The sequence below is a fragment of the Mauremys reevesii genome, linkage group 13, assembly GCF_016161935.1.
Source record: "Mauremys reevesii isolate NIE-2019 linkage group 13, ASM1616193v1, whole genome shotgun sequence".
NCBI lineage: Eukaryota > Metazoa > Chordata > Testudines > Geoemydidae > Mauremys > Mauremys reevesii.
This window is the reverse complement of record NC_052635.1, coordinates 48406813-48515342: the sequence shown is the minus strand read 5'-3', so window position 1 is coordinate 48515342 and position 108530 is coordinate 48406813. Positions and strand designations below refer to the sequence as shown.

The 108530-nt window shown below is 58.5% G+C and overlaps 5 protein-coding genes across 9 annotated transcripts; 4 read left to right on the top strand and 1 right to left on the bottom strand.

Moving 5' to 3' along the window:
• Window positions 1–14864: 14864 nt before the first annotated feature.
• WFDC3 (WAP four-disulfide core domain 3) lies at window positions 14865–22948 on the bottom strand. The gene is made up of 5 exons (XM_039498129.1): window positions 22796–22948; window positions 22116–22259; window positions 19996–20139; window positions 17889–18023; window positions 14865–15231 (listed from the first exon to the last, which is right to left on the bottom strand). The coding sequence occupies exons 1-4, from the start codon at window positions 22869–22871 to the stop codon at window positions 17890–17892; spliced, it is 498 nt and encodes a 165-aa protein (XP_039354063.1). The 5' UTR covers window positions 22872–22948; the 3' UTR covers window positions 14865–15231; window position 17889.
• Window positions 22949–31530: 8582 nt separating this feature from the next.
• LOC120380396 (WAP four-disulfide core domain protein 3-like) lies at window positions 31531–44244 on the top strand. 3 transcript variants are annotated; one of them, XM_039498128.1, is made up of 6 exons: window positions 31531–31622; window positions 38017–38157; window positions 39659–39799; window positions 40200–40343; window positions 40506–40676; window positions 44063–44244. In XM_039498128.1, exons 1-6 carry the CDS (start codon window positions 31610–31612, stop codon window positions 44101–44103), a joined length of 651 nt encoding a protein of 216 aa, XP_039354062.1. In that variant the 5' UTR covers window positions 31531–31609; the 3' UTR covers window positions 44104–44244. The 3 variants fall into 3 exon arrangements, with proteins under 3 accessions (XP_039354062.1, XP_039354060.1, XP_039354061.1); XM_039498126.1 differs by lacking the exon at window positions 31531–31622 and adding an exon at window positions 33066–33200; XM_039498127.1 differs by lacking the exon at window positions 31531–31622 and adding an exon at window positions 36776–36827.
• A 2750-nt stretch (window positions 44245–46994) lies between these two features.
• On the top strand, window positions 46995–70117 carry LOC120380393 (papilin-like). Its single transcript, XM_039498122.1, is given in 12 exon segments — window positions 46995–47032; window positions 50364–50499; window positions 50501–50597; window positions 54509–54682; window positions 56513–56686; window positions 58180–58347; window positions 58952–59125; window positions 62613–62786; window positions 66413–66586; window positions 67862–68035; window positions 68965–69096; window positions 69936–70117. Coding segments are annotated over 12 exon segments (1620 nt in total). The 5' UTR covers window positions 46995–47030; the 3' UTR covers window positions 69977–70117.
• A 3268-nt stretch (window positions 70118–73385) lies between these two features.
• LOC120380398 (kunitz-type serine protease inhibitor B1-like) lies at window positions 73386–81771 on the top strand. The gene is made up of 4 exons (XM_039498131.1): window positions 73386–73589; window positions 74022–74195; window positions 75159–75329; window positions 81522–81771. The coding sequence occupies exons 1-4, from the start codon at window positions 73508–73510 to the stop codon at window positions 81560–81562; spliced, it is 468 nt and encodes a 155-aa protein (XP_039354065.1). The 5' UTR covers window positions 73386–73507; the 3' UTR covers window positions 81563–81771.
• A 2415-nt stretch (window positions 81772–84186) lies between these two features.
• LOC120380394 (papilin-like) lies at window positions 84187–98170 on the top strand. Of its 3 annotated transcripts, none has more exons than XM_039498124.1 (8): window positions 84187–84299; window positions 84734–84907; window positions 88764–88877; window positions 90747–90887; window positions 92391–92531; window positions 92932–93075; window positions 93238–93408; window positions 97989–98170. In XM_039498124.1, the coding sequence occupies exons 1-8, from the start codon at window positions 84218–84220 to the stop codon at window positions 98027–98029; spliced, it is 1008 nt and encodes a 335-aa protein (XP_039354058.1). In that variant the 5' UTR covers window positions 84187–84217; the 3' UTR covers window positions 98030–98170. The 3 variants fall into 3 exon arrangements, with proteins under 3 accessions (XP_039354058.1, XP_039354057.1, XP_039354059.1); XM_039498123.1 differs by having other exon boundaries at window positions 88761–88877; XM_039498125.1 differs by lacking the exon at window positions 88764–88877.
• The last annotated feature ends 10360 nt before the right edge of the window (window positions 98171–108530 follow it).

Below are 108530 nucleotides of genomic sequence, written 5' to 3'. Positions count from 1 at the left end.
CTCCCCTCGGCCCTCCAGAGCGGTGGGTCCTGTCAGCTACCGACACGTCGTCTTTACCAGTTTGCCTGGGGTGGCGCATTGCGTCCTGGCGCTTCTCTTCCCTGCGGCCTGGAGGCTTTCCATGCTATGGAGGCAATTAGAGACCCAGCGTTGCTGCTGTTTCTGTTACCACAGTGCCCCAGTGTGCCCGTGCTGTTCAAACACAGGCTGAGCGCCTCCGTATGGGACAGGAGACCATGGCCGGGCCAGCCAGAGCCGGGGAGAGCACAAGGAAACAAGGAGACAACAATGGTTCACGTGGGTGGCACTGGTACCTGATGGGGCCCATGTGCTGCACAGTGGAGCAGAGGCACCGAGGAGGGGTAACGCCTGTGAGTAACGCCTGTTGCTGTTGCAGAGAGGTTTGCCCCGGGCAAATCGGCCCCTCATCACCTCGCCGCACTCAAGCACCCTCAGGCCTGCGATGCCTCCTCCAGGTACGCAGGTTCCTCCACCTTACAAAGCCCATGAGTGTGGAGTAACCTGGACTCATGACTCCAGGCACAGCCAGCTGGAGAGCAGTGCTCTGGGCGTTGTCTGATGGTACTGATGTATCCACAGCAAATCCATCTTCCTCTTCCTGTTACAGGGTTCCCTCTGTTTCCCCTTGTAAGTAAGGGGGACCTTGGTTGTTGGTTCATCTGTTCCGGAGGTGTCAGGCAGAGATCACTGTGCTGACATCAGAGCATATGTACGAGGTACCAGGCTGCTCACAGGGATAAGGGCTGGGTTGGGGATAGCTGAAACCACCCAGGGCGGTAAGGGGAGCCACCCCCAGTTAGCAGCTCTGGACCCAGCTGCTGACGCCCTATGGCTCCTGTTGATGGCTAGCTGGCCTTGGCGGGATGGCGACCCGAACCCACCCAGACCTTTATAACAAGCCATCGTAGGCTCAAGGCAGCCAGGAGCCAGAGACGTGCTCCACGGCAGAAGGTGACAGGTAAACCGGAGAGCAGGCTGCAGTGAGGCCCCTGCTTTCTGTGACCCCTGTGCCGGGAGATGGATTAGCGGCCGGCTGGACAGAACGGCTTCGCTCTCTAGAGCTGTCCTGAGGCACCGATGGAGAATTGGCTGCACCTAGAGACACCAGATAACCTTTCCATTCTCCTGCCCGGCGAGTTGAAGGGGTCGGTTCCCAGCTGGGAGCGCCATTTCCCCCTCACCGTCACCAGAGTCACTGGCAGGTTTGCACCGAGCCCAAGGTTACACCATGACCCCTGGGAGATTAACTGCTGAAAGACCTGTTCTGGTTGGAGCCGCCTGCAGCCAGCCGGCGTGCCTGAGGGGGAATTAACTTGCTGGCATCAGCTCCGAGAAAGGAGCCCGGACTCATGCTTGGATTCGGTTCAGAGCCGTGGCATTTATACCTGGGAGCGGGAAAGAGTCTGACTCTCTTTCTGTGTGTGACATTTCCCAAGAGGCTCACATTCCGCCCGCAGGGCCGGGCGTCACAGCAGGGCCAGGGTGCTTCCTGGTCAGGGTGTTGTCTCCTCTTTCCTGCATCGCTTTGTACATGAGCAGGGCAGGTGGGGAGGCTGCTCCTCAGAAGCCAGGCTGCCAGCCGAGCTCCCCAAGTGCCTGTAGCTCTCCGTGGCCTGGCTCTCACCACGGTGCAGCTCCAGACCCAGCAGCTCTGAGGGGCGCTGGACCCAGGAGCCCAAAGGAGCTTGGTGTCTGCGGACAGCTGGCAGACCCAGTCCCAGCCCGCATGGTGCTCCTGGTGAGATGTTACCGACGGGCACACGCCAGCTCCCATGAGCGCCCGCGGGAGCAGGGCCGGCTCCAGACCCCAGCGCAACAAGCACGCGCGTGGGGCGGCACTTGCTGGCAGGGGCGGCAGATTGGGCCGGCGGACCTGCCGCAGTCACGCCTGCGGGAGGTCCACCGGAGCCCCGGGACGACCGGACCTGCCGCAGGCATGACTGCGGAGGGGGCGCTCCTCCCGCGGCTCCAGTGAACCTCCCGCAGGCATGACTGCGGCAGCTCAACCGGAGCCGCCGGACCAGCGAACAGTCCGCAGCTGCGGGAGGTCCAGCCGAGCGACTAGCAGACCCTCACCAGTCAAGCCCGCGGGAGGTCCGCTGCTCCCGGGGCTCCAGGGCGCCTCCCGCGCATGAGTGCTTGGGGCGGCGGAATATGTAGAGCCGCCCCTGCGCGGGAAGCAGAGGGCTAGCTGGCCCGCTCCTGCCACAAGGGGCTCCCCCCACAGCAGGGCTGGCATGATGACACAGTGAGGTTGTTCGGGCTCCACAGGCCTGGACAGGAGGTGGCCCGTTGCCATCCCTGGGTGCACCCCTGGATTTACGGGGACAGGGCTCTGTAGGCAAGTCTGGTTCCTTGCGAGTAGCAGTGAGGTTAGCCACTGCAACCCCCCCAACACACACACAGCCCCATGTGCGTACACACACACACACACACACACCTGTGCAGGGAGAGCGGTAAATGATTACAAGCTGTGGCTTGTCTAATTGCTACGGCTCCCAGGGAGGTGACCCAAGGCGACCTCTCCCCTGTTCCGCAGCATTTCTCAGCAGTGGGAGGGGGGACGCCCTTAGCTTGTTTTGTTTTGGTTTTTGCTCCCGTCTCTGGTCCTTTCCTTTCACTCTCCCAGCAGGGGCGGCTCCAGGGCCCAGCACGCCAAGTGCGTGCTTGGGGTGGCATGCCGCGGGGGGCGCTCTGCTGGTCGCCGGGAGGGCGGCAGGCGGCTCTGGTGGACCTCCCGCAGGCACGTCTGCAGGAGGTCCACTGGAGCCGCGGGACCGGCGACCGGCAGAGCGCCCCCCGCAGTGTGCCGCCGTGCTTGGGGGCGGCGAAATGGCTAGAGCTGCCCCTGCTCCCAGCAGGGGAGGCTCTGAGATGTGGGGAGAATGGAGGGCCCTGCCCAGAGCCAGATACGCTCCTGGGTGTGGACAGGCTCGACCCCCGCCTTTGACAGAAAGGCCAGCCCCTAGCCCCAGCCCCAAGGCTGCCTGGCGCTGTCCTAGGGCCAGGAAGGGGCTGCTCGCAAACCCCGCTGAGGGGGCCAGCGGGACCGGGGGCTCGTTCAGTGGAGTACTGGGGCTGAAGGGCCGGGGAGCTGCTCCCCATGCTGGGCTTTGCGTTCCGCGCTCCCCCGCCTCAGGGAGACCCCGGCCGCCGCACCGCGTTGCCGATGGCTGCCAGCAGGGCAGCAGGTGGAATCCACGGCTCCACGCCCTGGGTGCCTGGCCACCGCTCTCCACCTGGGGCACCACCACTTCCCTACACCCCCTCGCTAGTTCCTGCCCCCGTCCCCGAGCCCAGTCACCATCACCTGACCCGTCTCCCCGCTGCTCCTGGGCACCCTGGCCCAGCCTCTGTGCTGGGAGCCAGAGGACGGGGGAGTGTCAGACTCAGACACAGCATCACCAGGAAGACAAGAGCGCTGGTCAGGGCAGTGACTCTGCCTGGCTGCAGCAGGGCCAGGCCCCCGCACTCAGGGTATAGCGCTGCCCCCTCATCTGCTCCCAGAGCACTAACCAGTGTGCGCGCCCAGCCCCTCACAGCGACACACACACGGCAGGGAGCCCTGTCACCACCTCCCGCCCTGAGCTCCCAGGGCCAGCCCCGGGCTTCTCTGCCAGGCGTGCGGGTCACAGGGGGAGTGGGCTGGGCTGCTGCTGGCTGCACTCACCCTGGGGCCGGGGCCTGCGTTGTCCAGCCGCAGGCGGCAGCTCGGCCCAGAGGGCCAGGAGCCCCGCGAGGAGGAGGAGGAGGATGGTCCCTGGCTTCATGGTGCCGCTGGTGTGAGTGCCCAGCGCTGAGCCCGGCCGGATTTATACTCGCCGGGGCCCGGCTGGGTGAGCAGGAGGCGTTTGGGGGCTGAGACGTGGCCTTTCATTTCACTGTCGGCCAGAGGCCAGGGCTGGCCCGGCCCGGCCCTGCCCCAGGCAGTGTCATGATCCGAGAAATCATTTACCACGGCACCGTTCCAGCCGCACCAGGGCGTCTGCGGGGGTGCGGGGGGGGGGGGGGGCTGGAGTAACCCAGCCACCCATTCTCGTCAGTAAAGAAACGCGTGTCCGAGCGCTGCCCGAGACAGCCCAGCGCCAGCCCCTGGGAAACGCTGGGGCCCTTTGAGGGAGCCTCACTGGCTCCTCGCTGTCCCAAAGCGCCTGCCCCTCACCAGGTTAACACGGGGGCTGGGCAAGAGCAGAGCCTTGAGCCAGGCTAGTCAGGGAGCCCAGAGCCGCTCAGCGGGCAGTGCCACTACACACTAGTGCTGGCACTCTCTGCTCCTGGCCCAGGCAGCGTCTGAGACTGGGCCGTCGTGTCGCACATGCTCAGGGAGGCTGCCTGGGCCTGGGCCTTGACAGTTTGGGCCCAGAGCCCTGCCCCGGCTTTGCACGCACATTTGCCATGACTGCACGTACAGGCTGGGTGGGTGCAGACACACAGGCTCTTAGCCAGCCATTCTATACAGGCACCACTCCCCCACTTTGTGCATGCTTACTGTGATTGCACGTGCAAATGATGCACACACATTTTTGCATGGGCACCTTGTGAAAATCTGGGTATCTGTGCATATGTTCAGCCAGCTCCTTCTGCCCCCTTGCACCGTTCTGTGGCAGGGCTGCCAGCCACAGGCATGTACAGCCACTGCATCCCCCTAGGGAAGCAGCAACTGTGGGAGGAAATGGAGCCTGGGTGCTCTGGAGATCTGCAGGCACCTGGTGCTGGCGTGGCGTCAGGGGCGGCTCTAGGCACCAGCAAAGCAAGCTGTTGCCTAGGGCGGCCAAATCTAGGGGGCGGCAGGCTGGGCCGGTGGACCTGCCGCAGTCATGCCTGCGGGAGGTCCACCGAGCCGCGACGACGGACCTGCCGCAGGCATGACTGCGGAGGGGGGCTCGTCCCGCGGCTCGGCTGGACCTCCCGCAGGCATGACTGCGGCAGCTCAAGCGGGGCCGCCGGACCCGCGAACCGTCCGCAGCCGTGCCCGCGGGAGGTTCGCTGTTCCCGCGGCTCCGGTGGAGCTCCCGCAGTCATGCCTGCGGCAGGTCCGCTCGTCCCGGGGCTCCGGTGGACCTGCCGCGGGAGCTCAACCGGAGCCGCGGGAAGAGGGGACCCGCCGCGGGACCGAGGAAGGGCGGCGCAGCACACCGCGCTGCCTGGGGCAGCCTAATTTCTAGAGCCGCCCCTGCGTGGCGTGATGGCAGGGGGGTATTCTGCTTGGCCTGAGCGCCCTTGGCTGCCTGGCTGCAGTGGTGTCTGTCCCTGGGCTCTCTCAGGGGATCGTAGGAGGTCCCAGTGGGTGGTGTCTATAGCAGACCTGCACTGAGGCAGCTGGCAGAGGTGGGACGCGTTCTAGCCCTCTGTTATGTAGTAAGTAACAGCATGGTTGATATGTGCTCAGCACCCCCGCCCTCTCCTGGTGGAATCACAGCAGCCCACCTGTGTGTCATGGGCCCAGTACTGCTAGCATGTAGTGGAGAGGCTGCTTCAGCTCAGGTGGCAGGGGGCTGTGCTTGGGAGCAGGAGGCTGGAGTTCGAGCGGAGCTTGGTGAGTGACATGGCAGCCACGCTGCCCAGTTCACCACCTGCCAAGGAAAGAGCCGTGAGCACGATGCTCTCGCACCTACTAGCTTTAAAGGCATCTGTGTCAAGCCCTCTCCCCAGGAGCATCGGCCTGGGTTTGCTGGAGGATGAGGGGCTGTCACGGAGTCCCTGGGCAGCCTCCTCTCCCTCGGAGCAGCCTGTCTCCAGGGCAAGAAGCTCACACGGCTTCACCTCCTGGGTCTCTCCTTGGAGCATTCAGCATCCTCTGCCCCTCCGTGCGCTTCCCACAGCGAGTCCGCCCAGGTGGGGTCCTGGGGAAGCCACAGGGTCCTGCCCCTCCACTGCACAGTCAGACGTGACTCTCAGCCAGCCAGGAACACAGAGGTTTATTCGATGACAGGAACAGGATCTAAAACAGAGCTTGTCGGTACCGCAAACCGGACCCCTCGGCCGGGTCCATTCTGGGGGGCAGTGAGCCAGACCCCCACGTCTGCACTTCACTCCTCGTCCCCAGCCAGCCCCAAACTGAAACCCCCTCCAGCCCCTCCTCTGCTCAGTTCCTTTCCTGGGCCAGGAGGTCACCTGACCTCTTTGTCTCCAACACCTTCAGCCGGCACCTTTGCAGAGGGGGGGCCCAGGCCATCAGTTGCTAGGAGACAGAGTGCCAGGCATTTAGGTGCACTGGCCCCTTCCTCTGCAGCAATCACACCCCCTGATCCCACCACCTAGATATTAAGAACTGCAGAGGGGACACTGAGGCACCAACACCGTATTCAGAGCAAACATTAAGAACATTCCCAGTTCGTCACAGGGGCAGAAAGCATCCGTGGCCAATTGTGCCTGGGCCTTTCTGCTCCAACTGCCAGCAGGGGGCAAATCAGTGCCGAGACGGGGCTGTGTTCTGTCAGGTCGGTTCGTGGGCCACCGGACGGGATCAGCACCGTCCCCGAGCTGGAGCAGTGCACAGGCTTGTGGGTAGGGGCCTGGCGGCTGTGGGTGTGAGTGGCTGTGTGGGTCAGTTCGATTCCTTTTCACCCAGTCTGAGCTGGCTGGAGTCTCTCCGGGAGGCCCCGGGGTGTCTCAGCAGCTCCCCGTGGGGCCATTCGCCCCCCGGATCTGGAGCTACAGCTACCTTCAGATAGTCCAGGTCATGTAAGTTCCCCTGGAGAATCATCACCTGCTGTCCTAGGCTTTTGGTCTCTCTGATCCCCTCTGGAAACCGGCTGTCCCGGCGTAGACGTTAACCAGCCCTGCCAGGCCTTTGAAGAGCTGTCCCAAGCCTCAGGGTTTGGAATCAAGGAACAAGAGCTCCATCAAAGCACCACGCCGCCTGCTCCCCAGCTGGGGGGGGCACCGTCTCTGTGTGCCCCTGCTCACGTGGCAAAGGGCAAAGCTAGATGCAGCACCTTGTGTCCCACGGAGCAGGACGCGGCTTCTGGCGCCTGGCCGGCTCATTTCTCCCTGCAGCGGAGGCGCTCGGCTCAGCTTTTTTGAGGGCTTTGGGGGCAGCACGGTTGCCCTCTCGGGAGGCAGGGAACCACCTCGGGGTGGGGGACACTTTGGACCCCATGGCTGATGGGCTGTTGTGACAAAGTGGGGATATTCTTAATGTTTTCTCTGAGTACTGTGTGGGTGCCTCAGTTTCCCCTGTTTCCCTGCACTTCTTAGGTATCTAGGTGGGGGGATATGGGTGTGTGATTGTTGCAGAGCCCAAGAAGGCCCCTGTGATACTGTCTGCACAGAGAATGGCCGACACTCTGTCTCCTGGCAACTAATGGCCAGCAGGGGCGGCTCTATGTATTTTGCCACCCCAAGCACGGTGGTCAGGCGGCTTTCGGCGGCTTTTCTGCAGGACGTCCTCTAGTAACGCAGATTCGGCGGCACGCCTGCGGGGGGTCTGCTGGTCCCGCGGCTTCGGCGTACCCACTGCCGAATAACCGCCGAAGCCGTGGGACCAGCGGACCTCCCGCGGGCAAGCCAGCGAAAGCTGCCTGACTGCCGCCCTCACAGCAACCAGCAGGCCGCCCCCTGCGGCTTGCCACCCCAGGCACACGCTTGGTGCACTGGTGCCTGGAGCCACCCCTGATGGCCGGGGCCCCTCCTCTGCAAGGTGCCAACTGAAGGTGTTGATGAACAAAGAGATCAGGTGACCCCTGGCCTGGGAAAGAGACAAAGCCCAGAGAGGAGGGGCTGGAGAGTGAGTCAGTTTGGAGGTGGAGTGAGGGCAGACGGGGGTGTCTGGCTCGCTGCCCCCCTCGTCCCCCAGGATGGACCCAGCTGAGGGATCCCGTTCTCTGTACATACAAGCTCTGTTTTAGACCGTGTTCCTGTCATCTAATAAACCTCTGTGTTACTGGCCGGCTGAGAGTCACGTCTGACTGCGAAGTGGGGGGGCAGGACCCTGTGGCTTCCCCAGGACCCCGCCTGGGCGGACTCACTGTGGGAATCGCACGGAGGAGCAGAGGATGCTGAATGCTCCAAGGAGAGACCCAGGGACGCCGTGACAGACGTTTGTCACTGACTCCAGTGGGACCTGGATTTGGCTCCTCTGTCGTGTATGTTGAGAATGGCCACAATCTGACTGCCCCCCCTTGTCCCGCGGCCACCAGCAGCTCAGTGGATATGCCTGAGCAGAGCACACGCCGTCTTGTGCTTTCTGGGACATCTTGACCTCAGTCTGTCTGTCTGTCTGATCCCTGCACTCAGCCCCCATCCTGCAGACACGAAGGCACATTCTGCCCAGTGCACATGGGAGCAGTCACCACCCCAGAACATCTGTCCTGGACAACCCCTGGCTCCCCACCGTGTCACAGAGGGGCAGCTGTTCATCGAGGGGCTATTGCAGCTGATGGAAGCGGGGATGCAGCAGGAGCTGGCCCCACCATTCCCTGGTCTGCGACGTGCTGCTCTGGTCCTGTGGCGATGGGAGAGGTGTGACATTTTGGGGCGAGAGCAAGGATGTTAGCCTGTGGGCTGAATGGGAGGGTCTCTCCGGATCACCCCAGGCACGGCACGGGCTTCCCCTGCAATCCAAGGTGAGGCTGCGGTGGATTTGACAGGCTCCCATCCACTTCCCTGCCTAGGGCGGGCTGTCCTCACACGTCAGCCAGCAAACATGCTTCTCCCTAGCGCCACGGCCCGCCCAGAGCAAGGGGGCCGTTAAACCGAAAAGACAAGAACTGTAACATCCAATGGGCAGGGCGGGCCCCCAGCAAAACAGCCCTGAGTGCGTCGCCCATGACGCAGCCGGATGAACATCCTGCACGGCTGTTGCCCAGTGAGCAGGGTGGGGCGAAGGACTGGGTGCAGCTCAGGCGGGGGCAGGTCTGTGACTCTCCGCTCCCATCTCTAGCCGGGCTCGGCCATGCCGCCAGCGAGCAGGGTCTGCGAGGGGTCATCACTTGCTGTGGTGATTCGAAGCCAGGCGCCCCTGCAGAGATCCCCCCTGGGTTCCCATGCACCAGTCACGTGGGGGAAGGTCCCTGAAAGGCCCAAGTGGCTGGGGGCTTGGGGAGTGAGTGCTGTCGGAAAAGCAGCACCAGAGCCTTCCGGACAGTAATTGGGAGCATCAGAGATGGGGGCACCTCCCGCCCGAGCGAGGGCTCAGCCAGCCTTCCAGGCTCTGCGTGCTAGCGCCAAAGGAGGGCCGGGCGGGACCCACATCTCAGGCAGTAACAGGGGCCATCAGGGAGCTCAGCCAGGCAGGGCCCGAGCACCTTGATGCAGAGGGATTTCCCTGCATGGAGCTGATGGGGAGACTGGGCGCTGCTGAGTGGGAAACTGGTCTGAAGCTGAGATCTGTACCTACAAGCTCTGGTTTAGACCGTGTTCCTGTCACCTAATAAACCTCTGTGTTCCTGGCTGGCTGAGAGTCACGTCTGACTGCGACGTGGGGGTGCAGGACCCTGTGGCCCCCCAGGACCCCACCAGGGCGGACTCGCTGTGGGAAGCGCACGGAGGGGCAGAGGATGCTGAATGCTCCAAGGAGAGACCCAGGAGGTGAAGCCGTGGGAGCTTCTTGCCCTGCAGACAGGCTGCTCCGAGGGAGAAGAGGCTCCCAAAGTCCTGCCTGGCTTGGTGGGGAGCAGCCTGGGGACTCTGTGACAGGGCCCCTCTGCATTTTGACAGGGAGGCTCTGGAGGGAAGGAGGTGTGATGCTGCTCTCCCTGAGCGGCGCCTCCGTGTGTCTGAGAGCATTTCCCTGTGTGATGCGCCAGGCCAGTGCCCAGGCTCGTCCCAGCATGGGCCTGGTCTCCTCGCCAAGTGCCTGAAGCTCAGGTCCATCCTGCTCCTCTCTGCCAAGTGGCAGCCACGTGAAAGTCTCCCTCAGCCTGTGCGAACTGCCCACGCGTGTGCTGGTAAACCGTGGCCAACCCACAGCCTGGGGCCTCTGCTGCAGGATGCAACCGTCTCCATTCTGCAGCATCGCCAAAGGGCTCTCGTCCCTCTGTGCTTTGTTACCAATGGGACAAAGCTGCTCAAGTCAGCTGAGTCCCGGGCAGACTGCGAAGAGCTACAAAAGGATCTCTCAAAACTGGGTGACTGGGCAACAAAATGGCAGATGAAACTCAACGTTGATCAATGCAAAGTAACGCACATTGGCAAACGTCATCCCAACTATACGTATAAAATGATGGGGTCTAGATTAGCTGTTACCACTCCAGAAAGATCTTGGAGTCATTGTGGATAGTTCTCTGAAAACATCCACTCAATGTGCAGCGGCAGTCAAAAAAGCGAACAGAATGTTGGGAATCATTGAGAAAGGGAGAGATCATAAGAGAAAATATCATTGCCTCTCTGTAAATCCATGGAACACCCACATGTTGAATATTGCGTGCAGATGTGGTCGCCCCATCTCAAAAACAGTATATTGGAATTGGAAAAGGTCCAGAAAAGGGCAACAAAAATGATTAGAGGTATGGGACAGCTGCCGAGGAGAGATTAATAAGACTGTTTAGCTTGGAAAAGGGATGACTAAGGGGGGATATGATAGAGGCTATAAAATCACGACTGGTGTAGAGAAAGTAAATAAGGAAGTGTTATTTACTCCTTCTCATAACATAAGAACTAGGGGCCACCAAATGAAATGAATAGGTAGCAGGTTTAAAACAAACAAAAGGAAGTTCTTCTTCACACAGCGCACAGTCACCCTGTGGAACTCCTTGCCAGAGGGTTCAAACAAGAACTCGATCAGTTCATGGAGGACAGGTCCATCAATGGCTATTAGCCAGGCTGGGCAGGGATGGTGCCCCTAACCTCTGTTTGCCAGAAGCTGGGAATGGGCGACAGGGGATGGATCACTTGGTGATTCCCTGTTCTGTTCATTCCCTCTGGGGCACCTGGCACTGGCCACTGACGGCAGACAGGACGCTGGGCTAGACGGACCCTGGGTCTGACCCAGTCCGGCCGCTCTGATGTTTTTATGGGTGAGTTGTCTCTGGCAGGGCTGGCTCGGCAGCACTCGGAGAGGAGGTGGCTGTGCTGGGGTGGGGCAGCATGAAGGGTGGATGCTGAGGCAGGGATGGCCACAGGCTTGGGAGCAGCCCAGTGCTGTGCCAGGACAGTGACTCCTCGTGTTCCAGGCACAGTACATCCCATGAGGAGAGTCACTCTGTACTGAGCCCAGCCACCCCCGCACTCAGATAGCAATGGCTGACCGAGCACAGGCCTCATTAGTATGTAAGCAGAGTCAGGATGAGATCTACCCTGACATCTGGTGGTACATTATGAGGAGTGGGCAAAGGAATTTTAGGAATGTGCATTTGCATTGGTAAACCCACTCCACTTAGCATAACACACAGCAGCCTGGGATGGTTATTTTCACACTGTGGAATCCCCAATTTCTTTGTTATTGGGGCAGAAAGGAAAAAAAGTGCTGTTACCTTAATTATGTGAATGAGGAACTATGAGACTGCTTTATGACAGAAATGACTTGCTAGACAAGGGACAGGGGTTCCAAAACCCAGTGAAGGGAGAGAGGCTGGGGACTGGTGTGTGTACCTGATGGTATGGGCCCCTTTTGAGGGCCTGGAACACCAATTGCACATTCTCCTCTCTCCACTGTTAAAGAGCAGAGCTAATTTTGAATCCTTTAGGAGTTCATCTAGAGGCTGCTGACCTGAATTCACGTTGGGCCAAGGTGGCACTGGGGCTCCTCTACTACAAGTTGAAACCACTAAGAGCTGAAATCACTAAAAGAGCTAAGCTTACTGAGCTGAGATCACTGAGTGGGGGAGCCTGAAGATCGATCGCTAAGCAGCTGGCAGAGCGGAGCAGTCTGCAGCACGTTGGCGCAGCCCGTGGAACAGTGAGCAGTGTGGAGCGGTTCGCGGGGACGGCTGATGCGGTTCACGGGTTGGCTGGAGGAGCGGCACAGCTGATGGAGTGGAGCCAGTCGTGGTGAAGGCTGCAGCAGAACTCCACGGAGAAGTGGGGCAGTTGACCCTGGCCCACGTAAGGTGTCCCTTAACACCCTGTGTGTGCCCCCCGCATTTCCACCCAGGCTGGGGGGTAAAACTCGGCAGATAAACTTTTGAACTCTGGGGTGGCACTGACCAGAGACAGAGACTCTTGGGTTGTTGGACTTTGGGGTGATTGGACTTAAGACCCTAAGGGGGAAAGGACAGTGCCAAATGTACTTGGAGGTGGGTTTTTGCTTATGGTTTGTGTATAGTCCTGTTTGTGGTGTCTCTCCAACATGATGCCGCATTGTTTCCCTCCTTTATTAAAAGGATTTTGCTACACTCGGACTCTGTGCTTGCGAGTGGGGAAGTATTGCCTCCTGGAGGCACCCGGGGGGGTGGTAGGTAATTGTCCCAGGTCACTGGGTGGGGGCTCGAGCCGGTTTTGCATTGTGTTATTGAAACGGAACCCCTGGATACTGAACCCAGCCCTTGTTGCTGCCAACTCAGAGGGGCAGAAGGGTTACAAGTAATTGGCTCTTTTCATGTTCAAAGCTCCTTATGAGCACTAACGAGGAGCTGTGCAACCATTGCCCGGGCAGTCACCCTGGCATGGAATGTTCTCTTGGGGAAACTGAGGCGCTCAGAGGGGAAGGGTCTCGCCCGAGGCCCCTGTGTGAGGCAGGGCAGGACAGAGCAGAGTGGGGAGTAGGATCCAGGCGCGCCAGGCCACCCAGCCCCCTGCTCCACGGGCTCCCGGCCCAGTCCCCTCCAAGCCAGCTGAGTTGTAGTGAGACGCAAACATCTTTATAACCCTTCCCTGCACCGGAGCCACGGTTGGCTCAGGGACCGATGCAGGAGCTCGCCCCCTGCACCGGACTCAGCACATGGCTCCCGTGGCTTGGGAGGGGCCACTCTGACTCTTGCTGGGTTCTGAGGCTGTCAGTCAGGTGAGGGGACGTCTCCTGTAGGCTGATGGGGCTTCTGGGGCCCGGGGGATTTGACCCCACAGCTGGGCTTGCTCACCCCCTCCGGCATTGCCAGGACACTGGGACCTGCTGCGCCTGGGCTGGTTCTTCAGACCAAGCACCGAGCCCTATTTAGCAGCCCCATGCGCAGAACAAGAGGGAAGGTGCTTCTCTGCCAGCTGGGGGATCCTGCAGGGCCGCCTCCAGACCCCAGCACGCCAAGCGCGTGCTTGGGGCAGCATGCCGTGGGGGGCGCTCTGCCGGTCGCCGGGAGGGCGGCAGGCAGCTCCGGTGGACCTCCCGCAGGCGTCCCTGCGGAGGGTCCGCTGGTCCTGCGGCTTTGGTGGAGCATCCGCAGACATGCCTGTGGGAGGTCCACTGGAGCCGCGGGACCGGCGACCAGCAGAGTGCCCCCTGCGGCGTGCCGCCGTGCTTGGGGTGGCAAAATCGCTAGAGCCGCCCCTGGGCTCCTGGCAGCCCCTGGCCTGGTGTTGGGACGGCTGTGGCAATGTCTGTGGCTGCTGAGCATTTGTGCAAAGCCCGTATTGCCTCTCAGGTGGGGCTGTGTCCAGAGGCAGAGAGCAGGCAGGAGGCTGCTGGTTGGGGTGTCTCTGGCTGGGGGAGGGGGAGTCCAACTGGCCGATGCAGGACACCAGCAAATGAGCCTGGACCCATCCGCGAAGGGAACCCTCTGGGCAAGTGCCCTGAGGCTGATACCCCCGCACCGTGCACTCGCCGCCCAGTGCTGCAGGCCGGGTTTGCCCTCCCATTACAGATTTGCCATCAGCGTTATTTTCCCTGGATGCATTAGCTGCATTTGTCCAGGTCCCACCCTCGTTTCCTGCTTCTCTCCTGCTCTCCTCACTGGGGCTTGCAGTGCCCCACGCAGCTCTTAGTGTCAGCTGCCAGTTCACATGCGTGCAATCCCGTCAGTATCCCAGGCAGCCTTGACGGCCATTCTGGGACCCAGGGGAGGCGGCGCTGCTGCAGGCTGCACGGTGGCGGGGTGGGTTGACACAGCGACCGCAGTCCAGTCATGCCCGGCTGGAGGAGTGAGCATGTTGGCACGGAATGGCTTGGTCTTTAGAACGTAGCGTGTGGTTCGCTTAACTGCCAGCTGCTTGCAGGGGGTTCTCCTTGTATGGGCACCCAGATCCCCTGGTGCTGCTTGCCCGTAAGGGGTGCATAACTCTGTCCTGGTCTGGAAGAGCTCAGGTGCTGCTCCCTGGGTGTACTGGTGGGGCGGTTAGGCCTGGCTGCAGCATTTAAAGTTGGAGGGAGGAAGACGCATGGAGCACAGTGAGCTGGCAGCCTGCCTGGAGACAGGGGCTCTGGGGAGCTGGAGCCTGCCTGAGCCCTTGGGCGAGGGGAGGAGCGTGCCAGCCCCTGGGCTGTGGAGCCAGCTGAGGCTAGACAGCTGGGTGGTCTGCAACAGTGGAGGCCCCCTGCGATCAGGTGGTGACCAGCCAAAGGGTTGGTTGTTTCGGCATCTCTGCTGGACTTGGGTAAATAACGCTGTGGCCCTGGACGGGACTGACCCCTATGAAGCGGCCTGGCCAGAGGGCCAGGGACTCTAAGGCTGGATAGGCCAAAGGGCCGTGGGGGAACCTGAGACCGAGTTGCTGCCTGGCTACCTCTGCCGCAAGGGGGCGTGCTGGAGCCCTGGAACGAGCAGGAGGGGGAGAGACACCCTTGTTCTACAAGGGACTGGAGTCGGATTGAGCCCTGGTTAGCTCTGGGGGCCCTGGGGCTGGTCTCAGATCAGGGCCAGCCCCGGAGCACGTTTCTCGCTGAGTGAATTGTCTCCCTTTGAGAGCTGCGGGTCAGCACAGGCCTGGCCTGGCTCAGCCTGGGGGTCTCATGACCGGGGGTCCTGGGAGCTGCGAGAGGTGTGCGGGGCACCGCCACGGCTGCGAGCCGGGGGTGATAAAGCAGAAGTGGGTTAATGCATCACACGTTTATTAAGAGAGAAAAGGTTCTCTGCAAAACACAGCGGCCTGAGCTGAGCTGGCCAGAGAGGAACACACCCCAAGGCTGCAGCAACAGCCCCTGTGTCCCTGGCCAGGGCCCCCAAATTCAGGACACAAAGCAGTCCCTCAGCAGGGCACCCCCCGAAGCAGTTAATGGAGGGCAGGGGGTGCTGGGGGAGTTAGTTACCAGAAGAGAAGAGCGACTGGGGAATGGAGCATCCTCCCCAGCCCTTGTAGCAGATCCGTAGTGGAAGGACTCCTCAGCCCGGCTCCGACGCCAGGCAGGTTGTGAAGCCATGGCATGCAGAGGGGTCCAGGCCTGGGGAGGGAGCGCAAGCCCTGGAGAGACGGAGGGGACATGAGTTAGAGCCCGAGTTCCATAGAATGGTCCCAGCCCCCACGCCGTTCTGCTCCGTTCCACGCCCATTGCTGCGGCATCCGACCATCCAGCAGGTCTGAGTTAGGAGATGTGACACAGTCTGTGTTCAGTGGCATTCCCTGGGGGTTCGCTGCCTGGGCTCCCCAGAAACCCAAACCACGGATTTTCTCCCCAGCTTTTACACGAGACAGTTGTTTTCCTTCTAAATCACATCTAAGAGGCTACGAGACACCGCACACCTGTCTGCCCTTTGAATCAAACTCTCTCTGTAGATTGTCCCTTGTTCTATTGTAAACCCTGAATTGTGAAACCGAATCTGCACTCAGACGGCACCTGGAGAGCCAGGGGCGGCTCTACAAATCACGCTGCCCCAAGCAGCGCGGAGCGCTGCGCCGCCCTTCCCCGGTCCCGCGGCGGGTCCCCTCTTCCCGCGGCTCCGGTTGAGCTCCTGCCGGCAGGTCCACCGGAGCCCGGGACCAGCGGACCTGCCGCAGTCATGCCTGCGGGAGCTCAACTGGAGCCGCGGGAAGACGGGACCCGCCGCAGTCATGCCTGCGGCAGGTCCGCTCGTTCCGGGCTCCGGTGGACCTGCCGCAGGCATGACGGCGGGAGCTCAACCGGAGCCAAATGCCGCCCCCCGGGAAACGGCCGCCCCAAGCGCCTGCTTGGTGCGCTGGTGTCTAGAGCCGCCCCTGTGGAGAGCATCCGCCACATTTAGAAGCCGCTAATGGATTTTGCTTGTTTTCATGGCAGAGGCTGGCTGCACTCTAGAAGCCAGAGGCACTGGATAGCTCGCAAAGGGACCCGAACGATCCAATCACCGAACTAAGGTACAACTTTGAATTATTAAAGGAAATTGCTTAAAAAGGGGGAAATTTTGGTGAATAACATGGGCTAATTCTGAACTACAGCCCCTGAAATGAACCAAACCTCAAAAGCCTCTGCTGAGAAAAGGACTGAAGCAATCTGTTCTACACCAGAGCCATCTCGTGGGTGCGGTGGGAAGCAGCAGAGAATTGGCAAGAGCTGAAATCTGATCACCCAGATGGCAAGTGGGCACTGGACATCAGAGCAGGCCTGGCCTCCCCTCCCCCAACAAGCCCTGCAGTCAGGGTGTGTCAAGCTGAGGTCACCGCTGGGCTCGGGACAGAAACCCTAGTGGGCCCAGCAGCTGCCTGGAGCAGCTGCATGCGAAGGACTTTTCTCCCAGCCCAGGTTAAGAGAGTAAGAGGTGAGACTGAGATTGTGTTTCCCTTATACTCTGTGACATCAGAACTGCGGGTTTCTTGCCAAAGCCTGGGCTACACTCAAAAGTCAGGTCAGCTCCGTGGCGCGGGGTGTGAAAACCCCACACCCTGAGCAGTGTAGCTAAGTGGCCTGATCCCGGTGCAGACAGCGCCAGGTCACTGGGAGAATCCCTCCGGCGACCTAGCTCCGGCCTCTCGGGCCACGGGAGACCCCTCCCCTCGGTGGAGGCAGCTGTGCGGCTGGAGCATTTCACATGCAGACGAGCCCTAGGCCTGTGCTCCCCAGTGAGAGCTCCAGTATCGTGGTGGATGTTGACTAACGCTGTCTGCACGCGCTCCAAGCAAACTGGCCGTGGCGATTTGAACCACAGCTTTAAGCAATTGCTTTCGATATTCTAAACTTGCCCCTTTTGGACCCATTCATTCCATTAGCAGGGGCCTTAAAGACAAGTGCATCCTTAGTCCTTGGAGAAACACTGGCTGGGTGACACATGACTTAGATCCTAACGAACTGGCAGTCGAGTGTCAATGCAATAAGAAATCGCAGTGATTTGAACTGCTCTTTGGTGCACCTGCCGAGCCGCAGGCCCAGGCTGTGACACTTGCTTGCACGACTGTATTTGTGTTGAGCAGAACTTTGTGCCCACACGTGACTGGTGAAGCTGTGATGGCAAACGGCTGCCGGTCTGGGGAAGTAAGAGATTGTCGGGTGGTTCAGAATAACCCAGTGGCCCGGTGTGAGAAATCCTGCTCAAGTTAAACATTGAATTGAAGCTAGTAAGGAAACACTCCCTGGACTCACTCCTACTAGAGCCTGTGCAAATTCTGCCCATCACACGGATCCTATTGGCAAGCCTAGTTTGTTAGATTTCAGCTTTAAAATCTAACCACCCCTCGGAAAACTCCTAACGTGCCCCCCCTTTCATGCTTGTCACTGGAGGTGCTGAGTGACGGGCTCACTGTGCCCGGGAGCTGCTTCTCATCTCTGCGCTGCTGCTGCTCATTAGAGACGCTCTGGATTCCAGGCTCACCACGAGAGAGCGCGAGTGGCTGTGAGCACCTGCTGGCCTGGGGAACCCACAGCTGGTGCAAGCAGAGCCCAGCTGGTCTCACTAGGAACACCCCCATCCACGCTACTGCCTGTAACTGCCCACGGATGGGCCCAGCCAGGAGAGAGGAATCCACTTCTGGCTTGGGCTAAGACACCGAGCCCTGGGCAAATTGGCAGGTCCTGGTTTCTCACCGAATGAGCCTGACTCCTCCCACTATCCATTAGCTCTTGAGGTGGACGTGGGGGTCCTGTGATTGGCACATCCCCAGTGTCCGAGCCTGGGGAAGGGCTCTGAGCACAGCGATTCCCCTAATCTTACCTCAAATTACTCTTGTACAGACGTGGCCACACCCATTGCTGCAGCACTTCTGTCCTGGAGGACAAGAATCGTCCCCCTGGCATAACTCCACACAGATCCCAGGGCCTTGGGGCCTGGGGCAGGCTCCAGGTCGCACTGCAATGCAGAACAGGCACATGGCAGTCAAGCAGTATTGTCCTAAAGCTGCCCTGACTCTGTCCCCGCCTCCCTGCACAGCTTCTGCCTAGGACAGGCCCCTGCCCACTGGCTTCCTGCGCTGCATGTAGAGACCTGGTACCCAGAGCTTCTGTCCACTATGCAGCCTCCGCTCCCTGCTCGTCCCTTCCCCCTGGGCGAGGGCCCCAGCCTGCTGCTGAGCCTGGAACAGGAGGGGAGAACTGCTGGGTTCTCTGGGCCAATCACCCGCATGCTGCATGCAGCCAGCAGAACTCACCTGGCACCACCGAAGAGGTGGGGAGCCCGCTGGCTTTCGGGGAGAGTGTGACGTTATTGATATAATCTGGGACCATATAGAACATGGTTGCAACCAAGGTTCTGTAGTGGCACCAAATCTTATGTAAAGGGGGTCGTATAAGGTGTCTAAGACCAGGTTATGGGTTGCTGGTTATGGTTATGCTGTCTGTGTGTATGTGTCATTTTGTAGTTGAAGTTATGAATATTGGCTCTATAGTGTCTGTATTTTAAATCTGTGCTCTGCTTCTGGGTGACACCCCAGACAAGTTGGTGTTAGCTCTGCCCAGCCTGCTTGATGGCCCATTAAGGACCATCAGCTACACAACTGACCCATGGAGAGGAGGCAGATACACCTTGTAACTCAGCAGGGTGTGCAGGGACTTGCCCATGTGACTCCAGACTCCATTTTGCTGTAATTTTCCACAGTAAGAACAAAGAGGTTCTTACACCTGGAAAAGCCTATATAAGGCTGATGCCTCATCTCCATCTTGTCTTCAGTCCTGCTTCATACCTCTGGAGGGACTTTGCTACAAACTGAAGCTCTGAACAAAGGACTGACTGACCCATCCCAGCGGGGGATGTCCTCCAGAGACTTGATTTGAACCTGCAGTTTATTCTATCACTGCTACAAACCTGAACCAAGACGTTTGCCATTACTGCATGTAATTGATTCCATGTAACCAATTCTAGCTCTCATCTCTTTTACCTTTTATGAATAAATCTTTAGATTTTAGATTCTAAAGGATTGGCAACAGCGTGATTTGTGGGTAAGATCTGATTTGTATATTGACCTGGGTCTGGGGCTTGATTCTTTGGGATTGAGAGAATGGTTTTCATAACCGTTCATCCCCAGGGTGAGTGGCACTGGTGGCAATACTGGGAAACTGGAGTGTCCAAGGAAATTGCTTGTGTGACTTGTGGTTAGCCAGTGGGGTGAGACCCAAGTCCTCTTTGTCTGGTTTGGTTTGCCTTAGAGGTGGAAACCCCCCCGCCTAGGGCTGTAACTGCCCTGTTTAAGCAATTGGTCCTGAATTGGCACTCTCGGCTGGGTCCCGCCAGAACCGCATCGTCACAGAGAGTCACAGAGCCCAATGGCACCTGAGCCCCTCTCCTCCCAGCTGCACTAGCAGGGCCGAGGCCAGGAGTACCAGCTGCTTCCAGGGGAGGCTCCCATCCTACCTACGAACAGAGCAGGGCAGGAGGGGAAGCCACTTGGCCTTGGACAGACACCGGGTCTCCCTGCAGCACAGAACAATCTCCTGGCAGTCACACCCCTTATCTATTACCTGGAGACACCAGCTCAACCCTACCAGCTCCACCTGAGAACGCAGGGTGGGTGTGAGCCAGGCTGTGAGTGGGAGGGAAATGGGCTGGGCTAGGAATGAAGAGACACCCCATGGCCTGGCCCCGGCCTCGTGAGCTGGGAGCTCACCATAGGGGAGAGGAAAGAAACCACCACATCCAGTCTGAGTAGAGACTCTGAGCCCCGGGGGCAGTGGGATCATCCAGGGCTGGTTAATGGGACTGGGGTTCTGCCCCTTCGCTGAGTGACCCCAACCCCTCCTCCCTGCTTGGTTAGGGACACATCCCCCCAAGGTGCCAGGAGGGTCCGAGTCCAGGGCAGAGTCTGACATGACCCTGGGTCTGACCTCACCTCGTGGTCGGGTTACTGGTCTCATGCATTCGTGGCCACACCCATTGCTGCAGCACTTCTGTCCTGGAGGACAAGAATTGTCCCCCCGGCATCTCTCCCAACAGAGCCCCGGGCCTTGGGGCTTGGGGCAGGCTCCAGGTCGCACTGCAATGCAGAACAGGCACATGGCAGTCAAGCAGTATTGTCCTAAAGCTGCCCTGACTCTGTCCCCGCCTCCCTGCACAGCTTCTGCCTAGGACAGGCCCCTGCCCACTGGCTTCCTGCGCCGCACTTAGAGACCTGGTACCCAGAGCTTCTGTCCACTATGCAGACTCCGCTCCCTGCTCGTCCCTTCCCCCTGGGCGAGGGCCCCAGCCTGCTGCTGAGCCTGGAACAGGAGGGGAGAACTGCTGGGTTCTCTGGGCCAATCACCCGCATGCTGCATGCAGCCAGCAGAACTCACCTGGCACCACCGAAGAGGTGGGGAGCCCGCCGGCTTTCAGGGAGAGTGTGACGTTATTGATATAATCTGGGACCATATAGAACATGGTTGCAACCAAGGTCCTGTAGTGGCACCAAATCTTATGTAAAGGGGGTCGTATAAGGTGTCTAAGACCAGGTTATGGGTGGCTGGTTATGGTTATGCTGTCTGTGTGTATGTGTCATTTTGTAGTTGAAGTTATGAATATTGGCTCTATAGTGTCTGTATTTTAAATCTGTGCTCTGCTTCTGGGTGACACCCCAGACAAGTTGGTGTTAGCTCTGCCCAGCCTGCTTGATGGCCCATTAAGGACCATCAGCTACACAACTGACCCATCGAGAGGAGGCAGATACACCTTGTAACTCAGCAGGGTGTGCAGGAACTTGCCCATGTGACTCCAGACTCCATTTTGCTGTAATTTTCCACAGTAAGGACAAAGAGGTTCTTACACCTGGAAAAGCCTATATAAGGCTGATGCCTCATCTCCATCTTGTCTTCAGTCCTGCTTCATACCTCTGGAGGGACTTTGCTACAAACTGAAGCTCTGAACAAAGGACTGACTGACCCATCCCAGCGGGGGATGTCCTCCAGAGACTTGATTTGAACCTGCAGTTTATTCTATCACTGCTACAAACCTGAACCAAGACGTTTGCCATTACTGCATGTAATTGATTCCATGTAACCAATTCTAGCTCTCATCTCTATCTTTTACCTTTTATGAATAAACCTTTAGATTTTAGATTCTAAAGGATTGGCAACAGCGTGATTTGTGGGTAAGATCTGATGCGTATACTGACCTGGGTCTGGGGCTTGATTCTTTGGGAATGAGAGAATGGTTTTCATAACCGTTCATCCCCAGGGTGAGTGGCACTGGTGGCGATACTGGGAAACTGGAGTGTCCAAGGAAATTGCTTGTGTGACTTGTGGTTAGCCAGTGGGGTGAGACCCAAGTCCTCTTTGTCTGGTTTGGTTTGCCTTAGAGGTGGAAAAACCCCCGCCTTGGGCTGTAACTGCCCTGTTTAAGCAATTGGTCCTGAATTGGCACTCTCGGCTGGGTCCCGCCAGAACCGCATCGTCACAGAGAGTCACAGAGCCCAATGGCACCTGAGCCCCTCTCCTCCCAGCTGCACTAGCAGGGCCGAGGCCAGGAGTACCAGCTGCTTCCAGGGGAGGCTCCCATCCTACCTACGAACAGAGCAGGGCAGGAGGGGAAGCCACTTGGCCTTGGACAGACACCGGGTCTCCCTGCAGCACAGAACAATCTCCTGGCAGTCACACCCCTTATCTATTACCTGGAGACACCAGCTCAACCCTACCAGCTCCACCTGAGAACGCAGGGTGGGTGTGAGCCAGGCTGTGAGTGGGAGGGAAATGGGCCGGGCTAGGAATGAAGAGACACCCCATGGCCTGGCCCCGGCCTCGTGAGCTGGGAGCTCACCATAGGGGAGAGGAAAGAAACCACCACATCCAGTCTGAGTAGAGACTCTGAGCCCCGGGGGCAGTGGGATCATCCAGGGCTGGTTAATGGGACTGGGGTTCTGCCCCTTCGCTGAGTGACCCCGACCCCTCCTCCCTGCTTGGTTAGGGACACATCCCCCCAAGGTGCCAGGAGGGTCCGAGTCCAGGGCAGAGTCTGACATGACCCTGGGTCTGACCTCACCTGGTGGTCGTGTTACTGGTCTCATGCAGACGTGGCCACACCCATTGCTGCAGCACTTCCGTCCTGGAGGACAAGAATTGTCCCCCCGGCATCTCTCCACACAGATCCCAGGGCCTTGGGGCCTGGGGCAGGCTCCAGGTCGCACTGCAATGCAGAACAGGCACATGGCAGTCAAGCAGTATTGTCCTAAAGCTGCCCTGACTCTGTCCCCGCCTCCCTGCACAGCTTCTGCCTAGGACAGGCCCCTGCCCACTGGCTTCCTGCGCCGCACTTAGAGACCTGGTACCCAGAGCTTCTGTCTGCTATGCAGACTCCGCTCCCTGCTCGTCCCTTCCCCCTGGGCGAGGGTCCCAGCCTGCTGCTGAGCCTGGAACAGGAGGGGAGAACTGCTGGGTTCTCTGGGCCAATCACCCGCATGCTGCATGCAGCCAGCAGAACTCACCTGGCACCACCGAAGAGGTGGGGAGCCCGCTGGCTTTCAGGGAGAGTCACAGAGCCCAACGGCAGCTGAGCCCGGCCCTGAGCCCCTCTCCTCCCAGCTGCACTAGCAGGGCCGAGGCCAGGAGTACCAGCTGCTTCCAGGGGAGGCTCCTGTCGTACCTACGAACAGCGTAGGGCAGGAGGGGAAGCTGCCACTCTGCCCTGGGCTGGGTTGGCAGGCGGCTGCTCTCTCTACTCACCTTGAGCAGATGCAGGCGGCAGCTGGGCCCAGAGGGCCAGGAGCCCCAGGAAGAGGAAGGTGGCCCCTGACTTCATGGTGCTGCCGGGAGCTGGGTCCAGTGCCCAGCGCTGAGCCGGGCTGGGATTTAAACCCTGGCGCAGGTGGGGCTGGGTGGGGGAGGGAGGGGCTGGCTCACAGTTGAACAACAGGGAAGTAACTTCTTCCTGACGCCATTTCACAACAGAGCTTGTGCCATAGCCCCGGAGGCCTGTCCCTGTCATCTGGGCAGGGCCGGGCTGTTGAGAAAGACCCTGGGAAGGCGGAGAGCCCAGAGCTGTTTGTGCCGTGTGGGATGGGGCTCCCCCAGAGAGGGCGGCAGCTCCATTCATGTGTGGAGCAGCTCAGGGGGGCCCGGCTCACCCCCCAAGCAAGGGTAACTGTCCCTGTAGGTGGGCTGGTGCCTGTGTGGGCAGCTCACAGATCCACAGGCTATGTCTACCCTTGGGGCTTAGGGGGAATTGTCAGCTCTCAGTGAGCTCAGAACTGGTGTGTAGCCGGAGTAGTGGGGCCATGGCGAGTGGCAGCATGAGGCGAACTGCCTCGAGGACGTACCCCTGGGTTCGGGGGCATCCGTACTCGGGATGCCAAACCCATGCCCTGCTTGCCGCTGCCAGTGCTACTCCGGCTGCACTCCATGTGTAGTGCACTCGCTGGATGAGAGCTAGCATGGGAATCATGCCCCCAGCTCCAAGTGTAGACAGAGCCACAGAGTGTCAGGCCAGATGCAGGGCACAGGTGTGACAAAGTGGGACTGTTCTTAATGTTTTCTCTGAGTACTGGGTGGGTGCCTCAGTTTACCCTATGCATTTCTTAGGTATCTAGGTGCAGGGATCAGGGTGTGTGGTTGTTGCAGAGCCCAAGAAGGACCCTGTGATACTGTCTGCACAGAGAATGGCTGACACTCTCTCTCCTGGGAATTGATGGCCTGGGCCCCTCCTCTGCAAGGTGCCACCTGAAGGTGTTGGAGAATAAAGAGATCAGGTGACCTCCTGGCCCAGGAAAGGGATAAAGCCCAGAGGGGAAGGGCTGGAGAGTGAGTCAGTTTGGAGCTGGCTGGGGATGTGGAGTTAGTGCAGATGTGGGGGTCTGGCTCACTGCCCACCCAGGATGGACCTGGCTGAGGGGTCCCGTTCACTGTACCTATACGCTCTGGTTTAGACCCTGTTCCTGTCATCGAATAAACCTCTGTGTTACTGGCTGGCTGAGAGTCACGTCTGCCTGTGAAGTGGGGGTGCAGGACCCTGTGGCTTCCCCAGGACCCCGCCTGGGCGGACTCGCTGTGGGAAGCGCACGGAGGGGCATATGCTGAATGCTCCAAGGAGAGACCCAGGAGGTGAAGCCGTGTGAGCTTCTTGCCCTGAAGACAGTCTGCTCCGAGGGAGAGGAGGCTCCCCAAAGTTCTGACTGGTTTGGTGGGGAGCAGTTCCAGAGCATCGCCTGGGGACTGCGAGACAAAGGGGCTGATCGTCAGCAGAAGGTGTTACACCCTTTCCAAAGGAAAGGTCCATCCAGACCAGACAGACTGTTGGGGGACATTGGAATTTCCCTACGTAGAGTCAACAAGAAGACAAAAGATGTTGGTTGTGCAGTGGACACCTCCCATCAGCTGAGCTTTGTAGCTGCAGGCATGTGGGCAGGAGAGAATGAAAACCACTAACAAGAAGGACTGATGATCTCTATGCGGCTTGGGCTCTGGGGTGGGAAATGTGTTTCTAGGCATAAGCAAGAGTTCCCCCCACCAACCTCCCCCCAGTGTTTAGCCTGGGTTAGCCCTAAAGGACAGAGAGAAGTGTGTCACAGTTACCTTTTGAAATTTAAGATTGTAACTCATTTGTGTTTCTATGTTTACCTGCACTAACCTTGTAAATAACTCTCTGGGTTCCTTTTCCTAGTTAATAAATCTTTAGATAGTTTATTGTAGGATTGGCTAGAGGCCTTCTCTCTGGTGTGAGATCTGAGGTGCGACTGACCTAGGCCAGTGACTGGCCCTTTGGGGCTGGGAGTCAGCTGAATATTGCTGTGATAAGGAACCAGGTATCACAAAGGTGCACTCACCTGGGCAGCGAGACAGACCGGCGTACCCAAGGGGCCTGTCTGGGAGGCCCTGGTTAGGCTGTTATGGTGCCCGAGGAGTTCACGCTTAATAACTGGTTGGTGACACCAAGGTAGAGAACTCACAGCCAGTTTGGGTTTGTGCTCTGGTTCCTAGCAGTGCCCGGAGGCTGGTTCTCACGCTCTGGAGGCACTGCTGGCAGCGGCACGGCCTGCTCAGTTCAGCAAAGCAGCAAACTGTGCCATTACAACCCTGGGATGATCTAGTCTGACCTGCAGGGCACAGGCCTTTCCATTCCTCCCTCCCCAGGATTGAGCCCAGTGATTGGGTTTGGCTAAAGCATTTGACAGAAGGGTTCCAGGCTGGAGCTGGAGCTGAAGCTTCTTGTGATAATTGTGCACAATGCCATGAGTGGCAGTGGTGGGCAGGTTAGAGGGAACACTGGGGGAGTGTCAGTGGCCATGGGGTACCAGGAATCAGGATTCTCTCTGTTCCTGTCACCAGGGCGTCGTTAGGACAGAAGCCCTGGTGATCTCTGGATAGTGTTCCCACCCCGCACCTGCTGTGGGTCTCCACATGGGGTGAGCGCCCTGAGGCAGCAGACAGGTAGGGTTGCCAACCATCCTGGTTTCACCAGGAGTCTCCCGGAATCGGGCTCTATCTCCCAGAGGCTACTGAAGCCAAACTGGGAGATTTTAGGCCACTAAAAGTCTGGTGGTGCAGCCGGGCTATGGCAGGCGCCCTGCCAACCCTGGCCCCATGCTGCTCCAGGAAGCAGCTGGCACGTCACTGTGGCCCGTGCTGGGGGAACCGGGGACTATGTGCGCTTCCCCTGCCCGCAGGCACCGACTCCACAGCTCCCATTGTCTGGGTCTGGCTAGTGTGGGGAATTTTCCTGGCGTATGCACTACCCCGGTGAAATGGGCTAGTGCAGGGGTAGGCAGCCTATGGCACACGTGCCGAAGGCAGCACGCGAGCTGATTTTTGGTGGCACTCACACTGACCGGGTCCTGGCCACCGGTCCAGGGGGCTCTGCATTTTAATTTAATTTTAAATGAAGCTTCTTAACTGTTTGTAAAACCTTATTTACTTTACACACAACAATAGTTTAGTTATATATTATAGACTTCTAGAAAGAGACCTTCTAAAAACGTTAAAATGTATGACTGGTACGCGAAACCTTCAATTAGAGTGAATAAATAAAGACTCCGCACACCGCTTCTGAAAGGTTGCCGACCCCTGGGCTAGTGTAAGGATGTGAGTCCTCACACCCACTCCCTTCACCCACAGGCCGGCACTCCGGGGAGCTGTCTCTGCACCGGATGCTTCGCGGCCCCACTGCTCACCGCAGAGTTCAGAGCAAATACAATTTGTTAACCTGCAACTAATGAGACTACGGGACAGGGGAAGGTGAGAGGGAAACATGTCACCCCAGTCCGTGGGCCTGGGGCACCACACCCGGCCGTCTCGGGGGCGCAGGGACCTTCCCAGCCTGCTCCTCGCAGGGCCCACACCCCTGCCCAGGCCCTGGCTGTGCCGCCATGACATCGGGGCTCGCACCCTGCTCTGGCGGTGCCCACACACCTGCAGGCGCTAGGGGGCAGGGCCCATCCCCCCAGCGTCACTCCCATCGGGGTCATCAGCCCCTCCCAGCCCGGCCTGCAAGGCCTCGTGCCTGGGGCCTCCCTGCGCTGGGCCTGGGGCCCCTGGACTCCCCAGCCGCTCACGCATCCGGCTCCACAAAGCCCCAGCCCCACTCACACCCTGCCTCCATCTCAGCTCCCGGGGCTGCTCCTCTGGCCCCGCTCCCAGCCCATCCAGGCTCCTGCTCTCCCCTTAGCTCTGCCCCTCCGGCCCGGCAGCTCCACCTCACACGGGACTCTGGCCTCCTGACTCCCTCATTGGCCTGCCTGCCCTGTGAATCAGCCTGATCTGGAGCGTTGTTCTCTTCCCATTGGCCCTGGGGACTGTCAGTCTCAGGGTCCTGATTTCTCATTGGCCCATCCCCTTTCCTTTGGCCCTTGCAGAGGGCCACTGAACAACCCCCCCTAGTGTCAGGGAGGGGCCAGAAACCCCCTGAAATATGGGGCAGGAAGCAGCTCCCATGGGCCCTGCCCGGCTCGGGTGGGCCGCTGAGTGCGGGTTGCTGGGTGCTTGGAACGGCTGTTATCATAGCGTCTCTCTCTGGAGCCCGGGTCACAGGGGGAGTGGGACCCAGCCGCTTGTGTGGGGCCAGGCGTGTGAATCCCGGTGGGGGCCAGGTTGGGCTGCTGAGCTGGGGACGGGGAAGAGCTGACTGGCTTGGCCGGGGCACCAAAGGTGTCGTGGGGGTGGCGGAGCAGGGAGATGGTGGGAAGCACGGCTGGCGCCCTGCATGGCGAGACTCTGGCACAGATTCTCCAGTTGGACTGAGATGTGCCTGTCACAGGGCTGGGCAGCAGTAGGGAAAAGGTGGCTTCTTCCATTCCGTATTCCCTGGGACTGCCTGGGGCCTGGGGACACGTCTTAGTGTACAACAAACCGGCTGTATGTGAGCCGCAGCCCTTGCAGTGAACAGGGAATATGGGAGCCCTGGAGCCCCACGGTGCCATAGGGACGGGAGTGCTATCCAAAGCACATGGTTTCATGGACCCTCGATGTTGCCTCAGCTTTTGTCAAAGCCTTATGGAAAAACACCCCCAGGAAGCAGTGAGTGGCTCCATCTGGAACCTGTGGCTGGATCTGGAAGAGCTGAGACATTCTGAGGAACACAGACATGGTAACAAAAACAAGTCCCCATCCCAGCTCCTCCAGCTCACAGTCTATTTCACCCTAGGAGCCTACTGATGTGAGCCAGAACCTCCTGTAAGTGGAGTCTGAATGAACTCTCCCCTGACATCTTGTGATGAGCTGTGGAAAAGGACTTCAGGGGCTGATCTTGTTTGCTGGGCACACCCACCTTGCCTAGGAGCTCAGCATGATGGGATTGCTTGCACAAATGGTCAGGTTTGGCTGGTGTGGGATCCCCAGTCTCCTTGTTATTGGGGCAGGAGTAATAAACGGTTGTTGTCCTTGTTGTGTGACCTGAGGGCAGTAGAACTGTACCTGGCATAGCCTGATGGAGGGACTTACCCTCAACTAAACTAGCCAGGGGAGATGGGTTACAAAGCCGAATGACTTGTGTATATATGGGGCAGGTACCTGGACCTGATAGTGTTAGCCCTGTTGAAGGGTCCCCAGACACCACTGAACTCTTCCTTTCTCCAGTGTGTAATAACAGAGCTCGTTCAGACTGAATTGAGAGTCTTGTTACATGCTGTGGAACTGAAGTCACTGATACCTAGGTCAGGGGTCGGCAACCTTTCAGAAGTGCTGTGCCGAGTCTTCATTTATTCACTCTAATTGAAGGTTCCGCGTGCCAGTAATACATTTTAACCTTTTTAGAAGGTCTCTTTCTATAAGTCAATAATATATAATTAAACTGAGGTTGTATGTAAAGTAAATAAGGTTTCAGGATGTTTAAGAAGCTTCATTTAAAATTAAATTAAAATGCAGAGCCCACTGGACTGGTGGCCAGGACCCGGGCAGTGTGAGTGCCACTGAAAATCAGCTCGCGTGCAGCGTTCGACACCCGTGCCATAGGTTGCCTACCCCTGGTCTAAGTATTAGATCTGCTTTGGGACAGTGTCTCTGATGCAACAGATTGCCCAGTGTGCACCAGCAATGAGGCTGAAATCACTGAGAGCTGTGTTAAGTGGTGGACCCTGAAAACATCTTGGTTAGTGGCCAGCAGGACAGCTGGTGGACATTTTTGCCACCCCAAGCAAAAAAAAAAAAAAGCAGCTCGGACTGCTGCCGCCTGAACTGCTGAAGTGCAAAATAAATAAAATAAATAAATTAATTAATTAAATCTCAGCCCACAGTCCCCAGTGCCAGCTGTGCAGGGAATTCGATTAGAGGAAAATAAAAATTTTAAGGAAGAAACCAAGCAGCACCTCGCTGGTAGCAGGTAGAATTCATGGCCTGTATTGCCTCTGCAAAGTGGGCTCCCTCTCTTCTCTGCACTGAGCATTTCCCCTGACCTTTCCAATGGCTGCTAGCAGCAATTCAGCTCCCTGGGGGTAATGGAGGGGCAGACGCAGTGGTGGAGAAAGCAGGGCATGGAACTTCCACACTTAGTTATCAGTATCATGCAATTCTGGCCAGAAAGGGACAGTTTCGTGTACCAGTTTCTAGCCAGCCTCCTCCCTTGCTCTGGGCATGTGTACTGGAAGCAATTGCCAATCCCAGCCCAAGGTGACACCCACTTGTTTTTCAGGAATTGCTGTTTGTCATGTGCTACCTGCCTCTCTTGGCCACGCAGCGTATTTTAAGTGTAACAAGTGTAACCCCAAAATAATTCCTGGAGCAGAGCTTTTCGAAGAACATCCAATCTTGGAGTAAAAATTGTTGGTGACAGAGAATCTACCATGATCCTTAGTAAATTGTTCCAGTGGTTAATTAGTCTCATTGTCAAAAATCTGCACCTTATTTCCAGTCTGAATTTGTCTAATTTCAGATGGATTGTGTTAGACCTTTTTCTGCTAGACTGAAGAGCCCATTATTGAATATTTGTTCCCCGTATTGTTATTTATAGACTGTCATCAAATAACCCCTTAATAGATTGAGCTCCTTGAGTCTATCACCACAAGGCAGGATTTCTAACCCTTTAATCATTCTCATGGCTCTTCTCTGACCCCTCGCCAATGTATCAACCTCCTTCTTGAATTGTGGGCACCAGAACTGGACTCAAGATTCCACGTTAAACTAACCTCTCTAGTCTTACGGGACATTCCCAAGTTTATCCATCCCAGGGTCACACTGGCTCTTTTGGCCACAGCATCACACTAGAAGCTCATGTTCAGCAGATTATCCACCATAACCCCCAAGTCTTTTTCCGAGGCACTGCTCCCCAGGCTAGAGTCCCCCACCCTGTAAGCCTGGCCGTCCTTCTTTGGTCCTAGATGCCTATGTTTAGCCATATTAAAACACACATCGTTTGCTTGCACCCACTTTAGCCAGTGGTCCAGCTCACTCTGAATCAGTGCCCTGTCTGCTTTGTTACTGATGGCAGCCCCAGTCGCTGTGTCATCTGCTAACTTTATCAGTGATGATTTACACTGTCTTCCAGATCATTGATAAAAATGTGAAATAGTGAAGGGTCAAGACCTGCTCCCACCGGATCCCACTGGGGACACACCCGCTGCAGGATGATTCTCTGGTTACAGTTAAATTTTGAGACTGTTCAGTTACCCAGCTTTTAATCCATTTAATATGGGCCAGATTAATTTTATCTCCTTCTAGTTTTTTTAAACAAAATGTCATGTGGTATAAAGTCAAATCCCTTGACAGGAGTCTAAGTATATTACATTACACGATTACCTTTATCCGCCAAACTTGTTATCTCCTCAAACAAAGATATCCAGTTAATTTGACAGGATCTATTTTCCGTAAACCCATGATGACGAGCACTAATTACATTGCCCTCCTTTAATTCCTTATTGATTGAATCATGTACCAGCTGCTCCATTATCTTGCCTGGGATCAATGTCAGGCTGACAGGCCTATAAGAAGCTGAGTCATCCTGTTTACCCTTTTTAAAATTTGGTACAACATTAGTTTTCTTCCAGTCCTCTGGAACATCCCCTTTGCTCCAAGACGATTGAAGATCAACATTAGTGGTCCAGTGAGCTCCTTAACCTGCTCTTTAGCTCCAGAGCCTCCCACAAGTGTCCCAGCTGGAACATCCTGACTGAGCCTCCATAGGGTGCTGCCTGCTAGCAGCACAGCGGGCCGGGAGGATTCTGAGTCGCAGCTACACCGAACGGGGGTCTCGAAAGCGAGAGTCCTGCAGAGAGCCGTGACGCGGCCAGGCTGTGCCTGCAGCTCTGTGCCCAGGAGAGCTCACGCCGAGCCATGGATAATGAAGATCCAATCGCCTGTCTCCACAGACCGCGTGCAGTGACTCCAGCGATGGCGGAGGCAGTCGTAAGGTCTGCAGAAGGCAGGCCCCAGGGGGGACCGGGGCAGGGCAGCTCTCAGCAGCCTGTCCAAGGCGCCCGCCTCTCACTGGGCTGGCAAAGTGCCGAGGGGGCTGTAGTGGGGCGGCTGCCCCACTCCCTGAGAGTGCGTCTGCGCAGACAGGCAGCCAATTAGAGACGGGCTTACTGAGAGCTAATCGGAGCCAAGAGTGGAGACAGCCAATCAGGGCTCAGCTGGGCCCTATATAAAGGCTGCCCAGGAAAGGCGCAGTCAGTCTGTCTCCAGGGCTGGGGGGTTGCACTGTGGACAGCGCAGTGCTGGCCAGGCTCAGGGAGCAGAAGGGAGCTCTAGTCCGTAGCCTGCCAGGCTGCAGGCCCTGAAGGGAAGGGCCCAGCGGGTGCAAGGGGCCCAGGGAAGTGGACAGATGAGGGGAGAGAAGGAGGACAGCCGGGCTGCCGAGGGCGGGCCTGGGTGCCCCCTTCCCCCCTTGCAGTGCACCCAGCCATCGGCCATGGGGAGCGGCCATCACAGACTACGCCAGGTCCCTGACAGGAGGGATTAGACTTTGGGGGTGTGGCTGGACATGGTGGCTGGGGGTGTAGGGAGACTGCTGATCAGCCCCCCGCCCCCCAGAAGGGGGTGTGGATGGACTGAGGGGCACTGCTGGAGGGCAGTGGTCCTGAAGAGGACGCCGTGAGCTGGAGAGCGACGTGGGTTCAGATGCCAACCAAGGGTGAGGCAATGGGCGGGACACCACCAGGAGAGGGCGCTCCACTGGAGTGAGCTAATTCCCGGAGACAACCAGTAGGAGGCGCTGCGGTGGTGAGTCCCAAGGGCGTCACAGGGACCCAGGGCTACTCCCCGACGGAGAGGGAGAGAACGCGCACAGGCTGCAGTGCCGCGCTAGTTTGAGCCAGAGACTTTCAGCTGGTCTGCTCCTCACCTCCTGCTGGACCACAAAACAGCTGTACATATCCTTGAGGTATCACGCAACGCCTCTCCCCTTTTCCCTGCCTGTCCTCATGGACTACCACACCCCTCTGTACCAATATTCCAGCCATGAGATTTAGCCTCCCAAATCGCAGTGATGCCAGCTGAGTAATCATTTTGCTTCTGTGCTGATCCTTCCAGTTCAGCCTGTTTATTCCACGCACTCCTTGTATTTGTGTACAGACATCTAAGATGTCGAACAGATTCCTCCACTGTTTGTGGCTTCTATGATCCTGTTTTAATAAATCACCCCTGCCCAGTGATGTCCCTGTAGCTCATAAAAATACCTGGAAAGCACAAATGTGCTGCTCTGGGAAAGCGATGGCATGATGGACGTTCCCACGGTCCTCCAGTCCACGTCCCCCTGCCAGGAGGGGCTTTGACCCCGTGCTGGGTGATGCTTGCTGCCATAAGGGCCGTGGCTGTTGTCAGGGCCAGAGGGTCTGCTCATAGCGGGGTCATCACACCCTAAGGGGAACATGCATGAGCCACTCATATGGGGTCAGCAGACCCTAACAGGGACATGTACGTACTGCTTAGCTGGTCTCATCACAGCCTAATGGGGAGGTTGTGGTGGGAACCCCAAGACCTCCCCATGCACCCTCCTCTAGTCATGTCAGGAGCAGGTTTAGGTTCTGGAGCTGTCCCTGCAGCCAGCTCTGGGGAGGGGAGGGCTCATGAGTCCTGCTTTCTGGGCCATGGGGAGCTGCCAGGCCGGTGTGCCCAGCGTTAGGAATGACAGTGGCAGGCCTGGGCCCAGCAGCTCCTCACGGGAAGCAGCAGAGGGAAGAGGGAGGGCTGGAGGCGAATGAAGACGCGTGTGTGTTGGGAGAATGACAGATCTGGCTCTGGGGAACCAGCTCTTTGCCATGAGCTGAGAGCGTCCCGTCCCGCACAGCTCCCGGGGCCGGCGCTGGGTGAGCTTCACGAGAGGTTCTCTCCAGGGAGGCCCAGTGATCAGTGGCCTCTGGGCTCAGCTGTTTGCCCCAGGCAGGGCGTGGAGCCGCCTGGAAACATGAAGTCACCTCTGCAGCCTGTTATTACATTTCCACCTTCCTCATCCAGGGACGTTTCCCAACTCTTGCAGGGCCCTGCTGCTTCCCTGTTCCCTTTGGGAGGGGCAGACACCGGGGGCGGCTCTCTTGTGCAATGTCCCCTCCTGTGACGGCAGTGCCGGGCTGGCACGATGGTATATAAGCCGGTGCAGCTCGGCGCTGGGCATCCTGGCGCATCAGCACCATGAAATCAGGCCTCCTCCTCCTCCTGGGCCTCCTCGCCCTCTGGGCTGAGCTGCCGCCTGCCTCTGGGCAGCTCCAACAAGGTGAGGGCTCCCTGCCCCTGGCTCCCCACCCAGCCCGGCAGCCAGCGCTTCCCTCCTGCCTGCCCCCAGCCCTGAGCCTGCCTAGCCCCGTTCGCTCTCAGCAGCTCCTGCCCCGTATCCCCCACGTGAGAGCCCCTCGCAGCATCCCTGGGCCTGCTGCCAACCCGTGTCTCTCGCCCCCGGGCGTGGGGCTGTCCCCGGGCCTCCCCCATTTCGCCCCAGTGAAGCCTCCTGGCTCTGTCCCTGGCCTTTCGCTCTTCCCTCCTGCTCCAGGACACCGAGCCCCCCTGGCTCTGTCCAGCCCTCTGGCTGCTCCTGGAGCCGTTCTACCCTCTAGGCTCTCCCTGGTGAGCCCCCCATGCCCATGGCTCCAACACCCCCCTTGGACCCATCTCCCTCCGGGCCGGGTCGCAGCCTGGCTCTGGGATGTGCCCTTGGGTGTCTCCCTGCCATGCATTGGTCAGTGTGAGCTCTCTTCCCCACCCTCCCCCATCCAGACCCTCACCCCATCCTGCCGGGTCTTTCTCCATTACACCCCCGGCGATGGGACCCCCACCCCCGCCAGGTCCAAAGGCAGGCGCCTCTCTGCACTCAGGCAGCCCCAATTCGGCCACCTGCAGAACGTGCTGCCCCTGCAGCGGGGAGCTTCAAAGGGTGCCAGTGGCCACAGGAAAGGGGGAGACGTTTCCTCGGGAGCAGGGAGTGAGGTCGGGCAGGAGGGGAGTCCAGCCTGACGCAGTGGCCAGGCCCCCCCTCCCCGCACACATACTGGCTGGCACCGACTGGCACTGCCAGGTTGATACCAAGGGGCCCTGGAGGGCTGCTTCTCGCCAGTGACCTGTGGCAGGACCTGGGGAGCGGCTCCAGGGGCTGCAGACCAGTGAACTGTAGCTGGAGTCTGGCCAGATCCCGCAGGGGGTGAGCTGAACTCCTGCCAGGACCAGTGAGATCGCCCAGGAGCGGGGGCTCCCACAGCGGAGCGAAGGGCAAGACACTCACCAAGCCTCTGGCCGAGCCCAGGCTGGGGGTCGGTCGACTGCTCACCTCTCCCGGCTGCCCAGACAGCAGCCCGGGCCCTGGCAATTGGTGTCCTGCCCACTGTGCTGCAGGGACCACCCCGGCCCCAGCCTGGGAGATGGCCTGCGTGGGCTGTTCTGTCGGGCCCTGTGCTACCACGGCCTCCCCTCCCTGCCCCACCCAACCGATCCCCCCAAGATCTTCCGCCTCTGCTGCTCAGCCCTGCCCCCATGCCATTTGGACAGCTCTGCTCTGGCTCCTCGTTCAGTTTTAATCCAGCCTCTCCCTCATCCCCTCCTCTGCCCGCGCCTCTCCCTGAAACCTGCCTTGGGCTCCTTTGCCGCCTCCTATGCCCCAAGCAGCCTCTCGGCCCCATGCACCCAGCACCTTCCCTCCCCACTGCCAAAACCCCATAAACACTCCCTCCCTGCACGCAGCCTCCCCGGGCCCCTCTGCCCTGGAGCCCCCAGGCTGTCCGGCGCTTGTCTTGTTCGTTGCCAGCTGAGCCGCGCTGACTCGTTATCAAGGCTCTAGAGCATGTTTGTTTGTTATTCGATGGATTCACCAGACAGTGGGAGAAACCCATGGGGAGAGACGCTGGGGTGGTTGTGAACTGTCTCCTTTAAATGGCCCTGTTCATTTTTCTTCCCATGTGACTGGCTCCCTAAGGGTAGGTCCATACTTACCCGCCAGGTCGACGCGGAGAGTTCGACTTCTCGGAGTTCGAACTATCGCGTCTAATCTAGACGCGATAGTTCGAACTCCAAACGCGCTCCCGTCGACTCCGGAACTCCACCACCGCGAACAGCGGTGGCGGAGTCGACGGGGGAGCCGCGGAGTTCTATCCCGCGGCGTCTGGACAGGTAGGAAATTCGAACTAAGGGTATGGCTACACTTGTGAGTTGCAGCGCTGGTGGAGGCTTTCCAGCGCTGCAGTTAGTAAGTGTCCACACCTGCAGGGCACATCCAGCGCTGCAACTCCCTGGCTGCAGCGCTGGCCGTACACCTGGCTCAGCATGGGGAATAAGGATTGCAGAGCTGGTGCTGCAGCGCTGGTCATCAAGTGTGGCCACACACCAGCGCTGTTATTGGCCTCCAGGGTATAAGGAGATATCCCAGAATGCTTTTAACTAAATTACTCCCTTTGTTTTGTTATGCAGCCTCTCTTTGTTTTGTTGTGAACTCCTGTTGCTACCGGAGCTGCTCTACCGGAGCTGCTTATCTAAAGAAACACAGCTCCTGTTTGCTGTGATCAATCTGTATCCTCCTCCCTGCGTGATTCACAGGGGTTGAGTGTTTGCTTTTTGCTTGACCAGCAGTGAGAAAGGGAGTCGGCAGCTGCTTATCTGGTCTGCAGGCTTTTGCAGTTAAAGAATAAGGGGTTGGGTTTTGTTGTCAACTCGGAGCTCCGTGCACCGGGAGCTGCTTCAAACACAGCTCCTGTTTGCTGTCATCAAACTGTAACTACTGTCAACAATGAAATGAGATAACCCCCTGCCTGTCTCATTCACAGGGGTTGAGTGTTTGCTTTGCTTGAGAGAAACGGCTGGAGGGGGCAGAGGGGGGAAAGGGAGTATGTTGGATGCAGGCTGTTTGCAGTTAACAGTAAGGGGGTGGGAAATTTTTCTGATTTTGCACAGTGTCGGTTCCAAAACTCCACTCTCTCTCTCCCCCCCGGTCCCTGTCACACTGCCCCACACACCCCTCTTTTGAAAAGCACGTTGCTGCCACTTGAACGCTGGGATAGCTGCCCATAATTCATCACTCCCAACAGCGCTGCAAATGCTGCAAATGTGGCCACACTGCAGCGCTGGTAGCTGTGAGTGTGGCCACACACCAGAGCTGGCCCTGCACAGCTGGACGACCAGCGCTGCAACTACCAGCGCTGCAGATTTGTAAGTGTAGCCATACCCTAAGGTAGTTCGACTTTAGCTACGCTATTCGCGTAGCTGAAGTCGCGTACCTTAGTTCGACGACCCCCCCCGCCCGTAGTGTAGACCAGGCCTAAGTCACATCATGTTGTTTCTGCCCCTGAGCTAATGCCTGAAGCGTTTGGATGCAGGGAATGAGGAATGTCAAGTCTTGCCCAGTCTGGGGTGGAGCATCAGACGCGCCATCACTGGTGCTGAAGCGTGTGTAATGTATGAGAGTCACTAACATTTTCCTGATGCCCAGCAGCTGCCGCAACACTTCAAGGGCAAATACTGGTGAACACGTGTTGGTGAAGCCACTTTTCACTCGTTGCTCGGCTCCAGCATGTCCTGTGCAGCACAGCGTTCTGCTGTCAACACGGGTACCTGGGCGTGCGGAAATGGGTCAGGGCAGGCGCCAGCCGTTGTTTGGTGCAGCTCAGTCATTGCCCGGGGCTGCATATGCCCGTGGCAGGGTGTGAGTAACACAGATTGATACTAAGCCTGTGCCTACACCACGGCCTCTCCGCCGTTCTGGGCGCCTGTAGCCCTTTCAGGGGCTGATCTCTCTTGTGTTCCCCAAGTTTCCCCTCACTTAAAAACGCCTCGCTTGTAAAACCAGACATAGAACTACAAACGGGTCACAGCCACTGGCACTGAACAATGGCTGAGTTTCTCACTGGGACCAGACAGTTACAAAGTAAGTCAACTGGAATGTAAATCTGGTGCTTACATTTCAGTGTATGGAGTTAGAGCTGCACAACAGGTCATTGTCGCTATGAAATTTTAGTTTGTTCCAACTTCACTAGTGCTGTGTATGGAGCCTGTTGGTAACCAGGCAAATCTCTCGCTGAGGTGACGTACCCCCGGAAGAGCTCTGCGTACCCCAGGGGTTCACGTACTCCTGGTTGAGACACACTAGTCTACACCACCACTTATCCAGTAGAACTTACGTTGCTCAGGGGTGTGACTAAGCCACTCCCGAGCGAGATAAGTTACACCGATCTAAGCGATGGTGTGGACAGGCAATGGGGCGCTTCTCCCGCTGACACGGCTACCGCCGCTTGTTAGGGTGGGAGAGCGACTCCCGTCGGCCTAGAGGGGCTCCACTAGAGACTCTGGTGCAGCTGCATTGGGACAGCTGTGAGCTCTCTCGTGTAGCCAGAGCCTAAGTCCCGGAGCTGCCTCCCGGCCCTGCTGCCAGCGGGAAGCTCTCCCAGCTCTTGCCGTACCTGTGACATGTCAAAGCCTGAGAGCCAGACCTCTGGGCTGGTTCTGCCTTTGCAGAACAAAGGCAGAAGGAGGGGATGGCGCCTCTGGGTGCCCTTGGTTCCAACCCCCTCATCACTGAGCTGTTGGGCGGGATGCGGGGCTTGACCTGTGTTATACGATGCTGTGTCATAGGCCAGGGTCTTGGCACACCCACAGGAATATTTACCGAATAGAAACTGCTGCCCGGTGGTGATTCCAGTGGGAATTGCCCCAGCCGATCCGTGGAATCACAACAGACCCTGCAGGGGAACGGGGTGGAGAGCACAGCAAAGAGGATTCACCCCGGAGAGGGGCCTTCTCTCTGTTTTGGTTCCCTTGTCTTGTTTGCTCTGACTTTACACTCGTTTCTGTCATGTAAGGGCCCTGCGTTGGTGGGGGCTTGCTGTGTGCTCCCCCAGGTGGGACTGGCGCAGGATGGGGTTCATCGTTAATTCCTGGGCCCATCTCAAAGCAGGCCCATTGGATCCTCCTGCCAGCCCCCTCCCTGAGGCCTGTGTCTCCAGTGACACAGTTGAAAACAGGCCCTGAAACTGGAAGTTTTCCAGGGCTCTTTGGAGAGGCCGGCCCTGGTCTGCCCCATGCTCTGTAACCCTGGTTCTCTTCCCATTTGTTTCCAGAGAAAACAGGCGAGTGCCCTGCTCCCATCAAGGCGGGGGCTGCGAACTGCAATAACTTTTGCTCCACGGACGATGACTGCCCCGGATCTGAGCGCTGCTGCAGTAACGGCTGCGGGACGGAGTGCAAACTCCCCATAGGAGGTGAGGGGTTCTCCTTCTCCACCCAGTGCTGGGTTTACCATGGCGCCGGGCCCATGCTCTGCTTGCACTGTACCCTGAGACCCCACCAGCCAAGGGCTCCTCTCTGCCCTCTGCCCCCTGGCCGGACCCCAGTGCAGCTCTGGCTCTGGGCAGTCTCTGCTTCCCACCGCCTGTTTCGCTCCCTGGAGCTGAGTGCCTGGGACTGATGCAGAAGCCTGGCCAGTCTCAGCCAAGTGTGTGCGGGGGGGAGACAGTGCCGGGGGCTTGGCTGGGCCCCTCCAGGCAAGTGGGGCTGATTGCGCCACTTTCGAGGGGCTGGAGCGATTTCCCGCCCTGGGACCAGCCCGGCAGCACAGTCACCTCCCAGCAGGGCCGGTGAGTGCAGCCAGGAGGCAGGGCATGGGGGAGAGGGTCTCTGGGAGACCTGGGGGGGTGCTGGGCTTGAGGGGGGAGATGTGTGTGTTGGGGCCCTAGTGGGGGTTCTATGGGGGGTGCTGGGCAGAGGTGGCGCTGTGCATTTGTGGCAGGGTCTGGGGGGGCGCTGGGCATAGCGGATCCGGGGGGGCCCTCTGGTCATAGGGAATTGGGGGGGGGAGTGTTCCAGTGTTGGGTGAGGGGGGATGTGTGGCATGGCACAGGCCCGCCCCCGAGGGGAAGGGGCACGCTGGCAGCGCGGGGCCAGGTGCGCCACTGTGCATCTGGCCAGTTTGTAAACAGTGCCCTGCACTGGGCTGGGCAGAGCGGGGCAGCCCCTGCCATGCCGTGCCCCATTGCCCCTGGCTGGGCCCTTGCTCTGGGGACCGACGCTGCCCCCCCCCGGTGCCATGTTCCATTGCCCCATGGGCCCACAAAACGTTCATCTATCCCTGTCTCCTCCCCAGCCCTGCATTGCTGCTGGGAGTCTAGAGCCAAGGGCTGGGGACCCCGTGGCCACACCCACCCCTTTGGGCTCCTTATTTTAATGTAACAAGGTGGCCCCAGCCCCCTGAGAAAGTCTGGACACCTGCAGCCACGATAGCCCCATGAATCCTGCTTCCAGGGCCCAACCCCACCCCAACGGGCATGGGCCTGGCCCCCCCGCAGCCAAGGGATGGTCAGAACTCAGGCCGAGCTGGGTCTCCCTTGTGTGCAGGAGTGACACGGAGTACGAGGTTCCTGGTGGGATCTCGGGGTATCCTGATTACAACGGTGGCGCTCAGGTGTTACGGGGATAAATCGACCATGTCTGCTGCTTCCTACCCAGTCCAGGGGCAGCTGCCCATTTCCACCCTGAGTTTGATCTGAACCTCTCAGATCCCTCCCAGTCCTGCGTTTCCAGGCTCCCCTGGAGCCCTACAGGCAGAGACATTAGCTAGCACTGATGGGGCCGTGTGTGCAAGGCCAGTGATCTGGCTGGGTGGGGGATCAGCCTGCTCAGTGCTCAGGGGAGCACAGGCTGCGGTTTCCATTGTCACTAGTCCAGACAATGCTGAGCCTGCTCTCTCGCTGTTCTGTTCCCCAGTAAACCCAGGGTACTGCCCGAAGTTCAACTCCGACATGGTGACAATCTGCCTTGTGCAATGCAGCAATGACAGCGAATGTGGAGCTGGCAACAAGTGCTGCAGCCTGGGATGCCATGTGCAGTGCACACGGGCAGTGCCAGGTAACGCCGGACCTGGGAGCGGGGGTGTCAAAGGGAGGGGTGCTTGGTCCTGTCTATTAGATGAGCCCCCAGGACATTCTGTGTAATTCGCACGGCTACGCATCTGGGGCTGGGGCTGAGACTGGGCCAGGGAGGAAGGGGGCCTAAGTGACAGAGCTGGGACAGGCAGAGGACTGGCTGGAGAGGGTGTAGGGCCCATGGGCCTGCGGCTGAGCATGGGATGGGAGGGTCTGGCTGGAAGCAGCAGAGACCAGTCCTGGAGAGGCGCAGACCAGGACTCCAAGGAAAAGCCTTGGCCAGAGGTCAGATCTTGGGCCTGGCTCAGGTCCGTGGTGCAGGCCTGTGGGTTTGGGGTTTGTTCCCCGCAGAGACATGAGCTGTTCTTGTTTCCCTTTTCCAGCCAAACCCGGCACCTGCCCCAAGAGGACAGTGCTGCAGACGTTCGCTCCATGTGAGAATAAGTGCAGCGACGACAGGGTCTGTCCCAACAGGCAGAAATGCTGCTTTACTGGCTGTGGCCTCGGCTGTCTGGCTCCTGTAACAGGTACTAGCAGCAAAGAGAGGGGCATGAGGAGCCCTCAGGCCCACAGCACTTGCCAGGCATCCTGTGGGCCAGAGACATCCCCACTTCCCCTCCAGTCTGGGTTCACTACCTGAGCTCTCTTGCAGATCTCTGCCCTTCTTATAACCCATCGCCTCTCTCCAGGTGACATTTGCCGACTCCCGCCTAAGACAGGCCCTTGCAAGCGATACATCCCTCGCTTCTTCTACCACCCGGCCTCCAGGACGTGCAAAAGGTTCATCTACGGCGGCTGCCAGGGCAACGGGAACAACTTTAGAACTCTCCAGGAGTGCCAGCGGGCCTGCAGGAAACGCGGTAAGGGGACCAAGCGCGTGAACCCGCTCGCCTGGGCTGGGCAGCTCAGCGAGCTGGGACAGCCTGAGAATTAACACATCTGCCACCGGGACTGATCCCAGGAGTCCAGGGTGGGAAACGGGACTAAATAAAAATAGCTTGCTCGTTCTGGGGGCTGGATTCTAGTCCTGCTGTGGGAGGTCAGGGCAGGGGAGACCATCACAAAAATCAGTTAAAAAATGTTCAGCGTATGAATCTGTGCCATAAGTATCATAAACAACCAGCCCTGGCTGTACCGTGAAGGAGCCCTGCATGAAATGGCCATGAGCAGTCATATGCACGTGTGGACTGAGAGTTTGCATACACAGTCTGTAACTGTTAGCAAACGGGGTTTGCAGTTGCACATAGGTTTTACCTGCCTAACCTTAGTTTCTGAAAATCCGGCCCTAAACGTTCTTCAACCAATATGTAAATGAAGTGACCATTAAGAAACGGGTTTTGATGGGGTTCGGATGCGCACACGGCTCTCCCGCCCTCGTGACCAAGCCCCCTTTAGCCCCATCTCCCACCCCAGCTGGAGACTGGGTCCCAGTTAGATTTGAACGTGGAGGCTGAGAGCCTTCGGGGAGTTCTCCCTTTTCTCCGAACCGTCTCTCCGGGCTCTGTAGCTAGAGAGACCTGCAAGCTCCCTGTGCAGCCCGGCCCACGTTCAGCCTGCGGTCGCAGCTACTTCTACAGCTCAGTCACCAAGACGTGTGACGAGTTCCTTTATGGCGGCTGCCAGGGCAGTGGGAACAATTGGGCACTGGAGCCGAATGTCTCCGGACCTGTGGAGGAGCCGGGAGGCTGTGTCTACACTACCACTTTTGCCGTATGTTATTCAGAAGTGTGAAGAAACACACCCCTGAGCCACATGAGTTTCACTGACAGAAACTGGCTGTGAGTTCTCTACCTTGGTGTCACCAACCAGTTATTAAGCGTGAACTCCTCAGGCACCATAACAGCCTAACCAGGGCCTCCCAGACAGGCCCCTTGGGTACGCCGGTCTGTCTCGCCGCCCAGGTGAGTGCACCTTTGTGATACCTGGTTCCTTATCACAGCAATATTCAGCTGACTCCCAGCCCCAAAGGGCCAGTCACTTACCTAGGTCAGTCGCACCTCAGATCTCACACCAGAGAGAAGGCCTCTAGCCAATCCTACAATAAACTATCTAAAGATTTATTAACTAGGAAAAGGAACCTAGAGAGTTATTTACAAGGTTAGTGCAGGTAAACATAGAAACACAAATGAGTCACTATCTCAACTTTCATCAGGAAATAGAAGCTTCTATCATGAGCAAGCGCTCTATGCCCTTCAGGACTAACCCTGGCTGAGCAGCTGTGAATCTCTTGCTTATGCCTAGAAACCTGCCCACCCCAGAGTCCAAGCAGCCTAGTGAGCATCAGTTCCTGCTGTTTGGGGGTTCTAGCCCCATCCGTCCTTGTGATCTCAGCTGCAAACTCAGTGATGGGAGGAATCCACTAGCATGACTCATCCTCACAGGGGCAGGGAGGGCAAAACAACAAACATCGTTTGTCCTCTTTAATGCCCCACAATAGTCCGTCTGGTGTCAATGGCCCGTTCCCGCTGGCAGGACATAACAGCTTCTGCAGGAGATCAGCCATTCACACTAATTCACGGCTTTCTCCCCTCTGGTGAGTTACACAGTCACAGGGACTCACCATATGACTGCTCAAATATTACCGTACACTATGGGATACGGATGCTATAAGCGAGATGAATGCAGGCGGCAACACACCAGCATTCAATAAACATTAAACAGATTCCTGTCATCCCACCCCCTGTGTTAACACCACTAACGCACAGGTGAGCCAGACTGATTCCAGCGCTGTGTCTGTCACCGCTCCCCTGAGACGCGGGGACTTGGATTGCCAGTGTCAGCCCACCCTGGCCTTGTTAGGGTCGGGGGTGGGGGTATAAAGCTCTGGCCTGAGCAGGTAGTTGCCACGTTGCGCAGCTGCTGTCCTGTTGCTACATTTCGCGTTGGAACAGGAACTGACCGGCCCCTTCCTGAGGCCGTTGGGCGTTCAGCTGCTGAAGCAACTGCTCCCCTTCTCCTGTTGTCAAACGGAACAAACGGCTACCCAGGGAGGTGCCTCTTTGCAGGGGTGAGAGCGCAGCTGTGACGAGCCCTTGGCCCTCCCGCCGGCCACTCTGCACCCGTTGGAAACGCTGTTACTGTTATGGCCCCCAAAGGGGCTGGGCGCGGCACAGCCAGGATCTCCCATCAGCCCAGCATGTGAGACACGAGCTCTGTGCAGGATTCACAGAGAACCACAGGGATGTTCGCTCCTGCGGGCGGTCCTGCCCCTCGGCCGCTCCCTTTGCATCCCTTAGCGCCGTGTTTATCCACCCTTCCCTCGCTGGCACCCCTGGGACAGAATTCCTCCCCTCACCCCTAGAGCTGGGCGGGGCTCAGCCCGGGAGAGCCTGGCTGAAGCTGGAAGTGGAGGTTTCTCCGCTGGAAGGCCGCCCCTCCCTACGCTGAGCTCTGGGTGAGACGGGGACTGGAGAGGGACTGGACGGGGACCCTTAGCTCTAGGGCAGAGGCCAGGGGTGCCCTGAGCGCAGGCCTGGGGGCAGTTTTCCATCTGGTATCTAATCTCTCACTGCTGTCTCCAGGGCTGGTGCATTTCTCCGGTCTGTCCCCGGGGCGAGGGGCTGGCCAGGGGCACGGCATGGCAGGGGCGGCCCCGCTTAACCCAGCCCAGTGCAGGGGACTATTTACTAACCGGCAATTGTCAGATGCCCAGTGGCCTGCCCAGCCCTGTGCCGCCAGCATGGCCCATGCCACGCACACCTTTTGAAAAGGTCACTCTAGTCACAGACCTGCTCCGAGTGACCCAGCTCCCCCCAGACCTGGGGTCTGCGTGGAAGCTGGGAGTGCAGATTGCCCTCTCCCCCCACGGTGCTCCCAGCTCTCTGGGGACGAGGCGAAGGGCTGCGGGAGGCTGGCGTGGAGATGGGGACAGGGCTGCTCAGGGGTGATATCGGCCGGCTGGGTCTCCTGCCTCCTCCCCGGGGCTGCTCTGTGCCAGGGAGTTTGCCCAGTGGTGGCTCCCGAGGTCACCCAGCCCCGTGCCCTCAGCCCTGCTGCAAGGACGGCGACTGCCGGGGAAGGGCCGGGTGCAGCCACATCCGCCGTGCCCCCGACCCCCCCCCCCCCAAGGCAGAACCGCTCTGCCTGCACGTGACACCGAGGGGGCCCCCTGCATGCCGGGATCTCTGTGCCCAGCCCTGCGCATGAGGCAGTCCAGGATTGCAGGTCCTTGCTGCTGTCATCTCCCTCCCTGCCCCCCAGCCTCAGGAGCAGCCCCTGGCCTGACCGACTGTCCCTTCTTCCACAGGGCCGACCAGAGAGAGAGACCGGGACGAGCCGAGAGCGTGACAGCAGGGCCTGTGGGGGGATGGGACAGGATCCTCCAATCCGGTCCCCACCTGACACCCACCCCCAGTCGCCCGTGGGCCTGATCTCGCCCCGCACGTGGCTTGTGTAATAAAGAGCTCAGCTCAGCTGGCCTCCCTGTGATTTCCTGGCTTGGGCCTCACTGTCCCTGCATGTCCCCCGGGACAACCCCCCTGCAGCTGGAGCCTGTGCCCCAGGCTCATGTCCCTGGTGAAAGGGGGTCTCCTGGGGGGTGGCAGGCACTGGACAGTGTCACTAGAGCGTGAGCTGCCCCATAGTCCCTGGCTGCAGAGAGCAGCTGTTCGTGTGCTGGAGACACCAGATCCCGAGGATCGCAGTCCCCCGCCCCACAGGACCTTCGCTACAAGAGGAGCATGTTCCCTCTGTAGCCCCACCTCTCGTAGCATCTCCCCAGCGCAGCGAGCTGCAGACGGTGCCCTGGGGCTGCATGAGCACGGCTTCGCCCCGCAGTGGCAGCCTGGCTCTGCCACCCTGAGACTCCCCGCAGAAGCTGGGGCCGTAGGACTGTCCTTTTGGGCAGGAGAGGGGCCTGCTGCCGGAGGCCGGGGGTGTGAGCCGATGGACCCTGCTCCCTTCCCACACTCCGGCTTGCTTTCCCATCCCCACCGGAGCGACCAGACCCCGGCCCGTGGGGCCCGCCTCTGAATCCCAGGGGAAAGACTTTCTCTGGGGTTCCTGCTCCAGACCCCAGCCACACCCGACAGGTGCTGAGATCTGAGATGGGAGCCAGGCAGAGACCTGTGGGTCTGGTCTGAGCTTGGGGGGTGGGTCAGACACATTCCTAACTGGCTCCCCCAGCACAGGGGGAGTGAAGTGGCCATGCTTCACAAACAACAATGTGATGGACAGCGGGAGCAGAGGCCCCCAGGCTGCCATGGAAAGGTGCAAGCGTGTGTAAGCAGGGTCTGAAGGAGTTCTTCCCTGACAGCTAGCTGGGAGGGGGAGAGACTTCCGGAGCAAGTGGCATTGGCCACTGTCAGTAGACAGCAAAGAGTCCTGTGGCACCTTATAAACTAACAGACATTTTGGAGCATGAGCTTTCGTGGGTGAATACATGCATCCGACGAAGTGCATGAAGCTCATGCTCCAAAACGTCTGTTAGTCTATAAGGTGCCACAGGATTCTTTGCTGTATTTACATGAACACACCAACTCTACCATGATATCCAGCAGCTAGAGGCCTGTTGCTCAAAGTGATCAACTTTGACTGGTGCTGGGTGAATGTAGGGGTAGGTAGTGAGAGTCCCCTGTCTGGTTTAACCTGTTTCTTCCCACTGTTCAAAGACAGAGCTAAATAGGCTCCATTAGGAGCCTTTGTTATTTTAAGTGTTTAAATGAGAGCTGAAATCACTGGTGGTGGGACAGTGTTTCTGCCCAGCCTGGGAAAAGCTGAAAATCACTAAGAGACTGACCTGCAGAGGTCACAGCAGAGAGGTGGCCACAGTAGATAACTGACAGTCAGCTGGTGGGAACAGCGAACAGTCAGCCTGCAGAAGCAGCACACAGGCGGCCGGTGGGAGTAGAACAAGCGGCGATGGGGACGTAGCCTGACTCACCAGCGCGGCCATTGCCTGGGAATAGCCCTAGAGAACAGCCTCCATGTTTGTAGGGCGAGGCAGAGAGTGGCGGGGGCTGCCCTCTGCCCGGGGCCTCTCTGCAGTGGAAGCCGATGGCTGGGAGTTAATGGCAATACCAGTCCTACCGAACTCCTCTGTAGGCTGGTACCCAGGACCGTGGACCTCCTGCCGGGGCTCAGAGGGGTCCTGTTCGTCTGGGGCGCAGCTGGGGCGGGGGCTCAAGGGGCAGGACACAGGAGAAATGGCTCACACAGCTGCCATGGGTGCTGGGCATTTCCTCTCTAACCCCGGGAGAGCGCCCACGAGCCCAGGTTGCCTTTGGCTCAGGGATCCCGGTGTCCAGAGAGCCGAAGCAGCAGCCACCTTCCGGCGTTATTTATTACAAGCCGGGTGTGCAGACGCTCTTTAGCGTGATGCAGCTTGGGGTGCGTGATGATGTCACTAAGATACATTCAGGGTTCCCCAGTCACCCAGCAGCCACCCCAGCCGGGGACTCTCCTGAGAGTTACTGGCTGGTGTCACTCCGTGTCCATCTGATCAGCCGTGAAAGGCGATGGGATTGTCAATACTACGGACAAGGTCCTGCAGTGCATCCTCAGGCAAACTCCCGCTCCAGCCTCCAGGCCGTTCCCTGACTCAGGGCCTGAGGGTTTCAGAAATGCCCCGACCCTTGAATCAAGGCATGTCCCTTGTATTTCAGCAGTGGGGGCCCTGCCCACGCTGGCAATGTTCCTGGGGGAGCCAGGGTGTCCCTGCTGCAGACAGGCAGAGGACACGCACACACAGGCTGCAGGGGCTCCTGGCAGGCGGATGTTCAAAGTGCCCCAGCATGTTAAAGGAGAGCTGGGGGTGCCCTGGCTCTGATGGAGTCGCCTCTCTGGGAGGTGATGAATCACCCAGGGGGCGGGGGCTTGCAGGAGGCAGCCCTACCCCACTGCCCTGTCTCACAAAAGAAGCTTTTATAAAAAGGAGAAAACCCAGTGGTAATTTGGGGAAATGCTGCAACCAGTAAGTCAAACACCCGCCTGCAGCATCTTGGTGTCAGGGGCTGCTGGTCCCCCACTGAAACTCGGGGTCGGGGAGTTGGTTCCCCTCTCCCAGTACCAATAGAAAGGGGGAGGGCCAATGGAAAATCAGAACTCTGAGGCTGACAGTCCCCAGGGTCAATGGGGAGAGACCAACGCTCCAGGTCAGGCTGATTGACAGGGCAGCCAGGCCAATGAGGGAGTGAGGAGCATGGGGTCCGGTGTGAGGTGGGGCTGCAGGGGCAGAGCTAAGGGGAGAGCAGGAGCCGGGCTGGGCTGGAGGCAGGATGTGAGTGGGGCTGGGGCCAGGCGCATGAGCAGCTCGGGAGTCCAGGGGCCCCAGGCCCAGGGTGGGAGCCCCAAGCCCTCCCCACGCCCCTGCTCCAGTCACACCCCAGAGACGAGGGTCAGCAGCAGCACAGAGACGTGCAAGTCCCGGCGTTAGACATCAGCTGAGGGCACCCGCGGTGCGGGGGGGACAGAGATGGAGGGGGCGGGATCCAGAGCACAGGACACACACACGCGGTAGCCCAGGCCATTGGGGGGCTTATCCCTGCCCCCGAGGGAGCGTCAGAGACCTGGTGCGAGAGCGAGAAGGACGTCGCGACCCCTCCCTTAGCCCCCAGCCCCCGGGGGCAGAGTGTGGGGGGCAGGGGCGGGTTCTGGAGCCAGCGCCGCCCAGAGGCCGCAGGGGCCCCCCGGAAAATGGCTGAGACTCCAGCCCGACCCCGCCTCCACCTCCGCCCCTGCCCCTCTCCGGAGCCTCAGCGCCTCCAGGAGCCTCGCGGGACAGCGGCAGCGTGGCCCTGAGACCCCCCCTCCCCCGCTCTGAGCCACGTGTCAGGGGCGGAGCCCCGGAGCCCCGCCCCGCTCAGAGCCGCGTGTCAGGGGGCGGAGCCCCGGAGCCCCACCCCGCTCCGAGCCGCGTGTCAGGGGGCGGGGCTGCGAGCTCCGGGCCGAGCGGAGGGAGCCGAGCTGAGCTCAGCCTGGAGCTCCCAGCCCCGCCCCCTGACACGTGGCTCGGAGCGGGGCGGGGCTCCGGGGCCCCGCCGGAGCCGCGCTGCAGCTGTCGAGGGGCGGGGCTGGAGGCGCTGAGGCTGCGGGTGAGGGTGGCTAAGGGGCAGGAGTCCCAGGGAGGGGCAGGGGCAGGGAACGGGGAGGGGTTGGATCGTGGGCGTTCCGGGGTCTGTCAGGGCTCAGCGGGGGGTGGATAGGGGCAGGGCAGTCAGGGGACAGGGAGCAGGGTGGGGTTCCAGGGTGGTGGGGGTCTCTGGGGACGGTGAGGGGACAAGGAGCAGGATGGGTCGGGGTTCTGAGGGGGCAGGGCAGTCAGGGGCAGGAACGGGGGTTGGATCGAGGGTGTTCCGGGGTCTGTCAGGGCTCAGTGGGGTTGGATAGGGGCAGGGGAGTCAGGGAGCAGGGGTGGGGTTCCAGGGTGGTGGGGTCTCTGGGGATGGTGAGGGGACAAGAAGCAGGCTGGGTCGGGGATTCTGAGGGGGGGCGGGCAGTCGGGGGTCAGGAAGTGGGTGGGGGTCGGATAGGGGGCAGGGCCAGGCTGTTTGGGAGGCACAGCCTTCCCCACCCTAAAGCTCATTCAGCAGTTTGAGGCTTGCAGAAGAGCCGAGCTGTGAGCTTTTCCATTAGGGCTCCCATCCCTTTCACTTCTCAAATGCCAAGTTATAGTCTGTATTTAATTTCAGTGCCATAGGGAGATTCATGGCAGAGGAGGGGAGCTTCATTTAAAATTAGCCACTGGCGGAGGGATCACATGAGAAGAGCAATATCCTTCCCAACCCTACCAGGGGAGACCCCCATCCCCTGCACTCCCTGAGGCTCCAGAGGGGTTAATTCAGTGGTTCTCAAATTTTATACTGGTGACCCCTTTCACATAGCAAACCTCTGAGTGTGACACTCCCCTTATAAATTAAAAACACTTTTTTATATATTTAACACTATTATAAATGCTGGAGGCAAAGCGGGGTTTGAGGTGGAGGCTGACAGCTCGCGACCCCCAGTAATAACCTTGTGACCCCCTGAGGGGTCCTGACCCCCTAGGTTAATTTAATTTTAGCACCCTGTGTTCATTCACATGCATAGGCTATTTTGAGCATTTCCGTTTTCACAACATAGGCTCGTCCCAGATTATGGAACAAGCTCAAATGCTCAGTTTGTAGAGTATGTACATAAGATATAGTAAAGAAAAACCCACAGTAACCGTCTCCAGTTTGTGAGGGACCCCATGGCGCCAGTCTCTAGGAAACAGATAAATGCATGGAGGTTAAGTCCATTAATGGCTATTAGCCAGGATGGGTAAGGAATGGTGTCCCTAGCCTCTGTTTGTCAGAGGGTGGAGCTGGATGGCAGGAGAGAGATCACTTGATCATTGCCTGTTAGGTTCACTCCCTCTGGGGCACTTGGCATTGGCCACTGTCAGTAGACAGCAAAGAGTCCTGTCGCACCTTATAGACTAACAGATGTTTTGGAGCATGAGCTTTCGTGGGTGAATACATGCATCTGACGAAGTGGGTATTCACCCACGAAAGCTCATGCTCCAAAACATCTGTTAGTCTGTAAGGTGCCACAGGACTCTTAGTCTGGATCTGTAAAAGCAGCAAACATGGCTACCCCTCTGATACTTGTCAGTAGACAGGGTACTGGTCTGGATGGACCTTTGGTCTGATTTAGTATGGCTGTTCTTATGTTCTAAGCTAAATGAAACCAAAGTTATGGAGACAGATATGAGTCAAGGAAGTCAACAGAGTATCAGAAACCAGGAAAAATCTCTGACCGGATGGGCTCAGGCGTTTGGTCACAAGCTGAGAGGGTTCAAAAGTTTTGGATCTTTTTAAGCAGAATTTTTTTATTGTTTCTTTAAACAATCGAACACAGCAAGCAGCAAATATTTGGCCACACACTTCTGAAACCCCAAACCATATTCAGGTTTGTCAGACTAATTTCAGCTTTTCAATTAAAAAAAACACAACAAATTTTGAAGGAAAGCAGACATTGTCCGTGATTTTTTTTCCTGCTTTTTAAAAACCCCTAGTTTTCAATCCAGAAAAAGTGTTGATGGAAAATATTTGTCCAACCCTTTTAATGAGCTTTAGTGCCTTTTAGCACTAGCTGATGCTGAGAACCAGTGATACCTGGGCAGTCCTGTCTGGAGCTGTCCCTGCTGCCAGCTCTGGGGAGAGGAGGGCGCATGAGTCCTGCTTTCTGGGCCATGGGGAGCTGCCAGGCCGGTGTGCCCAGCGTTAGGAATGACAGTGGCAGGCCTGGGCCCAGCAGCTCCTCACGGGAAGCAGCGGAGGGAAGAGGGAGGGCTGGAGGCGAATGAAGACACGTGTGTGTTGGGAGAATGACAGATCTGGCTCTGGGGAACCAGCTCTTTGCCATGAGCTGAGAGCGTCCCGTCCCGCACAGCTCCCGGGGCCGGCGCTGGGTGAGCTTCACGAGAGGTTCGCTCCAGGGAGGCCCAGTGATCAGTGGCCTCTGGGCTCAGCTGTTTGTCCCGATGCCCCAGTCGGGGCGTGGAGCCGCCTGGAAACATGAAGTCACCTCTGCAGCCTGTTATTACATTGCCACCTTCCTCACCCAGGGACGTTTCCCAACTCTTGCAGGGCCCTGCTGCTTCCCTGTTCCCTTTGGGAGGGGCAGACACCGGGGGCGGCTCTCTTGTGCAATGTCCCCTCCTGTGACGGCAGTGCCGGGCTGGCACGATGGTATATAAGCCGGTGCAGCTCGGCGCTGGGCATCCTGGCGCATGAGCACCATGAAATCAGGCCTCCTCCTCCTCCTGGGGCTCCTCGCCCTCTGGGCTGAGCTGCCGCCTGCCTCTGGGCAGCTCCGTCAAGGTGAGGGCTCCCTGCCCCTGGCTCCCAACCCAGCCCAGCAGCCAGCGCTTCCCTCCTGCCTGCCCTGAGCCTGCCTAGCCCCGTTCGCTCTCAGCGAGTCCTGCCCCATATCCCCCACGTGACAGCCCCTCACAGTGTCACTGGGCCTGCTGCCAGCCCGTGTCTCTTGCCCCCGGGCGTGGGGCTGTCCCCGGGCCTCCCCCATTTTGCCCCAGTGAAGCCTCCTGGCTCTGTCCCCGGCCTTTCGCTCTTCCCTCCCGCTCCAGGACACCGAGCCCCCCTGGCTCTGTACAGCCCTCTGGCTGCTCCTGGTGCCGTTCTACCCTCTAGGCTCTCCCTGGTGAGCCCCCCATGCCCATGGCTCTGACACCCCCCTCGGATCCCGCAGGGGGTGAGCTGAACTCCTGCCAGGACCAGTGAGATCGCCCAGGAGCGGGGGCTCCCACAGGGGAGCGAAGGGCAAGACTCTCACCAAGCCTCTGGCCGTGCCCAGGCTGGGGGTCGGTCGACTGCTCACCTCTCCCGGCTGCCCAGACAGCAGCCCAGGCCCTGGCAATTGCTGTCCTGCCCGCTGTGCTGCAGGGACCACCCCCGCCCCGGCCTGGGAAATGGCCTGCATGGGCTGTTCTGTCGGGCCCTGTGCTACCACGGCCTCCCCTGCCTGCCCCACCCAAACTATCCCTCCAGGATCTTCCTCCTCTGCTGCTCAGCCCTGCCCCCATGCCATTTGGACAGCTCTGCTCTGGCCTCGTTCAGATGTAGCAATACTGCAGAGCAACAAATGCTGATGGGGAAGGTATGAAAAGGAAACCGACAGAATTAATCTAGATAAAAGGCCCAATTGACGTGGTTCAAGGACTGTGTTTAAATCATGCTTGGTAAAAACAGAAGATGTGGAATCGGAAATTGGTGTGTCCGATATTAGACCTAATTGGTGGACAAAATAATGAGGGAATGGGCTATTCCACCCTCTGCGCTCCCTTTGTCGGTCCTAAGAAAGTGAACAAGAAAGTGTTACTTAGCCCTTAACATAACTCAAGAGCCAGGGGCCCGCCAATGAAATGAATAGGCAGCAGGTTTAAAACAAACATAAGGAGGTGTTTCTTCACACAACGCACCGTCCGCCTGTGGAACTTGTTGCCAGAAGATGTTGTGGAGGCCAAAATATAACAGGGTTCAAAAAAGAATAAGATAAGTTCCTGGAAGGTAGGTCCATCAACGGCTATTAGCCAGTGAGGGATGCTACCCCATGCTCCGGGTGTCCCTAAACATCTGACTGGTAGAAGCTGGGACTAGACGACAGGGGAGGGATCACTTGATGATTCCCTGTTCTGCTCAGACCCACTGAAGCACCTGGCACTGGCCACCGTCAGAAGATCGGATACTGAGCTAGATGGACTGTAGGTCTGACCCAGTGTGATGAAGCAGAGAAACTGTCAGCCTTTGGAGAGCCTTTGGGCCCAGCTAGCCAGCTCCATTATACATGCAGTGAATGCCAGGCCTGGGGGTGGGAGAACAGGAGAGAGCCTGGCCCAGTTTGGGGCTGACCTGCAAAGAGGCAGGATCACCAGCTGGTCGGCCAGGGCAGCCAGCTGGGTGGAAGCACTGACTCCGCAGCCAAGGGAAATAGTCAAGGAGCCTCCAGCACCTGGGCAGACCCCAGAGACATCGTGGGGCTCACCCCCACCAGCTTGCGACAGCCCTGTCCGAAGGAGCCTAGGACTGTGGTAAGGCACCACCCAAAATGGGACCCTCTGGGAAGCCAGCTGACCAGCAAACTGGGCTAGAGCGGCCTCTCCCCCAACCTGAACAGACTGGCAGGGAGCAGGCCAGGGCAGCAGATTCTGACTCCCTGCTGGAAGGGCCCCCTATTCAAGGGTTGACATATATAAGGTCCTAAGCTGGGACACGGTGCAGAGGGAGGGCCCAGATCCCCCTACCCCTCTTGGCCTTCAAGACTGAGGCTCCTCAACCAAGTGGGGGGACTGAGGACTACATGCTCTAACCACTAGGCAGCTCAGCCCTCCAAGCTGCCTGTTACACCCAGTATGATCATTCTTATGTTCTTAAGAAAAAGACTTTGGGGGGAAGATGGAAGAAGAGACAGAGACTACCGGAACGAGCTTCACCATCATGACTGCCATCCTCCCACCCCATTTCCTGGGGTCTCAGGTCTTTGTCACCCTCACCATGAGAGATGGCCTGACCAGAACGGCCTAAAGAGAGAGGGACCCAGATGACATCGCCTCCCAATCAGCGCCAGGTGAATCCCAATCACCACCTGGGATAAAATGGGCTCAGACTTTAACAACAACAACAGCTCCATCCTATCTCAGCTAACGTCTTCTCTTTCCTGCAGAGGGACAGTTGGTGCGTCTTCACTACCAGCTAAGAGAGGCCAGAGAAGGAGGGTTTTCCTTCTGAAACTCTCTCCAGCTAAAGGGACAGGGCCCTAGGGATGGGGTTAAAACGAAAGCCTTATTTAATGCTTAGCGTTTCAAAGGCTTCAGCTGTTTTCCCTACTTTTCTGTATCTTTAATAAAAAGTTAAAAAGATTTTTACTGTGGTGATTGCCCCATTGCTGAGCAGGCTGAGGTCTCTGTATTCCAAGCCCCAGACCTTGATTAACACTGTTTAATGTTGGCCAGGGGCTGGGTTATGTTACCACTTTTGGCCTACATAGTCCATCTAATTAACACAGCGCCACTGTCACCAGGCCTGATCACCAGGAGCTCTGGGAGAAGCCCAGATTTAGGTGGGAATGACACTAAGTGAAAACAGCTCATTAGTTCTGGGAGCTGAATTCTAGTCCTGCCTTGGGAGCCTCAGGGCTGGGGAAATGATAACGAAATTCATTTATAAAAATGTTCCCCATCTGTGAGGAAGTGGGAATGTTCTGGCTGGGTTCTGTGAATGCTGAGTGGGGAGTATTGACCTGGGAAGGTGGCAGGGGAGTTGTGCTGGGCGGCCTGCCTTGGGGAAGGGAGGAGACCTGAGCATGTAACCTGAGAACCCAGGAGGGGGGTTGGAGACCAGGTAACACCTCTGCCTGGGAAACTGGACAAAGGACACAAAGGCTGGGGGAGGAGACGGGGGGGGGGGAGGCTGAGTGAGAGGCTGGAGGGAGTTTCAGTTTGGAGCTGGCTGGGGAAATGGAGGGGAACCCAGACGGGACTCGGGCCTCCCTGGCCCCCCCAGATGGACCTAACTAAAGGGGGTCCTGTTGTCTGTACTGGCAAGACCTGTCTTGGACTGTGTTCCTGTCGTCTAAATAAATCTTCTGTTTTACTGGCTGGCTGAGAGTTGTGGTGAATCGCAGGAAGTCGGGGGTGCCAGGCCTAGTCTCCCCCCACACTCCGTGACACCATCCAAATCTGTGCAATATATTTTCAAGTAAAACTGCCATGACAGTACCTGCAAACAGGAAAACTGGGCATGTAACTGACCTCAAGCAGTCCAAAGACCATGAGCATGCATGTGTAGGTAGACAGTTTACATACATGCTCAGTAACTGTGCATTCAGTTTAGGTGTGCAACTGGGCATATGATTTGTCTGCTCACTTCTCTGTTTAACTTCTCCAAAAACTTCTCCAGACTCTGCTGCCCTGGGCTACTCCCTACCAGTCTGTTCAGTTTGGGGAGAGGCCTCTCTAGTTCTGAACGTTCTTCAACTACTAATTTAAATGACATAATCCTCAAGGATGGGTTTTGCACAGGGGTTCTGATACCCCCAGAGACGCTCACAGCTCTCATGCATTAGCAACAAGGGCCTTGTTTAGCCCCATCTCCCGCCCCAGGCACTGCAGCTTCCATCGACCCTTGAGACTGGGCCCGTTAGTTTCGAATCAGGCAGCTGAGATCCTTTGCAGGGCTCCCCCTTCCTTCCTAACCCGTCTGTCTTTGCCCCGTAGCGAACGCGATCTGCAATCTCCCTGCGGATTCCGGCCCGTGTTTCACCTACAGCCGCAACTACTTCTACAACTCGGCCACCCAGAGGTGTGAGGAGTTCGTTTATGGCGGCTGCGGGGGCAATGGGAACAGGTTTGACACTATGTTCAGGTGCCTCAAGACCTGTGGAAGCTCAGGTAAGACTGCAAAAGAAACTCAGCTAGTTGGGTTACGAGCTGCCGAGGTCAAAGGGTGTGAATGAAAAGCAGCTGGGGCCACGGAGGCTGATCCCCACTCTAATGACTGACTGGTTGCATCACAGCAGTGCCTAGATGAGCGGTTCTCAAAGCCGGGCAGCTACTTGTTCAGGGAAAGCCCCTGGCGGGCCGGGCCGGCTTGTTTACCAGCTGCGTCCGCAGGTCTGGCCGATTGCGGCTCCCACTGGCCGCAGTTCGCTGCTCCAGGTCAATGGAGGCTGCGGGAAGTGGCGCGGGCCAAGGGATGTGCTGGCCGCCCCTTCCCGCAGCCCCCATTGGCCTGGAGTGGTGAACCGCGGCCAGTGGGAGCCACGATCGGCCGAACCTGAGGATGTGGCAGGTAAACAAACCGTCCCATCCCGCCAGGGGCTTTCCCTGAACAAGCAGTGGACTGGCTTTGAGAACCACTGGCCTAGAGGATCCAGCAGAGCCAGGCCCCCCTCATGCCGGGCGCTGCAGAGACGCAGTGAGAGGCAGCCCTGGCCCCGAGGAGCTCACAGTGTGACCAGGCAAAGGGAGGAGGGCTGAGGACGAGCGTGGGAGAGGAGTCCATGGTACAGCTCATGCTGGGAGATGAATCTAAATGGAAGGTCCCTGAGTCCTGGTAGCTGCATTCCAGCCGGCTCTGGAAGGCCCCTGGCTAGGGCGTTAATGACAATAACAATCCTGCTGAACACGTCTGTTCTCTGGCACCCAGAACCGCAGACCTGCTGGCCCGGCTCAGAGGAGTCATGCTCATCTCTGGCACAGCTGGGGCGGGTGCTGAAGGAGCAGGAGTGAGTCCCAGTTTCAGACACTTCTGTGCTGGAGAAATGGCTCACACAGCTGCCATGGGTGCTGGCATTTCCTCTCTAACCCCGGGAGAGCGCCCACGAGCCCAGGTTGCCGTTGGCTCAGGGATCCTGGGGTCCAGAGAGCCGAAGCAGCAGCCACCTTCCGGCGTTATTTATTACAAGCCGGGTGTGCAGATGATCTTTAGCGTGATGCAGCTTGGGGTGCCTGATGATGTCACTAAGATACATTCAGGGTTCCCCAGTCACCCAGCAGCCACCCCAGCTGGGGACTGTCCTGAGAGTTACTGACTGGTGTCACTCCGTGTCCATCTGATCAGCCGTGAAAGTGATGGTATTGTCCATACTCCTGCAGTCCATCCCCAGGCCAAGCTCCCACTTCAGCCTCCAGGGCTTTCCCTGGCTCAGGACATCAGGATTTCAGAGCTACACCATCCTGTCGACCAGCATGAGGGGGTCTCACTGCCTCTGCACTGAGATTTCAGTTTTGCTTGTAGCTAAATGACGTTGATCAGCATTACAGTTTATTCCAGCTATAGGTGAGATTGTAATTGACACCTAGACAAAATGATCATAAAGATGCAATATTAAAACAGCAGAAAAAAATCAGTAATTTTTGCAGTGGATCCCAATCCCAGAATGTTCAGCATGCCAGTTAATGTGCCTAATTTGTATGGAAAAGTGCTCGTGCATTTTGTCTGCCCATTTGTTTGCATAACATGTCTGAAAATTTGGCCCTAACTGTTCTTCCGTTAATAGTTGAAATGGTGTAATTCTTGAGAATGGGTTTTACATGGGGTTGATACAGCAGATGCGCACATGCACTTTCTCATGCACTAAGGACCAGGTCATCTCCTCTCCAGCTGCTGCACATCACTGCTAGCCTGGGGCGAAAGACTTTACTAGCTTTCAAAGAGGAGACTGAGCTCCTTCGCAGAGTCCACCTGTTCCTCCTCACTTGTTTCTCTTTATTCTGTAGCTAAAGATATCTGCCAGCTCCCTGTGGAGCCTGGCCCGTGTCAAGCCTACATGACCCACTACTTCTACAACTCGGCCACCAAGAAATGTGAGGAGTTCAGGTACGGTGGCTGCCAGGGCAACGAGAACAGGTTTGCCACTAAAGAGGAATGTCTCAAGGCATGTGGACAGCCTGGTAAGAGAATGACGGAAACTCAGGTAGTAGGGTCATCAGCTGCCCAGGTAATAGAGACGTTAATGAAAAGCAGCTGGGGCCACAGAGACTGATCTCCACTCTAATGAGTGACTGGCTGCATCACAGCAGTGCCTAGAGGATCCAGCAGAGCCAGGACCCCATCATGCCGGGCGCTGCAGAGACGCAGTGAGAGGCAGCCCTGGCTCCGAGGAGCTCACAGTGTGACCAGGCAAAGGGAGGAGGGCTGAGGACGAGCGTGGGAGAGGAGTCCATGGTACAGCTCATGCTGGGAGATGAAACTAAATGGAAGGTCCCTGAGACCTGGTAGCTGCATTCCAGCCGGCTCTGGAAGGCCCCTGGCTAGGGCGTTAATGACAATAACAATCCTGCTGAATACGTCTGTTCTCTGGCACCCAGAACCGCTAGCCTGGCTCAGAGGAGTCATGCTTGTCTCTGGCACAGCTGGGGCGGGGGCTGAAGGAGCAGGAGTGAGTCCCAGTTTCAGACACTTCTGTGCTGGAGAAATGGCTCACACAGCTGCCATGGGTGCTGGGCATTTCCTCTCTAACCCCGGGAGAGCGCCCACGAGCCCAGGTTGCCGTTGGCTCAGGGATCCTGGGGTCCAGAGAGCCGAAGCAGCAGCCACCTTCCGGCGTTATTTATTACAAGCCGGGTGTGCAGATGCTCTTTAGCGTGATGCAGCTTGGGGTGCGTGATGATGTCACTAAGATACATTCAGGGTTCCCTAGTCACCCAGCAGCCACCCCAGCCGGGGACTCTCCTGAGAGTTACTGGCTGGTGTCACTCCGTGTCCATCTGATCAGCCGTGAAAGTGATGGTATTGTCCATACTCCTGCAGTCCATCCCCAGGCCAAGCTCCCACTTCAGCCTCCAGGCCTTTTCCTGGATCAGGACTTCAGAGCTGCACCATCCTGTCGACCAGCATGAGGGGGTCTCACTGCCTCTGCACTGAGATTTCAGTTTTGCTTGTAGCTAAAAGATGTCAATCAATGTTATAGTTTATCATAGTTTTAGGTGAATTTTTGTTATGATCTAGATAAAAGAGCTACAAAGAAATTGAATTAAAACAGCAGAAAAAATTGTAAGTACGTTTTGCAGACAGGTCCCATTTCTGAGAATTTTCAGCATGCTGACTTATGCTCCTAGTTTTCCATGGAAAACTGCATATGCATTTTGTCAGCCTATTTGTCTGCCCGACTTTTCTGAAAATCAGGCCCTAACTGTTCTTAAGCTACTAGTTTAAATGGTATAATGCTTCAGAAGGGGTTTTACATGCGTCTCTGATCCACCAAATACACTCACAGCTTCCATGCATTAATGACAAGGCCCTCGTTTATCCCATCTCCCACCCCTGCAGCCACTTCACACCCACCCTGGAGACTGGTGCCCTGTTAGTCTGTAATGTGAAGGCTGAGACGCTTCACCGATTTCCCATCTATCCTAACCTGTCTGTCTTTCTTCTGGAACTAAAGAGATCTGCAAGCTCCCTATGGAACCCGGCCCATGTTTTACCTACGTGTCCAGCTACTTCTACAACTCGGTCACCAAGAGGTGTGAGGAGTTTGTTTATGGCGGCTGCCAGGGCAATGGGAACAGGTTTCCCAATATGGACGAATGTCTCCAGACCTGTGGAAGCTCAGGTAAGAGCAATAGAAACTCAGCTGGTTGGGCTGTGAGCTGCCCAGGTGAGAGAGACATTAATGCAATGATGCTGGGGCTGCAGGGACTGATCTCCATTGTAATGGCTGATTGGCTGCATCACAGCAGTGCCTAGAGGCTCCGACAGAGATCAGGACCCCGGCGTTCCAGGCGCTGCACAGACACACAGAGCTCGCGGTCTGACTAGACAAAGGGGAGGAGGGGCTGAGGATGGGTACTTTGAGAGGAGTCCATGGTGCAGCTCATGAGGGGCGTGAACTCACTTGAATGTCCCCCGAATCCAGGTAGCTGCATTCCAGCCTGTCTGGAAGCCCCTGCTAGGGACATAATGACAATAACAATCCTGCTGAGCATGTCTACAGCCTGTACTTCCTGAGACTGGGTTTCACATGGCGTCCTGATATACACACAGCTCTCATGCACTGGGGACAAAGTTCTCTGGTAGCCCCAACTCCCACCGCGCTGCTGCACCTCGCATCCCCCCGACCCCCACAAGACTGGGCCCAGTTAGTTTCCAATTAGGAGGCTGAGCTCCTTTGCAGAGTTCCCCCTTTTCCTCCTAACTTCTCCCTCTTTATTCTGTAGATGTAGATATCTGCCAGCTCCCTGTGCAGCCTGGCCCGTGTAAGGCCTACACGACCTGGTACTTCTACAACTCAGCCACCAAGAAGTGTGAGGAGTTCAGGTACGGTGGCTGCCAGGGCAACGAGAACAGGTTTGCCACCAAAGACGAATGTTTCCAGACATGTGGACGCCCAGGTACCGTGATGATGGAAACTCGGTTGGGCTGTGATCTGCCCAGGCCTCTCAGAGGCACATTAATGCAAAGATGCTGGAGCCACAGGGGTGATTTTCAATAAATCTTCGAATACCTGGGATGGTCCAGGCAGGCGTTTGTCTAACCTGCTCTTAAACACCTCCAGTGATGGAGATTCCACAACCTCCCTAGGCAATTTGTTCCAGTGCTTAACCACCCTGACAGTTAGGAAGTTTTTCGTAATGTCCAGCCTAAACCGCCCTTGCTGCAATTTAAGCCCATTGCTTCCTGTCCTATCCTCAGAGGTTAAGAAAAATAATTTTTCTCCCTTCTCCTCGTAACAACCTTTTATGTACTTAAACTGTTATCATGTCCCCTCTCAGTCTTCTCTTTTCCAGACTAAACAAACCCAGCGTTTCCAATCTTCCCTCATAGGTCATGTTTTCTAGACCTTTAATCATTTTTGTTGCTCTTCTCTGGATTCTCTCCAATTTGTCCACATCTGTTCCAGAGTGTGGTGCCCAGAACTGGATGCAATACTCTGGCAGAGGCCTTATCAGAGCTGAACAAATTGAAATAATTACGTCTTGTGTCTTGCTCACAACACTCCTGCTAATGCATCCCAGAATGATGTTCGGTATTTTTTGCAACAGTGTTCACTGCTGACTCATATTTAGTTTGTGATCCACTATAACTAAGTCTACATTTTAGTCACGGATATTTTTAGTAAAAGTTATGGACAGGTCACAGGCAGTAAACAAAAATTCACAGCCCATGATTTGTCCATGACTTGTCCAATATACCCCTGACTAAATTTGGGTGCTCGTGGGGAGGGCGAGTGACCCGGGGCCTGGCTGCGCCTCTGCCTAGGAGCTGAGGGATGTGTTGCCAATTCCAGGGAGCTGCCCTGAGGTAAGCGCTGCCTGGAGCCCATACCCACCCCCTGCTCCCCAACCCCCTGCCCCACCCTGAGCCCCCTCCCACACCCAAACTCCTGCTGCTGCTGGAGGATGTGGAGCGTGGTGGCCTGAGACTGCCCCAGCAGCGGCTGGTGTGGATGGCCCAGGGGCTGCCTGAGCTGGTCAGGCAGCCCTTGGGCCGGCTGCATTAGCCACTGCAGAAGTCACAGAGGTCATGGAATCCGTGACTTTCCATGACCTCCGTGACAGACTCACAGCCTTAACTATAACCCCCAGATCCCTTTCCGCAGTGCTCCTTCCTAGGCAGTCATTTCCCATTTTGTATGCGTGCAACTGATTGTTCTTTCCTAAGTGCAGTACTTTGCATTTGTCCTCATTGAATTTCATCCTATTTATTTCAGACCATTTCTCCAGTTAGTAAAGATAATTCTGAATTTTAATCCTGTCTTTCAAATCACTGCAACCACTCCCAGCTTAGTATCATCTGCAAACTTTCTGAGGAGTCTTGATACATTTATCCAAATCATTTATGAAGATAGCAAACAGAACCAGACCCAGGAGAGATTCCTGCAGGACCCCGCTCGATATGTCCTTCCAGCCTGTCTGTGAACGCTTGATAACTACTCTCTGAGTAGGGTTTTCCAGCCAGTTGTGCACTACCTTATAATAGGGTTGTCTAGGCTATATTTCTCTGGTTGTTTCTGAGAAGGTTGTGTGAGATAGTATCAAAAAGCCTTACCAAAGTCAAAATGCATCAAGTCTACCAGTTCCCTCATCCACACGTCTTGTTACCTTGTCACAGAAGGGTACTAGGTTGGCTTGACATGATTTGTTTTGACAAATCTATATTGACTGTCACTTATCCCCTTATTATCTTCTAGCTGCTCACCAATTGATTGTTTGCTTATTTGCTCCATTATCTTTCTGGGTACTGAAGTTAAGCTGATTGGTCTAGAATCCCCTGGGTCGTCTTTATTCCCCTTTTCATGACTAGGTACTATACTTGCCCTTTTCCAGTCCTCTGGGATCTCTCTGATCCTCCATGAGCAAGGCTAAGATTTTGTTGTGGATATTTTTAATAAAAGTCAGGGACAGGTCATGGACAATAAACAATTCATGGAAGTCCATGACCTGTCCCTGACTTTTACTAAAAATATCCCTGATAAAATGGGAAGGGGCTGGGCAGCTGTGGGGTGGCTGGGAGCTCTGGGGCCCTCACCACCTGTGAGGCCTCAGAGCTCCAGGATGCCCTTGCCCCACCCTCCCCCATGGTGGCCAGGGAGCTGCGGGGTACCCCTGCTACTCATGGCAGCTCAGAGCTTGGGGGGCTGCTGCCTCAGGTGGCAGGGGCATCTTGCAGCTCTCTGCCGCTGCGGGAGGCGATGGGACCCTGCAGCTTCCAGCTGCCGGGAGTGAAGCCTCACGGAGGTCTTTGGAAGTCACAGATTTCGTGATTTTCGCGACCTCCGTGACAAAATCGTAGCCTTAGCCATGAGTTGTCAAAGATAAATGCTAATGGCTCATAAATCTCTTGAGTCAGTTCCTTAAGTATTCTAGGATGTATTTTGTCAGGCCCTGCCAACCTGAAGGCATCTAACTTGTCTAAGTAATTCTTAACTTGTTCTTTCCCTATTTCAGCCTCAGAGCCTGCCCCATTTACGCTGATGTTCACTATATCAGTTACCCGATCGCTGCTAACCTTTTTGGGGAAAACTGAAAGAAAAAAGACATTGAATGCTTCTGTCATTGCTATGTTTTCTGTTATTGTCTTTCTCTCCTCATTGAGTAATGGGCCTCCCCTGTCCTTGGTCTTCCTCTTGCGTCTAATGAATTTGTAAAATGTTTCCTTGTTACCCTTTATGTCCCTAGCTAGTCTGATCTCATTTTATGCCGGGACCTTTCTAATTTTGTCCCTGCATGCTTGTGTTGTTGTTTTGAGATTCATCCTTCATAATTTGAGCTAGTTTCCCCTCTTCGTATGGCTCTGTTTTGAGTGTCAGGTCGTTGAAGATCTCCTGGTTAAGCCAGGGTGGTCTTTTACCAGACTTCCTACCTTTCCTATACTTTGAGATAGTTTGCGCTTGTGATCTTAATAAAAAACAGCTAACTCCCTGAACTCTTTTTCCCCCTTAGACTTGCTTCACCTGGGATCTTACCTATCAATTCGCGGAGTTTGCTAAGGTGTGATTTCTTGAATTCCATTATCTTTATTCTGCTGTTTTCCCTCCTACCATTTGCACCTAATTTGCATGAAAACTTGCACATGCATTTTGCTTGCCCATTTGTCTGCCTGATGTTTCTGAAATCCTGGCCCTAAATGTTCTTCAGCTCATCATTTAAATGACATAATTCTTGAGCATGGGTTTGACAGGGTGCTGATACACCAGATACACCCAGAGAGCTCTCATGTGCTGGGGTCAAGGTCTTCTTTTAGCCCCATCTCCTACTCCAGCTGCTGCACCTCACAACCAGCCTGGAGCCCAAGAGCCTGTTAGTTTTGAATGAGGAAGTTGAGATTCTTTGCAGAGGGCCCCCCTGTCCTCCTAACCCATCTGTCTTTCTTCTGTAGTTCAAGAGATCTGCAAGCTCCCTGTGGATGCCGGCTCATGTTTTTCCTACATGACCCGCTACTTCTACAACTCGGTCACCGACAGCTGCGAGGAGTTCGTGTATGGCGGCTGCGAGGGCAATGGGAACAGGTTTGCCACTAAAAATGAATGTCTCAAGACCTGTGGCAGCCCAGGTAAGAGAGCGAGACCAACTCAGCTAGTTGGACTGTGAGTTGCCGAGGCGCAGAGATGTTAATCAAAGACGCTGGGGCCACAGGAACGGATCTCCATTATTAGCTGTATCATAGCAATGCCTAGAGGACCCACCAGAGATCATCTCCCAACGTGCTGAGCACTGCACATGGTGGCAGCCCTGGCCCCGAGGAGCTCAGTCTGACTAGACCAAGGGTGGGAGGGCTGAGGATGGGTACTGTGAGAGGAGTCCTGCTCATGACGGGAGCTGGAACTCAGCTGAAGGTCCCCCGAGTCTCTGCATTCCAGCCGGCTCTGGAAGGCCCCTGGCTAGGGCGTTAATGCCAATAACAATCCTGCTGAACACGTCTGTAGCCTGGCACCCAGGACCGCAGACCTGTTGGTCTGGCTCAGAGGAGTCAAGCTCGTCTCTGGCCCAGCTGGGGCGGGGGCTCAAGGGGCAGGACACTGGAGAAATGGCTCACACAGCTGCCATGGGTGCCGGGCATTTCCTGGTTAACCCCTGAGAGCGCCCACGACCTTTGCCTTTGCTCAGGGGTCCTTGTAACGTGATCCCTGGGGTACAACCTGGAACTGGGGTTCTGCTGGGGCCCCCTAACTCTCCACCCTGGGCTGACTCTCCCAAGGCTTTGCGAGTGACAAGCAGCAAACCCCTCCAGGGGCTGTGATCACTCCGCACAACAGCATGCGGAGCCCTGCACCCAGCTCTATCGCATGAATGCTCCCAGAGCTGCTCACGAATCACACAGAGAAAGGCACCAGGAAATCTGCCAAGCCCCCAGCCTTGCAGCCCAAAACTGAACCGTCTTGCTCTGGTTCATTACCCAGCATGGGGTGTGTGATGATGTCACTAAGATACAGTCAGGGTTCCCCAGTGACCCAGCAGCCACCCCAGCTGGGGACTCTCCTGAGAGTTACTGGGCTGGTGTCATTCCATGTCAGTCTGATCAGCAGTGAAAAGGTTTTGTCAATACTGGGGACAAGATCCTCCTGTGCATCCCCAGACAAAGCTCCAGCCACAGCCTCCCTGGCTCAGGACGTCAGGATTTCAAAGAACGAGGAGTCCTTGTGGCACCTTAGAGACTAACAAATTTATTTGAGCATGAGCTTTCGTGGGCTAAAACCCACTGCATCGGATGCCTGTCATTTCAAAGCTGTATCGTCCCTTCAACCAGCATGACAGATCTCACTGCCTCTGCACTGAGCTTTCAGTTTCGCTTTTAGCTCATTGATGTTGATCAGCATTACATTTTATTCCAGTTATAGGGGGACTATTTGTTAAGATCTGGACAAAATCACTTAAGAGAAATAACATTAGATCAGCAAAAGAAAGATCAGTGATTTTTGCAATTGGATGCCAATTCCCAGAATGTTCAGCATGCCAATCTAGGCACCTAATTTGAAATGGCACATGCATTTTGTCTGCCCCTTTGTCTGCCCAATGCTTCTGAAAACCTGGCCCGAAACCTTCTGCAGTAATAATGTTAATGATAAAAAGCGACTCATAGACTTTAAGGTCAGAAGGGATCATTATGATCATCTAGTCTGACCTCCTGCACAATGCAGGCCACAGAATCTCACCCACCCACTCCTGTAACAAACCCCTAACCTATGTCTGATTTACTGAAGTCCTCAAATTGTGGTTTAAATACCTCAACGTGCAGAGAATCCTCCAGTGACCCGTGCCCCACGCTGCAGAGGAAGGCGAAAACCCCCCAGGGCCTCTGCCAATCTGCCCTGGAGGAAAATTCCTTCCCAACCCAAAATATGGCGATCAGTTAAACCCTGAGCATGTGGGCAAGACTCACCAGACAGAGGCAAAGTATTTGTTTAGATATTGGGCCATGCCTAGATTATCCTTAACCTCCACTCCATCCTCAGTGTTTAGCGGTCCCACTTCTTCTATTTTGTTTTCTTCTTATTTATATGGCTATAGAACCTTTTACTATTGGTTTTAATTCCCTTTGCAAGGTCCAACTCTACATGGCTTTTGGCCTTTCTCACTTTATCCCTACATGTTCTGACCTCAATAAGGTAGCTTTCCTTGCTAATCCCTCCCATCTTCCACTCCTTGTAGACTTTCTGCTTTTTCTTAATCACCTCTCTGAGATGCTTGCTCATCCAGCTTGGTCTACAACTCCTGCCTATGATTTTTTCCCCTTTTCTTGGGATGCAGGCTTCTGATAGTTTCTGCAACTTTGACTTGAAGTAATTCCAGGCCTCTTCCACCTTTAGATCCACAGGTTCTTCAGTCCAATCCACTTCCCTAACTAATTTTCTTAATTCTTTAAAGTTAGCCCTTTTGAAATAAAAAACCCTAGTCCCAGATCTATTTTTGTTTATCCTTCCATCTAGTTTGAACTGAATTAGCTCATGATCACTCGAACCAAGGTTGCCCCTACAACCATTTCTTCTATGAGGTCCTCACTACTCACCAAAACCAAATCTAAAATGGCATCCCCTCTTGTTGGTTCTTCAACTACTTGGTGAAGGAATCCATCAGCTGTCACATCCAGAAAAATCTGAGCCCTATTATTCTTACTAGCACTTGTCCTCCAGTCTATATCTGGGAAGTTAAAGTCTCCCATGATCACACAATTCCCATTAGTATTTACTTCATTAAAAACATTAAAGAGGTCTCTATCCATCTCCAAATCAGATCCCGGCGGTCTGTAGCACATCCCAAGCACTATCGCAGGGGAGGCTCTAGTAGCTGTCTTCCTCAATGTGATTTTTGCCCAAACAGACTCTGTCTTATCCATTCCATCCCTTCTTATTTCTTTACAGTTAACCTCATCATTGATATATAGTGCTACTCCACCACCTTTGCCTTTATTTCTGTCTTTGCTAAACAGCTCATAGCCTTCAACACCTGTACTCCAGTCATGGCTACTATTCCACCATGTTTCTGTTATCCCTATAATATCCGGTTTCACTTCCTGCACCAGTAGCTCTAGTTCCTCCATTTTGTTTCCTAGGCTCCTCGCATTAGTGTACAAACAGCTTAATTTTTGCCGTTTGGCTTCACTGACATTCTTTACCCGGTTAGGCACAGACATTCTACTGCCAGTATCACCTATTAGACTGGTATCTACAGTACCCTTCCTCTTATGTCCATTCTTCTGCCCACGGCTGTATCCTCTCTTACTTTGTTTTCTTCCCTCTCATGTTAAATTCTGGCGTGGAGATTACCTGGACATCTCCCCCAAATGCCTAGTTTAAAGCTCTCTGAATCAGTTGTGCCAGCATTCATCCTAGAAGTCTATTTCCCTCCCTACTCAGGACAAAGAGTCCTGTGGCACCTTATAGACTAACAGATGTATTGGAGCATAAGCTTTCATGGGTGAATCCCTACTTCGTCAGACGCATGCCAAAGTTAATGATGTCATTCCTGAGCATTGATAGTGCATGGGGCTCGGTACAGCTGATACATACGCTTTCTAGCACTAGGGACAAGGTCTCTTTTAGTCTCAGGTCAGACCCTAGTTGCTGCCTCTTTCACCCCTCATGGAGCCTGTGGCCTTGTTGGTGTTGAATAGGAGGCTGAGATCTTTCACAGAGTTCCCCCGCCCCTGTTCCTCCTAACCCGTCTGTCGTTATTCTGTAGATACAAATATCTGCCAGCTCCCTATGCAGCCTGGCCCATGTCAGGCCTACGTGACCCGCTACTTCTACAACTCGGTCACCAAGAAATGTGAGAAGTTCAGGTACGGTGGCTGCCAGGGCAATGGGAACAGGTTTGCCACCAAAGACGAATGTCTTGAGACCTGTGTGCGACCAGGTAAGAGAGTGAGAGAAACTCAGCTAGTTGGGTCGGGAGCTGCCAGATAATTGAGACGTGAAAGCCACATGGGTTGATCACCACTATAATGACTGATTAGCTACATCACAGCAGTGCCTGCATAGACCAGGGCCTCGTTGTGCTAGGGGCTGTACAGAGGAGGCTAGGGAGTTAATGACAAGAACAATCCTGCTGAACACGTCTATAGCCTTTCCCCCAGGACCGCAGACCTGCTGGCCTGGCTCAGACGAGTCATGCTCATCTTTGGCACTGCTGGGGTGGGGGCTCACGGGGCAGGACACTTAGTGCTGGAGAAACGGCTCACACAGCGGCCATGGGTGCTGGGCATTTCCTCGTTAACCCCTGAGAGCGCCCAGGAGCCCAGCTTTGCCTTTGGCTCAGAGATTCCATACACAGCAGAACTAGACTGTCCGAACCTGATCCCGAATGCAGCTGAGCCCTGGGATGAGCCCGGCCCCTCGCTTACTGGGCACTGGCAGGTGTAACTGCAGGCCCTTCACCTTCCCCTGCCCTGCCCTGCTCCCCACATCAAGAACATTCCCACTTGGTCACAGCACGACAAAATCGTGAGAGCTGGCAACGCACTCAGGCCCCGCCAGTAGTCAGTGCCCGGTGGATCAGCAGTGAAAGGCGATGGGATTGTACATACCAGGCACAAGGTCCTGCAGTGCATCCCCAGGCAAACTCCTGCTCCAGCCTCCAGGCCCTTCCCTGGCTCCGAGGATTCCAGAGCTGCAGGATCCCTTCAAGCAGCATGACGGGGCGCACTGCCTCGGCACTGAGAGTTCAGTATTGCTTGTGGCTAAATAACGTCAATCAGTGTTACCGTTTTTCCGAGTTATAGTGAGACTGTAGTTCAGGTCTAGACAAAATTGTTTAACATGAATTATATAAAGACAGCAGAAAAAAAATGTCAATTTTGTAGATAAATCCCAATTCCTAGAATGTTCATCATGCGAATTTATGCACCTAATTTGCTTGGGAAATTGCACGTGCATTTTGTCTGCCCATTTGGCTGCCTAACGTTCATGAAAACCTGGCCCACGGTGCTTCCACGAATAGCTGAACTGGCGTAATTCTTGTGCCTGGGTTTCACATGCGGCTCTGATACACCCGCAGCTCTCGGGCATTTGGGTCAAGGCCTTGGTTAGCCTCAGCTCCCACCCTTCTCACCCACTCCAGAGCCCGGGCCCTTGTTCGCTTGCAGTGCGAGGCTCAGTTCCTTTGCAGATTTCCCCCTTTCCTCCTTTGCAGTTAATGATGTTTGCAAACTCCCTGTGGACTCTGGCTCATGTTTTTCCTACGTGACCCGCTACTTCTACAACTTGGTCACCAAGAAGTGTGAGGCGTTCACCTACGGCGGCTGCGAGGGCAATGGGAACAGGTTTGCCTCCATCGACGAATGTCTCAGGACCTGCGGAAGTGCAGGTAAGAGAGTGACAGAGGGATGGGGCTAAGCTAGACCTATCTCACAGAGCTGGAAGGGACCCCGGGAGGTCATCGAGTCCAGCCCCCGCCTTCGCTAGCAGGACCAAGGACTGATTTTGCCCCAGGTCCCTAGGTGGCCCCCTCAAGGATTGAACTCACAACCTGGGTTTAGCAGGCCAGTGCTCAACCCACTGAGCTCTCCCTCCCCTCAGCAAGGCCGTGGCTGGGGTGGTGTAAAGTCCTGACCAGAGCAGGTGCTTGTCACATTGCAAAGGCGCCAGCCTGTTCCTACATTTCCCTTTGGAACAGGAACGAACACGTCATTTTCTAAGGCCGTTGGGTGACTCAGCAACTGCTCCCCTTCTCCTGTTGTCAAACGGAACAAACGGCTACCCAGGGAGGTGCCTCTTTGCAGGGGTGAGAGCGCAGCTGTGACGAGCCCTTGGCCCTCCCGCCGGCCACTCTGCACCCGTTGGAAACGCTGTTACTGTTATGGCCCCCAAAGGTGCTGGGCGCGGCACAGCCAGGATCTCCCATCAGCCCAGCATGTGAGACACGAGCTCTGTGCAGGATTCACAGAGAACCACAGGGATGTTCGCTCCTGCGGGTGGTCCTGCCCCTCGGCCGCTCCCTTTGCATCCCTTAGCGCCGTGTTTATCCACCCTTCCCTCGCTGGCACCCCTGGGACAGAATTCCTCCCCTCACCCCTAGAGCTGGGCGGGGCTCGGCCCGGGAGAGCCTGGCTGAAGCTGGAAGTGGAGGTTTCTCGGCTGGAAGGCTGCTCCTCCCTACGCAGAGCTCTCGGTGAGACAGGGACTGGACGGGGACCCCTAGCTCTAGGGCAGAGGCCAGGGGTGCCCTGAGCGCAGGCCTGGGGGCTTTGTTATCAGCCAGGTGTCTCACTGCCATGGGACCGTTCTGTCTTCCAGAGAAACCCGGGTTCTGCCCCAAGACAACCGGAGGGCTCTGCATTCTGGGATGCAATGATGATGACGACTGTCCTGGAGCAGAAAAGTGCTGCAGTAATGGGTGCGGCCGGACTTGCCAAGCCCCCGCGGCAGGTGAGGTTCAGCGTAGTGCCGGGGCTCTGCAGAGCGAGTCCTGCCTCCCGCTGCACGGGGCCGTTCTGATCACCAGGCACAAGGGCTCCCTGCCCCCATCTCTGAGCGCTGGGAGGATTTGGGGTCACGCAGACAGGGCCAGGGCCTGGAGGATTCTCTGCAGCTTGAGGTCTTCAAACCGCAATTTGGGGACTTCAATAACTCAGACATAGGTTAGGGGTTTGTTACAGGAGCGGGTGGGTGAGATTCTGTGGCCTGCGTTGTGCAGGAGGTCAGACTACATGATCATAATGGTCCCTTCTGACCTTAAAGTCTATGAGTCTATCACAGACCTGCTCCGAGTGACCCAGCTCCCCCCAGACCTGGGGTCTGCGTGGAAGCTGGGAGTGCAGATTGCCCTCTCCCCCCACGGTGCTCCCAGCTCTCTGGGGACGAGGCGAAGGGCTGCGGGAGGCTGGCGTGGAGATGGGGAGAGGGCTGCTCAGGGGTGATATCGGCCGGCTGGGTCTCCTGCCTCCTCCCCGGGGCTGCTCTGTGCCAGGGGGTTTGCCCAGCGGTGGCTCCCGAGGTCACCCAGCCCCGTGCCCTCAGCCCTGCTGCAAGGACGGCGACTGCCGGGGAAGGGCCGGGTGCAGCCGCAGCCGCTGTGCCCCCCCCCAAGGCAGAACCGCTCTGCCTGCACGTGACACCGAGGGGGACCCCTGCGTGCCGGGATCTCTGTGCCCAGCCCTGCGCATGAGGCAGTCCAGGATTGCAGGTCCTTGCTGCTGTCACCTCCCTCCCTGCCCCCCAGCCTCAGGAGCAGCCCCTGGCCTGACCGACTGTCCCTTCTTCCACAGGGCCGACCAGAGAGAGAGACCGGGACAAGCCGAGAGCGTGACAGCAGGGCCTGTGGGGGGATGGGACAGGATCCGCCAATCCGGTCCCCACCTGACACCCACCCCCAGTCGCCCGTGGGCCTGATCTCGCCCCGCACGTGGCTTGTGTAATAAAGAGCTCAGCTCAGCTGGCCTCCCTGTGATTTTCTGGCTTGGGCCTCACTGTCCCTGCATGTCCCCCGGGACAACCCCCCTGCAGCTGGAGCCTGTGCCCCAGGCTCATGTCCCTGGTGAAAGGGGGTCTCCTGGGGGGTGGCAGGCACTGGACAGTGTCACTAGAGCGTGAGCTGCCCCATAGGCCCTGGCTGCAGAGAGCAGCTGTTCGTGTGCTGGAGACACCAGATCCCGAGGATCGCAGTCCCCCGCCCCACAGGACCTTCGCTACAAGAGGAGCATGTTCCCTCTGTAGCCCCACCTCTCATAGCATCTCCCCAGCGCAGCGAGCTGCAGACGGTGCCCTGGGGCTGCATGAGCACGGCTTCGCCCCGCAGTGGCAGCCTGGCTCTGCCACCCTGAGACTCCCCGCAGACGCTGGGGCCGTAGGACTGTCCCTTTGGGCAGGAGAGGGGCCTGCTGCCGGAGGCCGGGGGTGTGAGCCGATGGACCCTGCTCCCTTCCCACACTCCAGCTTGCTTTCCCATCCCCACCGGAGCGACCAGACCCCGGCCCGTGGGGCCCGCCTCTGAATCCCAGGGGAAAGACTTTCTCTGGGGTTCCTGCTCCGGACCCCAGCCACACCCAACATGAGCTAGAGCCCTGTTGCTCAAAGTGATCAACTTTGACTGGTGCTGGGTTACCAATCACTTTAGTACTGAATGCAGGGGTAGGTAGTGAAATGTTGTCAGTGTTGTTGTCTTTATTGCATGAGTAAAGGTAACCAGGACTGTGCTTAACCTGTCCCAAATGAGGGGATCACCTCAACTGAAAGGACCTCGTTAAGCCAGGGGCATGAATGCCAGAGCCCTGTGAGAGTAAGAGGGGTGGGGATGGTGTCCCAGCCAGGCGGTGTGGACTCTCCCCAAGGGTCCCCCATCTGGGTTAACCTGGTTTCTTCCCACTGTTCAAAGACAGAGCTAAATAGGCTCCATTAGGAGCTTTTGTTATTGTAAGTGTTTAAATGAGAGCTGAAATCACTGGTGGTGGGACAGTGATTCTGCCCAGCCTACTAAAAGCTGAAAATCACTAAGGGCTTGGCTACACTGGAGAGTTGCAGCACTGGTGGAGGCTTTCCAGCACTGCAACTTAGTAACTGTCCACACCTGCAAGGCACATCCAGCGCTGCAACTCCCTGGCTGCAGCGCTGGCTGTACACCTAGTCTGCTTGGGGTATAATGAGTGCAGCGCTGGTGATGCAGCACTGCTCGTAAAGTGTGGCCACACACCAGCGCTGTTATTGGCCTCCACGGTATTAGGAGATATCCCAGAATGCTTTTAACTAAATTACTCTCTTTGTTTTGTTGTGATCTCGGGGGTCCGGGAGCTGCTTATCTAAAAAACAAACACAGCTCTTGTTTGCTGTGATCAATCTGTAACTGACTGTGAACAATCAATTGAGATAACCCACTGCCTTGCTGTGAATGAGGCAGGCAGGGGGATGAGTGTTTGCTTGAGGAGAAAAACAGGGGTGGGGGTGGGAGGTGGGAGGGGGAAAAAGGGAGTCTGTTGGAGCAGCTGCTTATCTCGTCTGCAGGCTATTTGCAGTTAAGAGTGAATGAGGGGTCGAGGAAATGTTCAGATTTTGCAAGGCAGGGAGCCAACACTATGCGTCAGCTCCAAAAATCCACTCTCTCTCTCTCTCTCCCCCGCTCCCTGTCACACTCCACCCCACCCCCCCTCTTTTGAAAAGCACGTTGCAGCCACTTGAACGCTGGGATGGCTGCCCATAATGCACCACTCCCAACAGCGCTGCAAATGCTGCAAATGTGGCCACACTGCAGCGCTGGTAGCTGTGAGTGTGGCCACACTCCAGCGCTTTCCCTACACAGCTGTATGAAGACAGCTGTAACTCCCAGCGCTGCACAGCTGTAAGTGTAGCCGTACCCTTAGAGACTGACTGCAGAGGTCACAGCAGAGAGGTGGCCACAGTAGATAACTGACAGTCAGCTGGCGGGAACGGCGAACAGTCAGCCTGCAGAAGCAGCACACAGGCGGCCGGTGGGAGTGGAATGAGCGGCTGGCATGGCAGCCAGAAGAGAGGGACCGTGGCTGGCAGGGCGACCAGCCAGAGCAAGTGCTCAGATGGCAGAGCAAGCCAGGTGCCTTCTGCCTGAGGCGGGAGGGGAACTCACACAGCTGCACCTGACTGGCCGAGGACATTCCCCGTGAGTGGGGTGTGGTGAGAGAAAAGGAAAGGGGGAGGACCAATGGGAAATCAGGACTCTGAGGCTGACAGTCCCCAGGGCCAATGGGGAGAGGCCAGTGCTCCAGGTCAGGCTGATTGACAGGGCAGCCAGGCCAATGAGGGAGTGAGGAGCATGGGGTCCGGTGTGAGGTGGGGCTGCAGGGGCAGAGCTAAGGGGAGAGCAGGAGCCGGGCTGGGCTGGAGGCAGGATGTGCGTGGGGCTGGGGCCGGGGCTGGGCACATGAGCAGCTCGGGAGTCCAGGGGCTCCAGGCCCAGGGTGGGAGCCCCAAGCCCTCCCCACGCCCCTGCTCCAGTCACACCCCAGAGACGAGGGTCAGCAGCAGCACAGAGACGTGCAAGTCCCGGCGTTAGACATCAGCTGAGGGCACCCGCGGTGCGGGGGGGACAGAGATGGAGGGGGCGGGATCCAGAGCACAGGACACACACGCGGTAGCCCAGGCCATTGGGGGGCTTATCCCTGCCCCCGAAGGCGCGTCAGAGACCCGGTGCGAGAGCGAGAAGGACGTCGCGACCCCTCCCTTAGCCCCCAGCCCACGGGGGCAGAGTGCGGGGGGCAGGGGCGGGTTCTGGAGCTGTCCCTGCCGCCAGCTCTGGGGAGGGGAGGGCGCATGAGTCCTGCTTTGTGGGCCATGGGGAGCTGCCAGGCCGGTGTGCCCAGCGTTAGGAATGACAGTGGCAGGCCTGGGCCCAGCAGCTCCTCACGGGAAGCAGCAGAGGGAAGAGGGAGGGCTGGAGGCGAATGAAGACGCGTGTGTGTTGGGAGAATGACAGATCTGGCTCTGGGGAACCAGCTCTTTGCCATGAGCTGAGAGCGTCCTGTCCCGTACAGCTCCCGGGGCCGGCGCTGGGTGAGCTTCACGAGAGGTTCGCTCCAGAGAGGCCCAGTGATCAGTGGCCTCTGGGCTCAGCTGTTTGCCCCAGGCAGGGCGTGGAGCCGCCTGGAAACATGAAGTCACCTCTGCAGCCTGTTATTACATTGCCACCTTCCTCACCCAGGGACGTTTCCCAACTCTTGCAGGGCCCTGCTGCTTCCCTGTTCCCTTTGGGAGGGGCAGACATCGGGGGCGGCTCTCTTGTGCAATGTCCCCTCCTGTGACGGCAGTGCCGGGCTGGCACGATGGTATATAAGCCGGTGCAGCTCGGCGCTGGGCATCCTGGCACAGCAGCACCATGAAATCAGGCCTCCTCCTCCTCCTGGGCCTCCTCGCCCTCTGGGCTGAGCTGCCGCCTGCCTCTGGGCAGCTCCGTCAAGGTGAGGGCTCCCTGCCCCTGGCTCCCCACCCAGCCCGGCAGCCAGCGCTTCCCTCCTGCCTGCCCCCAGCCCTGAGCCTGCCTAGCCCCGTTCGCTCTCAGCAGCTCCTGCCCCGTATCCCCCACGTGAGAGCCCCTCGCAGCATCCCTGGGCCTGCTGCCAACCCGTGTCTCTCACCCCCGGGCGTGGGGCTGTCCCCGGGCCTCCCCCATTTCGCCCCAGTGAAGCCTCCTGGCTCTGTCCCCCATGCCCCAGAGACGCTCACAGCGCTCACACGTTAGCAACAAGGGCCTCGTTTAGCCCCATCTCCCGCCCCAGGCACTGCAGCTTCCATCGACCCTTGAGACTGGGCCCGTTAGTTTCGAATCAGGCAGCTGAGATCCTTTGCAGGGTTCCCCCTTCCTTCCTAACCCGTCTGTCTTTGCCCCATAGCGAACGCGATCTGCAGTCTCCCTGCGGATCCCGGCCCGTGTTTAGCCTACATGCCCAGCTACTTCTACAACTCGACCACCAAGAGGTGTGAGCAGTTCATTTATGGCGGCTGCCGGGGCAATGGGAACAGGTTTCCCAATGTGGACGAATGTCTCAAGACCTGTGGAAGCTCAGGTAAGAGCAATAGAAACTCAGCTAGTTGGGTCATGAGCTGGGCAAAAGGATGTGAATGAAAAGCAGCTGGGGCCACAGAGACTGATCTCCACTCTAATGACTGACTGGCTGCATCACAGCAGTGCCTAGAGGATCCAGCAGAGCCAGGCCCCCATCATGCCGGGCGCTGCAGAGATGCAGTGAGAGGCAGCCCTGGCCCCGAGGAGCTCACAGTGTGACCAGGCAAAGGGAGGAGGGCTGAGGACGAGCGTGGGAGAGGAGTCCATGGTACAGCTCATGCTGGGAGATGAATCTAAATGGAAGGTCCCTGAGTCCTGGTAGCTGCATTCCAGCCGGCTCTGGAAGGCCCCTGGCTAGGGCGTTAATGCCAATAACAATCCTGCTGAACACGTCTGTTCTCTGGCACCCAGAACCGCAGACCTGCTGGCCCGGCTCAGAGGAGTCATGCTCATCTCTGGCACAGCTGGGGCGGGGGCTGAAGGAGCAGGAGTGAGTCCCAGTTTCAGACACTTCTGTGCTGGAGAAATGGCTCACACAGCTGCCATGGGTGCTGGGCATTTCCTCTCTAACCCTGGGAGAGCGCCCACGAGCCCAGGTTGCCTTTGGCTCAGGGATCCTGGGGTCCAGAGAGCCGAAGCAGCAGCCACCTTCCGGCGTTATTTGTTACAAGCCGGGTGTGCAGACGCTCTTTAGCGTCATCCTACATTATCACTGTTGTTGCTGAGGGTGCAGTCCATAGTTCATCAGTTATTGGCAGTGGACCACATCCACCCTGATTGAATTGGCCCTGTCAACACTGGTTCTCCACTTATGAGGTAACTCCCTTCTCTTCCTGTGTCAGTATAATATGCCTGCAGCTGTAATTTTCACTCCAGGCATCCCCACTTCCCCTCCAGTCTGGGTTCACTACCTAAGCTCCCTTGCAGATCTCTGCCCTTCTTATAACCCATCGCCTCTCTCCAGGTGACATTTGCCGACTCCCGCCTGAGACGGGCCCTTGCAAGATGTACATCCGTCGCTTCTTCTACCACCCGGCCAGCAGGACGTGCAAAATATTCATCTACGGCGGCTGCCAGGGCAACGGGAACAACTTTAGAACTCTCCAGGAGTGCCAGCGGGCCTGCAGGAAACGCGGTAAGGGGACCAAGCGCGTGAACCCGCTCACCTGGGCTGGGCAGCTCAGCGAGCTGGGACAGCCTGAGAATTAACACATCTGCTGGTGGGACTGGTCCCCAGGAGTCCAGGGTGGGAAACGGGACTAAATAAAAATAGCTTGCTCGTTCTGGGGGCTGGATTCTAGTCCTGCTGTGGGAGGTCAGGGCAGGGGAGACCATCACGAAAAAAATGTTCAGCGTATGAATCTGTGCCATAAGTATCATAAACAACCAGCCCTGGCTGTACCGTGAAGGAGCCCTGCATGAAATGGCCATGAGCAGTCGTATGCACGTGTGGACTGAGAGTTTGCATACACAGTCTGTAACTGTTAGCAAACGGGGTTTGCAGTTGCACATACGTTTTATCTGCCTAACCTTAGTTTCTGAAAATCCGGCCCTAAACGTTCTTCAACCAATATGTAAATGAAGTGACCATTAAGAAACGGGTTTTCATGGGGTTCGGATGTGCGCACGGCTCTCATGCCCTCGTGACCAAGTCCTCGACATCCCCCAGAGCATTAATGCTTGTGCCTAGAAACCTGCCCACCCCAGAGTCCAAGCAGCCTAGTGAGCATCAGTTCCTTCTGTTTGGGGGCTTTATCCCCATCTGTCCTTGTGATCTCAGCTGCAAACTCAGTGATGGGAGGAATCCACTAGCCCGACTCATCCTCACGGGGGCAGGGAGGGCAAAACAACAAACATCGTTTGTCCTCTTTAATGCCCCACAATAGTCCGTCTGGTGTCAATGGCCCGTTCCTGTTGGCAGGACATAACAGCTTCTGCAGGAGATCAGCCATTCACACTAATTCACGGCTTTCTCCCCTCTGGCGAGTTACACAGTCACAGGGACTCACCATATGACTGCTCAAATATTACCGTACACTATGGGATACGGATGCTGTAAGCGAGATGAATGCAGGCGGCAACACACCAGCATTCAATAAACACTAAACAGATTCCTGTCATCCCACCCCCTGTGTTAACACCACGAACGCACAGGTGAGCCAGACTGATTCCAGTGCTGTACCGGATTTACCATGGCGCCAGTGGCACCATAGGGCCGGGCCCAAGCTCAGAAGGGGCCCGTAACACTCGCTTCCCCCCCTCTGCAGAAACAGAGCCTCAGAGCAGCCTGGATCCAGCATGGGAGCTGAGACCCCACGGGGTCCTGGGAGCTGTAGTTCCCTGGCCAGCTCCCTGCCTAGAGGGCCTGCCCTGGAGTAGGGAAGGAACTACATTTCCCAGCATTCCCTTGGCTGCTATCAACAGGAAAGGGAGGGGGAAGCTGTGAGACTCCATGTGCTGCAGCTTGCTGTGGCTGGGGAGCTGGCTGCTAGAGCAGGGTGGCCGTGTGAATGGGGAACAAGTGTGCCCAAGGAGTCGAAGGCTTTGGCCCCGATATCACCCTCAGAAGACTTCCCCAGACTGGCTTAGGGATGCTGGTGTCACCTCGCCTGGCAGCCCCCAAAGAAGGAACCAGGTGGACTAAATAGACAGTGCCCCCCTCTATCTGAAGCCTGGCAAGGGAGGTACGTGGGTCCCACCAGAAGTTATAATGGTAAGTAAGGGAGGGGAGGCTCTGCTAAAGGACCTGGGCAGCTTCAGATACAGCACAGGAGGATTTCCACTTCTGAGCCATGAAAATAGAAATTGACTTTTTCCTTTCCAGGTGTATCTAATATTCAGAAAGGAAATCTAGCACCTGCCTTCCAGATCTGAACACCTCAAAATTCAGGAGTGCTCAAGCTCAATGTGGGCAACTGTTACTGCATTTCTCCCAAATCAAATATGCGGATTCACTGTCATTTGCTGTAGAAAAAGTAGGATAAAAGTGAGCAACAAATGCTGGGGTCTTCCCAGTGCTAACTAGGGCTGGAATTGCTATTTTCAACAGCCATTGCCATTTTTTTTTAGTTTTGTTTGTTTAAAAGGAAGACAGTGATATTGCATTGGCAAATTCCCCACAGAAACAAAGAGTGGAACAAAAGAATAATAAACACTCCTCAACTTTTCCTCATTTATGTAGGACAGTCTTAGAATATGGATCCAGATATCCTCCAATCACACAAGCTGAAAATTGTTCCACTTTACTGCAGTTCTGTAACCATGCGGGAACCAGTCCTGTCTGTGTTCTGTGCACATCCCAAATTCCTGCTGAATGCAGAAGTGCCTTGATTTTGTGACCATCCCACCTGATCTGTTCAGCCCTTGTAAGCGAAGCAGGTTCACATTTAGTAATTGGGTGGGAGGCGTCTCAGAAAGCATTAGGTGCTGTAGGAGGTGTTGCTTATTCACTAGGTGATGTGAGACCTTCCTGTTACACTAGTAAACCAGTGCCGCACAGCAGGCACTTTGCTCCTGGAGTCTAGAATGGGGCCTTTGCGTCTATACACAGCCCGTTAAAGACAATGAAAAGCCTCCCACTCACTTCAACAGGCTTTGGACAGAGCTGGTTATACACGGGGTAACTCCACTGTCTTCACAGGGTCCTGGTCTCACAGCAGAGGGGGGGCATGTGAGCTTGTTGCAGGGCTGCTGCTCAGGGATGGGAACCTCCTGGCACCCCAGCCGCCAAAATCATCCAGGCTGCACTTTCTGCACGACTAGGTGCTGGCTGAGGGGGGCGTGGGAATTGGTGGCCTCTGCTGCAGGTGATGGGAGTCTCAGGTATTTAAAGCCATGGCCTAGGGGAGGGAAGTGCCTAACTCCAGAGTCTGCAGCTGCCTAGGGCCAGGGCTGAGGATTTAGAGTCCCTGGTGCTGCCGTTGCAAGGTTCAAGCACGCTCAGCCCTGGCATTGCCACCCCTCCTGCGGCTAGTAGCTGCAGCTGGCTAAGGCTGGCCTCTGGGAACTGGCCCCATGGCTGTAGCCAGAGAAGCTGCAAGTGGCTCTGTGACTACTGGGGCCATTAAGCTAGAGCAGATACAGACGCTGGAGTTAACCTCAAGGAACAGAGGTCACCAGTAGGACAGGAACGTCAAGGGGAGCAGGGACGGAGGGAGCAGGTCAGGCTGGCAGAGGGAGCTTCCAGCTGGGTGGGAGCATGTCCAAAGTAGAAAGGAAACAAGCATGGGGAGAGGTGGTGGTGACCAGGTAGCAGACTAGCATGTAGATGGGAGCAGAGGGAGAGAGGCTGGTGGCTTCAGATTCCCAAGGGCTAAGGCCTGACTGTGGGGAGATGGTGTTTGCAGGTGGCTGGCTCACATGGCAGGATGGGGGCTGAGCGGGGGATCTGTCAGAACTGATCAGGTGTCTGCTGGCTTTAGAACTCTGAGCTGAGGCTAGCACCACATGCCGTGACTGGTGACGTGGGGGGTACTGGAGACATGGCTAGAGAAGGTCTGAATGAGGAAGGAGATAAATCTGTGGGGAGTTTCCTTGATCACTGTGAAAGTTCTGCTCACTGTGGACACTGGTGAACCCTCATGGGTACAGCTCAGTGAGAAGAACCGGGGGCTGAGGGAGCTGTGTGTGGCAATGCGTACAGTCATGGAGGGGTGTGTGATCAAAATGAAAAATGTCTCTGAGGTTCAGTATCGGGTATGCTATGGCACCACTGGCACTGCCCCACCAGGCCCACCCTCGGAGCGCACAGTGACTACATAGGGGCCCACAAAAGATTAATCCGGCCCTGTTCCAGCGCTGTGTCTGTCACCGTTCCCCTGAGACGCAGGGACTCGGATTGCCAGTGTCAGCCCACCCTGGCCTTGTTAGGGTCGGGGGGTGGGGTATAAAGCTCTGACCTGAGCAGGTAGTTGCCACGTTGCGCAGCTGCTGTCCTGTTGCTACATTTCGCGTTGGAACAGGAACTGACCGGCCCCTTCCTGAGGCCGTTGGGCGTTCAGCTGCTGAAGCAACTGCTCCCCTTCTCCTGTTGTCAAACGGAACAAACGGCTACCCAGGGAGGTGCCTCTTTCAGGGGTGAGAGCGCAGCTGGGACGAGCCCTTGGCCCTCCCGCCGGCCACTCTGCACCCATTGGAAACGCTGTTACTGTTATGGCCCCCAAAGGGGCTGGGCGCGGCACAGCCAGGATCTCCCATCAGCCCAGCATGTGAGACACGAGCTCTGTGCAGGATTCACAGAGAACTACAGAGAGACGGGGACTGGAGAGGGACTGGACGGGGACCCCTAGCTCTAGGGCAGAGGCCAGGGGTGCCCTGAGCGCAGGCCTGGGGGCAGTTTTCCATCTGGTATCTAATCTCTCACTGCTGTCTCCAGGGCTGGTGCGTTTCTCTGAGGACCCCGCTCAGCCCCACATGGAGCTGTTGGGCTTTGTTATCAGCCAGGTGGCTCAGTGCCGTGGGACCGTTCTGTCTTCCAGAGAAACCCGGGTTCTGCCGCGTGTTCCCCCAGACACCATGGGGATCTGTGCTCTGCTCTGCTTCAGTGATGACGAGTGCCCTGCAGCAGAAAAGTGCTGCAGTGTTGGGTGTGGCCGCAGGGCCGGATTAACCTTTTGTGGGCCTGGCGCCAAACATATTTGTGGGCCCCAATGGGGGCAATGGAGCATGGCACGGGGTGGGGGGGGTCTGTCCCCGGGGCGAGGGGCTGGCCAGGGGCATGGCATGGCAGGGGCGGCCCCGCTTCACCCAGCCCAGTGCAGGGGACTATTTACTAACCGGCAATTGTCAGATGCACAGTGGCCTGCCCAGCCCTGTGCCGCCAGCATGGCCCATGCCACGCACACAGCCCCCCCCCAAAACCCCCATGACTCCCTATGGCCAGAACCCCCCCCAGACCCTTTGCAAATGCCCAGCGCCCTGCAGAACATCACCCCTGCCCAGTGCCCCCCTGCTCACAGCCCCCCCCCACAGCCCAGCACTCCACATAGAGCCCCCACTCCCTAGTGCCCCAACACACACATCTTCCCCCCCGCTCACAGCCCAGCACCCCACCCCCCAGGCCTCCCAGAGACCCACTCCCTCCCAGCCGCACTCACCGGCCCTGCTGGGAGGCGACTGTGTCTGCCAGGCTGAGCCGGCAGCGCCCCCAGCGCTGGGCCTGGGGCAGGGAATTGCTTCGGCCCCTCGGGAGTGGCGCAATCAGCAAGGCCAGAGCCTGCCCCAGCCGGGCTCCCTCAGGACCCACTTTACTGGAGGGGCCCAGACAAGCCCCCAGCACTGTCCCCCCCCCACCCCCAACTGGCTGAGACTGGCCAGGCTCCTGCACCATCCCAGGTGGCTCAGCTCTGGGAGACAGGCAGGGCCCCTCAGGTGGTGGGAAGCAGAGACTGCCAGAGCCGGAGGTGCACTGGGGTCTGGCCAGAGGGCTGGGGGAGCAGGGGAATGGGGCCGGGGGAGGAGAGGAGCCCTTGGCCAGCCAGCAGGCAGGTGGAGAGGAGCCAGTGGTGGGCGGGGGGAGCCGGTGGGCTCTCGGGGCGCAGTGCAAGCAGAGCAGGCCGGGGCCCCTTCTGAGCATGGGCCAGGCTCCCTGGAGCCACTGGCGTCTTTGTAAACCCGGCCCTGTGCGGCCGGACTTGCCAAACCCCCGCGGCAGGTGAGGTTCAGCGTAGTGCCGGGGCTCTGCCGAGCGAGTCCTGCCTCCCGCTGCACGGGGCCGTTCTGATCACCAGGCACAAGGGCTCCCTGCCCCCATCTCTGAGCGCTGGGAGGAATCGGGGTGACGCAGACAGGGGCAGGGCCCCAGCATCACAGACCTGCTCCGAGTGACCCAGCTCCCCCCAGGCCTGGGGTCTGCGTGGAAGCTGGGAGTGCAGATTGCCCTCTCCCCCCACGGTGCTCCCAGCTCTCTGGGGACGAGGCGAAGGGCTGCGGGAGGCTGGCGTGGAGATGGGGAGAGGGCTGCTCAGGGGTGATATCGGCTGGCTGGGTCTCCTGCCTCCTCCCCGGGGCTGCTCTGTGCCAGGGAGTTTGCCCAGTGGTGGCTCCCGAGGTCACCCAGCCCCGTGCCCTCAGCCCTGCTGCAAGGACGGCGATTGCCTGGGAAGGGCCGGGAGCAGCCGCATCCGCCGTGCCCCCGACCCCCCCCCCCCAGGCAGAACCGCTCTGCCTGCACCTGACACCGAGGGGCCCCCTGCGTGCCGGGATCTCTGTGCCCAGCCCTGCGCATGAGGCGGTCCGGGATTGCAGGTCCTTGCTGCTGTCACCTCCCTCCCTGCCCCCCAGCCTCAGGAGCAGCCCCTGGCCTGACCGACTGTCCCTTCTTCCACAGGGCCGACCAGAGAGAGAGACCGGGACGAGCCGAGAGCGTGACAGCAGGGCCTGTGGGGGGATGGGACAGGATCCGCCAATCCAGTCCCCACCTGACACCCACCCCCAGTCGCCCGTGGGCCTGATCTCGCCCCGCACGTGGCTTGTGTAATAAAGAGCTCAGCTCAGCTGGCCTCCCTGTGATTTCCTGGCTTGGGCCTCACTGTCCCTGCATGTCCCCCGGGACAACCCCCCTGCAGCTGGAGCCTGTGCCCCAGGCTCATGTCCCTGGTGAAAGGGGGTCTCCTGGGGGGTGGCAGGCACTGGACAGTGTCACTAGAGCGTGAGCTGCCCCATAGTCCCTGGCTCCAGATAGCAGCTGTTTGTGTGCTGGAGACACCAGATCCCGAGGATCGCAGTCCCCGGCCCCACAGGACCTTCGCTACAAGAGGAGCATGTTCCCTCTGTAGCCCCACCTCTCGTAGCATCTCCCCAGCGCAGCGAGCTGCAGACGGTGCCCTGGGGCTGCATGAGCACGGCTTCGCCCCGCAGTGGCAGCCTGGCTCTGCCACCCTGAGACTCCCCGCAGACGCTGGGGCCGTAGGACTGTCCCTTTGGGCAGGAGAGGGGCCTGCTGCCGGAGGCCGGGGGTGTGAGCCGATGGACCCTGCTCCCTTCCCACACTCCGGCTTGCTTTTCCATCCCCACCGGAGCGACCAGACCCGTGGGACCTGCCTCTGAATCCCAGGGGAAAGACTTTCTCTGGGGTTCCTGCTCCGGACCCCAGCCACACCCGACATCAGCTAGAGCCCTGTTGCTCAAAGTGATCAACTTTGACTGGTGCTGGGTTACAAATCACTTTAGTACTGAATGCAGGGGTAGGTAGTGAAATGTTGTCAGTGTTGTTGTCTTTATTGCATGAATAAAGGCGACCAGGACTGTGCTTAACCTGTCCCAAATGAGGGGATCACCTCAACTGAAAGGACCTCGTTAAGCCAGGGGCGTGAATGCCAGAGCCCTGTGAGAGTAAGAGGGGTGGGGATGGTGTCCCAGCCAGGCGGTGTGGACTCTCCCCAAGGGTCCCCCATCTGGGTTAACCTGGTTTCTTCCCACTGTTCAAAGACAGAGCTAAATAGGCTCCATTAGAAGCCTTTGTTATTGTAAGTGTTTAAATGAGAGCTGAAATCACTGGTGGTGGGACAGTGTTTCTGCCCAGCCTGGGAAAAGCTGAAAATCACTCTGCAGAGGTCACAGCAGAGAGGTGGCCACAGTAGATAACTGACAGTCAGCTGGCGGGAAGGGCGAACAGTCAGCCTGCAGAAGCAGCAAACAGGCGGCCGGTGGGAGTGGAATGAGCGGCTGGCACGGCAGCCAGAAGAGAGGGACCGTGGCTGGCAGGGCGACCAGCCAGAGCAAGTGCTCAGATGGCAAAGCAAGCCAGGTGCCTTCTGCCTGAGGCGGGAGGGGAACTCACACAGCTGCACCTGACTGGCCAAGGACATTCCCCGTGAGTGGGGTGTGGTGAGAGAAAAGGAAAGGGGGAGGACCAATGGGAAATCAGGACTCTGAGGCTGACAGTCCCCAGGGCCAATGGGGAGAGGCCAGTGCTCCAGGTCAGGCTGATTGACAGGGCAGCCAGGCCAATGAGGGAGTGAGGAGCATGGGGTCCCATGTGAGGTGGAGCTGCTGGGTCAGAGGGGCAGAGCTAAGGGGAGAGCAGGAGTCGGGCTGGGCTGGAGGCAGGATGTGAGTGGGGCTGGGGCTGGGCACATGAGCGGCTCGGGAGTCCACGGGCCCCAGGCACAGGGTGGGATCCCCAAGACCGCCCCACGCCCCTGCCCCACGCCCCTCATCCAGTCACACCCCAGAGACGAGGGTCAGCAGCACAGAGACGTGCAAGTCCCGGCGTTAGACATCAGCTGAGGGCACCCGCGGTGCGGGGGGGACAGAGATGGAGGGGGCGGGATCCAGAGCACAGGACACACACGCGGTAGCCCAGGCCATTGGGGGGCTTATCCCTGCCCCCGAGGGAGCGTCAGAGACCCGGTGCGAGAGCGAGAAGGACGTAGCGACCCCTCCCTTAGCCCCCAGCCCACGGGGGCAGAGTGCCAGGGGCAGGGGCGGGTTCTGGAGCTGTCCCTGCAGCCAGCTCTGGGGAGGGGAGGGCGCATGAGTCCTGCTTTGTGGGCCATGGGGAGCTGCCAGGCCGGTGTGCCCAGCGTTAGGAATGACAGTGGCAGGCCTGGGCCCAGCAGCTCCTCACGGGAAGCAGCAGAGGGAAGAGGGAGGGCTGGAGGCGAGTGAAGACGCGTGTGTGTTGGGAGAATGACAGATCTGGCTCTGGGGAACCAGCTCTTTGCCATGATCTGAGAGCGTCCTGTCCTGCACAGCTCCCGGGGCTGGCGCTAGGTGGGCTTCACGAGAGGTTCGCTCCAGGGAGGCCCAGTGATCAGTGGCCTCTGGGCTCAGCTGTTTGCCCCAGGCAGGGCGTGGAGCCGCCTGGAAACATGAAGTCACCTCTGCAGCCTGTTATTACATTTCCACCTTCCTCACCCAGGGACGTTTCCCAACTCTTGCAGGGCCCTGCTGCTTCCCTGCTGCAGACACCAGGGGCGGCTCTCTTGTGCAATGTCCCCTCCTGTGACGGCAGTGCCGGGCTGGCACGATGGTATATAAGCCGGTGCAGCTCGGCGCTGGGCATCCTGGCGCATCAGCACCATGAAATCAGGCCTCCTCCTCCTCCTTGGGCTCCTCGCCCTCTGGGCTGAGCTGCCGCCTGCCTCTGGGCAGCTCCGTCAAGGTGAGGGTTCCCTGCCCCTGGCTCCCCACCCAGCCCGGCAGCCAGCGCTTCCCTCCTGCCTGCCCCCAGCCCTGAGCCTGCCCCCACCCTATTCGCTCTCAGCAGCTCCTGCCCCGTATCCCCCACGTGACAGCCCCTTGCAGCATCCCTGGGCCTGCTGCCAGCCCGTGTCTCTCGCCCCCGGGCATGGGGCTGTCCCCGGGCCTCCCCCATTTCGCCCCAGTGAAGCCTCCTGGCTCTGTCCCCCATGCCCCAGAGATGCTCACAGCGCTCACGCATTAGCAACAAGGGCCTTGTTTAGCCCCATCTCCCGCCACAGGCACTGCAGCTTCCATCGACCCTTGAGACTGGGGCCCGTTAGTTTCGAATCAGGCAGCTGAGATCCTTTGCAGGGTTCCCCCTTCCTTCCTAACCCGTCTGTCTTTGCCCCATAGCGAACGCGATCTGCAGTCTCCCTGCGGATCCCGGCCCGTGTGAAGCCTACATGCCCAGCTACTTCTACAACTCGGCCACCCAGAGGTGTGAGCAGTTCATTTATGGCGGCTGCCGGGGCAATGGGAACAGGTTTCCCAATGTGGACGAATGTCTCAAGACCTGTGGAAACTCAGGTAAGAGCAATAGAAACTCAGCTAGTTGGGTCATGAGCTGGGCAAAAGGATGTGAATGAAAAGCAGCTGGGGCCACAGAGACTGATCTCCACTCTAATGACTGACTGGCTGCATCACAGCAGTGCCTAGAGGATCCAGCAGAGCCAGGCCCCCATCATACCGGGCGCTGCAGAGACGCAGTGAGAGGCAGCCCTGGCCCCGAGGAGCTCACAGTGTGACCAGGCAAAGGGAGGAGGGCTGAGGACGAGCGTGGGAGAGGAGTCCATGGTACAGCTCATGCTGGGAGATGAATCTAAATTGAAGGTCCCTGAGTCCTGCTAGCTGCATTCCAGCCGGCTCTGGAAGGCCCCTGGCTAGGGCGTTAATGCCAATAACAATCCTGCTGAACACGTCTGTTCTCTGGCACCCAGAGCCGCTAGCCTGGCTCAGAGGAGTCATGCTTGTCTCTGGCACAGCTGGGGCGGGGGCTGAAGGAGCAGGAGTGAGTCCCAGTTTCAGACACTTCTGTGCTGGAGAAATGGCTCACACAGCTGCCATGGGTGCTGGCATTTCCTCTCTAACCCCGGGAGAGCGCCCACGAGCCCAGGTTGCCTTTGGCTCAGGGATCCCGGTGTCCAGAGAGCCGAAGCAGCAGCCACCTTCCGGCGTTATTTATTACAAGCCGGGTGTGCAGACGCTCTTTAGCCTGATGCAACTTGGGGTGCGTGATGATGTCACTAAGATACATTCAGGGTTCCCCAGTCACCCAGCAGCCACCCCAGCCGGGGACTCTCCTGAGAGTTACTGGCTGGTGTCACTCCGTGTCCATCTGATCAGCCGTGAAAGGCGATGGGATTGTCAATACTACGGACAAGGTCCTGCAGTGCATCCTCAGGCAAACTCCCGCTCCAGCCTCCAGGCCGTTCCCTGAGTCAGGGCCTGAGGGTTTCAGAAATGCCCCGACCCTTGAATCAAGGCATGTCCCTTGTATTTCAGCAGTGGGGGGCCTGCCCACGCTGGCAATGTGCCTGGGGGAGCCAGGGTGTCCCCGCTGCAGACAGGCAGAGGACACGCACACACAGGCTGCAGGGGCTCCTGGCAGGCGGATGTTCAAAGTGCCCCAGCATGTTAAAGGAGAGCTGGGGGGTGCCCTGACTCCCATGGAGTTGCCTCTCTGGGAGGTGATGAATCACCCCGGGGGCGGGGGCTTGCAGGAGGCAGCCCTACCCCACTGCCCTGTCTCACAAAAGAAGCTTTTATAAAAAGGAGAAAACCCAGCAGTAATTTGGGAAAATGCTGCAACCAGTAAGTCAAACACCCGCCTGCAGCATCTTGGTGTCAGGGGCTGCTGGTCCCCCACTGAAACTCAGAGTAGGGGGGTTGGTTCCCCTCTCCCAGTACCAATAGAAAGGGGGAGGGCCAATGGAAAATCAGAACTCTGAGGCTGACAGTCCCCAGGGCCAATGGGGAGAGACCAACACTCCAGGTCAGGCTGATTGACAGGGCAGCCAGGCCAATGAGGGAGTGAGGAGCATGGGGTCCCGTGTGAGGTGGAGCTGCTGGGCCAGAGGGGCAGAGCTAAGGGGAGAGCAGGAGCCGGGCTGGGCTGGAGGCAGGATGTGAGTGGGGCTGGGGCCAGGTGCATGAGCAGCTCGGGAGTCCAGGGGCCCCAGGCCCAGGGTGGGAGCCCCAAGCCCTCCCCACGCCCCTGCTCCAGTCACACCCCAGAGACGAGGGTCAGCAGCAGCACAGAGACGTGCAAGTCCCGGCGTTAGACATCAGCTGAGGGCACCCGCGGTGCGGGGGGGACAGAGATGGAGGGGGCGGGATCCAGAGCACAGGACACACACGCGTAGCCCAGGCCATTGGGGGGCTTATCCCTGCCCCCGAGGGAGCGTCAGAGACCTGGTGCGAGAGCGAGAAGGACGTCGCGACCCCTCCCTTAGCCCCCAGCCCCCGGGGGCAGAGTGTGGGGGGCAGGGGCGGGTTCTGGAGCCAGCGCCACCGAGAGGCCGCAGGGGCCCCCGGAGAATGGCTGAGACTCCAGCCCCAGCCCCAGCCCCAGCCCGACCCCGCCTCCACCTCCACCTCCGCCCCTCTCCGGAGCCTCAGCGCCTCCAGGAGCCTCCCGGGACAGCGGCAGCGTGGCCCTGAGACCCCCCCCTCTGAGCCACGTGTCAGGGGGCGGGGCCCCGGAGCCCCGCCCCGCTCCGAGCCGCGTGTCAGGGGGCGGGGCCCCCGAGCCCCGCCCCGCTCCGAGGCGCGTGTCAGTGGGGCGGAGCCCCGGAGCCCCGCCCGCTCAGAGCCACGTGTCAGGGGCGGAGCCCCAGGCCCGCCCCGCTCCGAGGCGCGTGTCAGGGGCGGGGCTGCGAGCTCCGGGCCAGCGGAGGGAGCCGAGCTGAGCTCAGCCTGGAGCTCCCAGCCCCGCCCCTGACACGTGGCTCGGAGCGGGGCGGGGCTCAGGGCCCGCCGGAGCCGCGCTGCAGCTGTCGAGGGCGGGGCTGGAGGGCTGAGGCTGCGGGTGAGGGGAGCCGGGGTAAGGGGCCAGGGCCAGGCGGGGGTGGGTGGCGGCTAAGGGGCAGGAGTCCCAGGGGCAGTCGGGGGCAGGGAACGGGGTTGGATCGAGGGTGTTCCAGGGGTCTGTCAGGGCTCAGCAGGGGTGGATAGGGGCAGGGCAGTCAGGGGCAGGGAGCAGGGGTGGGGTTCCAGGGTGGTGGGGGTCTCTGGGGACGGTGAGGGGACAAGGAGCAGGATGGGTCGGGGATTCTGAGGGGGCAGGGCAGTCAGGGGGCAGGGAACGGGGTTGGATCGAGGGTGTTCCAGGGGTCTGTCAGGGCTCAGCGGGGTGGATAGGGGCAGGGCAGTCAGGGGCAGGGAACGGGGTTGGATCGTGGGTGTTCCGGGGTCTGTCAGGGCTCAGCAGGGGGTGGATAGGGGCAGGGCAGTCAGGGGCAGGGAGCAGGGGTGGGGTTCCAGGGTGGTGGGGGTCTCTGGGGACGGTGAGGGGACAAGGAGCAGGATGGGTCGGGATTCTGAGGGGGCGGGCAGTCGGGGGCAGGGAACGGGGTTGGATCGAGGGTGTTCCGGGGTCTGTCAGGGCTCAGCGGGGTCGGGGCAGTGGGGACAGGAGCAGGGGGTCTCTGGGGCGGTGAGGGGACAAGGAGCAGGATGGGTCGGGGTTCTGAGGGGCAGGGCAGTCGGGGGCAGGGAACGGGGTTGGATCGAGGTGTTCCAGGGGTCTGTCAGGGCTCAGCGGGGTGGATAGGGGCAGGGCAGTCAGGGGCAGGGAACGGGGTTGGATCGTGGGTGTTCCGGGGTCTGTCAGGGCTCAGCAGGGGGTGGATAGGGGCAGGGCAGTCAGGGGCAGGGAGCAGGGGTGGGGTTCCAGGGTGGTGGGGGTCTCTGGGGACGGTGAGGGGACAAGGAGCAGGATGGGTCGGGGTTCTGAGGGGGCAGGGCAGTCAGGGGGCAGGGAACGGGGGGGTTGGATCGAGGGTGTTCCGGGGGTCTGTCAGGGCTCAGCAGGGGGGTGGATAGGGGGCAGGGCAGTCAGGGGGCAGGGAGCAGGGTTGGGGTTCCAGGGTGGTGGGGGGTCTCTGGGGGACGGTGAGGGGACAAGGAGCAGGATGGGTCGGGGATTCTGAGGGGGGCGGGCAGTAGGGGGCAGGAAGTGGGTGGGGGTCGGATAGGGGGCAGGGCCAGGCTGTTTGGGAGGCACAGCCTTCCCCACCCTAAAGCTCATTCAGCGTTTGGATGCAGGGAATGAGGAATGTCAAGTCTTGCCCAGTCTGGGGTGGAGCATCAGACGCGCCATCACTGGTGCTAGAGCATGTGAAAAATGTATGAGAGTCACTAACATTTTCCTGATGCCCAGCAGCTGCTGCAACGCTTCAAGGGCAAATACTGGTGAACACGTCTGGTGAAGCCACTTTTCACTCGTTGCTCAGCTCCAGCATGTCCTATGCAGCACAGCGTTCTGCTGTCAACACAGGTACCTGGGCGTGCGAAAATGGGTCAGGGCAGGCGCCAGCCGTTGTTTGGTGCAGCTCAGTCATTGCCCGGGGCTGCATATGCCCGTGGCAGGGTGTGAGTAACACAGATTGATACTAAGCCTGTGCCTACACCACGGCCTCTCCGCCGTTTTGGGCGCCTGTAGCCCTTTCAGGGGCTGATCTCTCTTGTGTTCCCCAAGTTTCCCCTCACTTAAAAACGCCTCGCTTGTAAAACCAGACATAGAACTACAAACGGGTCACAGCCACTGGCATTGAACAATGGCTGAGTTTCTCACTGGGACCAGACAGTTACAAAGTAAGTCAACTGGAATGTAAATCTGGTGCTTACATTTCAGTGTATGGAGTTAGAGCTGCACAACAGGTCATTGTCGCTATGAAATTTTAGTTTGTTCCAACTTCGCTAGTGCTGTGTATGGAGCCTGTTGGTAACCAGGCAGATCTCTCGCTGAGGTGACGTACCCCCGGAAGAGCTCTGCGTACCCCAGGGGTTCACGTACTCCTGGTTGAGACCCACTAGTCTACACCACCACTTATCCAGTAGAGCTTACGTCGCTCAGGGGTGTGACTAAGCCACCCCCGAGCGAGATAAGTTACACCGACCTAAGCGCTGGGGAGGTTCTCCCACTGACACAGCTACCGCCGCTTGTTAGGGTGGGAGAGCGACTCCCGTCGGCCTAGAGGGGCTCCACTAGAGACTCTGGTGCAGCTGCATTGGGACAGCTGTGAGCTCTCTCGTGTAGCCAGAGCCTAAGTCTCGGAGCTGCCTCCCAGCCCTGCTGCCAGCGGGAAGCTCTCCCAGCTCTCGCCGTACCTGTGACACGTCAAAGCCTGAGAGCCAGACCTCTGGGCTGGTTCTGCCTTTGCAGAACAAAGGCAGAAGGAGGGGATGGCGCCTCTGGGTGCCCTTGGTTCCAACCCCCTCGTCACTGAGCTGTTGGGCGGGATGCGGGGCTTGACCTGTGTTATACGATGCTGTGTCATAGGCCAGGGTCTTTGCACACCCACAGGAATATATACCGAATAGAAACTGCTGCCCGGTGGCGATTCCAGTGGGAATTGCCCCAGCCGAGCCGTGGAATCACAACAGACCCTGCAGGGGAACGGGGTGGAGAGCACAGCAAAGAGGATTCACCCCGGAGAGGGGCCTTCTCTCTGTTTTGGTTCCCTTGTCTTGTTTGCTCTGACTTTACACTCGTTTCTGTCATGTAAGGGCCCTGCTGTGGTGGGGGCTTGCTGTGTGCTCCCACAGGTGGGACTGGTGCAGGATGGGGTTCATCGTTAATTCCTGGCCCCATCTCAAAGCAGGCCCATTGGATCCTCTCGCCAGCCCCCTCCCTGAGGCCTGTGTCTCCAGTGACACACAGTTGAAAACAGGCCCTGAAACTGGAAGGTTTCCAGGGCTCTTTGGGGAGTGGAGGAGGTCACCCCTGGGGGCTGAGCAGTCCGATTCCTCTGTCCCTGGGGAGGGGGTACAGGGAGGGAGAGTCCGTTGTCGAGACATGACCCCCTTGCCTCAGGCTGCGTCACTTTCCCCGGCTTGGCCGGTGTGTCTGCCCCAGGGCCGGCTCCAGGCACCTGGCTTGGCCGGTGTGTCTGCCCCAGGGCCGGCTCCAGGCATCAGCTCAGCAAGCAGGTGCTTGGGGCGGCCAAGGGGAAGGGATGGCATGTCAGGCTCTTCGGCGGCAGTTCGGAGGGAAGGACCTGCCGCCAAAGTGCCGCCGAAGAAGAAAGCGGCGCAGTGGAGCTGCCACCAATCGCGATCGTGGCGGGGTTTTTTTCGCCACTTGGGGCTGGCCCTGATCTGCCCCATGCTCTGTAACCCTGGTTCTCTTCCCATTTGTTTCCAGTGAAAAGAGGCGAGTGCCCTGCTCCCATCAAGGCGGGGGCTGCGAACTGCAATAACTTCTGCTCCACGGACGCTGACTGCCCCGGATCTGAGCGCTGCTGCAGTAACGGCTGCGGGAGGGAGTGCAGACTCCCCATAGGAGGTGAGGGGTTCTCCTTCTCCACCCAGTGCTGGGTTTACCATGGCGCTGGGCCCCTGCTCTGCTTGCACTGTACCCTGAGACCCCACCAGCCAAGGGCTCCTCTCTGCCCTCTGCCCCCTGGCCGGACCCCAGTGCAGCTCTGGCTCTGGGCAGTCTCTGCTTCCCACCGCCTGTTTCGCTCCCTGGAGCTGAGTGCCTGGGACTGATGCAGAAGCCTGGCCAGTCTCAGCCAAGTGTGTGCCGGGGGGAGACAGTGCCGGGGGCTTGGCTGGGCCCCTCCAGGCAGGTGGGGCTGATTGCGCCACTTTCGAGGGGCTGGAGCGATTTCCCGCCCTGGGACCAGCCCGGCAGCACAGTCACCTCCCAGCAGGGCCGGTGAGTGCAGCCAGGAGGCAGGGCATGGGGGAGAGGGTCTCTGGGAGACCTGGGGGGGTGCTGGGCTTGAGGGGGGAGATGTGTGTGTTGGGGCACTAGTGGGGGTTCTATGGGGGGTGCTGGGCAGAGGTGGCGCTGTGCATTTGTGGCAGGGTCTGGGGGGGCGCTGGGCATAGCGGATCCGGGGGGGCCCTCTGGTCATAGGGAATTGGGGGGGGGAGTGTTCCAGTGTTGGGTGAGGGGGGATGTGTGGCATGGCACAGGCCCGCCCCCGAGGGGAAGGGGCACGCTGGCAGCACGGGGCCAGGTGCGCCACTGTGCATCTGGCCAGTTTGTAAACAGTGCCCTGCACTGGGCTGGGCAGAGCGGGGCAGCCCCTGCCATGCCGTGCCCCATTGCCCCTGGCTGGGCCCTTGCTCTGGGGACCGACGCTGCCCCCCCCCCCGGTGCCATGTTCCATTGCCCCATGGGCCCACAAAACGTTCATCTATCCCTGTCTCCACCCCAGCCCTACATTGCTGCTGGGAGCCTGGAGCCGAGGGCTGGGGACCCCGTGGCGACACCCACCCCTTTGGGCTCCTTATTTTAATGTAACAAGGTGGCCACAGCCCCCTGAGAAAGTCTGGACACCTGCAGCCACGATAGCCCCATGAATCCTGCTTCCAGGGCCCAACCCCACCCCAACGGGCATGGGCCTGGCCCCCCCGCAGCCGAGGGATGGTCAGAACTCAGGCCGAGCTGGGCCTCCCTTGTGTGACACGGAGTACGAGGTTCCTGATGCGGGGGTGGAATCTCGGGGTATCCTGATTACAACGGTGGCGCTCAGGTGTTACGGGGATAAATCGACCATGTCTGCTGCTTCCTACCCAGTCCAGGGGCAGCTGCCCATTTCCACCCTGAGTTTGACCCGAACCTCTCAGATCCCTCCCAGTCCTGCGTTTCCAGGCTCCCCTGGAGCCCTACAGGCAGAGACATTAGCTAGCACTGACGGGGCCGTGTGTGCAAGGCCAGTGATCTGGCTGGGTGGGGGATCAGCCTGCTCAGTGCTCAGGGGAGCACAGGCTGCGGTTTCCATTGTCACTAGTCCAGACAATGCTGAGCCTGCTCTCTCGCTGTTCTGTTCCCCAGTAAACCCAGGGTACTGCCCGAAGTTCAACTCCGACATGATTACAATCTGCCTTGTGCAATGCAGCAATGACAAGGAATGTGGAGCTGGCAGCAAGTGCTGCAGCCTGGGATGCCATGTGCAGTGCGCACCGGCAGTGCCAGGTAACGCCGCACCTGGGAGCGGGGGTGTCAAAGGGAGGGGTGCTTGGTCCTGTGTATTAGATGAGCCCCCAGGACATTCTGTGTAATTCGCACGGCTACGCATCTGGGGCTGGGGCTGAGACTGGGCCAGGGAGGAAGGGGGCCTAAGTGACAGAGCTGGGACAGGCAGAGGACTGGCTGGAGAGGGTGTAGGGCCCATGGGCCTGCGGCTGAGCATGGGATGGGAGGGTCTGGCTGGAAGCAGCAGAGACCAGTCCTGGAGAGGCGCAGACCAGGACTCCAAGGAAAAGCCTTGGCCAGAGGTCAGATCTTGGGCCTGGCTCAGGTCCGTGGTGCAGGGCTGTGGGTTTGGGGTTTGTTCCCCGCAGAGACATGAGCTGTTCTTGTTTCCTTTTTCCAGCCAAACCCGGCATCTGCCCCAAGAGGACAGTGCTGCAGACGTTCGCTCCATGCGAGAATAAGTGCAGCGACGACAGGGTCTGTCCCAACAGGCAGAAATGCTGCTTTACTGGCTGTGGCCTCAGCTGTCTGGCTCCTGTAACAGGTACTAGCAGCAAAGAGAGGGGCATGAGGAGCCCTCAGGCCCACAGCACTTGCCAGGCATCCTGTGGGCCAGAGACATCCCCACTTCCCCCCCAGTCTGGGTTCACTACCTGAGCTCCCTTGCAGATCTCTGCCCTTCTTATAACCCATCGCCTCTCTCCAGGTGACATTTGCCGACTCCCGCCTAAGACGGGCCCTTGCAAGCGATACATCCCTCGCTTCTTCTACCACCCGGCCTCCAGGACATGCAAAAGGTTCATCTACGGCGGCTGCCAGGGCAACGGGAACAACTTTAGAACTCTCCAGGAGTGCCAGCGGGCCTGCAGGAAACGCGGTAAGGGGAACAAGCGCGTGAACCCGCTCGCCTGGGCTGGGCAGCTCAGTGAGCTGGGACAGCCTGAGAATTAACACATCTGCCACCGGGACTGGTCCCCAGGAGTCCAGGGTGGGAAACGGGACTAAATAAAAATAGCTTGCTCGTTCTGGGGGCTGGATTCTAGTCCTGCTGTGGGAGGTCAGGGCAGGGGAGACCATCACGAAAATCAGTTAAAAAATGTTCAGCGTATGAATCTGTGCCATAAGTATCATAAACAACCAGCCCTGGCTGTACCGTGAAGGAGCCCTGCCTGAAATGGCCATGAGCAGTCGTATGCACGTGTGGACTGAGAGTTTGCATACACAGTCTGTAACTATTCGCAAACGGGGTTTGCAGTTGCACATAGGTTTTACCTGCCTAACCTTAGTTTCTGAAAATCCGGCCCTAAACGTTCTTCAACCAATATGTAAATGAAGTGACCATTAAGAAACGGGTTTTGATGGGGTTCGGATACGCACACGGCTCTCCCGCCCTCGTGACCAAGCCCCCTTTAGCCCCATCTCCCACCCCAGCTGGAGACTGGGTCCCAGTTAGATTTGAACGTGGAGGCTGAGAGCCTTCGGGGAGTTCTCCCTTTTCTCCGAACCGTCTCTCCGGGCTCTGTAGCTAGAGAGACCTGCAAGCTCCCTGTGCAGCCCGGCCCACGTTCAGCCTGCGGTCGCAGCTACTTCTACAGCTCAGTCACCAAGACGTGTGACGAGTTCCTTTATGGCGGCTGCCAGGGCCAATTGGGCACTGGAGCCGAATGTCTCCGGACCTGTGGAGGAGCCGGGAGGCTGTGTCTACACTACCACTTTTGCCGTATGTTATTCAGAAGTGTGAAGAAACACACCCCTGAGCCACATGAGTTTCACTGACAGAAACTGGCTGTGAGTTCTCTACCTTGGTGTCACCAACCAGTTATTAAGTGTGAACTCCTCGGGCACCATAACAGCCTAACCAGGGCGTCCCAGACAGGCCCCTTGGGTACGCCGGTCTGTCTCGCCGCCCAGGTGAGTGCACCTTTGTGATACCTGGTTCCTTATCACAGCAATATTCAGCTGACTCCCAGCCCCAAAGGGCCAGTCACTGGCCTAGGTCAGTCGCACCTCAGATCTCACACCAGAGAGAAGGCTTCTAGCCAATCCTACAATAAACTATCTAAAGATTTATTAACTAGGAAAAGGAACCCAGAGAGTTATTTACAAGGTTAGTGCAGGTAAGCATAGATATGCAAATGAGTTACAATCTTAAATTTCATCAGGAAATAGAAGCTTCTATCATGAGCAAGCGCTCTATGCCCTTCAGGACTAACCCTGGCTGAGCAGCTGTGAATCTCTTGCTTGTGCCTAGAAACCTGCTCACCCCAGAGTCCAAGCAGCCTAGTGAGCATCAGTTCCTTCTGGTTGGGGGCTTTATCCCCATCCTTCCTTGTGATCTCAGCTGCAAACTCAGTGATGGGAGGAATCCACTAGCACGACTCATCCTCACAGGGGCAGGGAGGGCAAAACAACAAACATCGTTTGTCCTCTTTAATGCCCCACAATAGTCCGTCTGGTGTCAATGGCCCGTTCCCGCTGGCAGGACATAACAGCTTCTGCAGGAGATCAGCCATTCACACTAATTCACGGCTTTCTCCCCTCTGGCGAGTTACACAGTCACAGGGACTCACCATATGACTGCTCAAATATTACCGTACACTATGGGATACGGATGCTGTAAGCGAGATGAATGCAGGCGGCAACACACCAGCATTCAATAAACACTAAACAGATTCCTGTCATCCCACCCCCTGTGTTAACACCACGAACGCACAGGTGAGCCAGACTGATTCCAGCGCTGTGTCTGTCACCGCTCCCCTGAGACGCGGGGATTGCCAGTGTCACCCCACCCTGGCTTTGTTAGGGTGGGGGTGGGGGGTATAAAGCTCTGACCTGAGCAGGTAGTTGCCACGTTGCGCAGCTGCTGTCCTGTTGCTACATTTCGCGTTGGAACAGGAACTGACCGGCCCCTTCCTGAGGCCGTTGGGCGTTCAGCTGCTGAAGCAACTGCTCCCCTTCTCCTGTTGTCAAACGGAACAAACGGCTACCCAGGGAGGTGCCTCTTTGCAGGGGTGAGAGCGCAGCTGTGACGAGCCCTTGGCCCTCCCGCTCGCCACTCTGCACCCGTTGGAAACGCTGTTACTGTTATGGCCCCCAAAGGGGCTGGGCGCGGCACAGCCAGGATCTCCCATCAGCCCAGCATGTGAGACACGAGCTCTGTGCAGGATTCACAGAGAACCACAGAGAGACGGGGACTGGAAAGGGACTGGACGGGGACCCCTAGCTCTAGGGCAGAGGCCAGGGGTGCCCTGAGCGCAGGCCTGGGGGCAGTTTTCCATCTGGTATCTAATCTCTCACTGCTGTCTCCAGGGCTGGTGCATTTCTCCGGTCTGTCCCCAGAGCGAGGGGCTGGCCAGGGGCACGGCATGGCAGGGGCGGCCCCGCTTCACCCAGCCCAGTGCAGGGCACTATTTACTAACCGGCAATTGTCAGACGCCCAGTGGCCTGCCCAGCCCTGTGCTGCCAGCATGGCCCATGCCACGCACACAGCCCCCCCCCAAACCCCCAGGACTCCCTATGGCCAGAACCCCCCCCAGACCCTTTGCAAATGCCCAGCGCCCTGCAGAACATCACCCCTGCCCAGTGCCCCCCTGCTCACAGCCCAGCACCCCACATAGAGCCCCCACTCCCTAGTGCCCCAACGCACACATCTTCCCCCCCGCTCAGAGCCCAGCACCCCACACCCCAGGCCTCCCAGAGACCCACTCCCTCCCAGCCGCACTCACCGGCCCTGCTGGGAGGCGACTGTGTCTGCCGGGCTGAGCCGGCAGCGCCCCCAGCGCTGGGCCTGGGGCAGGGAATTGCTTCGGCCCCTCGGGAGTGGCGCCATCAGCAAGGCCAGAGCCTGCCCCAGCCGGGCTCCCTCAGGACCCACTTTACTGGAGGGGCCCAGACAAGCCCCCAGCACTGTCCCCCCCCCCCCCACAACTGGCTGAGACTGGCCAGGCTCCTGCACCATCCCAGGTGGCTCAGCTCTGGGAGACAGGCAGGGCCCCTCAGGTGGTGGGAAGCAGAGACTGCCAGAGCCGGAGGTGCACTGGGGTCTGGCCAGGGGGCTGGGGGAGCAGGGGAATGGGGCCGGGGGAGGAGAGGAGCCCTTGGCCAGCCAGCAGGCAGGTGGAGAGGAGCCAGTGGTGGGCGGGGGGAGCCGGTGGGCTCTCGGGGCGCAGTGCAAGCAGAGCAGGCCGGGGCCCCTTCTGAGCATGGGCCCGGCTCCCTGGAGCCACTGGCGTCTTTGTAAACCCGGCCCTGTGCGGCCGGACTTGCCAAAGCCCCGCGGCAGGTGAGGTTCAGCGTAGTGCCGGGGCTCTGCAGAGCGAGTCCTGCCTCCCGCTGCACGGGCCGTTCTGATCACCAGGCACAAGGGCTCCCTGCCCCCATCTCTGAGCGCTGGGAGGAATCGGGGTCACGCAGACAGGGGCAGGGCCCCAGCACCACCTGTCCTGACTTGGGCGGAAAGGTCCCAAAATGTCCATTTCACGTCTCGTTCCTGGGTGAATGACTCCAGGACAGCCTGCCTGACGCGCGGGGTGGTGCCAGCCTCTTCTTGCTGGGGGCGCTGAGGTGGGCCTTAGCCCCCTTCACTATGAGACCCCACCCCCCGGCCAGGCCGAAAGCCGGGGCCAGACCATGGTAAGGGGAGCCCAGGCTGCTGGGGGGAGTCCCAGGCCCTCCGGCTGCCCTGGTCACCCTACCCCAGGGGTCAGGAAAACCGGCCTGGAGCTGCTCTTGGGCACCTTGGCCCCCGCCCAGGGCAGGTGGAGGGTCTGGGTCTCCCCACAGCGGCCCAGGCTCCCCTTCCCACGGCTTGGCTCCGGCTTCTGGCCTGGCCAGAGTGCGGGGCCGGGGCGAAGAGGCAGTGCAGGGGACGTGGCCACAGAGGGTCTGGGGTTCCTGCCTGTGTCTCGTTTTTACATTTTGAAAAGGTCACTCTAGTCACAGACCTGCTCCGAGTGACCCAGCTCCCCCCAGGCCTGGGGTCTGCGTGGAAGCTGGGAGTGCAGATTGCCCTCTCCCCCCACGGTGCTCCCAGCTCTCTGGGGACGAGGCGAAGGGCTGCGGGAGGCTGGCGTGGAGATGGGGAGAGGGCTGCTCAGGGGTGATATCGGCTGGCTGGGTCTCCTGCCTCCTCCCCGGGGCTGCTCTGTGCCAGGGGGCTTGCCCAGCGGTGGCTCCCGAGGTCACCCAGCCCCGTGCCCTCAGCCCTGCTGCAAGGACGGCGACTGCCGGGGAAGGGCCGGGTGCAGCCGCATCCGCCATGCCCCCGACCCCCCCCCAAGGCAGAACCGCTCTGCCTGCACCTGACACCGAGGGGGACCCCTGCTTGCCGGGATCTCTGTGCCCAGCCCTGCGCATGAGGCAGTCCAGGATTGCAGGTCCTTGCTGCTGTCACCTCCCTCCCTGCCCCCCAGCCTCAGGAGCAGCCCCTGGCCTGACCGACTGTCCCTTCTTCCACAGGGCCGACCAGAGAGAGAGACCGGGACGAGCCGAGAGCGTGACAGCAGGGCCTGTGGGGGGATGGGACAGGATCCGCCAATCCGGTCCCCACCTGACACCCACCCCCAGTCGCCCGTGGGCCTGATCTCGCCCCGCACGTGGCTTGTGTAATAAAGAGCTCAGCTCAGCTGGCCTCCCTGTGATTTCCTGGCTTGGGCCTCACTGTCCCTGCATGTCCCCCGGGACAACCCCCCTGCAGCTGCCATCTCTCCCATCGCTCTGGGCACTGACGTGCAGGGTCCTGGCTCGCCCCCACTCCCGTTTCTCAGCCAGACCCAGACCCTGCTCCCAGCACTCAAGCTGCTGGCGATGGTGACGTAGCCTGACTCACCAGCGCGGCCATTGCCTGGGCCTAGCCCTAGCGAACGGGCTGCATGTTGGCAGGGCCAGGCAGCGAGCGGGGTCATGGGACTGCCTCTGATCTCAGGTGCTCCTCCCTTTTGCAGTGGTGTGCAGCGCTGACTGGAGCCCGGGACAGACACTCTGGTGAGAGGCCCTGTGGCCTCCCAGTTCCTAGGTTATTTCCTTCCTGACACAGGGAAGCTGCAGGGAGACAGGCTCGTTCTTTGTGGCCTGCTCATCTGCTCCTGCTGCCCAGCCTTTGTCACTTCACAGCCCCTGGTCTGCCCTGGCTCAGCGGCCAGCTGGGCTGTTAGCTGGACCCAGCAACAGCCTCCGTCCGGGGAGCGAGGGGACGGGGGCTGGGGAGCAGAACTATTTCAGAATCAGATGTTTGTGAAGTTCCTCCTTAGGCCCCAGCAGGAATTTCAATGCCTTGTGCCCGGCCCCACCCAGTGCCCTCATTCCGGCTCCCCAAGCGTGTCCTCAGGAGGCGAGGCCCTACCCCTCAGGGCCTGGCAGGCAGTGCAGCGTCACCAGCCTCGATTCCCCACGCAGCCCAATGGGATGCCGTGTCTGTCCTAGTGGTGGCTGTGCAAGCCTGCGGGCGCCGCTGCGTCCCGCTGAGATGTGAACGGAAGGTTCCCCTATGCAGGGTGAAATTCCCCCTGCACGGAGGGACCCCAAAGGACTGAGGCATCTCTTCAGCAGCATTGCTAACCACCAGCGTTCACAAGCCAGGAGTCAGACCCCCAAAACCACGAGATTGGCTTAAAAATCATGAGATTTAAAAAAGCAAAACAAAAAACATGGGATGGGTTCTGTTCCTTTGATGTTGGGCCTCTCGGCCTTCAGGCTGCTCTGGGACCGTGTCTCCTAGCGTTTCTCTGCAGCCAGGGGTGCTAGAACCTAGCTGGTTGTTGTAAATGGAAGCTGAGATTCTCCTGTAGCCTTAGGCTGCTGGGAGTGGACGACAGGGGATGGATCACTTGGTGATTCCCTGTTCTGTTCATTCCCTCTGGGGCACCTGGCATTGGCCACGGTTGGCAGGCAGGACACTGGGCTAGATGGACCTTTGGTCTGACCCAGTCTGGCCGCTCTGATGCTCTTATGAAATAGAGGGTGAAGAGAAGCACTAGTCAGCGGCAGACTCGTGCTACCGCCTGCAAGCTGACGATGGAGGGCTAGCTCTGCGGCATGAAGGCATGGCTGCTAGGGCAGGCGGTCCTGAGCGAAGGTTACAGTGCGGCCTGCATGCTCCGCACAGGGGTGTCTGTGTGTGCTGGGATGGAAGGTGCTTTAGGGCTCTGGTGCTAATCATCGATGAGCGGAACGACACGTATTTCCCACCTGCTAACCCCCTGCATAGCAGGATGAGTGGAACTGGAGTCAGAGGACCCATGTTCCCCAGAGGGTCTGTGATGGCAGGACACCAGTGGAATGGGGGAGTTGGGCTGGAAGCGGCTCGCCCACGCGGGCAGAGCAGTGTGCGGGGTTTACTGAAGCTCCACCTGGCCACCTCGACCTGCGCTCAGCCTCACGCTTTGCTAGGGAACCGCGGTGGCAGGGCTGAGCTGTGAGTTCTGTGCAGGGCAGCGGCTGGAGGTGTGATCCAGGGAACTCCGACTACGCCCCCCGGAGCCCTGGCCTTTGCAGGCACCGCACTGAGAGACATTGATATGACCCCTCTCTCATGAGACAACACGCTGGCAGCTTGCCCCCTTGGTGAAGGATCCCGTTTGTTTTTTTCCATCCCAGACGAAGCCTTTGATCTCAGTCACAAGCAGGACACCCCACCCCTCCTGGTTCCTGTCGATTTTCTCTCTTGTAGATATCACCGGTATCTGTCTCAGTGAGCAAACAGGCGTCCCTTGGCAGACACACAATACACAGAAGACTCGTGGCCAGACTGAGAGGTAAGCGTCTGTTACCCGCTGCCTGCAAGGAACATGGCCAAGGCTGTCACCTTCTGGCAACTTCCCTCCCAGCACTTTGAGAATATGATTTGCAGTGCAGAGCTTTGTGCAATGATTCTGATGAGCAGTGGGCTACTGGCTGATGGTGGAGACCTCACATTCCTCTCTTTGGTGACCTGCATCTGACCGAGGGGATCCCTGTCAAACCCTCTGCACTCCCTGTGCTCGCTGCCAGGTAGCTCCAAGAGGTTTCTGGGTCACAGATGGCAAGCGCCACAGACCCTCGTGGGGAATCCAGCCACACGAGCGGTGGCTCTGTTCAGGATGCGCTGTCAGAATTGTATAGCTGCAGTGCAAGAGGCAAAAGGAGGCGTCTCCTGAACAATGGAGACAATTGTAAAAGCATATGGGGAGGTTTTCAAAGGCGACAGGTGCCTTGAAGGAAAGCTGCAAATGGAAATAGACCCGACTGGGGAACCTGTGTGCTTACCACGAGGGAAACGTCCCTGGCCCTACGTTATCCAGTGCAAGGAGCTTGAAAGGCTGCAGAGCAGAGGTGTCCTAGCACCACTGCAGCCTGGGTAAGCAACATGGTGGAGGTAAAGACGCCATCAGGGAACTTATGCATCTGCATACACCCAAGCCACTGAACCAGGCATTGACTAGATGCCACTATCCACTACCCACAACTGACCTCATGCCAGAACTCGCCAAAGCCAGAATCGTTCCGGTCTGTGCTGTGAGGCCTGGGGGTTTGGCACATAAGCCTGGTAAAGAGGCCAGCATGCTGACAAGCTTTACAACACCACTTGGTCACTACCAATAGCTGCCCATGCAGGTGGCATAAGCCCGGCCCCAGAGCTGGTCCAGAGAAGACTCACCCAGGTGCCGGCAGGGCTGCCTGCGGTGAAAATAATTGCAGACAATATCCTCACTGTAGGTGAAGGGAGCAAGGACCCACGAGCTCAATGAGACCATGGCAGAAAACTACAAGCTTCCTACAGCCAAGCAGGGACAAGAACCTAAAACTCAACCCAGAAAACCTGGACACAGGGCTGTTGTCCCTGCCTCAGCACGTAGGGCTGCCGTGCAAACAGCACAGGCCTCACGCCTGGGCATTGACAGCTGGCTGGGATGGGCAGGGAGTCGCGGAGCAGGTGGGCAGGGAGTCTACACCGCCACTTTCAGCCCCAGAACTTTAGCATTCGGAGGTGTGAAAAAACACCGCCTTGAGCAACAGAAGTTTTAGCGTTGAAAAGCGCCGTATCGACAGCTCAAAGCTCTGTCACTGGCGATTTAGATTTACAGGGTTTAGTGAAGTGTCGTGTTTCAATGTAACCTGTCTTCAGCGTCATGCTGCGTGACTGCGACAGGCTGCGGGCGCCTGCGGGGAGGCCATGGCATTGTGGAAGGGGGACCAGAGACTTATTGGGAACCCTGTTCTCAGTCAGCCTTGCAAGGAACTGTGCCATGGCAGCGAGCAGGCCCGGCCTGGCCACGCCAGGTTTCAATGCTGGGCTGCTGAACAGCAGGTGGGATTTAACTGTGCAAGTCCTGGTGAGACAGAAGCCAGGGAGTGGAAAATTCCAGGGGCTTTTTCCCAACAAGCTACAGCCTTTCTGTGCACCGGCAGATGGCACTGTTGCACTGTCGATCCCAGGGCCCCTTGTGCCTCTCCCCAGGCTCTGGATTCTTTTCCCTGCCCGGTGCCTTTCCTGCACCATCTCCGAGGTGCTGGTGGTGCAAGCCAGCGTGGCAGGCAAAGTGCCCTGCGACAGCTCGCAGACAGCCGCCGGCATCAGGGCTGCACTGCCCGCTGAGTTCACCCGGGCACTGCATCAGAGCCTGCACTGCCCGCTGAGTTCACCCGGGCACTGCATCAGGGCCTGCACTGCCCGCTGAGTTCACCCGGGCACTGCATCAGGGCCTGCACTGCCCGCTGAGTCCACCCGGGCACTGCATCAGGGCCTGCACTGCCCGCTGAGTCCACCCGGGCACTGCATCAGGGCCTGCACTGCCCGCTGAGTTCACCCCGGGCACTGCATCAGGGCCTGCACTGCCCGCTGAGTCCGCCCGGGCACTGCATCAGGGCCTGCACTGCCCGCTGAGTCCACCCGGCACTGCATCAGGGCCTGCACTGCCCGCTGAGTCCACCCGGCACTGCATCAGGGCCTGCACTGCCCGCTGAGTCCACCCGGGCACTGCATCAGGGCCTGCACTGCCCGCTGAGTTCACCCCGGGCACTGCATCAGGGCCTGCACTGCCCGCTGAGTTCACCCCGGGCACTGCATCAGGGCCTGCACTGCCCGCTGAGTCCACCCGGGCACTGCATCAGGGCCTGCACTGCCCGCTGAGTCCACCCGGGCACTGCATCAGGGCCTGCACTGCCCGCTGAGTCCACCCGGGCACTGCATCAGGGCCTGCACTGCCCGCTGAGTTCACCCCGGGCACTGCATCAGGGCCTGCACTGCCCGCTGAGTCCACCTGGGCACAGCTGAAGGGAGAAAGGGGATCTGGTGCCATGTCTTACCAGAAGCACCTCTCCCGGTACCGGTCCTTCCTGGTGTGTCGCCCTGCAGCAGGGGCATTTCCACCATGGCCTTGGGTTGGGTCGGCATCGCACCATCATGTGGCAAACGCTGCCATCTGACCCAAAAGTGCTGTAACAGACCCGTGGCCAGCGAGGGCTCCTGGCTGCCCCTGCTCCGGCTCTCCCGGAATGGCCCAGCAGTACCAGGCCCTGCTACGAGAGCAGACGGGGCTTCGCTCATTGGTCCACCCAGCAGAAGGCAGCTGCCACGTGCCCAGTGCTGCGTTCACTGCGATCCTTGGGGACACACTCAGGCCAAGTGCGCTCACGGGGCTGTACGGACACCCCGGGCCCCACGCACCTGCATCCAAGGGGATGATTTTGCCCTTAGCTTGCAGGGACGTGAACCCTGGACCTTCAGCAACAGCCTCTGGCACTGCAGCTAAAGGAGCGACTCCTGGGCTGGGAGGGCCATTAGCGGGCACCATGGGCACAGGCATGCACCTAACAGCCCAGCACCTTTTATTAGCAGCACAGACACTCAGCTCAGTCCAGTCAGCTCAGGCTCCTGGAAATAGCTAGAGAGCTGGCTCCTACTGCGCATGCTCCGGGGCATAACACAGTCATTAGCGTAGTCCCGCCCGTCCTGGGATTACATCACCTCATGCACATAGTCATTCCCCTGCCTTCCCTGTGAGGTCAGCTTCCAGGGCGCCTCCTGCCAGCACGGCTAGAATCCAATTAATGAACTGCGTCACTGGCGCTGCCAGAGGGGGGCTGGCCGCGTGTGCATGCCGTGTGCCGTCGCTGGGGGAAGTCGCCTGGCCAGGCCGGCCGAGCGTGCTGCACCGAGCCCTCCACGCCCACTCAGACCTGGTGTGAACAAAGCTTTTCTACAGCCAAGCAGGACCAGAAAACCTGTGACTCAACCAGCGTGAGCCGACATACGTTGGCCCTCTGCTCACAGCTGAGGGGCTGAAAGCAGATCCCAGCAAGATCAAGGCAGTCAGAGACCTGCCAGCTCCAGCGGGTGTGAAAGGGGCTCAGCACTTCATGGGCACGATACATTTTCTGCCCAAGTTCTGTCCACACCTGGCTGCAGAAGAGGAACCCAGACGTCAGCTCGCAAGGCAGGATGAGGCGTGGGACTGGGCAAGTCCCCAACAGCATGTGTGTTCTTCTAGGAGCCGCCTGGCGAGCTGCGCCGCGAGGTTGTGTGCCTCCTTACCCCCTGCTGGTCCCCATCGGGATGCGAGCTGGGCCGCGGAGCTGGACAGTGCACTCAGGGGCCGAGAGTCCAGTGTTTGGTTCCGATCTGCCCATGGCACCTTGGGCAAGTCATTGAACTGGCCTGTGCCTCAGTTTCCCTGCTGTGCACCTGTGGGTGCTGAGGCCTCGCACAGCACAAAGTATTATCATGAAGACAGCTCACGATCTGCAGCCTGATGCTCTGACTCACTGCACCACAGACCACAGCCAGAGCCCAGTCCCAAAGGAAAGCTGAGATTCCAGATACCTGCAGTCTCCTTCCCTCGGAGGATCAGAAACCACCTGTGTCCCGTTCACACCCACCCCCACTCTCGTCTCTCTCCACCTCCAGCAGACGCAGGGTCTCAGCCATTCCTGGAACCTGGCCTCTGGTCTCCCAGCCTCCCACATGTCCCGGCTCTTGGAAAACACCAAATGAAGCCCCGCAGAGCCACCCTCTCTGGGCCCAATAATGCCACAGCCAAGGCCCCTGCAGCAGCCCGGCTGCCCCCTTAACAAGCGGGATGGGGGCGTGGGGCCATGACACCTGGCTCCACAGCTACATATTTATATAGCAGAGGGGGGTCTGGAAACACCCTGGAGCTGCCCCCGCCTGTGGCAGGCCTCGAGCTGCAGCCAGTCACACCTCCTGCGGCTGGGGCTCTGGGAACGCAGCGCCCCACGAGGGGGCGCGATGGCCCTTCCCGCCGGGCAGCTGCCCACGCCCACGGGTGACATTTAATGGGCCCGCAGACCCTGCTCTCTGGACAGGTACCAGCTCTTCCCTACAGCTTGGGTAGGACTAAGGGTGGCCGGGGTGGGCGAAGGGGAAGCTGAGGGGTGGCTGGCAATGAGCTGGGGGTCTCAGGCCAGATGGCAGCGGGACAAGTGATCGTGTCACAAACGCACCATGCACGGCACTAGTGGGGGGGCTCTTGGGGCGGCAGAGGGACTGAGGCCTGCTGGGGCCACGGAGGCTGAGCTCCCCCGGGACCCCAGTGGGGGAAGCTGGCACAGCTGCTGCCCATGCTGTGTCTGCCTGTCCACCCCGGCCCGCCAGGGGAGGGAGTGCAGGGCTGGGGGGCTGCGGCCCAGGAGCTGGCACAGTCCCCTCCCCCCAGCGCCTGCGGCCCGGCACAGTAGCTGGTTTCCAGACAAAGGAGATGCCAAAGGGAGTCTGCTGCCGCTGGTGCATCGTGGGATGATGAATTGCTAAGCACCGTGTCCCCGCAGCGTTTGTTTGGCACAGGGGGTGGGAGGAGGTGGCTGCAGCCTTAGCTGAGACCTGGCCACGCCACAGACCAGCCTCTGCCCAGGAGCTGAGCCGGGTAAGGGAGCGGGACAGATCTAGCAGGGGGTTGCTCCCGGCTGCACCAGCTGTAGGGAACTGCTAGAACTGCGGCTGCAGCTGTGAACTCCCCTCCCCCTGCTGGCATCCTCAGCCCCCGTCCCTGCCCTGCAGCGCCCCCTGCTGGGCGAGGCTAGGGCTAGAGTACCTGGGAGCTTTGCCCCCACACAGTGCCCCTTGCTGGGTGAGGCCAGGGCTGGAGTACCTGGGAGCTCCGCCCCCACACAGCGCCCCTTGCTGGGCGAGGCTGGGGCTAGAGTACCTGGGAGCTCCGCCCCCACACAGCGCCCCTTGCTGGGTGAGGCCGAGGCTGGAGTATCCGGGAGCTCCCCCCACACACACAGTGCCCCCTGCTGGACGAGGCTGGGGCTAGAGTACTGGGAGCAGCGCCCCCTGCTGGGCGAGGCTGGGGCTAGAGTACCTGGGAGCTCCGCCCCCTCACAGCGCCCCCTGCTGGGTGAGGCCGAGGCTGGAGTAGCCGGAAGCTCCCCCCACAGCCAGCTCCTGCCCCGCTCCCCACTGCGCCCCCTGCTGGGTGAGGCTGGGGCTAGAGTACCTGGGAGCTCTGCCCCCACACAGCGCCCCCTGCTGGGCGAGGCTGGGGCTGGAGTACCTGGGAGCTCCGCCCCCTCACAGCGCCCCCTGCTGGGCTGGGCCGGGGCTGGAGTACCTGGGAGCTCCCCCTGCCCCCACAGCACCCCCTGCTGGGCGGGGCCGGGGCTGGAGTACCTGGGAGCTCCCCCTGCCCCCACACAGCGCCCCCTGCTGGGCGGGGCCGGAGTACCTGGGAGCTCCCCCTGCCCCCACAGCGCCCCCTGCTAGGCGGGGCCGGGGCTGAAGTACCTGGGAGCTCCGCCCCACAGCCAGCATTTCCATCCCCCCGCGCCTGACAGTGACTGTCCTAGGAGAGGCCTCCCACTTTCCCTGGTTTCACCTGCAAGTCAGGGCCCCCTTCACTCAGCCCCAGGGCTCTGGGGGGCTTGTCATCACCTGGTGTCACTGAAGTGCCACGGGAGAGTCACCTTCCCTTCTGGGGCCAACTGGGGGGATCCTGCACCCTTCCTAGTGCCCCCAGCCCCTGCCGGGCCTCGAGGGGGGGGCAGGTCTGGGTCTCCCGGGCACCAGGGCCGAGCTCATCGCACCCAGACACTTAGACCCCCCAGGAACAGCCCCACAGCACTCAAGAGCCGTGTCTCCTCCCCACTGGGGTTTGCTTTGAAGAGGGCTCAGCTCGTTCGTCTGGATGATAATTACCCAGCACAGACGGTGCGCTGCGAGCATCCCCTCCCCCACGCCCCGTCCCTGCCCGCGTGCAACGCTCGCTGGCTCTGGCCTCTGGCAAGCTTTGTACAGGGAGAGCGAGCAGCTTAGCAAGATGGAAGGCCCCCGAAAGGGCCAGTGTATTCTTCAGCTCAACATCTACCTGCTCCACGCAGCCCTGGAGCCAGCATGGAAATTCCTCCTTTGGGGAAGGGGACAGTGCCCAGTGGGGTAGAGTGGGGTGCGGGCCGCGTGCTGCCTGTTCTCCTGGGCCAGGGCGGCTCATGCAGGGAGCAGGGAGTGCTGCGAGCGCGCTTTGCTGTGCGCCTCCTGAGTTCTGGAGCAGGCTGTCGGAAAGTGACAATGAGCAGGACACGCCGCGCAGGGCTGAGCTGCGGGCCGGCTTATCACAGCACGGTCGCTGATCACTGCTGCCCGGGCAGGGGTGTGCTGGTCCGGCTCTGCACCAACTTGTGGGGACAAGGGCAGGTCACAGGTCACACTAATGCTGGCGGGGCCAGGAATCCCCAAGTCTACAGATGGGCACCTGTGACAAGCAGCAGGGAGGGAGACGCAGGCCGAGGAACTGCTGGCCAGGACGTGGCAGGCACGGTGGCTATTGGCCGGGACGTGGCAGGCGTGGTGGGTTATTGGCCAGGACGCGGCAGGCGCGGTGCGTTATTGGCCGGGATGCGGCAGGCACGGTGCGTTATTGGCCGGGACGCGGCAGGCACGGTGGGTTATTGGCCGGGACGCGGCAGGCGCGGTGGGTTATTGGCCGGGACGCGGCAGGCGCGGTGGGTTATTGGCCGGGACGCGGCAGGCGCGGTGCGTTATTGGCCGGGACGCGGCAGGCGCGGTGGGTTGTTGGCCGGGACGCGGCAGGCGCGGTGCGTTATTGGCCAGGCTTCCCAAAGTGCCCTCTGGCATGGTGCAGCCGGGCTTGGTCTCGCCCGTGCTCAGAGGGTCCCTTCACACAGGGATAAGAGCCCTGCGGCAAGGCCACGGCTGGTCCGCATCAGCTGACTTGGGCTCCAGGGGCTCGGCCCAGGGCACTAAACGTCGCCGTGTAGACGTCTGGCCTGAGCTCGGGGACCCTCCCGCCTTGCAGGGCGTGTGTGCAAGGCACCGCCAGTGAGCCCTGGCACATCCCGAGTGCATGCACTCCCCACTGCCCGCGCTGCCCCCTGCGCCCACAGGATTGATCCGAATCTGGTCACGGTGATGCAGGCATCTGGCTGGACCCTCCGCCGGGAAGCTGCCAAAGGACAAGCGCAGAGCCCCTCCCGTGGGCGCGACGGGGCTGGGACGGGGCCGGGGTCCGTACAGCTTGGTCAGGCTCCAGGGTTAGGTCAGGCAGCCTGTCCGGGCCGTGGCTCGCTGGCCCTGCCTGCTAGCAGATGCTGGGCCTTTCCTCTCTGACTGCGGGGCAGGGCAAGGCCTTCCCTCGGCTTCAGGGCAGTGCAGCTGCTTGGGAGAGCGACTCAGCAAACCCTCCAGGGCCCGCAGGGGCACCTGCACTTGGGGCCATGTCCCCTGCTCCCAGCCCCTCGGGCTCAGGCCTGTGGGGACGTGGGTGCTGCCCCATGCTCTCCTGAGAGGAGGTGCCCTGCATGGGGCAGCCTGTCCATTTCCCCCTGCCCCCGCTGGCTCCTGAGTGAAGCCCCGTCTTCCTCCACCCCCTGCCCCCGCTGGCTCCATTAGCTCCAGCTCCTCGGGGGTTAATGACGCCAGCTGCCTAAATGGCTCTGCAAAGGCTGCGGCTCAATACTAGCCCTAATGGCTCCTATCAATAATGCACAGAGCCCGTGACCAGCGGCGGGAGATAGCGATTGGCTGGGGAGGGGGATCTAGGGCCGGGG

Excerpts from the sequence above, each read along its gene's own strand:
- LOC120380396 (XM_039498126.1), top strand. The coding sequence starts at position 33,119 with ATGAAATCAGGCCTCCTCCTCCTCCTGGGCCTCCTCGCCCTCTGGGCT. Across the intron at positions 33,201-38,016 it reads CTCTGGGCAGCTCCAACAAG|AGAAAACAGGCGAGTGCCCT; the intron begins GTGAGGGCTCCC and ends ATTTGTTTCCAG. Across the intron at positions 38,158-39,658 it reads GTGCAAACTCCCCATAGGAG|TAAACCCAGGGTACTGCCCG; the intron begins GTGAGGGGTTCT and ends TCTGTTCCCCAG.
- WFDC3 (XM_039498129.1), bottom strand. The coding sequence starts at position 22,871 with ATGAAGTCAGGGGCCACCTTCCTCTTCCTGGGGCTCCTGGCCCTCTGG. Across the intron at positions 22,260-22,795 it reads GCCGCCTGCATCTGCTCAAG|TGCGACCTGGAGCCTGCCCC; the intron begins GTGAGTAGAGAG and ends TCTGCATTGCAG. Across the intron at positions 20,140-22,115 it reads ACCAGTAACACGACCACCAG|TGCGACCTGGAGCCTGCCCC; the intron begins GTGAGGTCAGAC and ends TCTGCATTGCAG.
- LOC120380398 (XM_039498131.1), top strand. The coding sequence starts at position 73,508 with ATGAAATCAGGCCTCCTCCTCCTCCTGGGCCTCCTCGCCCTCTGGGCT. Across the intron at positions 73,590-74,021 it reads CTCTGGGCAGCTCCGTCAAG|CGAACGCGATCTGCAGTCTC; the intron begins GTGAGGGCTCCC and ends TTTGCCCCATAG. Across the intron at positions 74,196-75,158 it reads CAAGACCTGTGGAAGCTCAG|GTGACATTTGCCGACTCCCG; the intron begins GTAAGAGCAATA and ends GCCTCTCTCCAG.
- LOC120380394 (XM_039498123.1), top strand. The coding sequence starts at position 84,218 with ATGAAATCAGGCCTCCTCCTCCTCCTTGGGCTCCTCGCCCTCTGGGCT. Across the intron at positions 84,300-84,733 it reads CTCTGGGCAGCTCCGTCAAG|CGAACGCGATCTGCAGTCTC; the intron begins GTGAGGGTTCCC and ends TTTGCCCCATAG. Across the intron at positions 88,878-90,746 it reads GCGTTCTGCTGTCAACACAG|TGAAAAGAGGCGAGTGCCCT; the intron begins GTACCTGGGCGT and ends ATTTGTTTCCAG.